This window comes from Anguilla rostrata, chromosome 6 (genome assembly GCF_018555375.3).
Source record: "Anguilla rostrata isolate EN2019 chromosome 6, ASM1855537v3, whole genome shotgun sequence".
In the NCBI taxonomy this organism is placed as follows: domain Eukaryota; kingdom Metazoa; phylum Chordata; class Actinopteri; order Anguilliformes; family Anguillidae; genus Anguilla; species Anguilla rostrata.
Window position 1 is genome coordinate 29684491 of NC_057938.1, and position 101243 is coordinate 29785733.

Here is a 101243-nt window from a genome sequence, read left to right on the forward strand (position 1 = left end):
TTCCGTTGCTACCATAACATAACGACCTACAGCTGCAGTTTCTCGCTGCCATTACTAATATTGAATATAAACAAAAGACGCATTTTACGCTGTAGTCTGCCAATGTCTAAAATAATACGGTCCATTTGAAGACAATATCGGGTGAGTTCGTTTAGTCTTTAAATCCGTCATTGTGCTGAGAAATCGTATTCTCAATTTAATTTCTAAATTGACTGTAAGCTTAGGGTTGTAACTAGGTAGTTGTTCCGTAGGTGACTTAGTCTTAACTCGTCTTAACTATTGCTTGAATGTTCTCATAGACTGCGTTGTTGCTGTTCTTGTTTGTGTTAGCGTTAATCAGTTTAACCTACTGGGTCCAAGTTGAACTATGCGTTTGTTCCCCGCACTTGGAACGGTATTTCTCTCTAGGGTTTTCGGCACCCTTATTCCTGGTTATGTTTATACACTTTGTTGTACGTCGCTCTGGATATGAGGCGCCTGCTAATGCATGTAATGTAATGAATATTCCGTAGCAACAAGATAAACCCGACATTAGCCCTAAAATAGCCATACAGCAGTGCAAACGCTCCTGAATCTCACTGAATAACGAAATAAACGAGACAAAGTTAAAAAAATACCGTCATTCTACATTCAATATCTGGGACAAAACATTGAATAATATAGAATCTTACCATGGTTTTACGCGTAGAGATGTCCCTTTTGCGACTGAGTGGTCATATATTGTCTTGACAATCCGTTTGGAAAATATCGCAATTCGACTCTGGTCGCTATCTTCAAAAACAGCTGTGCGTAATACCACACCTGTTGCTTAGTGGCCAGTTTGGCATTGGCTATTTGACAATTCATTTATTCAGTAGGTGAGAGTATAAGCTTTCTAACGATGTATAACATGTCTGATTTGCTTTTGGGAAAGCGTTTTATAGGCATAACCGAATTTTTCTTTCTGCCAATGTCAAATAAATAAAACGGTAGGCTACTTGCGCTAGTACGAATCGCGAGTTATATTTGTCTTTTTTTTCGTTTTTCTCAATGTATATTTATTATTTGAAATGTGTATTTATGTGTTATTATTCTATCTGTCTCTGTGGCGCTCTGAAATGTCCATTCTCTGCTAAGCTGAGCAATGGATTGGAATATGTGTCTGGCGTAGTGTTGCACGGTATACCAAAACTTCAGCACTTCTCGGTACTTAAAAAAAAAAAAAAAAAAAAAACGGTTTCGTATTTGAATTTTCCAACGTTCGGTAGTTCGCGTCAAAATGTAAAAGCCAGGGAAATGTGTCTCCCGCATTACTGATTTAGAGGATGAAAAGTGTAGTTTGTCAGAATCTTCGCTAGATGGCAGTAGCAACTAAGGTTGCCAAGTGAGGTGACCTGCGCTTGTGCATTCTCTTCCCTGATACAGCGCAAGCTTTGATTCAGTTCACTTCAGTAGCAATAGGTGTTCCAATTTGGAAATATTTCATTATAGATAGATGCTGTATTGTTATTACAATATGCTGTTTTTAAATCTATTTAAAGGTGAAAGACCTGTTTTAAAGATTATTTCTTTACAACTGTTCAATTTCAGAAATATATTTAACATATTTTCATTGTTCAGTGTGTAACACTATAGGCCTATGCATATTAATATGTTGAAGACCTTCAACTTAAAGGTTGTTAATGAACCAGGTTGTTAATAAACCATGAATTTGAAAATGAGGTCAACCCTTGTGGACATTACGTTTCTGATCTATTAAGGTAATTTCAGTATCGTTAGGTATTGAAGGTTATTTTCAGTATCAGTTATCGTGATACTAAACCTGGTATCGTATCAAAGTCAAAATTTGGTATCGTGACAACACTAGTGTGGCGCTTTTTAGTTGCGGCAGGAAGCCTGCAGCTGTCATACACGCGGCCATCTAAGTGTTACGACATGCCATCTAAATGTTACGAGCATAGTCAAGGACCTTGACGGGAAGCTGTCAGGACACATCCATGGCGACGTAACTAAGTCATCAGCCAGTCTCTTAGCCACAATTGGCCATAAGTCATCTATTTTATACGATCATCGCAATATTCAGTACATATGTTGGGTGAAGGCGTATGACCATGAGGACACAGCCTTTTTAAAATCGCTCCATAGGGGGCGCGATGGTGCCAATGCTTGGACCCCTCCCAACGCCGCTTGCGGCTTTAATTATTCTTATTATTATTATTTTTCTCCGGTAAAAGTGTCTGAGGCTCAGCACCCATAAGTCCTGGAGCAACCAAATTTGGCAGGTGGGTTCCTATGGGCCCCCACTACGCAGGCACTAAAAATCCCGTATGTCGGCCAGATGGTGGCGCTATAACAAAGGGTAATGTGTAAAAGGCCATAACTCCCACACCATAAATCAGATCAACACAAAACTTCATCAACCTATGCATCTGAACGTGCTCTACGTTGCCATTGGCACCACCTATGTCCGCCATATGGTTTGCCCGCCATTTGGCCGTTTTTATTAGGTGGGGTGCGGAAGAGCTGTAGCTCCAAATCTAAACGGTTACGACATCTAGTAAACTTCTTTACGGCATGCGACATCCATGGCGACGCAAGTAGTCCGACACCGTAGGGTCTAGTTTTTATCAGTGAGGGGACGGTCTGAACGTCGGGGAAGCAGTGGAAGACAGTGCCAGACATTATTTGAAGACAGTATCGGGTGAGTTCGTTAAGTCTTTAAATCTGTCATTATGCTGAGAAATAGCTAAACCATTTTATTGATAGGTTCTGAGTTTCTGTGCAAACGCGCGAAAACACGCTGGTATAATGAAACAATGAAGGTATCCTAATACATATATAGTCCGCTTCGTTCCGTTGCTACCGTAAGATAACAGACTATCTTGTGTCTACAGCTGCAGTTTCTCGCTGCAATTTCTAACATTGAATATTCACAAAAGACGCAATTTATGCTGTACTCTGCCAATGTCTAAATAAATAATACGCTACGGTAAAGCTTTAAGAGGACAATCCGTTTGTGAAATATACGCGCATTTATGATGCCTGGGTACCTTCTAAAATAGCTATGCGTAATACCACACATGCTGTTTACAGCGGTGTTGCCCTTTTTAGTACAGTCTGGCTTGATTGATAATTAATTTATTCAGTAGGTGAGAGTATAAGCTTTTTAACAATGTACATGTCTAACTTTTCTTTTGGAATAGCGTTTTTTAGGTCAGCGTAACCGAAATCTTTCTTATTATCGCATTCACTTACGTATTCACACTGTGGTAGTAGTAAAAGACGCTAGCTGACATAGTTTTCTGAAGCCAAAGAGAAGTGAATAGAATAGTGTCATTGATTTACTGTCTCTGTCTCCATCTACTGAACACAGATAACATTTCAAGTATTTCTGCTCAAAATATTTCGGTTATATACGTTATTTTTGAAATTGAGTGTCTTTAAATAGGTTAGTGGTATTATGTAATGTTGAAATTTCACACTGTAATGTAAGCAATAGTCAGTAGTGTAATAGTTTTTGTGAAGCATGTCGTCGTCCCATCCCCATACAAGAAAACATACGAGAATACAGAGTATAGAAATACATACATGAGTTCATTATTACACATTTAGGTACTGTACAGCATTGTGTGACAATATCTTTGCATTAATTTTAAATCTGATATCAATGTTTCATCTTAAACCTTCATAAGGGGCTCATTTAAATGCTTTACAATGGACAAAAAGCATTATATTCCTTTTTGGAAAGATTCTGGATATGTTTCTGTACCCCTAGCTATTTTAGACCACTGTACTGATGGAAAGCTTGTAATTCCCACTTGAAAATGATGCAACAGTGAGTTTCTTGAGTAAAAACAGTTAATTTGTAGTGAAATACGTGAATATGTTGTGATTTACAGCAATGCATAATTTAGACATTTTGGGTAGATTTGGAGACGCTGGGTACACTGCTTAGTTTTTGCTTCATAAATCTATAGTAGTTCTACCTATCTACCCTTAGATTTTATGAACTTGTGGTCAAGAAGTTTTTGATCCAGCACGTCTATAGTTTAACCTGCTGTATATGTGCAATCTCTCAGTATTTCATTGCAAACTAAAAAAGTGCAAATTCATTTTTGATTTTTTGTCTAGACAATTGCATTGTGGCACTTTATTTCTTCCAAAATTATTAATATAAACTAATCTGCGTTAGTATTGTAAATTTTTTTCATTTAAGCCATTTTTCAAGTCTCTGTGGTGTTCACATCTGAAGTTATAAAGCTTTAAATAGGGTACCCCCTAAATGGGCAAGGATTGGCAAGATTTGGCTTGTGCGCTAAGGGGTTAAACCTTTTCATTCATTCATTGAGAATTAACATATTGTGTCAAGTCAAATTCCTTGTATGTATAAATGAACTTTGTGTTGGCTTGAACCCCGGAATCTCCGCTTGCAGCTATATTTTCTATTTGGTCTTCTAATTGCAATTATTTAATCTTGAACCTCATATAACGTTGATTTTTGTAGAGATAGCTGGTTCAGAATTTTAGTTAAATTCCACTTGCCAGACAAGCTTAAAGTAATAATCTCAAAGATTTTCATTAAAATGAATGTCTGTTAAGTCACTATCTATCGCTGAATTAGGTAACACAATGGTGATTGAGCCTATTATTATATAAATTTATATTATTATTATTATTATTTATGACTAAAGAACTGGGTGTCTGTGGCGACATTCCCGGGAAAAAATCACAAGCGGCGCATAGATAGTGACGCGTTTTCCTTCACCCATCAGTGGTTGGTCCGCCAGAGAGGGTAGGCGGAGCTAACGCAGCAGGCTTGCTCTTCAACTCACTTGTGTGTAAGTGGCGTACTGTTTTTTCCGGTGTCTGCTGGCGTTAAAGGTGGGGGGGTTATGGAACCCTAATAAGTTTTTGTGTAACATGAGAGGTCATATTATTTGTTGATGTAGATTTCGTATTACATCTGATGACAATGTAACGTTACTAAATTGCATAGCTATTTGCACAGCTAACGCTAGCTACCGGACCATGTCAATAAAGGCAACATTAGTTTAGACAACGTTGCGCACAGTATCCATCTCTCATATCAGGTAATGTTGCGTTAGCTAGCTAGCTAATGTAATTAACACAATGTAATGTCAGCTAACAATTAGAAAAAACGCTTGCTAATGCTACTGACCGGTACCGACCTCGCAAACCGTCTCTCGAATGCAATGCTACCTTGTTGCAGCATTGCAATGTAGCTAACTAAAGGCCAGTTCAGATCAATGATTCGCAACGAAACTGGATGCAACTTGCAAAATTCCAGGACGTCTGATTGTAAACGTTCTAAAACTGCACTTGGCGATTTGACAAGGTGGGTCTTTTGAGACCATAGGCAACGGCTTCAGAGGCTCTGCAACTAACCAGTTCACACCGCTGCAATTTTCTCTGCAACATTCTAAAACCGTTTAGTCTCGTTGCAAATCATTGATCTTAACTGGCCTTAACATTACCGTTATTTACATTGCCATCAAGTTCATCAATATATAAGCCGGGGTATAGGTGGAGCAGAGCCGGGTCTGATTTCTATGTAAAGATGTCAAGCCGGAGAAAACTAAATAAAAGAATACGGCAGTATGGATTAGTGTTGTTGTTATTTTATTACGCTTCCTCATATGTTCCTTCAGCCTTGATGCCCTTTTTTGATGAAATCCTTTGTTTTTGTTTTATTCTTCTTATTCTGATTGCTAATTTAACACCCAGCTCAGCTTTATTCTCGAACAGTTTAGCTAGCAAAACCAGAAACAAGGCAGTTGTTGTTTCAAAAATATCACACAACAATCATTCACGATGATGATGCACAAGACACATAATTGCACGAGCCACAGCGAATCCCGCAAATTCTTCTCTGCACTGTAAAGATGTTCATACCGAGCAAAAGGTGGATAAAGAACGTTTTTGGAAATTGATCATCACTAATTCTACCCCAGGTCTGCTACAGCATTTTAACCCGGCTCGGCAGTGTAAAGACAGCTTAAGTTAGCCTAATGTTGGACAATGTATGAGTATGTACATAACGTTACTTGTATAACAACCATTTTTTATTCAAGAAATAATAAGTGTAATAGTTGGCGTGGCCCAGTTGCCAACTGACTGACGTCACACAGGCGACACTGGTTGGATCCGGTTGGATCTATGGGAAGTGAGGTCCAAAAACACACCTGCAATTACCGCTTCTTGCCATTGGTACCGCCAAAGAGAACGAAACTGAAATCTTCGAGATTGTAACTTTAAATTAAACAATTGAAGTGGAAAATATCAGTTGTTTTCCTGAAATATTTTGTTAAAGTACAAAATATTTACAGTATATATATTTTAGCTCTACAAATTATAATAAAATTAATTTTTAAAAAATACAAATAATAAATCCATCCTTTATAATTTTATTTAGCGAAGATGAAAATGCACAAACTGAACAACTAATGGATGTTGTTTTGCTGCTCTAGGCTGCCAGCGTTTTTGCTAATATCATTTGCCCAAAGGGCTTATTTGAGGTACCATAAGTACAGTTTGTGATACTGCATTTGCTGTACAAGTACATCTGACAAAACTGCCAGTTTAAAATGGCCTTGTTGCATTAATAAGGGAAAGAAAGGGGCCAGTCTTCAGTTTCATTGTGACCAATCAGACTGGCCCCCTTTCTTTCCTTTATTAATGCAGCAAGGCCATTTTAAACTGGCAGTTAGGTCCTTGACTACACCCACAAGCGTTTTATTCCTTTTTCAAACTGCACTGCAGGTGACAGCTTGTTTCGCAAAATTAGATTGAGTTGGGTCTGCCTTAACATGCCATTAGTTACCACTGAAGTTTTACAATTGTGCTTTCACTGTGAAACTGGGTCCAAAGTCCCAGTTGAGTTACTGAAATGTTTTTTTTAATCCATAGGGTGGGTGTATCCATGATGGAACCTGGCAATCAGCTGTCTATGGTTTTGCAGACAGTGACAAGCTAAGGGCTCTGAGGAAGAAGGCTGGCTACAAACCACTACCTGTAGTAGGGAAGAAAATCAAAAGAAGGTCTGAATGGATCTGTATTCTGTCATAACATAACCCACAATTTTTGCAGAATTAAATGCCTTAACATGTTTGTGTGTATGCATGCGCTTGTGTGGGGTATTGTGAGATATGAAGGTAGTAAACAAAAAGTGGGCACACTTATGTAAAGTCCCTTGACTTTATGGTTTTTTGTGTTTTGGGATAGATTATTCCAGTATCTGGAATCCTGGACAAGGAATAGGACTACCATGTGTGGCTAGTATGACTTATACAGTACCAGTCAAACGTTTGGACACACCTGCTTGAACCAGTTTTTTCATGATTGAAAATGCTTTAATCTTTATAAACTTGTCTATAAACACTTAATATTTCATTTTATGATATCTGTACTTATATAAGCAGATAATCATAAGTGAATTGCATTCAAAAGTTTAATTTTTAAATGAAAATTGAAATCTTGTAAGCTCATTGGGGGCATTGTTTTGTTATTTAAATATCTTGGTATTTATTGGTGTTCATGATGACGTCTATCTTAACAGGTTCTCCAGGACCTGTAGAATTTTTCATATTTAAAAAAAAACAAAGACCACCCGCCATATTTCAAAATGCATGGAATTTATTCCTACATCAGGTTCACCCTTCTACCCTCCATTGGAAATATATGGTACTGCATGTGGTGAAACTATGTAGGAATAAACCCCATGCATTTTGAAATATGGTGGGTGGTCTTTAGTTTATACAGGTTTATACAGTTTAAAGCATTTTGAATCATGGAAAAACTGGTTTAAGCAGGTGTGTCCAAACCTTTAACTGGTACTGTATGTGCCATTGCATAGTCTACCATCTTCTTAAATTTGGCACAAAGAATACAATACCTCTTCCATGAGAACATCAGTCAACTCAGGATGGAAGTGGGAAACGTCTGATTTGTCATTCCACAATATTCCAAAATTCTCAATTGGGTTCAGATCTGGTAAGTGAGAAGGCTATGACATGGATGGATCATTGTCATGCTCTTGGGCCACTATTACTGCTTTGTAAATGGGTGCACTGTCCTCTCGAAAACTGTTTTAACCTGGGGTGAAGATGATCACTCATTATTGTTGAAGGGAATACTAGCTTGATATTTTATCCTCCACTGTTAAGGAAAATGAAAAAACATCACAGTTTCAAAGTTGTGGTGGTCGAATTATCTTACTTGCGGCATCTTGCATCCAAAACATGCATTTTTGACTCTATATAGATTCTGAGATGGGACCAGAGTCAGTTATGCAAGTTAGAAGTCTCAAGTCTTAACTTTCAAGTTCAAGTAAAGTTCCAGGAATTCATGCCCAAGTTTCAAGTGAAGTTCCAAGTTGCTCTGGTCAAGACAAGTTACTAGTTCTCAATTTCAGGTCCTCGAGTAACAATGATACAATTATGTGTATGAGCACTAGGTACCATATAGTTGCTGGAAATTGGCGAGCATTGCTGGGGTGAATGGCCTATTCTCATCATTATGTTATGATATTGTTTCATACATGTGATAGAGCAATTCACCTGTCGCTAAGTTTTGCCCCTCTTGGGTAATAAATAAATAAATGGTCACATTGGCAATTTCTGAAATACCTCAACATGTAACTGACTTAATTTTGAAAAACAAGAGACATATTTCATCAAGAACCAGGCATACAGGATTGCAATATGCAATGTGCTGTTGGATATATATTTTGAGATTATCACCTTTGAGAAACAAACAATATAATTTGATCTGGCAGACATGCCACCATATGAATGTTTTTCTCTGTCTTGAGTTTAAATTGAGATTTGAAAATGAAATTGCAAATGTAAAAGCAAAATTTGTAATGAAAATTTATTGATGTGTAAATGTAAAACCTGCTAACAGCACAGTACCACTTAATTATTGTCACTTTTATCACCACTGCAATGAACTAAAAAAAGGCAACAAATGACCCTTTCTGTGAGAAATGCATTGTCGAGCTCACGCACATACACTGTTGGCGACATTCTAAAGCTCCGTTTTGAACATCCTTAGTATCATGACGAAACAAGACCAGGTTAAAAACTAGTATATGGCTGGACCTGACAGTGTTTCCTCTAGGATTTTTTTCATTAGCGGGGGAAAGGGTTTTGTTGTACCTGGGTGGTGCGTGCGTGCAGCCGGCGTCAGAGTGAATATCGATCTCATAAAAAACACGTTTTCAACGTACAAAAATGCCAAGTTACTCACACATACAAGACCTACACCGTCTATAACTAATTCATTCAGACTGCCAAAATCCAGGCCTGCCATTAAAAGTATTGATATCAAAATGACGCCAAGTTACGGTACTACAAACAATATAGGCTATCTTGCCTCACCGAAATTTAATAACAGTATTCCAAAGCAATGCTACCCAATATTTCCTCAATTCTTTCAAGTCACTTAGCCCTGTGTTTTGTAATCTTACCATATGACAATGTCATGCAAACTTTGTGTCAGATCAAAGTGTCAAATATTTTGTATTGCCTCATGGAACACATTGAAATTCATGTAGAAAACTGCTGATCAGTCACTACAGGAAGCATATTTCTCATATGAATGAGTTATAGACGGTGTATGTCTTGTATGTGTGAGTAACTTGGCATTTTTGTACGTTGAAAACGTGTTTTTTATGAGATATCATTTCTTTTTGCAAAGCGTTTTATTACGAGAGTGAGAAATGCGAAGTGACCCTGTAAGAAACGGTTGTGGATTATGGCTATCCTTGTGTGAATTTGTACAGTCTGATGAGCGTGTACGTTTAGCAGTTTCGGTTTGCTATATATGTAAAACAGTGGCTGTGACAAATGGTGCGGTGGCGTAAGTGTAAACGCATCAGAAAAGGTGAAATATGGCCAGTGTATGTAGGCTACTCACGGATTTGACGGCCATCCAACGAGCCTTGATTGACAAAAGAATCAGCAAGCCCGTAGAATTAGAGCTGCCTAGGTCGCAACTTGTGTACCCTTCTGTCCTGCTCCGTTGTCTGTTATTTCGTGAAGATGCACTTTTAGTGTTTGTAAGGTTTATAAGGCATTTTGATAGGCTTATCTGCAGGTAGGAATCCTCTTTGCTGTTTTGTTAAGCTAGAACCGGAAAAGTTGATAGTGGAGAATAGGAGCAGACGCATATGTCCCAGCAGGCTTTGCATATGAGAAAATAACAACAGTGTGAGATAAATTAGGTGAAATGATGAAATTGCATAGTTGAAACAATATGTTTTTAGCAGAATGGGCATGTAGGTGAAGGTTGACATGATCACAGACTATAGTGCGAAGTAAATGAAGTGACCATGAGCGAGCTTAGTTTCCTTATCTAACGGTATATATAACAGTCTGTATTAAACGTTAGTTGTTGAAGTGGAGGGTTAAATAATGTGTGAAATCTATTGCACTAATGTGTTTTTCTCATGTTCAGTGCTAGTAGTTATATTTATGAGTGAATTTATGAATGCATATGGGTGGCCGTGAGTGAGTTTTGGTAAAGCAAATATAAGCGTAAGAAAACGTTAGTGTAAAAGAGGAAATGATCTGCCTGAGGGCGAGGCGGGATTCAAGCCTTAAACCGGAGGTTTACCAGTCTGTGACTTTGTTAGTGCAGCACCATGCCATAGCTATGCAATGCGTGAAATATCATTAGCAAACCAGCCGGTGGTTTTAAAGAAGAACACAGGCCAGTAAGCACAGAAGAGCTCCCGTTGAATCCATATGGCTTTGCAATATTGTAGCCGGTTAATAACTGAACGTACAGACGGTACGTCATAATGCATATGGCTTAGCAATATTGTAGTCGGTTAATAACTAAACGGTGAACGGCGGGTAGATATGGTGCAAAAGCAATAATTGATAAGTAGTAGACAATTATTAGTGAGGGTCGAAGCAGGTTAAAGAAACGTGTTCCTAGCTGGGCTTGAACCTACGACCCGGTGTTCCCAAGACTGTAACCTTGCCTACTAGGCCACAGGCAGACTAGCTGTTTAAACTGGAAATGTTTCAGAGTAAAAAGGTATGGGTATTTTGCTTGTGTATGCGCGTTTTTGATTGGGTCATGTAGGTGAAGATTTGGCTGTGAAATGTCCAATGGGGAGACATGTTGTTAGTGGGATAGGCGGCAGGAAAAATAAGAATGAAGAAGAAGAAAGAGAAGAAGAAGAAGGAGAAAAACGCAAAATCCCCTTAGTTTGGGGCTTTATTGTGTGGACATGTGAAGTTGTTTATGAATTCTGTCTGTTGAAATGGGGTCAGAATGTACAGAATTTAATGTTTTTAAGGGCTGAGTGTCTGTGACTGTTGTGGTTATTTCTGTGGGGAACCCTGAAAAGTGCCAAACTCTCGGTGCTGTATAGGTATGGGGCATGCCCCCGCCAAGGCGTAACTTGGCGGGATGGCATACCTGCCATCCAAATAGGTCAATTTAAAAATATTAAATAAAATGACACTTGACTGCAAAACAAACATTAGAACATATTTATTGACATCTATTTATTCATGCATAATGCCTCTTTGACCCACTACTTACAGAGGGCACTGTATATTAGCCTCAGTGGCAAAGTGTGCAGCCTGGCTGAGAGCCATGGGTGGAACCTTGTCTTGTCTACCCATTTAGGGTCCCAACCTGATAGCCTGTGCTTAGTCTTTGTTTTCTCTCCTCTCTCCTGTCCTCCTCCACTCTCCTCTCCACTCATCTCTTTCTGCCCTCTCTCCTGCTTCACTCTGCTCTCCTGCTCCACTCACCTCCACTACTCCTGCCTGTGTACTTGTCTAATAAGGTTACATTTGAGAATGAGTAATGTTAGATAATTCTCTCACATCACAAATATTTGATCACGCAAACAGTAAGAACATTAAAATATTGTAGTAGCCACCACTAATGTTACATATTTTAGAACTATAAGGCGTTTCTTTCCCTTCAAAACTTCGGGGCATATGTCAGAACCTTGAGTCCCTCTCTAGCGAAAGTAACGTTAGAGCGAGAGCACATTATCAACCACCTGAGGGGCGGGACGTGTATCGAACCACCTGAACCGCTAGTGTATTTACTTCGTAATTTATTAGAGAGAACTGGACATCGCTACCTATTAAAATGTAAGTGAACCCGTGTTCAGCAGTTGTCTACGATCATGAAAATGCACTTCTTGTACGTCGCTTTGGATAAAAGCGTCTGCCAAATGAATGTAATGTAATGTAAAAGTCCTGTAAAAATACACATAATAAACTGTCTAAATGTGAAAAACCAACTTCATACATATACATTTAGTTATATTAATACAGCCTTATTTACTATATCAACTTTAAGATGAGCAACACACTCAGAATTATCTCATCGCGACCCATTAAACCCAATGGCACAGACGTTGCTTCATAACTGCTTTCCTAACGGCTATTTTGCGTCCTGCGACTTGGGTTACAACTGTGAATATGTACGGATTCCTGGACGTGCCGATATCGACCACCCTTTCTCATATTAACCTCAAATACGCAAGACAGGACACTTACGCCTGGTCCACACCGCTTACCGCGCCTGTGTGTGACGGCTACCTCGCCGAACTGCTGCAGCTCACGTGCATGTGTGTGTCTACACCGCCAGTGTTGCTGCTGCGGCGCTGCTACTGCCAGTCCTATCTTTCTACATTGAGTTTGCCTTTGATAATGGCCATCAATAATAGAATGTTTTACTTCATTTCATTATAAATTTAATTTATATTTAGTTTAGACAGAAAAAGGTTAAGAAGCGTGTGCTCAATTGTAAAAAAAAAATTATATATATTTATATTTTTTTCATGTCTGTGACAGATATAGCCTAGACCTTGAAACTATAGTGAAAGGTGTCAGTTATGTAATGTTGCTGGTATAATGTCAATATGACTATCAACAGTCTTTCACTGTCTATTTTTGCTGAGAACCACACGCCTCACGCGTGAAAAATAGGCTCCACGCCGAAACTGTAGATGACGCACCGCAGCAGCGAGGCTCGAGACGCACCTTTGACACGTGTCTCACGCAGGCTATGTGGCTGCTCTAACCTGTTAACATGGGCGCTGAAATGAAAACCAAGAGTTCCGCGACCGTCACACACACGTGAGGAAAGCGGTGTGGACCGGACCTACGATGAAGCCACACTATATGCGGCGACGGCCGCCTGGCACCGCGCCGCGTCCCCACAATTGGCTGTTTGTGGGCGTGTCACCTATTTTTGACAGACAGTTGTGTTTGTTAAATGTTGACCGGGTTTAATATCATGTTTCATATTCATTGTCCTGTCTGAATAAAAATCATTTTTGCAGTAACCTAGATCTGAATGATGTTAGTCAGCTGCCTAGCTGGGCTGTCTAATGTCTAGCTAGTGAGTAACAACCAACAACAAAAACATTGTCTGGCTAATTAGCCAGCTAATGCCTTCGTAGTTATATCTGGTTAGCTAGCTAGGTGGCTGGTAGAAACAAACAACTAGCAACTAACACATTAGGAAAAAATTTTTTTGTTATTGTTGGTTGTTACTCACTAGCTAGACATTAGACAGCCTAGCTAGGCAGCTTATTACCATTTTTCAGAGCTAGGTTACTGCAAAAAATATTTTTATTCAGATTGGACAGTGATAACTAATAGTAACGGCGATAACTACATAGCAGAGCCACCAACAATTTCAGAGACTGTGTTTTCTGCGTTTTGTCTTATCAGTTTGCTGCGTTCCTCTTATCAGTGTCTCTGTAGGAGATTTGTTAAGTTGAGAAACCCGATAGGGCAATTACGAGTTAGGTCCTCCGTTGTGGAACGATAGAATGTGGAACTAAAATTAGAAAAAAATGGGGACAATTTACTTGACGGATCATTAGATGAAATCAGATTGGTTACCGCGACGCGGTGAGGGGGTCAGAGTTGAACTTTTGCCATCTCCCCCGCGGCCTCGCCGCCTCTCGCTGTGCCGCCGGCAATCCCAACATGCTTTGCGGGGTCTGGCCGACACCTCGCATTCAAAATGAATGGAGGTGGGGCCGCATATAGTGTGGCTTCATCGTTATACCAAAGAGATTCGAATACCAAGAGGTGACACTCCATTGGTTGTGCAATGTAACATCTATGCCCAGCTCCTGAGCCAATCCGCCGCCATTTTGGACTGAAAGTTGATTGTTTACGTTGCTGTGCTGTTGGATTCTGTTGGAGTCATACGCTCACCTTTTCATGTTGACACTAGCGTTTATTAAATAATAAATCATCAGTAATTCCCACTATTACAATCTCACTTTTATGACATTGCAATTATTGAACCACGGACTGGACAGGAGAAACAGATCTAGAAAATCACCCAAATAGTAGTAAGGTGACCAGATTTCTTAAGCGCCATGTCCACGGCCCCATAGAATAAAATCGGGGACTTTTTTGCCGTTGTTGTAAAGTTAACATTACATCTTGTTGAAAATAAAAATGCATTGCCAATTTGCAGTTTATTCACCAAAATCTATACACAGGTGATGGCAAGAGCAGAGTTTGATCTCATGTTAGCTGAAACATGTAACTGCTCAGAATATTTACTTTGGCCATTGTCATTTTGAGAGTAAAACAAGTACATTTAGGCTATCATCATTGTACTAGTCTATGTAATGCATTTTCAGTGGCTATTAAAGGTGGCAACGTGAGTCTAAATACAAATAAATATAATTTTGTTATCATTCTTATCATATTAATAAAATGTCATATTTTTGCTGTCATACCCTATTAGTCAAAGTTCTTGAGAAGAATGACAGTATTTGTATTGACTTATTTCATCAGGGAGAACATGAGCAGGGTCTCTTTAAGACCGTGGCAATGTTTAATCAGGTTGTCTTAACGTTAACGTTAGTTGGATTTTTTCTGCAATACTATTATAATTTAGTCCTATAGCCCACCGTTTGTGAATGGACGGACACAAGCTAGCAATAAATTAACGTTCGTTAGCTAACATTAGCATGTAATTTACAAGAACAGCTAACGTATACCATATAAAATCAAGGGAGTTTTGGCAGGTCTAGTTTAACTGAATAATTAAACTAGACCTAATAATAATGCGTGCTAAATTCTGATTGGTGGCTGGGTTTTTTTGAAGAGTCATGTATAGTCTATCAGCACCTTTAACCTAGACACTGCCTACAAAATTTTCAAATGATTTGGTTGTTTTGTTCATGTGTTATGGGCATTTTCTCCTGCAATACCACCAGCTGTTATAACCCAAATTTTGTGAAAAATTGCACTTCAAATAGTGCCAGCATCCAAGTTTTCTTAGCTGAGTAGCAGGTGGAAATGGGAACCTAACTGCCAAATTTGGTTGCTTCATGATGTAGTTTCTGCTGTGCAAACACTTTTAGTGCAGAAAAATTATAATAGCAGCAATACGTGGGGTCCAAGCTCACTTAGCCAATATTATGCCACTTAAAAAGCGGCCAGTCAGTGGCCAAAGAGAAGTACCCTGTAATACTGTGCACAGCCATAGGTCTCGCCCATGTGGTTAGGCTAAAATGTGGGATGTGGGAACATAACCTAATTGCATTTTCAAAATGTCAGCAATCCAAGATGGTGGTGACTAGTAAGGTACCGATATATGTTCCAGATGATGAAATAAATCACTCCAGCAAGTTTTAAATGCCTAAAAGACATTTTTTTGTGAATTTATGAATTATATATATATATATTTATTTATTTTATTTTTTTTCACCATATAACCAAAAGTACCTAGACACCCCTTAGTCTGGGGCTGTTTTTCATGGTTTGGCCTAGGCCCCTTAATTCCCATGAAGGAAAATTTTAATGCTAGAACATACAATCACATTATAGACTATTCTATACAGATTTGTGGCAACAGTTTGGGGAATACCCATTCCTGTTTCAACATGACAATACCCCCAGGCACACAGTGAGGTCCATATAGAAATGGTTTATGTTGAGGAAGAAGTTGACTGGCCTGCACCTTACCTCAACCCCATCCAACACCTTTGGGATCAATCACTCAATCAGTGCCCGACCTCACTAATGCTCTTCTGGCTGAATGGAAACAAATTCCTGTAGCAATGCTCCAACATATAGAATAAAGCCTTCCCAAAAGAGTGGAGGTTGTGTGGACACACACATGCACGCGAGCCGCAGCAGTTCGGCGAGGTAGCCGTCACACACAGGCGCTGTAAGCAGTGTGGACCAGGCGTAAGTGTCCTGTCTTGCGTATTTGAGGTTAATATGAGAAAGGGTGGACCAACTCCATATTAATGCCCATAATTTTTGGATGTCAGGTGTCCACATATTTCTGACTATGTAGTACCATGTAGTATTCTTAAAATAACAGTGAAATAACAAGACTTAAGACCAGGTTTTTATTGCTCTTAGCGTAAATACTTTCCACTGCATCAAAATAGCCATATGCAACAAATGAATTTGCCATTTAAACAATGTGGGCACTGGGTGGGAAAATCAGTTGCATTCGTCTAAAACTACCAAAGACACTTGCAAAGTCAGTTTCTTTACACATCATAGATCAACTGTTTCTGTCTCTATTCAGTTATGTTACTGTCTATTGTTCTTTAGTTGCTGTTCAGCAATGCTAGTTTTTCCAGCAATTCTGCTGTGAGCTGCCTTCTAGGATGCCAGAGCAAACCATGCTTTCTTGGCCTCTGTGTGTAGTTTTTAGTTGGGAATAATTTGCACATACATTTTTGCTAGCGTTATGAACAGCGGTTGGACTTGTGGCTGTGCAGGGCAGAGAGATCATTAGGGATCCAAGCAGCGAAGCTGGTGGAACCCTATTGTATTTGTTAGGATTATTAGGGGTCCAAGCAGCGAAGCTGGTGCAACCCTATTGTATTTGTTAGGATTATTATTATTATTATTATTATTTTTCTCCGCTAAAAGTGTCTGAGGCTCAGCAACCGTAAGTCCTAGAGCAACCAAATTTGGCAGGTGGGTTTCTATGGCCCCCCACTACTCAGGCACTCGAAATCACCTATGTAGGCCAGATGGTGGCATTATAACAAAGGGTCATGCGTAAAAGGCCATAACTCCCACACCATAAGTTAGATCAACACAAAACTTCATCAACCTATGCATCTGAACGTGCTCTACAACTTTGCCATTGGGACCACCTATGTCCGCCATATTGTTTGCCCGCCATTTTGACTTTCTCGTTGGGGCGTGGAAGCTTTCTCCGCTAAAATGTCTGAGGCTCAGCAACCATAAGTTGTAGACCAACCAAATTTGGTAGGTGGGTTCCTATGGCCCCCCACTACTCAGGCACTACAAATCTCCTATGTCGGCCAGATTGTGGCGCTATAACAAAGGGTCATGCCCGCCATTTGGACTTTTTTATTAGGTGGGGTGCGGAAGAGCTGGAGCTCCAAATCTAAGTGTTACGACATCTAGTAAACTTCTTTACGGCAAGCGACATCCATGGCGACGCAAGTAATCCGACACCGTAGGGTCTAGTTTTTATCAGTGAGGGGAGGGTCTGAACGTCGGGGAAGCAATGGAAGACAGTGCCAGTCAGAGTGCATGCTAGGCTACCAAAAAGTAAAAGCTTTTTGAGAGGATGAATAATTACTTTTCTTGAGCATGGATCCATTTGAAGACAGTATCGGGTGAGTTCGTTTAGTCTTTGAATCTGTCATTATAATGAGAAATAGCTAAACCATTTTATTGATAGTGTTTGAGTTTCTGTGCAAACGCGCGAAAACACGCTGGTATAATAAAACAATGACGGTAATACATATGTACTTCGCTTTGTTCCGTTGCTACCATAACATAACAGACTATCTTGTGTCTACAGCTGCAGTTTCTTGCTGCAATTACTAATATTGAATATAAACAAAAGACGCAATTTATGCTGTGCTCTGCCAATGTCTAAATAAATAATACGGTACTCTGAGCGTAGGAAGCAGGTAGCATGCATGGCGAGTTGATCTTTCGTTTTTTGCTACTAAAGGTTTGTTAGTAAAAGCTTTGAGAGGATGAATCATTACTTTTCTTTGGCATGGATCCATTTGAAGACAATATTGGGTGAGTTCGTTTAGTCTTTAAATCCATCATTATGCTGAGCGAAATCGTATTCTCAATTTAATCTCTAAATTGACTGTAAGCTTAGGGTTGTAACTAGGTAGCTGTTTCGTAGGTGACTTAGTCTTAACTCGTCTTAACTATTGCTTGTATTTTTGCATAGACTGCGTTGTTGCTGTTCTTGTTTGTGTTAGTGTTAATCAGTTTAACCTACAGGGTCCAAGTTGAACTATGCGGTTGTTCCCTGCACTTGGAACGATACTTCTCTCTAGGGTTTTCGACACACTTGTTCCTGATTATGACTGTACACTTTGTTATACGTCGCTCTGGATAAGAGCATCTGCCAAATACCTGTAGTGTAATTTAATATTCCGTAGCAACAAGATAAACCCGACATTAGCTCTAAAATATGCCAATACAGCAGTGAAAACGCTGCTCACTGAATAACGAAATAAACGAGACAAAGTTTTTTTTGTAAAAGCCAGGGAAATGTGTCACACGCATTACTGATTGAGAGGATGAAAGGTGTAATTTGTCAGAATCTCCGCTAGATGGCAGTAGCAACTAAGGTTGTCAAGTGAGGTGACTTGTGCTTGTGCACTCAGCTTGTTGATACAGTGCAAGCTTCGACTCAGTTCACTTCAGTAGCAATAGATGTTCCAATTTGGAAATATTTTATTATAGATAGATGCTGTATTGTTATTAAAGTATGCTGTTTTTAAATCTATTTAAAGGTGAAAGACCTGTTTTAAAGATTATTTAGTTTACAACTGTTTAATTTTTAAAATATATTTAATATATTTTTCTATTGTTTAGTGTTGTTATTATTATAGTCTTAACTCGTCTTAACTATTGCTTGTATTTTTGCATAGACTGCGTTGTTGCTGTTCTTGTTTGTGTTAGTGTTAATCAGTTTAACCTACAGGGTCCAAGTTGAACTATGCGGTTGTTCCCTGCACTTGGAACGATACTTCTCTCTAGGGTTTTCGACACACTTGTTCCTGATTATGACTGTACACTTTGTTATACGTCGCTCTGGATAAGAGCATCTGCCAAATACCTGTAGTGTAATTTAATATTCCGTAGCAACAAGATAAACCCGACATTAGCTCTAAAATATGCCAATACTGCAGTGAAAACGCTGCTCACTGAATAACGAAATAAACGAGACAAAGTTTTTTTTACATTATACCATGTCATTCTACAGTCAACATCTGGGACTAAACATTGAATAAATATACAATCTTACCATTGATTTTACGCGTAGAGGTGTCCCTTTAGTGACTGAGTGGTCATATATTGTCTTGGACAATCCGTTTGTGAAATATACGCGCATTTGTGATGACTGGGTAGGCTACCTTCAAAGATAGCTGTGCGTAATACCACACTTGTTGCTTACGGCATTGTCGCCCTTTTTAGTGCAATTTGGCTTGATTGACAATTCATTTATTCAGTAGATGAGAGTTTAAGCTTTCTAACGATGTATAACATGTCTGATTTTGCTTTTGGAATAGCGTTTTATCGGTCAGCGTAACGGAAAGTTTTCTTATCATCGCATTCACTTGCGCATCTGGGGCAGCATTAAAAGACGCTGCACCTAACGAAACGTTGTCAACGATTTTCATAATTTCTTGGAGAGTACTATTATTATTGAGGACTTTGAGGCATAGCAAAGCCATATCTTTGCTTTTAGACATATCTGACATCGTTTTTTGACGCAAAACAGAAGCGGATAGGACTTTGTCATTGATTTACTATCTCTGTCTCTATACTACTGAACACAGATAAAATGTCATATTGCTATGTAAGTATTACTGCTCAAAATATTTCGGTTACGCGTTATTTTTGAAGTTGAGTGTCTTTAAATAGGTTAGTGGTATTATATAATGTGGATATTGCACACCGTAGTGTTTTTGTGATGCAGCAGTGATGACGAGAGTGTTGGAACATTGCCAAAACATGGTTGACGGTTGAAAATTGTTTTCATATAGTCCCATCCCCATCCGCCATTATGCTGAGATACAGCTAAACCATTTTTATTGATAGTATTTGAGTTTCTCTACAAACGCGCGAAAACACGCTGGTATAATAAAACAATGACAGTCAATATAGCCTATATATATAGTCCGCTTCGTTCCGTTGCTACCATAATATAACAAACTTTCTTGTGTAGCTACAGTTTCTCGCTGCAACTCCTATTATTGAATATAAACAAAAGATGGAATTTATGCTGTAGTCTGCCAATGTCGAAATAAATGATAAGGCAGGCAACTCTGCGCGCAGCTCGCAGGGATGGCGAGTTGATATTTCGTTTTTTGTTTAGTTTTTTCTATGTCGTATTTATTATTTGAAATATGTATTATTATTCTGTCTGTCTCTGAGGCGCTCTGAAGTGTGCATTCTCTGCTAAGCTGAGCAATGGATTGGAATATGTGCCTGACGTAGCGTTGCACGGTATACCGAAACTTCAGCACTTTTTCGGTACTTAAAAAAAAAGAAACTGTTCGGTATTAGAATTTTCTGACATTTGGTAGTTTTGTGTCAAATGTAAAAGCCAGGGAAATGTGTCACACGCATTACTGATTGAGAGGATGAAAGGTGTAATTTGTCAGAATCTCCGCTAGATGGCAGTAGCAACTAAGGTTGTCAAGTGAGGTGACTTGTGCTTGTGCACTCAGCTTGTTGATACAGCGCAAGCTTCGACTCAGTTCACTTCAGTAGCAATAGATGTTCCAATTTGGAAATATTTTATTATAGATAGATGCTGTATTGTTATTAAAGTATGCTGTTTTTAAATCTATTTAAAGGTGAAAGACCTGTTTTAAAGATTATTTAGTTTACAACTGTTTAATTTTTAAAATATATTTAATATATTTTTCTATTGTTTAGTGTTGTAACACTATAGGCCTATGCTTATTAATATGTTGAACAGGCTTCAACTTAAAGGTTGTTAATAAACCAGGTTGTTAATAAACCATGCATTTGCAAATGAGGTCAACCCTTGTGGACATTACGTTTCTGATCTATTAAGGTAATTTCAGTATTGTTAGGTACCGAGTATTGAATCAATATTGTTTCAGTATCAAGTATCGTGATACTAAACCTGGTATCGGTATGAAAGTCAAGATTTTGGTATCGTGACAGCACTAGTGTGACGCCTTTTTTAGTTACAGCATGGAAGCGCTGCAGCTGTACATACACGCCGGGCCATATATGTGCTACGACATCCCATCTAAGTGTTACGACATAGTAAAGGCCTTTACGGGAAGCGGCCAGGACACATCCATGGTGACGCAACTAAGTCATCCGACAGCGTCTCTTAGCACAAAATTGGCCATAAGTCATCAATATTTTATACAATCATCGTGATATTCAGTAGATATGTTGGGTGAAGGCATATGATCATGAGGAAAAAGCCATTTTAAAATCGCTCTGTAGGGGGCGCGATGGTGCCAATGCTTGGACCCCTCCCAACGCCGCTTGCGGCTTTAATTAAAATTGAATTGGATTGTAGACAGGCTGGCGCTTTCATCAACTGAGTCACATGACACAGATCAGTCTGGCAGTCTGGCACTGGCAAAACTGCACATTAGATACAAGGGCTGTGTGTTAGCAAAGATTTGGCAATACGAAACATAACACAATACAACGATTAAATATATTGTAACATATTGTGTTACTACAAACACCACATTGTATTGCGATATTTTATCTAAATTTCAGAAATATATCATGAAGAACACACCTGGATATGCATAAAATCTGATAAAAGAAGTTAACCTCTTTGTCAATTCTGAAGAGGAAAAGAAGAACAGTAAATATTTTTTGATCCACCAATGAAGTTTCACACTGTGTTTGCCAATGTAGGGGCTAAATACCTCTACTAGAATAGAATCGTGACGCAATATAATTAAATTAAATCCGTTTTAACAATCCTCACATTTAGGCACCAAAGAATGCAGGAGATATAAATATATTACCTCATGCGGTGATCAAATGGTGCAAAAGTATAATCAGTCTCATGATTAATCAGTTTCATAAAATTCATTATGAAATAATGAATATGAATTTCCATATTAAATATAAAAAAATCTAAAATAAAATAAGGCTAAGGGAGGATATGAAAGGAGACTAGAGTTTCGTGTGTGTTTACTCATGTATGTTCACCAGCACACATGGTGCTGTTGGTTACTCAAGGTTTTACCAAAAACAAGTAAAATGACCGTTATCCCAGGAAGAAGCTGATCAGAAGTTCGTGGTAAAAACAGGATGATTTATTAGGCAGCCGGCTACGGGAACAACTCAGCGAGAAAGTTCAAAATAGTACTGGTGGGTGATTAGATTTATAGTTTAGAGTGGGTACATTTTGCATAATGTCAGAACTGGAGCGCTGCCTCTGATTGGTGATAAGAGGCTGTGCTTCCTTCCGATTGGACCATTCAAATTCAAACCCATCCTATCTATTCAAACAGGTTCCATTCACATTGAAATTGAAATACAACAGGGGGGCTCGCCCCCTTCCCCCTCGGGGCCCAGCGGAAACTTCCCAAACGCAGAATACACAAAACTGTCTGTTTCCCAACAGTGCTGAAAGACGAACACTCCTTTGTCCTGGAGCGAAATATGACCCAGCATGTGGTTCTAAATCTGGCCTGGAAATCAGGAGAATCAGGGTGTACAAAAGGCTACCAAAGTTAGGTACGTCCAGCTAATCTCAGTGTACCTTGGCATTCTAAATATATGAGACCATATATTGACTGAGTTTATATTAGTGCAGGGGAGAAAGTGACGTGAAATAAGCTAAATGCAACATTACAAACAATCGATTACACTTCCTTGAAAACAAACAGAAGTTTCCTAAGCTAGTGTCAGATATCTAGTGTTTAGATCACTTGGCCTTAGAGAGAAACAGTGAATTGGATACAATATTTTATTGTTTCTAAGAATGTGGTTTGCCCTCCCCTCCACAAACATCGAAACAAACATGATTGGAGCAATTTGGAGCAATTTAAAGTCCGCTGATACCCTAATCTAGGCAGGAGATCTATTGGTCTCACCTCCTGCAGAGTTTGTCTGAGAAGAGACAAACCAGAAGACACAGAACACCATATCGGGTGTCAGAGACCCTGCATGGCTACATTTCGAACACATTCCTTTAAGTGAAATCAGTGAGTGAAAAGTTTAATGTCTATACAGTTTAATGTCTAACAATGGTGTTGAGGCCTCATAGCTGAAGTCTCAATTTTTTAGAACCAATTCGTTTTAAGCAGAAAACCAATGTGGTTTGGTTTTGTTATATGGAAAATATTTGACTGAAGGAAGGAAGGAAGGAAGTTATAACTGTATCTGTCAAATAGACTGATTTTAGCTTTTATTTTCCATGCTTTTATAGGTATTCAAGAGCTGAACTGAAATATAACATATTCATGTTTGACCTTGTTAGAAAGAGAGTTCATTCAAGAATCTTTTGATAATAATAGCATTGTGCTTAGCCATACTTCCAACAACATTCATTCCCATTAATCAATAAGTACATGGTTAGCTTTTAGGTAGGCCAGTCCTTGTCATAAATCAGCCTGACCTCCCCCCTTCCCTTCCACACCATAAATCAGCATCACCCAATCAGGGCAGACATCCTCAAGCCATGCTGGATAAGGTATGTGAGATGGCCAAAGGAAAAAGTTGGAGGAGGCTTGGAGGAGAAGAGTTTTCTCCTTTTATTTTGGTGGTGGTTCCTTGGTTGTGTGTTTTTAGCTTGTTTCCTGTGGTGCTTAAACTGGAAGAGGGTGACACTTTGGCAAGGTCTGGCTTATCTGTCTTTCTCTCTTTTCTGGTATCTATAAATAAATTGTTTAATGTTTTTGTAATATCTTCTGTTTTGTAATTCAGAAGTAGCCTGCATTCAGTAAAGAATGTATGATTTCAATTCATTATTCTAATTGACTGTTTCTTATTTAATCCAATTATTTAATTTTAAAAGCTGATATAGAGTTTGTTCTGACTTGTTGGTTGATTCTACCAGTTTACTGTAGACTGACCTATTAATGAATTCAGCGATTTCATTGATAATTTCCAACAATAATTATTAAATTAAATCACAAAATTTATTTTATATGTAGGTTAAGTGAGGGGTTCTAGCATTCAGTACTGCTTGTGTTCAGTATTCAGAGTTCTGAACAGTTTAGCAAGGGCATTGGCTGTTTTCTGAAACACTGGATTCATAAAATAAACATTTTTAATTAATCCTCGCTTGTCCAACACTAGTTAATGCCTGGGTGTTTGTCAGTCTTACTGCGGGAGTGCAGATGGTTCTATGTAGTGCTCGCTTGTCCAAGGAAACTCTGACTTGGGCACCAACTGGATCTCCGGTGCGCTGTCTGTAGAATAAGCCGATTTCCATTCTGGTTTTCTTCCATCCTTGCTGGAGCTGGAAAGCTGTGCTTTGCTTGCCGTCACAGGAGAGTACATAGACTACGTGCGTTTAATTTGCTGTGTTGCAGAACCCTTGTCCCTTGACGGATAAGTTTCTTTAGCTTACTTATAGTATAGCTAAGTTTTAAACTGCTTGGTCGTGGCTATAACCAGAGAGAGACGGTGTGTCTCTCCGCTTGTTCCTTTACAGGCAGGCCTTACTTTCATTAGGTCCGTGCCTTGAGACCATGCTTGCTGCACATATTTTCTGTTCAGCAGCAAAGAGAAGAATGGCAAGAGACCCCTATAGAAGTGCAGGAAGTACTCAGTCCATGTGATCAGTCTGTCTAACTGTGATCATGTGATGGCTGTTCAGCACAAAATGGCACCAAGGTTGATATGTGATCTTGTTCAAAGTATGAAATGATAGACTGCTTCCTATCCATCTTGCTGGTAATATCTCCAAAAGACATCCAGTGGATAGTGAGTGTGGCTTGTCTCAAGACTGTACTAATTGTGATAGGGGAGTGCAGTGATAGGGAATTTAACTGTCAGCCGTAACATGGGAGTCACTTCCAGTGTTATGCCAAATATACTGGGAAAGTTGCACTGTAGTTGTGGGTGTAGAGCATGTGTTCTATGGGTTTGGGGCAATTTTATAGAAATCAACTTAGTTTCACTGACACTACTAACGTTCAAGGGCTATACTCATATATTGCTTGCGCTCTGTAGTTGCTGTTGCTTCAAGTGACTCCCCCCCCCCCCCCTTTGGCTTGGTAGAGGTACGCAGAGGTGAAAAATTATTGAAACGTCAGAGGTGTCTCACTGGTAGATGCTTCCCCCCTTACCACTACAGCCATGATTATTCCTAGGTCTCCCTGACCTTTCCCTCCAGTTGTGATTGGAGCTATGATGGGAATGGCGGTTTCTGGATACGCTTGCCTGGTACAGTCCTGAGACTGGTATCTCACAGCTTTCATAAGGTGAAGGAGCACTTGCTGAGGTGGAGGAAGGATAAAGTTATAAAAGGAATAGGCCTTTAAAATGTGTTTGTCTTCTTGGCCCCAACAATGTTTGCTGGCAAAGTATGTATTTCACAGCCTCTCATAATAATAACGAAGGTCCTCTCACTGACAATGTTTTACCTCATCGGCCACCTTTATTTCAACCATGGAGTCAGCCTGAATGGTATACTCTTCAACCAAAGCTTGGCAAGGCTTGTGGTAGCTTTCACTGATCAGAGAGGGCTGTTACTCTGTGAAGCTGTGAACTTATCTGATGCTTGTTTTCTGTATGAGAGAGATAAAAGAGAGGGCATAGTTAACCTCACGAAAGGTAGCTCTCAACGCTACTATTGGGGCTAGGAGGGTCAAACTGTTCTATGTCACTTGCTAGAGCATGGAACCATTTCCAATAGGAATAATCAGTGGTGCAAGGTTCTCCTCTTTCTGGTGGAGGTGAACCTGTGGAGTCCACAGGGGTGGACAGGCAGCTGGATGCACATTTTGAGCAATGTTCCCCCCTATCATTGCTTCAAATTGAGCACATTCCAATTTTGTTCCTCCCATAAAGTAATCCTGCCTCATATTTTTATTTCCCATGTGCAGAACTGAACCTTACATTTGGCTATATTTAACTCTCTGGGGTCTAAGGGTAAAATGAGGCACACTGGTGATTGTGCGATGCTCTGACATTTGTGTACATTTCATCAACTTTATATACAGTGATTCCAAAGTGTTTCATATCTTTGTTTTCAGCACAAACTCAGCTACAACAATATGGCAGCAGTAAGTAGGTCATAATAATGTGTGGATTGTAAACTGCTCTAAGAACACACAAACTGTAAACAGTAGTTTTGAACATGCACAGGAATGTTGTAATAAAACACACTAAACAATTGTGAATAAGACTTTTGGTCACTGAAATGTGTTCTTCGAGGTCTTGGGTATCAAAAGATGACAAAATATTTTAGCAAATCCAATGAGAAATAAAATAAAATAAATTGCTAAAAGTTAGTGTTGTGACTACTATTTTTCAACACCAGGTGAGAATGGGAGGGCAAATGGCCTTTCTGTAATGAATATGCATTGGGTAGGAATACCTGCCAGCTAAGGAGGCTATTCACACCTGGCCGCATGCCTCCCCACCACTAAGACAAAGACTCAGTGAGCCATTTAGAAGACAGAAACAAAGACAACTTTTGATTTTAGAACATTTATTGAAGTAAACTGCATGGAAGATGAGATAAGACTGGTGTACTCTTGCAACGTCTGCCTGGCCTCTTAGCTAGTGGTGAACTAGGCCGTGTTTCCTGATCAACATCTCTGCAAATATAATAAAAACAAAATTGTTAGGAAATGTGAAATCAAATCAAACTTTATTTATATAGCACATTTCCTTCAACAGGTGAAAATTAAATGTGCTTTACAAAAAAGGGACAAACCACTAACTAATGAAAACAAAATTTATGAAATGTGACATCATATACAAACAAAGAACCAAACAAACACAACCAAACGCAGAGAGGTAACCTATAATTTTGAGAAGCAATGGTTAGAATCATTCGTAGTGTGGGAATTTACAAGCGCGCATATTAGTGAATATTCCTACAAACACACAGAGAATGTAATACAGCACACATTTACAAACAATGCAAGCTATCAACGAAAAAACATTAGCTTAACTAAATAAACACTGATATTCCAACTAAACTACACGCAACTCATCAATAACAATGCCTCAATCTGAACTAGGCTAGGTCTGTTTAGCTAAGTGGTTATTTTATTGCTATTTCCCGAACTTACTTAGAGTATGCTAATATCGATTGTGCAAGGACGTCAGTTTTAGAATCCTAGCCACGCCACTACACGCCAGGCATGAGCTATTTATTACGAATATGATCGAAAAACATACAGTCTACCTGATACTTCTAACACAACCAGACGCAGAGAGCCTAGCCCATCATTTTGAGATGCAATAGTTTGAATCGTTCTGTGGTGTGGGGATGGCTGGTTTAAGCAGCCACTCCTGCCCTGGGTCAAGCTAATTAGACCTGGCCAATTGGATAATTGGTTAAGAATTAGATAATTGGCCAGGCTAATTGGACCCAGGAACAGGAGTGGCTGCAGGTTAAATCTGCCATCCCCGCCCACACAGGGGAGCTTCGGTCATGACTGTTTTAACATCTGCTCCTTGGCGTTAACATCTTGCCAAACCCTCGTTAATAAAATCTGGACTGTTGGAACATCATCTCCCTGTGTCTCTGTGCTGGAGGGCCCCAAAGAAAGCCACTTCGGTGACCTCTGGCAGGCGTGTTTGTCACACGTTCGTAGTGTGGGAATTTACAAACGCGCACATTGCTGGATATTCCTACAAACACACAGATACGTTGCAATACAGTACACATTTACCAATATGATCATAAGAAATATACTTACGCATGAAGTTGATCCTCAGCTGGATCAGTTCGCTGTTCGAAATGACACCGCTCTTCATCAGTGTCTGCTTCCAGAAGGACCATTTTCCAAAATTAAACGAAATGTTCACCTCAAAAGAAGTGAATTAGGCGACACTCTGTGACATTCTATCCCGCTTTCGCACACTTGGCATTTCTCACATGGATCTCGCATCGCCCCTCCTTTAGTCTCCTTCTATGAAGAGTAATTATAATGTTGTTAACATGTGAATGCGATTTGGGCGGACTTCCTGCTGAGCGAAATTCACATAGTAATGAGTAAAGTTTAGCGAAGCATACATGATCTAATTAATCAAATTTGGAACATTTAAAACAATTTATATTATTTGCCAATGGGCGCATTGGAAAGTCGCGATTCTAAGGTTTCTGTCAATGTTTTTGTTGCGTCTGTATGATAACAGCACGTGAAGTTAATCATCCAAATAGAAACGAAAGTTAATTTCATCTTGTCGAGCTCCGCCGGCGGAGCTCTCGACCCCAGAGGGTTAATTTCACTTGCCAGGTTTCTGTCCACTTCTGGGTCTTCTTGGATTACTTTAGTAGATTCCAAACTATTAGCTGGGCCTCCCAGATTTGTATCATCTGCAAATTTGACTAATGTAATTTCTATGTCATTGATATAAATGAGGAAGAGCAGTGGTCCCTGCACTGATCCTTGTGGGAATCCACTTACAACCGTATAGGACAGTATAACAGTATAGCTAACATGTTTACTTTGAGTTTTAAACAGCTGGCCGTGGCTATAACCTGAGAGAGAGTGCATCTCTCTGCGTGTTCCATTATAGGCAGGCCTTAGCTTTCTTTAGGTCTGTGTCTTGAGACCGTGCTTGCCGCATGTCTCTCCTGTTGAGCAGAAAAGAGAAAAATGGCAGAGAGGTATCTACAAGAAGTACCCAGTGTAGGAATTACAGAACGTTTTATATGTGGTCCCCCCCTTTTTAAGGGACCAAAGGTAATTGGACAATTGGCTGCTCAGCTGTTCCATGGCCAGGTGTGTGTTACAACTACAATGTCCTGGATCACGAACTCTTGACCACAAGTTCATAAAATCTAAGGGTGGATATGTAGAACTACTCAAGATCTATGAAGCAAAAACTAAGCAGTGAACCAGCGTCTCCAAATCTATCCAAAAATTATGTATTGCTGTAAATCACAACATATTCACGTATTTCTCTAGAAATCAACTGTTTTGACTCCAGAAACTCACTGTTGCATCATTTTCAAGTGGGAATTACAAGCTTTCCATCAGTACAGTGGCCTAAAATATCTAGGGGTCCTGAAACATATCCAAAACGTCTCCAAAAATGAATAAAATGCCTTTTGTCCATTATAAAGCATATACATGTCCCTTTTATAAAGGTTTAAAAAATAATAATGCAGAAACATGATAACACAATGTGGTACAGTACCTAAATGTGTAATCATAACTCTTGTATGTTATTCTACAGTATGTGATGTTTTCCTCTATGGGGATGGGACGACATTAAAACAATATTCAACCGTCCACCACGTTTTGGCAATGTTAGAGTTCAGGTCACATCCGGTTCATTAAACACAAACACTACTCAGCAAACAAAAGCAGACTTACATTACAGTGTCAAATATCCTCATCATAAAATACCATTAAAATATTTAAAGACACACAATTTAAAAAATGACGTATATAACCAAAATATTTTCAGCAGTAACACTTACATTTGGGTTCAGTAGATAGAGACAGAGACAGAATCAATGTTGTCGTTCCCCAGTTCCCCAACTTAGTCCAGAAAACAGTATATCATCTAGGTCTATCAGCAAACATATGCCTTAGCCATGCTTAGAATCAGCTATTCCAAAAGTAAAAAAAGACATATTATACATTGTTAGACAATTTATTCTGTCACTTATTGGACTGATTAATTGTTGATCAAGCCAGATTCTACTACAAAGGACGACAACACCGTAAAGAACATGTGGTATTACGCACAGCAATTTTGGAAGGTACCCAGGTATCACAAATTAGTGAATATTTTGCAAACAGACTGCCCACTCAGTCTTGAAAGGGACATCTCTACACGTAAGACCAATAGTACGGTTGTATGTTTATTCCATATTTATTCATTGATATTGACAGTAGAATGACATGGAATAATTTTTGAAAAATTCCTCTTGTTTATTTCAGTGTTCAATGAGCAGCGTTTTTCACAGCTGTACCGGCATACCTTTGGCTATTGTTTCCATTATCTTGTTGCTATGACGGAATACAAATTTTTAGTGGTAAAAGAATGTTTTAATTTATGCCCAAATAAACACTATTGTCCAGCGTGTCATGTGTGGAGGGTGTAGTTACAGATGAGAATGCAGGGAGGGGGTGCTTGGTAAATAGACAACCAGCACGACAATGGTGGCACTCGGCAACTCCGTCTTCGGTATAGACGCTTTCATCGGATGCACGCGCGTTGCCAAGGTTATGCGCTTGGCCCTAAGTTAACTTCCGCTCTGTGTTTGTTTATTATTGGGTTTGTGTTTACTGGCTAATATGACACCGATTACAAACGGAGTGAAAGTTAAACTGATGAGCAGACTGATGTTGGGCTCAGGTTGTTGTGCTGTGGGGTGCGACCTGACCTCAGGAACAAACTACATTTAGAAAATTTGTGAAAATACATACTTTAACTTTGTAACCCCAGTAGGAAATTGTGAAACTAATTGCAACCCAGAACAGTTATGGATTATGCAAGGAATGTATGATGCTCAGCAAGGTGCAATACTGTCAACAGTTATCTGTTTCTGTCACTTGTTTTTCTGGTAGTGTAACGTTATCGCATTTGAGTTTGGCCAAGTAACGGTTCTTTTTTTCGACTGGTAACCTCAAATAATACTGGCTAGACATAGTTTTAACTAGCTAGCTAACGTAATTTACTTGTTATTTATTTTGCTTGTTATCAGAAATAGTCTAGAGGGACTCTGTTGTTATTGATTGTTTGCGGAAGTCTGCCGGAAGTTAAGTTTGGACCAGAACAACGCACATGCGCAGTAATGTTTATGTTGTTACCGTTGAAAGCATCTATAGTTGTGCTGAATCATCTACTAGGAGCACAGAATGTCTGAATTGAGCAATCTAGGCTCATCGGCGTACCGACCACTAGGGGCATTGCACGAAGTGGTTAAATAGAACACTCCTATATGTGTGAGGATTGACCAGATATATGGCATCTGGTCAAAGGGGTTAATCAATGTCTGTTTTTTCATTTTAAAATTATTGTGAAAGAAGATGAGGTGGTCCACATGTTTGGCTTTCAAAACACTTCTCTGAGCAGTTATGATTTCTCTGCAATATTTTTCATGGGATACCAAGGGCTCATTCCAGTCGCTTATTGTATGTGTCCTTGTTTCCTCAGCCCTAAACTAACCTTAGAAATCGATCAAGGTTTTTAAGGACATTTCAACCCATTAAATGCTCCTTGACGGATCTAGGAACTGGGAAGTATTTTTTTCAGAATGCGTGATGTATAAATGATCAACATGCAGATTCACTTCTCCCCACTGCCCACATCTGCAATTGATGCCAACAATTAGACAACCTCTTTCTCCCAACAGTGTGTTTCACATATCAGAGGATTGTAAAATAAAAATATTAAGTTTTCATTTTATCTCCAGATTTATTGTGTCCTTAAAAACTACACAACATAACCTTTATGCCACCAAGCTCTCACTAGCCAACAACAGAGAGTTTGATAACATAAATATGGGTATAAAACGTTTTACAACTGATATGTGAACCATGCCATTTGGAGAAGGAGGTTGTGTAATCTTTTGCTCATGAGAAGATAATGTACAATGGAAATCCCATTGTTTCAAACCATTTCCTTGGTCCAGTCACTTTTTAGTGGTGGGTGGGACTTTAACACTCTACACACATTTCCTCAATTCCTCCATCCTTGCGTCCTTTCCTCACTCTTTAGCTCCCCCAAAGGAGGACGCAAGGAAAGGACGTGTGGAAAGGATGCAAGGAGATAAAATAAGCGGTTGGAATGAGCCGGAAGACACGGCTTGCTGGTCCTTTTCCTTATTGGTTTTTTTGAGCTGACGTGCAGTAGTGTTTTCAGTATTTCACTTTTAGAGTGGAGAAATGTGAAATAGGTAATGTTAGCAAACAAGAAAAGTCTCAGACATTACCTAATGTTAACATACTTCATAACTGTGTGTGTGTGTTCTCACAGGAGTACCCTGTTCTTCAGTAAGGAGATTGAGCAATATGCTGTGCCCTTCATGGGGGCTGACCCCTCAGTGGTGAAAAGAACACAGGGCTTTCTGCATAAGGAGTACCAGGAGTCACCAGTAAGTTTTACCTCCCCCACTATCTTCCTTGGTGCAGTCCTGCTTCTCTTCCCACTTCCTGCTTTTGCCAGTGAGCTCCACGCTTTGACATAACTCATTAGAGACTAGGGCACCAGCACATGATTTGTAAATAGTGAAAGGTAAAATGTGTTAGATGTTCTCTACTTCAGAAATTGATCGTTTATCAGAAGTATGTAACTGAACACTTTTTAAAATTTCCAGCAAGATTTTTTTTTGCTGCATTAGGGATTTGAAAAGTTCTGTTTTCAAAAAGATGCAGTTTGAAAATATTTCATGAGCCACATTGTATCACATTTGGACCATGCCACTGCCGACTGGCTGGTAGCTCCATATAGGGTAGCAATCAAATATTGATTGCGTATTTCCTTGCTATTGAGTGACCCCCACTGGGCAGTGGGGTTTCTGCATGAATACAGGTGCAGGTGCAGTTGCAGACAGCTGGCCTTTCCAAATTATGGTTGGAATTGACATACTCAGTACTCACATTAGGTGCAAAATGTATAAAATATAAAGAAGTAAATAAAAAAATTAATATTAAAAAAATAATAAAGAAAATTTTTCAGCATATGGAGTGTGAAGATGACTTAAAGTGAAAAATCTTTAAGAGAACAAATAATTGTTAAATCCATAATACTGGTAATTTTTTTTTTTTTTTAGAAAAATCCCTTTAGTAGAACAACAAAGGCTCGAAATTACAGCCTATTTATAGCTGACCTTTCAGTCAGTGCCTTACTTATTTGACAACCGTAATGTAAACATCCACGGGCCCTTGTGGAACTGCTCATTTTGTCCTTGCGGAAATCAAAGGTTTTCCGTTTCTGCCTGGTTTGGTACTTTTGTGGTCTGCAATAAAAAAATTGTATCAACATGAGTCTGACAGTACAATGAATGTGTGCTAGTAAAACATCTGGAATTGTGAAGGCTATGTGTTTTAATATACTAAGGCAGTCAAATGCAGGCCCTCTATTGGTGGCTTTACCACTGCGTACATATGAACATTAATCATATGGGGCACACAAGCAGCCACACAAGAATGTTTGGCGGATGTCTCTGGCGAAACTGCATTAACATCTGAGTTACATGTGTAAGTAAAATTTCAGTTTTCCCAATTAACTCTGTTGTCCCCTCACAACTGGACATATTCTTCCATGGCACGCACACTGGTGGAGTTGTAAGAATTCCACTGCTGTACATGAGTGGAGCTGACTGGAGCCATAAAATGCCCCAGGATGGGTACAGCAGCTGGAAGCTGCATGGGCCTGTCTTTTTCGACCCATGGGGAAGCAGTCTTCAAATGGCTTATCCTCCTGGAAGAGTTGGAGGAATCAGGTGACAGGATATTACGGTCTTAGAGCTGTGGCCATACCAGGTGGAGGGTCAAGAAGAACTTCAATTGGGGGCCATAAACGGCTGCTCTGAAATTCATGGACAATGGCCCAGGCTCTCCTGGGTCAGACAAAACTACTACCATGGACTGAAAGAATGCATCATATGTATTTGCATGCAGATAACTAAGGATGATATGATAAATGTGGGGGACTGAATAATATCATACATAGACAAGCACACTGAACGGGTATGACATGGTATGTGGGGTTATGAAAGCATAGTATATTTATACATATGTATGCCTACATAAGTGTCTGGGTCATAGATGGGTCACCACCATGGACTCTCGTAGAGAAGTATTTGGAGAATTGATTGGTAAAATCATAGGATCACGTGCCATCGTACAAAGCATCTTATTACTGTCACTGGATTTTGATACTTCTCCTATGTCTACAGAGTAGGGGGGAAGTGCAGTTTCTCTCTTTCTGGAAGAGTAGGGGGGGTTTCTTGGTGGGGTAGATGTTACCGGCCTATTCGTGTCCAGACCTTATTTAGGCAAACCCAGGGAGCTGTGGGGTGTGGAAGGCTTTCTCAGGATTGGATTTAAGGGAAGTCCAAAGAAACATTCGGGGAGAATCTGCTTAACAGTTCTCCTGGTACCATAGTCTTTGCTGTACAGAATATTTGGGCATTCATCAATACTCATTTTATGTTCCTTTTCTTTGTCTTAGTTTGTTACATTGTATGTCTTTTCTTTTCATAGCAGTCTTTTGTCTTGCTTTGTAAAATAAAATGTTCACCTTTTCCATCATCGAAACTGCCTATCTTTGGTTATTGCCAACGGTCATATTGTGTCACAATGAACAGTTTTTTTTTCCCTTTTTCAGAAAAGCCAATACGTATACACAAACCTGTATTCACATACATCTTCACTTTACAGGATTTGAAGTTAATGGAGTCAGATAAACATGTTTTCCTCCCTGCAACTAAATCTAATTCCTTACACATGTATGCTCTCGTAAATTAGTCATACAATATACAGCAAATTGATAGGGTCTTAAATTTAGATATGATACAAACAACTTTTTCCCGACTGCAATAAGGACTCTGAACCCTGCTCACTAACCCTGGCAGATGTACTGCACTTAAAACTCTTGTGTCAATCCTGTAAATATTGTCTGTGAATTTTGTCTTGTGGCAACCTATAAATATTGTCTGTGTGCTAGTTATTGTGTTTAATGTAATGTTGATATCTGTCTATGTTTGATGTTACTGACACCGTTGTATTGAGCTTCATGCTGTACTGAAAGCAAATTCCACCGACCTCGGTCGTGTTGTCATTAAAAGTTATTGATTGATTTATTGGTTATGCTATATGATATGAATTGTCATGTTTTACTACATACAGTTGAAGTCAGAAGTTTACATACACTTAGGTTGAAGTCATTAAAACTCATTTTTAACCACTCCACAGATTTCATGTTAGCAAACTATAGTGTTAGCAAGTCAGTTAGGACATTTACTTTGTGCATGACACAAGTAATTTTTCCAACAATTGTTTGACAGATTATTTCACTTTTAATTCACTATATCACAATTCCAGTGGGTCAGAAGTTTACATACACTAAGTTGACTGTGCCTTTAATCAGCTTGGAAAATTCCAGAAAATTATTTCATGGCTTTAAAAACTTCTGATAGGCTAATTGACATTCTCTGAGTCAATTGGAGGTGCACCTGTGGATGTATTTTAAAGCCTACCTTCAAACTCAGTGCCTGTTTGCTTGACATCATGGGAAAATTAAAATAAATCAGCCAAGACCTCAGAAAGAAAATTGTGGACCTCAAGTCTGGTTCATCCATGGGAGCAATTTCCAAACGCCTGAAGGTACCACTTTCGTCTGTACAAACAATAGTACGCTAGTATAAACACCATGGGACCATGCAGCTATCATACCGTTCAGGAAGGAGACACGTTCGGTCTCCTAGAGATGAACGTGCTTTGGTGCGAAAAGTGCAAATCAATCCCAGAACAACAGCAAAGGACCTTGTGAAGATGCTGGAGGGAATAGGTACAAAAGTATCTATATCCACAGTAAAACGAGTCCTATGTCAACATAACCTGAAAGGCTGCTCAGCAAGGAAGAAGCCACTACTCCAAAACCACCATAAAAAAGCCAGACTACAGTTTGCAACTGCACATGGGGACAAAGATCTTACTTTTTGGAGAAATGTCCTCTGGTCTGATGAAACAAATTGAACTGTTTGGCCATAAGGCTTGCAAGCCAAAGAACACCATCCCAATCGTGAAGCACAGGGGTGGCAGCATCGTGTTGTGGGGGTGCTTTGCTGCAGGAGGGACTGGTGCACTTCATAAAATAGATGGCATCATGAGGAAGGAAAATTATGTGGATATATTGAAGCAACATCTCAAGACATCAGCCAGGAAGTTAAAGCTTGGTCGCAAATGGCTCTTCCAAATGGACAATGACCCAAAGCATACTTCAAAAGTCGTGGTAAAATGGGACAAAGTCAAGGTATTGGAGTGGCCATCACAAAGTCCTGACCTCAATCCAATCGAAAGTTTGTGGGCAGAACTGAAAAAGCGTGTGCGAGCAAGGAGGCCTACAAACCTGACTCAGTTACACCAGTTCTGTCAGGAGGAATGGGCCAAAATTCCATAAACTTATTGTGAGAAGCTTGTGGAAGGCTACCCGAAAGGTTTGACCCAAGTTAAACAATTTAAAGGCAATGCTACTGTTATGGTGAGCGGTACAGGTGGACCCAAACGCAAGACGCAGACACAGATAATGCAGGGAGAAACCAAAGGTGATTTATTTCCAGGTACAGGGAACCAGGCTGGGAACCAGAGGGACAAGGCAGGTGTGGTTTGAATGAGGAACAGGAGATGGCACAGGCTGGGTAGCGACAGGGAGCAGGCACAGGGCTGGACGGCGACAGGGAGCAGGCACAGGGCTGGACGGCGGCAGGGAGCAGGCACAGGGCTGGACGGCGGCAGGGAGCAGGCACAGGGCTGGGCAGGACTGAACTGGATAGGAAGGCCGGCGGAAGGTGAGCTGGAACCAGCAACTGCAAACAGGGAAAACAAGACAGGACGAAAGACAAGACAGAACGACCACGGAGACTGGACACACTAGACCGACGACAGATACAAATAACAAGGTACTGGACAAACACAGGATCGGGGAAGCAGGTAGGCGAACCAAACGAGAGAAGAAGGGGGAAAAAAACACGAACGGAAAAAGTTGTTTTTAACTAATCACTAAGACTGGAGCTGATGTAACGCATCAGAAGAACTGAAAAAACGATCTGGCAAGGAGGTGCTGGAAAACCGAGAATATATGCTGAGAACAATCAGGGAATGCTCTGGCAAAGGCATGCGGAATGCGGAGAGCAGGTGAGGGAAATCAGCTGCTAACGGGGTGGTGGAGCTGATGGCGAGGACCCGCCTACACTGCAGGGAAAGAACAGAGAACAAAGATCGTACAAACAAAGACAAGATACATGAGGCTAACAGAAAACATGAGAAACAAGAGGGCTATGACAGCTACCAAATACTAACAGAGTGTATGTAAACTTCTGACCCACTGGGAATGTGATGAAAGAAATAAAAGCTGAAATAAATAATTATCCCTACTATTATTCTGACATTTCACATTCTTAAAATAAAGTTGTGATCCTAACTGACCTAAGACAGGGAATGTTTACTAGGATTAAATGTCAGGAATTGTGAAAAACTGAGTTTAAATGGATTTGGCTAAGGTGTATGTAAACTTTCAACTTCAACTGTACCTCTTCACCATTTTGTGAATATTTGTTTTCTTTTTGCCCAAATTTTAGGTTGTTACTCTTTATATTTCGTTTTTGTCAACCTATTGCTTCATGCATTCTCACATGCTTGTCGTGCCTGTGACTTCTTCCTGAATTTCTACAGGTCCAGTATGGAGCATATGTAGGTGTTGGGGGGATCTCCTCTCTGGTCAAGCTGTTCTTTGCAGGAATTCTATTCTGCTTCATGGTCAAGTTTGCATTTGGTAGAAAGCTGCTGATTAAGGTACATTCAATTCTACTGAAAGGATATTATGTGTTTTTCAACAAATTTGTGAGGGCTAACACTTAAATATCTTTTCAATTATGATCTAGTTTCAAAGATTTCATGGTGTTTTGTGGTTTTTTGCTGCAAAATAACAAGCTTTAAGAGAAAACACAAAAACTGCTGGGTGATGCTATGTGGTTTAAGAGGTGGGAGACAGAGACAGTTTGATGATTAGCTATGTAATTAGCTATGTTTTTGTCACTCAGTCGAAGTGCCTTGCAAAAGTATTCAGACTCGTTGACGAATTTGTGCATTTTACTGAATTACTTAACACCTTCACGCAACTCCCCTAGTGGCCAGAATGCTAGCATACTGACATTGCTCAAATCAAGACTTTCATTCCTCCTGCAATCAAATTGAGCAGAACTCTGTGTTTTAGCTTTATTATTACACAATGCACTCCAGCGATGCTAAATACAGAGTTTCTAAATGGCACCATTGTCGCATAGATAGTCAATTTAACAAGCAAACCTTTCCTGCAGTCTCATCCGCAACTATACCCCGAAGCATGAGACACTGAACAACAGTGTCTGAACATCTATCTGAGAGTTCATGAAAAAAATTCTTTAACCACCTAAAATTCCAACATGGCAACAAGACAAAGCCAACAATAGCCCAAAGGTATAGCAATAAAGCGTGAAAAACTCTGCTCACTGAATAGTGTAATAAACAAGAGGGATTTTTGTGGAGTTAAACCATGTTATTCCACTATCAATGCCTGTGACAAAATATGAAATAAATATACAATCTTACCATTGGTTTGAGTAAAGATATCCCTTTAAAGATTCAATTGTCATTTATTGTATTGAACAATCCACTTGAGAAATAAAAGCACAAATATAAAGTGAGGGTAGATACAGTATTTACAATGGCCATGTGCAAAACCACATTCGCTGTTTACGCCAATGTAACTCCTTTCACTTCATTCAGATTTTATTGATAACTCTTTATTCTGCAGAGGACAGTACAAGCTTTCCAATGGTATATGGCATGTTTCCTTAAATTCTATTTTATTAAGAAAGAGTAACTGCATGCGTGGTTCCTTCAGCACAGCGTTGTGCATTGTATCATAACATTACGCAGTAATTATACAAGCATTCATTGAGGCGCCACTGTTTTTTTTCTGTGGTTTTTGGAAGATTTTACTCATTTTGCCAAGTCATCAGCATGGCTAAAGCAAATCCTCTGGGGAGAACTGAAGAGGAGAAAGCATGAAGTCAAGTGCAAATTATTACATATTTAGGTATGTGTGTACCACAGTGTGGCACAATTTTTTTCGCATTATTTTTCGATGTGATATCAATGTTTCATCTAAAAACTATCATAAAGCAGCAAATTGATATGCTTTATTAAGGACCAAAATCATTTTATTCATTTTTTGGAGAGGTTTTTGGAAGATGGCCCTTGGATATCTTCGACCCCTATACTGGTGGAATGTTACGTCTCTCTTAGGGTCTAGGGGTAGGAGGGAGTACGTAACATATATATATAAAAATAAAGTGTCCGGGTGAAAAGGTGTTGTGCACGTGAGGTATAAATAATCAGGGCAGACAAAGTTGCAGGTGATTTTAAAGGTGTTATTATTATTATTATAAGTGCAAGTGAGGTGATATTTACATTTGTACAATTACACAAAACAAGACACAACTAGGTCACAAGGCCAAGGGACATGGATGTAGCCAAAGTAATGAAATAAACAAAACCAAACAGCGCTAGAACAAAATATAATCTAACTATCTAAGAAAAATAAGACTATCTAGCTACTCTTACAAACCAAAAATACATAGTTGGCAACCACCCCTTTACTAATGTGTCTATACAAGTTTTCTTCCTGCGTGTGGCACCAATGTATAGAGGCCTCTGTCTTACCTGCCCAGGGCCTTAACCACACACAGACAACCACACATACACAAGCAGGGAAAAACGTTTACGCGCACACTCACAGGTCTCCAATCTCTACAACCACACAGCACAAACGAACAGAGATCACAACAACAGAGAGACCACGAGCTGCAGGAGCCACGTAGCTTTTATATTCCAGAGGAGGGATGTGATTGGTGGAGGCGGGACCAGGTTAATGATGATTGACAGCGGGGACAGCGAATGGAATGATGAATGGCTCTCCTGCAGTATTACAGAGGGGGAAGAAAACACACACGACGTGGAACGTAACACGCCCACCAACAAGAACGAACTTATTAGTTAAGTTCGTTCATATGTACATTTGCAGTATATCATTTTCGTTCTAAAAAGGCTACTTTATATACGAGACAATGCGTCTGCCATTACATTGTCGGTACCTTTTTCATGTTTTATGTCCAAGTTGTAGTTTTGAATTATGAGGGACCAGCGCATTAATCGCTGGTTCTGGTTATACATTCTTGACAAGAAAACGAATGGGTTATGGTCCGTATATACCGCAATAGGAACAGAGCTGGATCCAACGTATACTTCGAAATGTTGTAACGCCAACAGTAAGGCCAATGCTTCTTTCTCGATGGTGGAGTAATTTAGCTGAGCCTTGGTGAACTTTCTCGAAAAGAAACAGATGGGGTGATCAATTCCATCTGCACTTTATAAATATTTTTAAAAGATTGCTTCCAGGGGGAGCATGCACCCCTGGATTTGAGGTGATACTATATGATACTACAACTGTCATGAGCACTGCACTGGGTGCACAGTGTGCTCATCCCATTGGCCCATCCAGTTTCCTCTCTCATGTCTTGCCTCCTCAGTCAAGCTGGAAGTATAATTGATAAGAAGGCCGAAATCAAACCACTGTCAAACATGGTGCCACATACAAACTGTATACACATTGCGGCTTTAAACTTTGTTTGGTGACACACCACGCTAGTGGAGAGCACGGATTTAAATTCTGTGGTTGTGATCTGAAAACACGGAATTGACAACGATTGCTACACCAAACACAGAAAACAACAATAAAATAATAAAATCATATTAAAATAATAAAATCCTTTTTATTTGCATCAAAATCACCACAATGCACTCTTCCTAAACACAATTGGGCAATTTCAAATAGCCTATTTGCAGCCAGCCATGTTGAATCTAAACCTCACTCATATTGATCCTTGCCATTAGAGTGAAGTAATCACCACAGAGTTTCTACTGGCTCACTCACCTTCCATGATGATGTGTAACTGTTGATAGCAGTTGCAGAATGAATTCTGTAGTGTATCGGAGCAGCTTATCGGCTCAAGTTCAAGAAAATGCCTCCAAAATCATTGGATAGCACTTCATACTACAGCATATAGCCAATTTTATGGTAAAGAGAAAACGTAAGGTAAGTAGCCCCAAAACAAGCAGGAGCAGAAGATGGCTGTAGCACAGGCCTAGCAGAGCATCACTAGATAACATACTCAGGACCTGGAGATGTCTATGGATCACAGACTTTAAGCAGTCATTAGACGCAAAGTACAAAACTTTCATTTACATTAATATGTCCCAAACATTATAGTGCCCTGAAATGGGGTGCTATGTATAAAAAATGCAGCAATTTCTAGATGATGACACAAAAGTGTAAAACCAGTAACCAAAGGTTTTCAAGGGGTCTGAGTACTTTTGCAAGGCACTGTATAAGCAAATCATTAGATACTAGCAATCTATACAGGCTGCTTTAAACATTAAGCTAACTACAGCAATGTCTAGCTCATTTAACACCAGTGAGTTCACTGGCTATATGGTAATTGGTAATTGGCAATTTGGTTATGCTATCAAAAAAATGGTTTTCATATTACATCACCACAGTAACAATGTATAGGTTAATCATTTTTTGTGTGGTAATAATTCCCGTATTTGTCAATGTATAATGTATAATTTACCATCAACCTGAAGACTTCATTATTTAAATGACATTATTAACGGGCAACATGCATGATGTTATGATGGCAGAGGGAGGGAATAGTCAGGAGAAGGATGATTGAAATTTATGAAAATGTAATGAAAACTTCCTGTCTTAAAATCCTTTAGAACTGTATTTATTGAACAGTATAACTTAACATTTTTTAAAATCATATCCCTTTTTTAGGTCTGAGTCTTATTTAGGGAGCCCATATCAATCAAAAGAATTTTCAAAACAAAATTTTCACAATATAACCCCTTCCACCATTCCTAATGAGTAATTCGTAATTCGTAATTTGTTTCCTAGTTTCCAGAATTCTTCTCCTTTGGTGTCTTCTCAAAAGTGGGTCCAACTAGAAAGCAGGTAGGTTTTTTTTCATCCTTATCATTGCCAGATTCCCAAAGGTCCCACATGATGAAATGAAAGTGAAAATTCAAGGTTGTGCACGTCTGATTTTGTGTTAGTTTACAACAGCCTTAACTTAACTTATCCCACACAAAAAAATCTAAGATATTGTCAATTGAGTGGCATCATTCTGTTTTCCCAAAGCACACCATCTCCTTGACAAATTGATTATAATATACATCCAGGAAACCTTTTTTTTCTTAATGCATGTTAACAGGATACCCAGTCTTTCATATCATCAGCGCTCATTGTTGGAACATCTGCTATTGATTCTGGAGAGCAGGCAAACATGCTGCCTAAGTTTGGTTATCGATAGCTGATTCCAAATTGGAACCGGTTCCAAATTCCCAGGACCCGGGAATTTGTTAAAAAAAAATGTTTCAAATCCACTTATTTTCACTGGTATTTGCAAAGAGTGAAATGCAAAGAATTCTAATTAACTGCCAGGACCTGTTGCGCTAATGTTTACATAATACATATGCATCAATGCGCCTGTAATAGGCCACACTCCACGACAGGAGAAAACAATCAGTTGCGCTCCAGATGGTTAGTAATACCAGTCATTGGATTATCAACATTATAAAAATGCCAAAACGTTGCATGGTGGGCTATACAAATAACAAAGCCAAGAAACCAGATTTTAGTTATGTCCTCCCATTCAAAAAGAGGACAATTCTTTGCGTAATGGACTCAACCAGATGCAGGAAGCATTCCTGAGGGATTTTTCTCCATGTTCGCTAGCATCACTCAGTTCCTACAGATTTTATGGTCACGCTTTTATGCTGCGCACCTCCCGTTCCACCTCATCCAAAAGGCACGATAATGGATTGTAATCTGGGGACGGTGCAGGCCCCTGAAGTAAACTGAAGTCAGTCATGTTCGTAGAAGCTGCTTGAAATAAGGTTCAAAAGGGTTATTCTTGAGGCACAACATAAATTTATTCCAAAGTTGAAGAGAAGTAATTTGAAAAAGCAGTCTCCCCAGTGGATGAACAAAGCCATATGGGAGGGTTTGAAAAAAAACTGTATAAGATATATGAAAAGGACAGTACTAAGAGTAATAAGGCTGAATGTTGTATGTGTGCTAAGGTTACAAAAGAACTACAGGAAGCTAGAAGGCTCTTTCAAAGGCAAATTTCCCAATATGCAAAATGTAATCCTAAAAGTTTGTTTCTGTATATACTTTTTTTTCTATATAATGCTACAGTAGGAAAAGGAAAGGTGAGGAGGATGTAACCCCTTGCATCATCATGAGCAATAAAGAAGGAACATTGCTTTATAAGAATAAGGATATTGCTCATGTCTTAAATAGTTACTTTATTGAAAGTTTTACTAGACAGGAGGTTACTAATAGACTGGAAGGTATATTTCGTACTCAGAATGTCTTAGCAGATATTGATATAGAGGATAAAGAAGTACTGGAGCAGGCCCTGATGGTATATACCCAAGGGCACGCAAAGAGTTTGGTGAGATCAGCTTTTAACCACTGGCAGGTATTTATTTTTAGACAGTCTTTAGAAACAGGACAAATATAGGAGTACTGGAAGCAAGGTAATTGGGATGGCAGGTATGCCATCCAGCCAAGTTACGCCTTGACAGGGCATGCCCCATACCTATACAGCACCGAGAGTTTGGCACTTTTTGGGGTTCCCCATAAAAATAACTGCAACAACCACAGACTCTTAGCCTTTAAAAACATGAATTTCTGTACATTCTGACTAGAGCCCAACCGATATATCGGTGTGGCCGATATATGTGGCCATTATTTGACTTTTTTGACGACATCGGGATCGGCAGTTATGCCGCCGATGTGCCCCGATTTTTTAATAAGTATAAATAAACAAAAATACAATGATTATTTATGTGTACTTGTCTGTTCAAACGTTGTAATTGCTATTTACTAGAATTATCCAGTAGAGGGAGCTCTAATACAAGTGTGAACTGCAGCAGCTGACGCGCTACTTCTCTAATAAGACGTTTGTCACTCGTGCCTCATCCAATATTCTCCACTGCAAGACTTGTATGCACAGATTCGATTGCCGCAATAAAGGTATGTATATTTAGTGAAAGTTTTTTATTAAATGCGTTTATACGACCACTATGTTTATCAATCCTCATTATCAAGCGAGCGAGCTAGCTAACATATTTGGTTCACTTTAGCAAGCTAGCTGGCTAGCAAGCCTTTATGAAGTGGCAGTGAGCACATAAGCAGCGTAGGATCTACATTTCCAGAGGACATCGCTGTATTCTCAAATAAATAACCAAAATAAAATGGTGATTGAATGTATCACACATTTGTTTTCTTATCTGAGATAATGATATTAGCTACTATATGATGCTGTGTAAATAGCCAACACGTGATTGCAAGCGAGTGTGTCATCTAGTCACACGTCATCGTAGCAAGCTAACTAGACAGTAAAAACGCAGATAAAACACCTATCATGGATCATTTTAAGCCATGTTATCTAGCTTTGTCGTGATAACATGAGAGAAGGATTGCTGTTGGAGAAGTGAATCAACCAACAGTTAGTGCGGGTAACCTGCACGAAAGCGCATTGTAGTTTTTTTCACGTATTTCATGCAGTCAATTTAATTTCATCTAACGTTACACTTGATTCACTCTTTAGCTCCGCTAGATAATCTCTTACTCTTTGAGATCATGTAGTGGAAATAAAATAAGAAAATATAATTCATTTAACTTACTGAGAATATATAATAAGAAATAATGAGGCTGTGTCAATAGCTAATGGTTATTGTAGTTTTTTCACCACCTAATTCTTATGGACACGGAAGCTCGCTAGATAGCCTTACTCTTTGAGATCATGTAGTAGGAATGAAATAAGAAAATATAATTAATGTACTGAGAATAGATACTAAGAAATAATAATAACAAATTAATAACAACAACAATAATAATAATAATATTCATAAAAATACATGTTTGAAACTGGAAAACTGATTTTTTTAAATTAATTTTTTATAGATGGCTGGAAAAGAAAGGAGTAAAAGCAAGGTGTGGAGTTATTTTGATTTCACACACTTAAAGATGGTGTTAATATATATATTTATGGAGGACAGAGTGTGGCACAGTGGGTAAGGAACTGGGCTTGTAACCGAAAGGTCGCAGGTTCGATTCCCGGGTAAGGACACTGCCGTTGTACCCTTGAGCAAGGTACTTAACCTGCATTGCTTCAGTATATATCCAGCTGTATAAATGGATACAATGTAAAGTGCTATGTAAAAAGTTGTGTAAGTCGCTCTGGATAAGAGCGTCTGCTAAATGCCTGTAATGTAATGTAATGTAATTTAATATCATCTTTTACTTTTTTTATCTAAAAAGTTCTTTGTGTGTTTATTTTTATTTTTATTTGTTTGCTTATAAGTTAAATGTTCTTAAATATAGAAACTTTAATAAAATATAAGTTTTTCAAATTGATTTGAAAATGTTGCACTTTTTGACAAAATATTGGTCAAAACATCGGTAATCGGTGGGCTAGGACTCTCCAAAATCGGGATCGGCATCGGACCCAAAAACCTGGCATCGGTCGGGCTCTAATTCTGACCCCATTTCAACCGACAGAATTCATAAACATCTTCACACGTCCACACAATAAAGCCCCAAACTAAGGGGATTTTGCATTTTCTCCTTCTAATTCTTCTTCTTCTTATTTTTCTTGCCACAAATGCTCTTAGTGCACAAGGAATATGTCTCCCAATTGGTCATTTTACATATATCAACAGATAAAAACATTGGATACAACTTTGCTGCTCTGACTTGCTGCTTGGTCTTTGCTGCTAGGTCTACTTCCCTCGTAGCTCATTGGGTAGTGCCATTGCCTTTTGGTGGGACAGTTTACAGGACTGATAGACCTGGGTTCTATCCGCCCCTCCAACTGAAGCAAATCTCTAACTCAATACACTGCCTTGCTGTCTAACTAAAAAAACAACTTTTAAACTATTGCTTTTGCATCTGTAAAATCTCTCTGGGACAGTTCTGCTTTCAGCATTTTCACCGTGTTTAACGTTAGCTACCTTGTGTGAGTAACTTGGCATTCTTGCACATTGAAAACGTGTTTTTCATGAAATATATTACTGCAAGAATCTTTTTGTCTCTCTGTTAGCTAGTGCAATACCAGCTGACCGCCAGTCAGTGTGACATTCGCAGACACAGGACTTCTTGCTTGGTAGCAAGCTTTGCTGGAATACTAGCAACAAGCTAAGTGAGCTGAGAGCAAGTGTCTGCGTATGTGGTCAGCTACAAGCTTTCATGTTTTATCTGCAGGTAAAAGCATATGAAGCACAAATTTTCAATAGTTTCAATATGCGTACAAATTCCTGTTGACTTTTATGTTCTTGTACACAAGAATGTTGTAACATAATTGTAGCCCCAGGGCAATTTAATCTGCCCCTAAATATCATTACATCTGGTTTTCTTGTCTACCACAAGTTTTCTATTTGTTTTGTTCAGTATAAATATGTTTGTCCAGAGTAAATACATTTGGGTAGTAGTAACATGTTCAGTTCGATATAAGCTATATATTCAGCCATTTTAAATGGATTGTTTGCAGTGTACTTGGTGAGCATGTGGTGTAAATGGAGTACAACCTATGTTGTTTAGTTTTATTGTATGTAATTGGTTGTTTGTGAGTCATGTGACTCTTCCTGTATTGTGATTGGCCGTGGGGCGGGAGCTGGCGAGGAGGGGTAGTGGAAGCAGCAGAGAAGGAGAGAGGAGAGTGAGCGAGCAGGAGTGTCTGGCGGAGCTCTGTGGAAAGCGAGTGAGAAAAAGATGAGAAGTGTAGTAAGGAGATTTACCGTGTAAAGTGTGTTAAAGTTATAGCACTGTAGAAACTAGAGCATTAAGACTGCAGACGAGTGAAAAGCTGTATTGTGTTCTGTGAATAATTAGGTAAATATCAACGCAGTAGCCGATATTGTGTCATTTTTTTTTGTCCAATAAATACCGACGCAGTAGCTGATATTGTGTAATTAGTCTTTCTAGCTAACTAACCTAGCTAGCTGCCCACGAGGGACATTCTGAACTGCCCAGATAGCGCTCCAGGTGACCAGGATAAAGCCTGGTAGCTCCTCTGGCAACGAGGGAGAAAGAAGATTTCCTCTTGTTGGTCCGCCACGGTCAGCCATCAGCCCGCTGGTTTATTCCACCGCATTCGGAAGCGCAATATTAGGGCTCTGTGACTCAATTCTGCAATTGTAAGTACTCAACTTTTATTTTTGCTTGGTTAGAGTGAAACGGTTTCAACTGTTTTTGGCCACCACGCTCCCCAGCATCGACCAGGCCTGCAACAGGAGTTTGTTTCTTTAATTTTCATTTTTTTCTTTTATGGTCGCCGGCTTGTATGAGTGTGTGTTGGCCCACTAGGTTATTACTTAGGCTTAGATAATATTCCTCTGAGTGAAAACAAATTAGTTTTTATTTTTGAAAGGTCAGTAGACTGCTACTTTCTTGGTTTACTGTTATTTATTTTTTGTGTGAACCTTTTATTTTTCTGGATATTAGCCTATCATTTTCCTCTTCAGTTAATAAACTTTAAGTTAATTTGTGGGGACATAGTTGTTCTGTGATTTCTGTTGGGTATAAACATAACCACAGTAAAGCCATAAAAATAAGGGAGGAAAATGTTATTGATGATTGATATTAATGTTATTGATATATACGGGGGGGGGGGGGGGTGTGTAAGTGGGTGAGTAGAGTTCAGCGGGTAGCCAGGTTCAGAAGGGTAACAGCTTGGGGGGAAAAGCTGTTTCTGACCCTGGAAGTGTGAGCTCTGAGGCTCCTGAAGAGCCTCCCAGAGGGCAGGGGGGAGAACAGGCCGTGGTCGGGGTGGGTGGGGTCTCTGCTGATGCTGAGACCTCTGTGCAGGCAGTGTTTGTGATAAATGTCTTTTATGGCTGGGAGCTGGGTACCGGTGATATGCTGGATCGCCTTGACGACCCGCTGCAGGGCTTTCTGGTCTGTTGATGTGCAGTTACCGTACCACAGTGAGATGCAGCTGATCAGGATGCTCTCAGTGGTGCAGCGGTAGAAACTGGAGAGTATTTTGGGAGATAGGCGGGTGCTCGTCAGCTCCCTCAGGAAGTGCAGGCGTTGTTGGGCCTTCTTCACAAGGAAGCGGGTATTTAATGTCCAGGAGAGGTCCTCGCTGATGTGAACGCCAAGAAATTTAAAGCTGGGGACACGCTCCACTTCGACCCCGTTGATATATATGGGGGAGTGGCTGCAGCTTTTGGACCTCCTGAGGTCCATGATCAGCTCCTTCGTCTTCTGCACATTGAGGAGGAAATTGTTGGAGGTGCACCATGATGTGAGGTGCAGGATCTCGTCCCTGTAGGCCATCTCGTCATTGTTAGTGATTCGGCTTACAACTGTGGTGTCGTCCGCGAACTTTACTATTAAGTTTGAGTGGTGAATTGGCAGGCAGTCATGGGTAAAGAGGGAGTAGAGAAGGGGGCTCAGAACATGGCCTTGAGGGGCACCTGTGGTGAGGGTCAGGGTGGAGGAGGTGAAGTTACCTAACCTAACAGACTGAGGTCTGTTGGTCAGGAAGTCCAGGGTCCAGACACAGAGGGAGAGGTTAAGTCCAAGGGAGAGGAGTTTGGTGGTTAGCTTGGAGGGGATGATGGTGTTAAAAGCAGAGCTGTAATCTATGAACAGCATCCAGATGTATGTGTTCATTTGTTCCAGGTGGGTCAGGGTTAAGTGCAGGGCAGTGGCGTCCTCTGTAGACCTTTTGGGACGGTAGGAGAACTGATGTGGGTCAAGTGTGGGGGGGATAGTGTCTTTGATGTGGGCCAGGACCAGTCTCGCAAAGCACTTCATGGCAATGGGAGTGAGTGCTATGGGTCAGTAGTCATTCAGACATGTGGGTGATGATTTCTTGGGGACGGGGATGATAGAGGTGGCCTTGAAGCATGTGGGGACTGTGGACTGGGACAGTGAGAGGTTAAATATTGTAGTGAAGACCTCAGCCAGCTGGTCGGAGCATTCCCGGAGGACACGTCCCGGTATGCCGTCTGGGCCGGCAGCCTTCCTTGTGCTCACTTTGTGTAGTGATCCTCTGACCTCTGCGATGGTCAGAGTGAGCACCTGGTCTCCTGGATGGGTGGGGGTTTTGGTAGCTGGGTCAGTATTGTCCTGGTCGAAGCGGATGTAGAAAAGATTTAGCTCGTCTGGGAGGGAGGCATTGTGGACAGTGGAACAGGTGTTGGAGATTTTGTAATCCGTGATAGTCTGAATGCCTCATGCGCCGGGAATCGGAGTTGTGGTGAAAGTGGTCCTCTATGTGTAGGGTGTAGTTATGTTTAGCCGTTCTGATGCCTTTTTTAGGTTTTAGAGGAATAAGGGTTTAACTAAATCAAACTAGGGAATTAAGTTTACGAACACAGGGCGCTACCTATTGGAAAAGGTACAGAAAGCGCTACACAATGTTGGCTAAACTAGTTAGTAATATAACTACCTTGTAGGCTAGCTGCAGGCTATATTGTTGTTCAGATGGTTAGTTAGCTACGTTACAGTGGGTTCTTCACAAACCATGATGCTTATTTGTGCGCTGTAAAGACGGGGCTTCATTCATTTTAATGACATGAATCATTTCTGTGAGAGAAAAAGCGCGATACAGAGCAGTATTGTAACATGCTTGATAGCAAGCTTTACTAGGCTACTAGCAAGCTATCTGAGCTGAAAGCGAGTGTCTGTGTATGTGGTCAGCTAAAAGCTTTTATGTTTTGTTTGTAGACCTGCTTCTTTTCATTAAAATATGTGGCACCGGTAGACTTGTGTCATGATTCTGTGAGTGCGATGTTACATTTATACAGTATATGAATGATTATTATCCCTTACTCATTACAAACACAGTGCAAAAAGAAATGATATCTCATGAAAACATGTTTTCAACGTACAAAAATGCCAAGATACAAATTCAAAGCACTGTCTATAAGTCACTCATTCAAACTGGCAAAATATAGACCTGCCATTAAAAGTATTGATATCAAAATGACGCCAAGTTACTGTACTACAAACAATCTTGCCTCTGTGTTCCAAAGCAGTGCTACCCAATGTTTTCTAAATAGTTTCAAGTCACTTGGCCCTGTTTTTTTTTTAATCTTACCATCTCACAATGTCGTCATTCAAACTTTGTGTCACATCAAAGTGTCAAATAACAAAGATTGCCTCATGCAAGATATTTAAATGAATGTACAAAACTGCTGGTGAATACCTACAGAAAGCATATTCCTCCAGAAAGGATATGTTTCTACTTGGTTGTCAAGTTCATTTTACTAAAAAAAAAAAGTTCTTGTATATATGCTACTTACAATAAATGCTGAATGTAAAATAATTAAAGCTGCAAGCGGCATTGGGAAGGCATTGGCACTATTGCGCCCCCTATGGAGCGATTTTAACATGGTTTTGTCCTCATGATCATATACCTTCACCCAACATATCTACTGAATATCATGATGATTGTATAAAATATTGATGACTTACGGCCAATGTTGTGCTATGAGACGCTGTCGGATTACTTAGTTGCGCCGCCATGGATGTGTCCTAGCCGCTTATCATAAAGGCCTTTACTATGTTGTAACACTTAGATGGCCCGGTGTGTATGTAGAGCTGTAGCGTTTCCGCGCCGCAACTAAAGGCGCGTTTCCACCCAAAGTACCCGGAGGTTTTAGTCCCAGGAACTACTTCTCAAGGAACTAAAAGGTTCCTTCAGCCCACTGTTGTCTGTGTTTCCACTGCGGTCTAAAGACCCGCGAAGATTAGACAAATTAGTCCGCTGATGTATGAAAAAGCGACGTCGTTGTCGGTCCATCTGTCGTATGATTTCTTCTGTAACTCCATACTACCACCGAAGTACATTATTTTCTAATAAAGGGACAGCCCGGAGGGGTTTATTCCACTTATACAACGGGTTACCAACAATGACTATACGGTTACTTTAGTATTTATTGATTTTTATCGACTTAATCACCTGAAATTGAAATATTCTTCCGCAGTCGTTTGGGCATATTATTTTACCGTTGTCAAGCAAAACTCTCGTTAGTGGTTTGACTTAGACCGTCGTTATGCAACAAACAGGATATAACAGGCCAATATACAGATTGTAACTGTTTTATATATCCTCTCAAACACATTCATTATGTTTTTATGCAAACATTCACTTTCATGTCTTGACATCCAAGGCGACAGAATGCATTCACATTCCACAAATAACTGGTAACAACATTTATAGCAGGAAACATGCACACGTCATAAACAATTTGCTGTTGAATTGATTAATTTGACTCTCATCGTCATTTCCATATCGCAAAATGACAAGAATAAATAGAATGAAAACTCGGACTAGCGTGAAAATTTAAATTAATATTGCAGTGGTACAGCCACCGTTTGCTTTCATATTTTTTAGATTCCTTCAAAGTTGCTAGCGGAGCAGCTAAATACTTGAAGTGTGCCAAATGCAAACCATGCACCATAAAGAGCAGAGTAAAATTATGGCAGTTTGATAAAGCAAAAGGGACGATTATTATAACTAGACAATTCCTGCGGAAATTGTGAAGTGTGGTTGCCGCCAACGCAAAGTTGACTTTGTGCTGAACAGAGCGAACAGTTTCTGTAGTATAAGCAGAGACAGAGTATTGTGTACATGCTATAACATCACGGCAACGAGTTTATTTGCGACACATATATTCAGAGCTAAATTATCCTTTCATCAAAACTTGAGATCTCAGTGTTTTACTCGCGGTATGCGGTGACGAGTGACGGCGAATCACAAAGCTAGCTGGCATGTTCAGAGGGTCTTGGAAAAACCCTATGTCTACACTTCGTGATCGCACCATTAAAAAAAAAGCAAGACAGGGCTAGGGAGATTAATTTGATTGACGTATGATTTTGCGCGAATTTCAGCTCATTTTAACCAGACAACTAAAAACATTTAATTGGGCTGTAATTCAGAGTCTAATCTGTTATGTCTGAGACCAACTCATAGACAGAGTAGCCTATTACGTGTTAGCCGAGACGAATTTCCAAGAACGAAAATGAGGTGAGAAATATGTGTTTAAATAGTTGCATTTTAACTCATTTTAAATACAGCTTCTGTGAATAAGTATCGGTTGGTAGCCAGTACTACTAGCTTCTGTTGTAACGAGGGGTACATCAACAGACAAGCGGAGAAGTGTACTGTAGCGTTGGGATGAGAAAATGTTGCTGTCACTGTTACAAAGAATACGCAATGCATCTATAATGAGACGAACCTTTAGAACGGCATTACAAAAGTAAAATGTGACATATTATACATAGTTAGAAAGCTTGTTCTATCACCTGTTGGATCGATGAAGTGTAGATCAAGCCAGTTTGTACTACAAAGTTCAAGAACACCCAAAGCAACATGTGTGGTATTACAAGCTGACGTCTTTTTCTGGAGTAAGACCGGACCAGAAGCTGCTGCACACGTGTTGTTGACGGCGTTGTTGCACTTTTTAGTACAGTCTGGCTTGTTTGAGAACTCGTTTATTCAGTAGGTGAGAGCATAAGCTTTCTAACCAGGTATAACAGCACATCTATTTTTGGTTTTGGAATATCGTTTTTTTAGGTCAACCGAAAGTTCTCTCATCATCGCATTAAAGCCATTCACTCTTTGTTAGCACTAGCATTCAAAGACGCTGGACCTGACGAAACGTCGTCAACGAATTTGCTTAATATCTTGTGAAATACTATTATTATTGAGGACTTCTGGGTATGCCTACGCCATTTGTTTGTTGATATACCTAGCTGACAGCGTTTTCATGTGTAATTTTTCATTTGGAATACCGTTTTATCGCGTTCACTTCCGCATTCAGCTATTTCCTTTCTGGTGGCTGGTGAGGACGTACAGCGGACCGCATCACGTGTGCAAAGCCGACCAATGCTGTAACTTCATAATTCACATTTTTATGACGCCACCGCCCCCATTCATTTTCAATGGGAAAAATTGGTCATACAAAAGTCATATTTCTCAAAAACCGTGCAGCGAAACTTTCCACAAATTAATAGCCATCGATTCCCAAAGAAGCCGGTCATTTTGACATATGGCACGTGTATGTGGTGTGAAAACTCTGGGAGGAGTAGCAGTCCAAAAAATGGGTGGAATAATAATAATAAATAAAGACTAGACAAATCCTGCAGAAATTGTGAAGTGTGGTTGCCGCCAATGCAAAGTCGACTTTCTGCTGAACAGAGTGAACAGTGGTAGGTAGTTGCTATGATGTTTGAGGCAGTTGCTACAGTGTTGCTAGGTGGTTCTATGGAGTTCTAGGTGGTTTTATGGAATTCTAAGTGGTTGCTAGGGTGGTACTAGGTGGTTGCTATTAAGTTTCGGGTGGATGCTAGGGTGTTGCTAGGCAGTTGTTATGGTATTCCAGGTGGTTGCTAGGGTATTCTAGGTGGTTGCTAGGGTGTTGCTTGGTGGATGCTAAGGAGTTTTAGGTGGTTACAATGGTGTTGCTAGGTGGTTGCTATGGAGTTATAGCCAGTTGCTAGGGTGTTGCTAGGGCATTCTAAGTGGTTGCTAGGATGTTGCTAGGTGATTGCTATGGAGTTCTAGGTGGTTACTATGGTGTTGTTAGGTGGTTGCTATGGAGTTCTAGGTGGTTGCTAGGGGGTTGCTATGGTGTTCCAGGTGGTTGCTATGGTGTTGCTAGGTGGTTGCTAGGGTGTTGCCAGTATTTGCTATGGTGTTCCAGGTGGTTGCTATGGAGTTCTAGGTTGTTGCTAGGGTGTTGCTAGGGGGTTGCTAGGGTATTCTAAGTGGTTGCTATGGTGTTGCTAGGCAGTTGTTATGGTGTTCCAGGTGGTTGCTAGGGTGTTGCTAGGGTATTCTATGTAGTTGCTATGATGTTGCTAGGTGGTTGCTATGGAGTTATAGGCGGTTGCTAGGATGTTGCTAGGCAGTTATGGTGTTCCAGGTGGTTGCTAGGGTGTTGCTAGGTGGTTGCTATGGTGTTCCAGGTGGTTGCTAGGGTGTTGCTAGGTGGTTGCTATGGTGTTCCAGGTGGTTGCTATGGTGTTGCTAGGTGGTTGCTATGGAGTTCCAGGTGGTTGCTATGGTGTTGCTAGGTGGTTGCTATGGAGTTCTAGGTGGTTGCTAGGGTGTTGCCAGGCATTTGCTATGGTGTTCCAGGTGGTTGCAAGTGTGTTGTTAGGTGGTTGCTATGGAGTTCTAGGTGGTTGCTAGGGTATTCTAAGTGGTTGCTAGGATGTTGCTAGGTGGTTGCTATGGAGTTATAGGCGGTTGCTAGGGTGTTGCTAGGCAGTTGTTATGGTGTTCCAGGTGGTTGCTAGGTTGTTGCTAGGTCGTTGCTATGGTGTTCCAGGTGGTTGCTAGGGTGTTGCTAGGCAGTTGTTATGGTGTTCCAGATTGTTGCTAGGGTGTTGCTAGGTGGATGCTATGGTGTTCCAGGTGGTTGCTAGGGTGTTGCAAGGTGGTTGCTATGGTGTTCTAGATGGTTGCTATGGTGTGGCTAGGTGGTTGCTATGGCTTTATAGCCGGTTGCTAGGGTGTTGCTAGGCATTTGCTATGGTGTTCCAGGTGGTTGCTAGTGTGTTGTTAGGTGGTTGCTATGGAGTTCTAGGCGGTTGCTAGGGTGTTCTAGGTGGTTGCTAGGGTGTTGCTAGGGGGTTGCTATGGAGTTCTAGGTGGTTGCTAGGGCTTTCCAATGACCCGACCCATAGTTCTCTATGACAAACGGTTCCAACGTTATGAAATATCAAACATCGGCCAATCAGGAAGGGGGGCGAGGCTGATCTACACCAATGGACATAGGACTCTCGACCATGTCCAATGAGGCATTGCACAATTTGTGGGCAATTTTTCCCCATAGAGATGAATGGCAGAATGTCCAAATCTAGAGAGAGACCAGAGCACTGCTGCTAGAAGACAGGCCATTGTGACATCACAAGGGTGAGAAGACAGAGCATTGTGACATCACAAGGGTGAACAATCCGCTATTCATTCCCGATCAAGCCGCTCGATTTGACATATTGCACGTGTATGTGGTGCGAAAACTCTGGGAGGAGTAGCGGTCCAAAAAATGGGTGGAAAGATAGAATAATAATAAAAATAACTATTTTTTAGGCGGTTGCTAGGGTGCTGCTAGGTGGTTGTAATGGAGTTTCAGGTGGTTGTAATGGAGATCCAGGTGGTTGCTATGGAGTTATAGGCGGTTGCTAAGGTGTTGCTAGGCAGTTGTTATGGTGTTCCAGGTGGTTGCTAGGGTGTTGCTAAGTGGTTGCTAGGGAATTCTAGGTGGTTGCTAGGGTGTTGCTAGGTGGATGCTACGGAGTTCTAGGTGGCTACTTTGGTGTTGCTAGGGTGTTGCTAGGTGGTTGCTATGGAGTTCTAGGTGGTTGCTATGGTGTTGCTAGGTGGTTGCTATGGAGTTAAAGCCGGTTGCTAAGGTGTTGCTAGGCATTTGCTATGGAGTTATAGGCGGTTGCTAGGGTGTTGCTAGGCAGTTGTTATGGTGTTCCAGGTTGTGGCTAGGGTGTTGCTAGGTGGTTGCTAGGGTATTCTAAGTGGTTTCTAGGGTGTTGCTAGGCAGTTGTTATGGTTTTCCAGGTGGTTGCTAGGGTGTTGCTAGGTCGTTGCTATGGTGTTCCAGGTGGTTGCTATGGAGTTATAGGCGGTTGCTATGGTGTTGCTAGGTGGTTGCTATGGAGTTCTAGGTGGTTGCTAGGGTGTTGCTAGGTGGTTGCTATGGAGTTCTAGGTGGTTGCTAGGGTGTTGCTAGGGGGTTGCAAGGTTATTCGAAGTGGTTGCTAGGATGTTACTAGGTGGTTGCTATGGAGTTATAGGCGGTTGCTAGGGTGTTGCTAGGCAGTTGTTATGGTGTTCCAGGTGGTTGCTAGGGTGTTGCTAGGGTATTCTAGGTGGTTGCTAGGATGTTGCTAGGTGGTTGCTATGGAGTTATAGGCGGTTGCTAGGGTGTTGCTAGGCAGTTGTTATTGTGTTCCAGGTGGTTGCTAGGGTGTAGCTAGGTGGTTGCTATGGTGTTCCAGGTGGTTGCTAGGGTGTTGCTAGGTGGTTGCTATGGAGTTCTAGGCGGTTGCTATCGTGTTGCTAGGTGGATGCTATAGAGTTATAGCTGGTTGCTAGGGTGTTGCTAGGCATTTGCTATGGTGTTCCAGGTGGTTGCTAGTGTGTTGTTAGATGGTTGCTATGGAGTTCTAGGTGGTTGCTAGGATGTTGCTAGGTGGTTGCTATGGAGTTATAGGTGGTTGCTAGGGTGTTGCTAGGGTATTCTAAGTGGTTGCTAGGATGTTGCTAGGTGGTTGCTATGGAGTTATAGGTGGTTGCTAGGGTGTTGCTAGGCTGTTGTTATGGTGTTCAGGTGGTTGTAGTTTTGTAGGGGTTGCTATGGGTCCAGTGGTGCTAGGTGTTGCTAGTGGTTGCTATGGAGTTCTAGGCGGTTGCTATCGTGTTGCTAGGTGGATGCTATGAGTTATAGGCCGGTTGCTAGGTGTTGCTGGCATTTGCTATGGTGTTCCAGGTGGTTGCTAGTGTGTTGTTGATGGTTGCTATGGAGTTCTAGGTGGTTGCTAGGTGTTGCTAGGTGGTTGCTATGGAGTTATAGTGGTTGCTAGGGTGTGTGTCTAGGGTGGTGTTGCTAGAGTTGGTGTTGCTATGGGTTCTAGGTGGTTGGTTCTAGTGTGGTGGTTGCTATGGTTAGGTTGCTATGGAGTTCAGTCGGTTGCTAGGTGTTGCAGGCATTTGCTATGTGGTTAGGTGGTTGCAGGTTGCTAGGTGTGTTGCTGGAGTTGGTGGTTGCTATGGTGTTGCAGGTCTGTGGGTGCTAGGGTGTTGCTAGGTGGTTGCTATGGGTTTAGGGTTGCTAGGGTGTTGCTAGGCAGTTGTTATGGTGTTCCAGGTGGTTGCTAGGGTGTTGCTAGGGTCGTTGCTATGGTGTTCAGGTGGTTGCTATGGATTAAGCGGTTGCTATGGTGTTGCTAGGTGGTTGCTATGGAGTTCTAGGTGGTTGCTAGGGTGTTGCTAGGTGGTTGTATGGAGTTCTAGGTGGTTGCTAGGGTGTTGCTAGGTGGTTGCTATGGTTTCAGGTGGTTGCTAGGTGTTACTAGGTGGTTGCTATGGAGTTCTAGGCGGTTGCTAGGTGTTGCTAGGTGTTGCTATGGAGTTCTAGGTGGTTGCTAGGGTGTTGCTAGGTATTCTAGGTGGTTGCTAGGATGTTGCTAGGTGGTTGCTATGGAGTTATAGGGGGTTGCTAGGTGTTGCTAGGCTGTTGTTATGGTGTTCCAGGTGGTTGCTAGGTGTGTGCTAGGTGGTTGCTATGGTGTTCCAGGTGGTTGCTAGGGTGTTGCTAGGTGGTTGCTATGGAGTTCTAGGTGGTTGCTAGGTGTTGCTAGGTGGTTGCTATGGTTCAGGTGGTTGCTAGTGGTGTTGTAGGTGGTTGCTATGGGTTCTAGGTGGTTGCTAGGTGTTGTTAGAGGTTTGCTATGGGTTCAGGTGGTTCCTAGGATGTTGCTAGGTGGTTGCTATGGAGTTATAGGTGGTTGCTAGGGTGTTGCTAGGGTATTCTAAGTGCTTGCTAGGATGTTGCTAGGTGGTTGCTATGGAGTTATAGGTGGTTGCTAGGGTGTTGCTAGGCTGTTGTTATGGTGTTCCAGGTGGTTGCTAGTGTGTTGCTAGGTGTTGCTATGTGTTCCAGGTGGTTGCTAGGGTGTTGCTAGGTGGTTGCTATGGAGTTTAGGGTGCTAGTGTGCTAGGTGGTGCTATGAGTTATAGCGGTGCTAGGGTGTTGCTAGGCAGTTGTTATGGTGTTCCAGGTGGTTGCTAGGGTGTTGCTAGGTCGTTGCTATGGTGTTCCAGGTGGTTGCTAGGGTGTTGCTAGGCAGTTGTTATGGTGTTCCAGATTGTTGCTACGGTGTGGCTATGGGGTTGCTATGGAGTTCTAGGCGGTTGTTAGGTCTTTACTGAGTCCAATGACGCGACCCATAGTTCTTTATGACAAACGGTTCAAAAGTTATGAAATATCAAACATCGGCCAATCAGGAAGGGGGGAAAGGCTGATCTCCACCAATGGACAAAGGACTCCCTACCATGTCCAATGAGGCATTGCACAATTTGTGGGCAATTTTTCCCCATAGAGATGAATGGCAGAATGTTCAAATCTAGAGAGAGACCAGAGTACTGCTGCTAGAAGACAGGTCATTGTGACATCACAAGGGTGACAAGACAGAGCATTGTGACATCACAAGGGTGAACATTCCGCCATTCATTCCCTATGGGAAAAAATTGCCCACAAAAATTCAAATTTTCAAAAACCGGGCAACCAATCTTTCCACAAAGTAACAGCACACCATTCCCGATCAAGCCGCTCGATTTGACATATTGCACGTGTATGTGGTGCGAAAACTCTGGGAGGAGTAGCGGTCCAAAAAATGGGTGGAAAGGAAGAAATAAAAATAATAATAAGTGCAATAATAATAGTGTGCTTGCCTAAGGCAACCACACTAATAATAGTAGTGTGCTTGCCTAAGGCAACCACACTAATAATAAATAAATAAAATGTGCAATAATAATAGTGTGTTTGCCTAAGGCAACCACACTAACTAGACAATTCCTGCAGAAATTGTGAAGTGTGGTTGCCGCCAACGCAAAGTTTACTTTGTGCTGAAGGGATTGAACAGTTTCTGTAGCATGAGCAGAGACATAGTATGGTATACATGATATAACATCTTGGCAACAAGTTCATTTGTAACACACGTATTCAGAGCTAAATTAACCCTTCATCAATACTTGAGATCAGTGTTTTACTCACGGTATGCTGTGACGAGTGACCGTGAATCACAAAGCTAGCTGGCCAGTTCAGAGGGTCTTGGAAAAACCCTATATCTACACTGCCCGACCGCACCATTTTAAAAAGCAAGACAGGTCTAGGGAGATTAATTTGATTGATTGATGGTTTTACGTTAAGTTCAGCTCATTTTTACCATTCAACTAAAAACATTTAACTGGGCTGCAATTCAGAGTTTAATCTGTTACCTTAGATACCAACTCATAGACAGAGGATAGTCTATTACCTGTTAGCCTCAATGCAGTTATAAAGAGACCAAAGTGTCCAACTCGCTGGAATATAAAATGGTACTACAAAAGTAAAATGTGACATATTATACATAGTTAGAAAGCTTATTGTATCACCTGTTGGATCGATGAAGTGTAGATAAAGCCAGTTTGTTCTACAAAGTTACAGAACACTCAATGCAGTATGTGTGGTAAAACAAGCTGACGTCTTTTTCTGGAGTAAGACCGGACCTGAAGCTGCTGCACACGTTTTGTTGACGGCGTTGTTGCACTTTTTAGTTAAGCCTGGCTTGTTTGAAAATTCGTTTATTCAGTAGCTGAGAGCATAAGCTTTCTAACCAGGTATAACAGCACGTCTATTTTAGGTTTTGGAATATCGTTTTTTTAGGTCAACCGAAAGCTATGTCATCATCTCATAGAACACATTCGCTCTTTGTTAGCACTAGCATGCGAAGACGCAAAGTCTGGCTTGTTTGAAAATTCGTTTATTCAGTAGCTGAGAGCATAAGCTTTCTAACCAGGTATAACAGCACGTCTATTTTTGTTTTTTTAATATCGTTTTTTTAGGTCAACCGAAAGTGCTCTCATTATCGCATTAAAGCCATTCACTGTTTGTTAGCACTAGCATTCTAAGACGCTGCATGTGACGATACGTCGTCAACGAATTAGCGTAATATCTCGTGAAATACTATTATTATTGAGGACTTCTGGGTATGCCTAAACCATAGGTTTGTTGATATACCTAGCTGACAGCGTTTTCATTTGTAATTTTTCATTTGGAATACCGTTTAATCGCTTTCACTTCCGCATTGCCCTATACGCTTTCTGACTGAGGACGAACAGTGGACCGCATCACGTGTGCAAAGCCGACCAATGCTGTAACTTCACCGTTCGCATATGAATGACGTCACCTTCTCCATTCATCTCTATGGGAAAAAATTGGGCATAAAAATTAATATTTCTCAAAAACCGTGCAGCGAAACTTTCCACAAAGTAATAGCACACGATTCCCAAAGAAGCCGGTCATTTTGACATATGGCACATGTATGTGGTGTGAAAACTCTGGGAGGAGTAGCGGTACAAAAAATGGGTGGAAAGAATAAAATATAAGAATAATAATAATATGTGCGATAATAGTAGTGTGGTTGCCTTAAAGCAACCACACTAATAATATGTGCGATAATAGTAGTGTGGTTGCCTTAAAGCAACCGCACTAATAATATGTGAGATAATAGTAGTGTGGTTGCCTAAGGCAACCACACTAATTACCTGTTATTCTTTACCCTGACAAGTGCACAAGGTGATTTTTCCAGTTTGCTTTTACTGTATCCCCAATGTAAATTACGCAGAACTACCACGTAGCCTCCCTCACATAACTGTGTCAAGCGTTTTGAGTCAATTATAACGGGCTAACAAAGAAAATCCGAATTAAAATATTCAGCAACCAAATTAAACCATTTGAATGTTTTGGTACGTAATATGCTGTCCCAGCAAGAATGCTTAATATTTTATAAAACAGACTTAATGCAAAAGCAAGAAAAGAACAGAAGAGCACACGTTATATAATCCTCAATCTTAATTTCTCATCTGTAGACGTTGGCAGGCTATATCCAAAAGTAGGCTACTGCGCCGCATAACATAAAAGTTTGAAATCAAGTTATTATTTTGAAAATAATAATTTGGTTTGAGGCTGCAGATTTTTAAAAAAGGCGGTTGAAATAAAATTCTGCGAGTACTCAACCAATCAGAAATGTTCAGCGCATGCGCCCCACCCCGAAAGTTCCTGTAATTTTGGAAAGTACTACCCCCCGAGCAGGGACTTTTTTGGGGGTAAAATAAAGTCCGCGGAACTAAATTTAGACCCTGAGTTCCTCAAAAGGTTCCTAGTTCCTGGGGAAAGTTCCTGCAGTGGAAACGCGGCTTAAAAAAGGTGTCAGACTTGATACTCGGTACCTAACGATACTGAAATTATCTTAATAGATCAGAAACGTGATGTCCACATTTTCGAATTCATGGTTTATTAACAACCTGTTTTATTAACAACCTTTAAGTTGAAGCCTGTTCAACATATTAATAAGCATAGGCCTATAGTGTTACAACACCAAACAATAGAAAAATATATGAAATATATTTCAAAAATTAAACAATTGTAAACTAAATAATCTTTAAACAGGTCTTTCACTTTTAAATAGATCTAAAAACAGCATATTTTAATAACAATACAGCATCTTCCTATAATAAAATATTTACAAATTAGAACACCTATTGCTACTGAAGTGAACTGAGTCGAAGCTTGTGCTGTATCAACGAGGGTGAATGCACAAGCGCACGTCACTTCACTTGGCAACCTTAGTTGCTACTGCCATCTAGCGAAGATTCTGACAAATTACACTTTTCATCCTCTCAATGAGTAATTCGGGAGACACATTTCCACAGGTCCAACACCTGGCGGCGTGGTGCGCCGACAACAACCTGGCCCTCAACACCAAGAAGACCAAGGAGCTCATTGTGGACTTCAGAAAGACCAAAGGAGGCACGCACACTCCTATCTGCATCGACGGGACGGAGGTTGAGCGTGTCACCAGCTTCAAGTTTCTGGGCGTCCACATCTCCGAGGACCTCTCCTGGGCCCTCAACACTTCGACCCTGGTCAAGAAGGCTCACCAGCGACTCTTCTTCCTGAGGAGACTGAGGAAAGCCCATCTGTCTCCTCAGATTCTGGTGAACTTCTACCGCTGCACAGTTGAAAGCATCCTCACCAACTGCATCACAGTTTGGTACGGCAGCTGTTCTGCCTCGGACCGGAAAGCACTTCAGAGGGTGGTGAAAACTGCCCAACGCATCACCAGCACTGCACTCCCAGCAATTCAGACTGTCCAGCACAAGCGGTGTCTGCGGAAGGCACGCAGCATCGCCAGGGACACCTCTCACCCCAGCCACAGACTGTTTGCCCTCCTTCCCTGTGGGAGGCGCTACAGGAGCCTCTGTTCTAGGACCAGCAGGTTCAGGAACAGCTTTTTCCCCTCAGCTGTCACCTTGCTGAAATCTGCACCACGGTGACAGCCCCCCCCCCCCCCCCCCACCCGGATACCCCCACCTGGACCCCCCCAGCCCCCCCCCCCCCCCCAATGACTGACCCTTGCACTGCCGCACCTTGCTAATAATATATTTATCATATTTATACCTGTCTATATTGTTTATAACTGTCTATACTGTTTATATCATATTGTATTGTATTCATATTTATCAATATTGTGTTCATATTTATTCACTTATGTACATACACCTTACTGCACTTTACTGCTTCTTTTGCACTTCTGGTTAGATGCTAACTGCATTTCGTTGTCTCAGTACGTGTACTCTGTGCAATGACAATAAAGTTGAATCTAATCTAATCTAATCTAATCTAACATTTCCCTGGCTTTTACATTTGACACAAAACTACCGAACGTCGGAAAATTCTAATACCTAATTAGGTACGAAAAAGTGCTGAATTTTCGGTTTACAGTGCAACACTACGTTAGACACATATTCCAATCCATTGCTCAGCTTAGCAGTGAATGCTTAGCACCTCAGAGACAGATAGAATAATAATACATATTTCAAATAATAAATATGACATTGGAAAAAAAAAGAAACAAAAAACGAAATATCAACTCGCCATCCCTGCTACCTGCGTGCTGCGAGTACCTTATTATTTATTTTGACATTGGCAGACTACAGCATAAATTCTGTCTTTTGTTTATATTCAATATTAGTAATTGCAGCAAGAAACTGCAGCTATTGAATTGTATTCAAAACAGCGGTTACTATAAACGCAATCATTCACAAACATACGGATGAAAATGCGTCCATAGCCAGGAGTTAAATGTGTAACACCAATTCTACTGTCCAAATAAGTGATGATTCCGATTTGTAAAGCTAGCAACAGTAAGTAGAAATGTGATTCAACGTTGCCATCAATTGTGAAATTGGACATTGAAAATGAGAGGGGATGTAACAACAATTCAAAAGAGAAAGTTGCTGTTTAAACTGCTTTAGAATGCTGGATGTTGTAGCGCATTAATTTTAGAACTGTTAAAAGGCCAAGGTGTCCCTTTACTGAGAAATAATGCCCACCCTTGGACCAATCAGAATCGAGTATTCAGCCAAGTCGTTGTATAATGAAATTGGATCTCCTTGTTGCCGGCCTCTGCACTAAATTGCGCACGGCCTGTCAATCTTTTTTTTTGTTTGCATGCAGACACTAGTGGCTCCGTTTATAAACAAACGTAATATTATGTTAATAACGTTGTCATATTGTTTATTACTAATGCAATACAAGTTTGATTTAGCACCGTCGGCACAGGTTGCTGATGTAGGCTACTTTTTAATTTGCCAGTAGGTTACGTCTCATAATGACAAATGCCGGTTCAGTCGGTTCGCATAAAATCAAACCGGTTTAAGCTTGTGCACCGGACCGGACCGGCAAAACTGGAAACTGACCCAACCCTATGCATCACAAAAACTATTACGCTTACATTACAGTGTGAAATATCCACATTATATAATACCACAAATTATATTTAAAGACACTCAATTTAAAAAATAACATATGTAACCGAAATATTTTGAGCAGTAATACTTACATAGCAAAATGACATTTTATCTGTGTTCAGTAGTATAGAGACAGTAAATCAATGACAAAGTCATATCCGCTTCTGTTTTGCTCCAGAAAACCGATGTCATAGGTATATCAGCAAAGACATGGCTTAGCTATGCTCCGAAGTCCTCAATAATAATAGTACTCTCCAAGAAATTATGAAAAATTGTTGACAATGTTTCGTTAGGTGCAGCATCTTTTACTGCTACCCCAGAGTGAATGCGCAAGTGAATGCGATGATAAGAAAATTTTCCGTTACACTGACCGATAAAACGCTATTCCAAAAGCAAAATCAGACTTGTTATACATCGTTAGAAACGTTATACTCACCTACTGAATAAATGAATTGTCAATCAAGCCAGGCTGTACTAAAAAGGGCGACACCACCATAAACAACACGTGGTATCACGCACAGCTATTTTGGAAGGTACCCAGGCATCACAGATGCGTGTATATTTCACAAAGGGATTGTCAAAGACAATATATGACCACTCAGTCTCAAAAGAGATATCTCTACGCATAAACTAATGGTAATGTTGTATATTTATTCAATATTTAGTCCCAGATTTTGATTTTAGAATGACATGGTATAATTTTTGAAAACTTTGTCTTGTTTATTTCGTTATTCAGTGAGCAGTGTTTTCACTGCTGTATTGGCATATCTTAGGGCTATTGTCAGGTTTATCTTGTTGAATACGATTTTCTAGTGGTGAAAGAATATTTTTATGAATGCCAAGATAAAAAAATATTGTCTATTATGTCATGGTTGGGGGGTTTAGTTGTAGATGAGGCTGCAGGGAGGGGGGCGTGTTAAATGAATGACCATGGTGGCACTGCGAAACTCCGTATTCAGCATAGTTGTCGTGTATCGTCTACTTATGAAACTAAAACAACACGTTTCTGTTTTTAACTCGTAATTTGGTTGCAGTAGCGCTGAATGTCTGAGTTCAGTAATCTTGGCACGCCGGCATGCCGACCACTAGGGGGCTTGCTCGAGGTGGTTAAGAACCACCACACAACTCAGTCATGTTGATCGAACGGTGCGTCGCTTTAAATGTTGCTACTGCAAGGAAATGTGGGGCGGCATTATCCCCTTTCCTTTCGTAAAGGACAGTCCAGTGTGCCCTATGCTAAAGGAGATAAGAAAGGAAGCATTGAAGCACCTTTCCTTAGCATTTAGAGACTTCGACCAGCTCTTATCATGACTGCCACTTAGATACTTCCGGGTCATTTCACTCAGTTAGGAACCTTCCTAAGCAAAAAAGACTATTCGGACGCAGCCCCTCTCTCGTTTACTAACTGTGGATATTGCCAAGCTGTCACTCCAATTGAGACTGGGCAATAGAGACGTGTCTTACATCTTTCAGCGTAGGTAAAACATTTTTTGATTGCAGTGTGGAAAGTTTTGCTCTCAAATCTATTCTGTTTGATAAAATTACGAAAGTAACTCCATACAAAAGCAGTAGTTTGAAAGTAATAGACAATCATTAGTTTGAAAATAAGAAACGTAAGATTTGCTTAGGTGGGATTCGATCCTGTGTCTCAACGGTCCCAAAGCATGGACGTTACCAGTGAGCCACTAACTAAGGTGTCGCAGAGGCTGTGAATTTTCTTGGTCAAAAATATATATGGCCATTTTGCATGTATGATGTTTTGATTGGCAATTTATATAGTGTTCATGTGTGCATGTTTGTCTGTGTGTGTGTGTGTCCATCTGTCCATTACTCCGGAGCGGGGGGGGGTCTCCAGAAATTCTTGTCCCGCGGGGCCTCATAGGACCATGACCCATCCTTGGTCCCCAGAACTGCACAGATACTCCAAGTGTAGTCCAAAACTTCTGGCTATATATCCCAGCATCCTGTTGGCCGTTTTTACTACTACAGCACAGTGCCAAGAACCTGAAAGGCTTTAATCAACCATTACTCCTAAGTCTTTTTCAAATTGAACACATCCCAATTTTATTCCTCCCATAAAGTAATCCTGCCTCAGGTTTTATTTTCCACATGGAGAACTTTACATCTGGCTATACTGAATTTCAGTTGCCAGGTTTCTCTGTAAATTCTAAAGACTGTAGTATGTGAAAATCCCAGAAGGGCAGCTGTTTCTGAGTTGCTAAAACAAAATCCTGAGATGCTGGCAACAGTCATACCACCATCAAAGTCACGTAGATCAGCAACTAAACCTCTTCACCATGTTTGCATGCTATGTACATTGAGTTGCAGATTCACTTGTCTTGAGGAGCTGGCTATTTGCGTTAACAAGCTGGTATATCCAATAAAGTGGCCACTGAGTGTATATATAGTGCCTTTACATGATGGGCCACCCAGCAGCCCACTGACTTTCAATCAAAAGTTACTCTTGAACTATAAGATCTTGCTTTTGCATTATAAATGAATAATACCATTTATTTACACATACTGTCCTATAAAAATTAAGGGGAGTCACCACCCCTTAATAGGGAAAAAAAATTCTTTACTCATATCAAAATAAAATTTTACCAGTTGAATAAACACACAAATACAAGGTTTTTTTGTATTATGACTGTAGAATGTGTTGTCATGGTTGTTTAGCAACAGGGTTCACAGGGGATACACTTCTGCCAACACGGAACAGGAACTAGAGTTGTTGGCTATGATGTGTTGAGTGTAGGTGAAGCTAATAAAGAGAGCAGCAAGCAAGTTCAACAAAAGTGGCTCTTAGATTTATTACACATTTACAATGACTTTTCATTTTTTATTTTTAAAATATTCAAATGAGCTATTAGCTCATTAAATATGTGCTAATTTGCATATAAGCATATTCAATATTTAAGCTCAACAGATAAAATCTGAACTGATTTTTTAAAAATGTGATCAATAACTCAATAGTTAGGACTTGTCAGAGACTGTCAAAATATTGTTTTTTAAATTAATTATTCCAAAAATATGTACATGCTGGAAAAAAAACATTTTTGAACTATTTTTACTGATAAAATGCCACATAAAATGAAAATGACAAAACATATCAAAAGCCTCTGACACGCCCTAGCTATAACATTTAAGAAGCAGTGTGTAAAATTATGTAGCTGTATCTGTTGTTAAAGTTGAGATAAATTGAATACCCTAGCGCAATATACAGTTTTGAGAAAATGGCTGTTAAAGATTTCCACTTGACGGACCGGCGGCTTCCTCGGGTAACGTTAACGTCAACTAGGTTTCCTCTGATTTTTTCCTTAATGCCCTAGCACCAAGTAGTTGTGATCGTTTTTTCCAACACCCTTTGCTTTAAATTCAGTTTTTCACGTTAATCAACATGTCTTTTTCACTCAGTTAAAAGTACCTTACGGCTGTTCTCATGCTAACGCAGAAGTAGAATTCAGATCACGTGATGCATTCAAACCAATCACAACGCCAGAAGGGACCCTTAATCGCTAGTAGCCAATGAAATCAAAGAGTTCTGCTTGTCTTTCATCCATCCTTACAGTGACAGCAAGGGAAATATCCATATATGGTCATTCTAGCAGTAGCTCCAGGAAACAAGCTTTTTAACAATATATGATTCAACCAGGTCACTTTTAAAACCGCAGAGGCATTTAATCATTAAAGATGCTATCATAAGCTCATTTTATGCTTTGTGTACTTGACGATGGTGTTATATTATCATCTAAATTAACTATTTATAACGATTATTTACCTTTAGTGTGTTCATTTTATGAAACTATAGAAGTTGCAGAAGCAAAATATCAAGAAAAATATCAAAATTGACATATGGAACCAAAATCATTGTTTTTGATGGTGGTGCCTCCCCATGAATTGTTTTTGAACGTGCTTTAAAAGCTGAATTCTGATGTTGTTCTTGTTGTTCAATTGGCCTGATTCTCTGACAACACTCTCAGGGCCAGATTTATTTAACTTTGTTAATGCAAAGAGATTAAATCGTAATCTTGCTGTTTTTGCCTGTAATAGATGGAGGATTCTTCCTTCTGCTTCACCTTTCTTGGGGAGGGCTATACAGAGGGCCAAGATCCAACGAAGGGCAAACCCAATGCGAAGATCTGTACTCAAGTCAAAGGACCAGGTGCTGTCTCTCATTTAAAAAGGACACTTTATAAATAAGGGCTGAATACCCATGCATGTCTTTTTGTATATTTGTCCTGCTGGTCATGATGTTTCTGGGTTCCACAGATGCAGGCTACGTTGCCACCCCAATAGCCATGGTTCAAGCAGCCCTCACCCTCCTCAGTGAACCAGAATCCCTCCCAAAAATGTGAGTCTCGTTTGCTGAACTGTTTTTGGTTAATTCCTTTTGTCCTTAGGAATATTTACAGCTCCTTTCAATGTGTCCATTATTCATTTTAATCCATTTATCTGTGCATCTAAACATATTCCAGTTTCCTCATTTAATCTACTACTTATCAAGTCCAACTATTGAAGTCCAAATCCCACTACGTGGTGGAAATGACTCTTCATCTGAACAGAACAAGATTTGACCATTATTCTAGGTATCACATAACCTGGCTGAAATGCTGAACACTGTGAAACTAGGTGAGCTGCTACCAGATGTTCACAAGTCATCAGATGCATGTCAAGTCTTAAGTATTTCAGCTATAGTCCAAGGGTTCATTCCAATTGTTCATTTTCACTCCTTGTATCTCTTCCTCATGTCCTTTCCTTGCTCCTTAGCTCTACTCAATATCCATCTGTTATCTATACTCGCTTATGGTCAGGGTTGCGGGGGGTATGATCAGCGTGCATTGGGCAAAAATACACTCTGGACAGGTCACCTTACTCAGTGAAGTCTCAGTTGGAAGCACAGAACTGTGTGGTTTAAAGCCATGTCGATTACAGAGGTGGCAGAGGTGGAGAGGGCCAGGTGAATTCACAGGTGGATCATTTATATCTCATGCGTACTAAAAAAAGACTTCTGCAAAGCCTGCACTCATGTACCCTCACTGAAGCATCCTCCAGGAACCCAGTCACTCTTCACTCCTCGCACCTCCAACAAACATTTAATAAATATGAATGTCCTTAAAGATGGCGGACGTCAATTGATAAAGTAAGCGACTGGAATGAACTGGTGAAGTCTCAAGTCTTTGGTCACGAGTCTGAGTCAATTTTCAAGTCTCCAAAATAGTTCAGGCTAAACAACAATATGGCTAAAAATTTAATTGGCTACTAATTGTATCTTATTTTGTAATAAATGAGGGTACATGTGAACGAGAAGTGTATAACTGTAAAGCATAATATTATATTGCAAATTGAAGGGACAAAACAGTGTAAACACTGTGTTTCCTGTAATAAAATTAGGGAATCCTGATAAGAACTCAGTCCCTTGTAGAAAATCAGTGGGTGCATTGCAGCTGGATTCATTCATAGTCAATCAAATAACCTCTTTTCATTCTCTTGAAAAGCTATGCACTTTGTGCAGGGCGTACTGTGAATTTCCATAGTCTACCACTGCAGTGGAAGACAAGGATAAGGATATACTAATCAGACATTTTTCCCAAGATGTTGTATTGCATGAGGTGTTGAATTGGGCTAGAAACACATTATGCTATAAGAAATAACGAGAATAGTATCGTGAAAGAAAATAATTATTATGCACGATTACACGATTAATTTACAACAGTGCCATGGCATAGGCTACTTAAAGTAAACTGAACTAAGAGATTTCCTTTAGAGGGGAAAACAGTGTAAGCCATTGCTGCCTGCATATTTTGCAGGCAACTTTATCCTTGGTTATTATTTTATATGCATGACCCACATAAATAATAAATTCGATTTTTAGGCTACCTAACAATATGCCCTCCAGACAAAACAATAACATGACTTAGTTTTTATTGGTCTCTTTGATATTGAGTGGTACCACATCATGTTAAATTAGCTTGGGAGGAGATAACAAATGCAGAAGAAACATATACATAGTTTATGGTTTCATTTGACACAATTGCCTCTACGGTAGACGTTCTGCCAGCCAGAGGGAAGCATTTGCGGGATCCCGACTGTAGGGGTCTGCAGAGTCTCATATGGACATCTTCCATTATATTGCATTGATGACTATAGAGAATTTGTAGTTGACATCAAGCTGCAGTACCTTTTGGTGTAAGTAGCCATCTTTAGAGGAAGACTTAGCTATGTGATTTGGAAAAACATTCATAATTGGAAAAAACAAAGCCATTAAGTTTTTGTTTGCTTTCAAAAGACAGCTAACTCTGCTGTTGACAGGCAGTTGACTGGCCTGCTGTGTTAAAGCACAGTTAAAAATATATTTGTTGCTATTTGATTATGCTGTAGCATTTATGACATTATACGTGAAAAATAAACTGCCAAAATATGCTTTCAGAAAAAACAGGTTTGACCTCCATACTATAGGCTAAAACCTAGTGAGACAAAGTGAAAACTAAATTCACATATTGAATAAATTATATTCATACTGTAGTAATTTTGTTACTGTCGATACATTGATGATAAATTCACTCAGACCAAGATATTTGAAGAAAGGAGTTTTAATGATATTATTAAAACAACAACAAAAGACCGCAGACACTGTAGGTAAAGCACTAACATGGCGGGAGGAATAATGTGTGTTCTAAGCTCAAATAAAATTACAATGGTCTACATTCCAGTTGGTCTTAGTTCAGATGGTCAATGTGTCTGTTGCAGAGCTATGTGTTGTCTTATTTGTATGAATATGAAGGTATCTACATGTGTTTTAACACTAATTAGCTATACCCCAGTACAATGAGAGCACCTATTATTAGGGAGGTCAAACCTGTTTTGGCGATTTTTCAGAAAACATATTTTGACAGTTATTCTTCATTCATAATGTCATAAATGCTACAGTATAATCAAATAAAACATATAAATCACCAATTTGCCAGAATAAAACTGTTGTTTCCTATAATAAGATTTTTGAAATTAGCTGCTTCCCTCCGCATGTAATCACTGTCGTTAGAGGGAAACGCATCATCGCTTGAGCGACTTTTAGGGTGGGGTTATCTGTTTTCCTTCAACAACATGAACCAATATTTTGTGGTAATCATACCATAAAACTAATATACTCTACGCATTTACTGGTATGTATTGTTATGGGATGCATCATTTAATGAAAACTGTACACTCAAAACGCAATACATGCCAAAATTGTCTCAACAGCAAACAGCAGCCGCTAGCTTCAAAATTCCATTGCAGTTTGGGACTAGAATCGAGCAGGCTCATGTCCCCATTTTCACCCTAATAAAAAAAACACCTATTCATAAAACTAAAATCCTTTATACCATACTGTAGACACGATCTTGGAGAAAAAATAAATGTAAAAGTATTGTTGTTCAAACTGGTTTGACTGGTAGTGACTTAGCCACTAGAAATAATACACTAGCAGCAGGTTATAGCTGGCTATGGAATACTATTCTATCTGCTGGGGATTCAGAATCCAGAGACGGCGGATGTCTCCTTTTCATCATAATTACAAAAAACTCCCATTTGTAAAACTCAAATACTTTATACCACACCGTAGATAGAATATAAGCAGGCAAGAACATTCTAAAATTTTCCTGGAACAAAAACTTTTTTTGGCTAAACAACAGAGAAAATTATTACCAAATATCACTAGTCTGATTACGTTGACTAGGTGAACTGATCTCTGATTGGTAGAGACAATCAATTAGATTTGAAACAGGGTCTTTAAAAAAAACCCATCACTTTACGTGACGGGGTCTATCTGCACAGTGGCTTCTTGACAGAACTGTGCAGAGGCCCAGAGCCGTAGAGCACTATCAATGGCTCAGGGTAGGCGTAGTACAGCTAAATCGCGCAATAACTACTTGTTAGCTAACAGTTATAAATTTTGTTAGCTTAGCTGGCCAGCAACTGTTGCCTAGGTGTTTTTGCCATGTGCTTAATAATATAAGTTGCAAATGCTTTGACCTGAGTAATATTTCCCAAGACAGAACATCTCATCTCAGTTGTCACTGTTTACAGCATCTACAACCTGTTGGCTACACAGCAGTTTGCTAATAGCCTAGTCTGACTAGATCTATAGCTAATGTTAGCTAATGGTCATAAAGGCTATTTCAATGATATATTGTACATAGTAATGTTATGGTTTCATATCTCAAGTCTTGTTAGACTGTACCATATGATGATGACGATGAAACTTATACTTTGGTTGCAGTAGCACTGAATGTCTGAGTTCAGTAATCTCGGCACACCAGCGTGCCGACCACTAGGGGCTTTGCGCTAAGAGGTTAATTAAAAAAATATTTTAGCTATGAGGCAAGATAGCCTATATTGTTTGCAATACAGTAACTTGGTGTCATTTTGGTATCAAAACTTAATTGTAGGCCTAGATTTTGGTTTAATTGAATGACTTATAGAGAGTATTTTGTAAGTGTGAGTAACTTGGCATTTTTGTACGTTGAAAACGTGTTTTTCAGAAGATATTTCTTTTTGCACTGTGTTTGTAATGAGTAAGTGATAAAAAGAATTCATATATAAATGTAGGCTATGACAGACATGCATATGTTGCAGTAACAGAATGACAACATGACGTTTTCCGGTGTCACATATTTTAATGAAAAGAAGCAGTTCTTTTTCACTGCAAAGAAAACATAAAAGCTTTCAGCTGACTACACACGAAGACAATCACTTTCAGCTTGCTGAGCTTGCTAGTATTCCAGTAAAACCTGGTACCAAGAATGTTACAATACTGTTCTGTATCACACTCTTTTTCTCACACAGAAATTAATAATGTCATTAAAAGTACAACGCATAAACAAGCATTATAACATGGATTGTGAAAAACCAACATAGCTAACTAACCATATGAACAACAATATTGCCTGCGGCTAGCACAGAAACTAGTTATATAACTAACCAGTTCAGCCAACAGTGGCTTATAACATTATCATTTATAAACATGTAAAAGTCAACAGGAATTTGTACACACTATTGAAAATTTGTGCTTCATATGGTCTTACCTGCAAATAAAACATAAAAGCTTTTAGCCGACCACATACACAGACACTCTCTCTCCGCTCGCTTAGCTTGTTGATAGTATTCCAGCAAAGCTTGCTACCAAGATGTCTTGTGCCTGGGAATCTCTCACTGACTGGCGGCCACTGGTATTGCACTAGCTAACAGAGACAAAAAGATTCTAGCAGTAATATGTATCTCATGAAAAACATGTTTTCAACGTACAAGAATGGCAAGTTACTCACACACAAAGTAGCTAACGTCAAACACCCTGAAAATGCCAAAAGTGGAACTGTCCCAGAAAGACTCACCTCCTCACACTAGCTTTTGCCTGAACAGGACATAGCTATCCACTCCCCCATTAGGGCTGTCAAAAAATATTTGAAGTTCAAAAACTATTCGAAAATCTTTATTTTTTTAAAGTTCGAACCTAAATTTGAGCATTCGAATATTAGTTTTGGATCCCGTGTATTGTAATTAACATGCAGGCTTTAATTTCATGCGGCGAATCATGTTCATGCACGCAAAGTTCATTTCCGGTGCTAACGTTACTTCCTCTGTCAACAAAAAAGGTTCTGCCCTGGACCCAGAGCAAGTGGATCGTCTGGTTGTCCTTGCCAATAACCTCCGGTGATACTTTCAGCTCCATGGACACCGAACGTTACTGGTCAGCTACCCTCGCGAGCCAGTCTCTTTTTTCACTTCGTTCAACAGATCTGGTCAGATAACAATTTAGGCTAAATAATGTTCCCATGGAAGGCTATATTTACTTTCTTTTCTAAAGATTGTCACGTGCATATTGCGCCCGACAATAAGCAGCTTATTTTTGTGAATTATAGGTAAATGATATTCGAATATATTCAAACTCTAACTAATTACAAAAGCTACTATTCAAACTCAATTTCATGGCACTTTTGACAGCCTTATCCCCCATGGCACTTTTATTTTTTCTATTTATTTATTACTATTATTTTATTTATGTATTTATTTTTTTATTTAAAAAAAAATACCATGTCCTGTAAGTGCAGTGTCTTTTCTGTTTTTAATATCATCTGTAGTGTCTTGTCATTCTTCATCAATTTGAAGCTGACTAGCAAACATGCCAAAGACAAAGGAGCTCTCTCAAAAGTTAAGTGATGACATTATTTCATTGCATAAAAAAGGCAATGGATACAAAAAGATCTCCAAGATATTGAAAGTTCAAAGAGATACAATTGGCAGCATCATAAGGAAGTTTAAAAGTCATGGAATAGCAGTAAACCTACCTGGACGTGGAAGGAAGAGTAAAGTTACATCAACTGGTATCAGGCACATCGGAAGAACTGCTGAGAAAACCCCTCATATTACTGCCAAAGGCTTACAGGATGACCTTTTGAAAGCTGGAACAAAAGTATCAGTACAGACGATAAGAAGGATATTGAACAAGCAAGGCCTTCATGGCCAGACACCTAGCCGCACTCCACTCTTAACCAGTAAGCATATGAAAAATCGACTTGAATATGCAAGACATCATTTGGATAAGTCTATGGAGTTTTGGGAGAATATTTTATGGAATGATGAGACAAAACTGGAATTGTTTAGACCCACGGTATGTCTGGCGAAAGAAAGGTGCAGCTTATGGCAAAGAGAACACCATCCCCACAGTCAAGTATGGACGTGGGTCAGTCCTTCTGTGGGGGTGTTTTGCTGCTTCTGGTACTGGAAATATTCAGCATGTGACTGGCACCAAGGATTCCTTGAAATACCAGGTCATTCTGGAGAAGAATGTGATGCCCTCAGTGCATAAGCCTTCTCAGTCCCCAGATTTAAATCCCATTGAAAATCTTTGGTGGGATTTGAAGAAAGCAGTGGCATCACGAAAACCATAGAACATTTGTGAACTTGAAGCATTTGCACAGGAAGAATGGGCCAAGATTCCAAAAGAGATGTGTCAGAGGCTTGTGAGCACTTATAGGAAGCATTTATTGGAAGTTATAAAAGCTAAAGGATGTTCCACAAAGTACTGATTTTGGGGGTTGAATAATTTGGTCATTGATTTTTTGGAGAGAATTTCATTTTTTTCCTTACAACAAATAGTAAACTCAGCTGTATGTTTTCAAAATCACTTGAACATGTTCTGATAAACATGTATTTCTGTTTACAAAGGCCTTAGTTGATACATTGTCATGAAATTTTATTCACATCACAAAGACATCCTATGGGTTAGAGGGGTTGAATAATTTTGATTGTGCTTCAGGGATATATATATATATATCCCTGAAGCTACAGGGGGTACGCAGCAGTAGGCTGAATGTCTGAGGGGGTACGGGACTGTAAAAAGTTTGGGAACCACTGACCTAAGTTAATAGAGCATACTGATAATAGAGCATACCGGAGAGATATAAAAATGATTGAAACTTGAAAAAAAATTGTTACATTTATCTTCAATTTTGGACATTGCTCAAGAATGACATCCCATATGAAAACACATTCTGACTGCTCGATTGCTGCTCGATTCCCAGTGTTGCCATATTGGGCGGGTTTCTGCCCAATTGGGCTACTTTTGATTACGTTGGGTGGGGAAAAATAGCGTTGGGCGGGGTTTTGAAAATATTGTGAAAACAATATTACCAAACAAGCTCTCATTTTATGGTAAAAAACACAGATACAAAATTCAGTAAACTTCGTTGTGTCCACTCATATTATGGTGACTCATTTAATTTGAGAAATATTTGATTGACGTGAGTTGTATTCAGTCGTCGTTAGGGATAAGGGAGGACCTACTTACCTTGACATCATCATCATTGACATTGACATTGGTTAGAGTTCAACGGTTAGCTAGCTACGTTGAAGCTGGGAGTTAGCTAGTTAGCTTACATCATACAAGGAAATACAAGAAATTGTACAGGAAGTATTGTAACACAGACATCAGAGCGCAACTTAACGATTTGAAAGAACACGGCAGCACAAAAAAGCACAGTTAGTTAATTGTAGCTGATTAATTCTAAGCCATTTACTGATCATGCATGCGTGTGAGAGAGAAAGCCTACCATCCTATAGCCTAGTTTTTAAATAGGTTGGATTTTGGTGTTTTTTTGTGGCTCACATTTCATAGCAGTATTTGATCACTTTATAGTGGTTGCGCTACGCCGCCAGCTGTCCATTTCACAATTTGTGTAGCTTATTTGGTTGTCTGACTGCACTCTTTGTGGGTTGCGATAGCCTATTTATCTAACATTTTATCTTTGGGTATTTGATGAAGATATGAAGCTTTGTATGCTTTGTATGTTTTCTATTGCGTATGTAATGGTTTTATGGTTTTACACAAGTTTCTGGCAAGGATATGATTTGGGCTGGTTTTTATTGAATTGGGTGGGTTTTAAGTATTGATTGCAACTGGCAATCTGATCTGGCAACACTGCTTGTGTCTGACATGCACTTCCTGTTTGTGTTGGAAAAAATGAGGGGTGCTTGAAAAGTTTGTTACAAGATTGTATTTGTATTGTGCTTTCAAGTGTGTATTTGATATTAGTTTGGGCTTTTTGTTTAAACAAAACCCCCTTATTACAAATAAGGTAAGACGGTTTTGCTTCTAAGACAAAAATCTTTGTTGTTGTGAGGGGACAATGGGTGCTTTTCCACTTTTTTCCTCCGTTAAGCACTCGGCTAGCAAACTAGCTGGTTAGATAATTTGGCCTTCTTGCTGAACACAGGTTTTTTTTGTGTGACTTTTGAACCCCCCAGGAGCAAAATATCATTATAGTTAGTTTGCCCTTATTGATACATGCTAACATTGGCTGTCATTTATTATAATATTATAATCTGATTCCAAGGAAATTTTGGTTGTAGTCTGTTGAGGTAAAAAAAATATTTCCTAGTACAGAGGTTCCTCCAGTCATTGGTATTTAGTTAAAAAAAACTATCTAAGTAAGTTGATTATAACCAGAGGAATTCCACTCCGGGTAGTTATTTTCAGTGTTATTTATTCAACGTTTAACATTACATAAATAAAAATAAGGCACTTTTAACTATTATTTTTTTCTCTTTGGTTTCTGCTGCTAGTTTTCTGGAGCCACACACACTTTTAAGTTGAGGGCATGGTGTCTCCATTTTTACATACTAACATTAGTTGTAGTTTATTATTAATTTATTCCAGCTAAATTTTTAGCTGTATTTTGTTCTGAGATATAATTAAAATATTGGCTAGTACAAGGCTGCGTCCGAATAGTCAAAATTACGTCCTATGTCTTTTCCTAACCACTTTTCCTTGACCTCGATGGGAAACGTCATGAGGTCAAGGAAAGATATGAAGGAGAATTCATAAGGACTTAGGAAAAGACAACCGCGGTGCTAAGAGAATCCGACTGCACTTACACTAGGCTACATAATTATGTGACGGCGGATGTGGGTCTGCCATGGTGAAACTACAATGTTCCAAAGATGGACTACTAAAAGCGCATCTTAGATACTTCGCCCCGTATCTAAGGCTATATAAACGTGGACAACCCGGTGAAAAATATTACTTCATTACCAAGGTTGGAATTTAAATTTTAAAAAAGAAATATGGGCTACCAGTCACAAAAGTGAAACGAAATGGTTGTCACATTGAGGACGGTTGCTCACACCCATCCTCCTGTCCACTCATATTCATGGACATGAATCCCAATTAGTATGATTGTATGAAAATAATTGTTAAATTTAATGCAAAATAGGCATAACATGTTAGGCCTACAAATCTACTGTACATATCATCATCAAGTTTCAAACATGAATTAAAATTAAAAACATGATCTGGCTAAAAATGTCTCATATCCCTTTTTCTTGAAAGACAGACTTCTGTGTTATGGTTAATATGCTGATTATTATCTGATTATAAGCCTATGCATATAATAGCTTAAGAACCACCACACAACTCATGTTGATCGTTTGTTTTCGTGAACGGCCAAATGGTGCGTCGCTTTAAATGTTGCTGCCGCAAGGAATTGTGGGACGGCATTATCTCCTTTCCTTTTGAAAAGGACAGTCCAGTGTGCCCTATGCTAAAGGAAATAAGAAAGGAAACATTGAAGCACCTTTCTTTATCATTTAGAGAACTCAACCAGCTCTTATCATGGCTGCCGCTTAGATACTTCCGGTTCATTTCATTCAGTTAGGAACCTTCCTAAGCAAAAAAGGCTATTCAGACGCAGCCCAAGTGTTCCTTCAGTCATTGATAGTTAATGTATTGTAACTGGAGTCATTCCACTCTGGGTAGTTCTTTTTCTTGTTACTTATTCTGCACTTAATGTTAGATAAAAGTGCCTTATTTATTTATTTATTTATTTATTTTTCCTCTCCGGTTTCTGCTGCTAGTTGTCCAGAGCCACCGGCACGTTTTTTTTAAAAAGTGTGGTGTTGGTGCTACCGTTTTGGCATATGGAGAGATAGGGTGATAGTTAGAGGCTAAAAATTTGGTGAAAGCTGTGTGAGGGATGCAGGATGATCGCGCTTCTGGAAAGCGATTTCCAGGGCAAGTTTGTCTGCCACCGTTGCCAGTTGGCAACGGTGGCAGACAAACTTGCCCTGGAAATCGCTTTCCAGAAGCGCGATCAGCGCGATCAAGAATCTTGCTCTCACGGTGCTCAACCAGTTGGTTGAGCACCGTGAGAGCAAGATTCTTGATCTTGAGGGCCAGCTTGCTGGACTCCACAGTTTGCAATCAGCAGAGTTCCAGGAACTGAGTAGTGGGTCCTATAAGGAATTGGTGTGCACGCCATAGCTGGGAAGGGGGGAGAAGCCAGAGCAGGCAGGGAGAGATAGTTGGGTGACAGTGGGGCGCAGCCGCAGAAAAGGACGTGCACACCACACAGAGGCAGGTGTCCAACTGATTTCAGCCCTTGCAGGAATTGGATCTGGCTCTTGACCCTGAGAGTGGGAGGACTGAGGAGCCACTGGGCACCCAAGTGTCCACATCCTCTCGGAAAAGGGAGCTAATTTCGATTTCAGTTATTAGGGGGGTAGGCAGCATCGTCTGTTCGCATGAAAAAGAGTCTTGTACGGTAAGTTGCCTGCCTGGTGCCCAGGTAGGAGAACTCCTGCAGCGTGCGGACAAGCTGCTGGCTACAGCGGGGAGGGATCCAGAGGTCATGGTTCACGTAGGAATCAATGACATATATAAAGGTAGGTTTGAGGTTCTGCAGGACAAATTTGTGGAGCTTGCAGAAAAGATTAGGACCTCCACAGTAGTTTTTTTCTGGAATACTACCAGTACTACGCACAAGTAGCAGGAAGCAACATTTTATTTGGAGGTTTAGCACATGGCTGCAAACCTGGTGTAGGAAACCTCATTTCTACAACTTTCTAAAGCAAAGTTGTAGTAAGGGTGGCTTGGGATGGCGGGGGGTGAGGGAACGGGAGAGGATGTGTAGATGTAATAATCGGAAATGTCTTTGTTTAAATGCTAGAAGTATAAAAAAAATATTTTTGGAACTTGAGGCTGCTATAAATAGGGAGGTTATGACATAGTTGGGATTACAGAGACATGGTTTGGAGATGAGGATGGGGATGAGTATAATATAGAAGGGTATAAACTCATGAGGAAGGATAGACCCAGTAAGAGAGGTGGGGGTGTAGCTCTCTATGTAAAATAATATTTTAATACGTAGGAAATTCCAGAAATTGACCAGCTCGTGCCTAGTGAGGATATTTGGATAAAGCTCATAGGGGTATATAAAAATGGCGTTACAGTAGGATTGTGTTACAGGCTGCCATATTCAGACAGTAGTGTGAACTCAACACTCTTTGGAAAAATAAAACAAGCTAGTCAGGATTGTGAGACTATTATTATGGGTGACTTCAATTACCCTGCTGTTAACCTCTTAGTGCAAAGCCCCTAGTGGTCGGCATGCCGGTGTAATTGCTGAACTCAGACATTCAGTGCTACTGCAACCAAAGTATGAGTTAAAAACATAAACCGTTTCTTTAAGTTTCATTAGTAGACGATACACGACAACTATGCCGAATACGGAGTTTCGCAGCGCCACCGTTGTTGCTCTGGTCGTTCATTAACAAGCACCCCCTCCCTGCAGTCTCATCTGCAACTACACCCCCCACCCATGACATAATGGACAATATTTTTTTATCTTGGCATTCATAAAAATATTCTTTCACCACTAAAAAATCGTATTCAACAAGATAAACCTGACAATAGCCCTAAGATATGCCAATACAGCAGTGAAAACACTGCTCACTGAATGACGAAATAAACAAGACAAAGTTTTCAACAATTATACCGTGTCATTCTACATTCAAAATCTGGGACTAAATATTGAATAAATATACAACATTACCATTGGTTTACGCGTAGACTGTGTGGTCATATATTGCCTTGGACAATCCGTTTGTGAAATATTTTCGCATTTGTGACGCCTGGGTACCTTCCAAAATAGCTGTGCGTGATACCACACGTGTTGTTTTGGCGTTGTCGCCCTTTTTAGTAAAGTCTGGCTTGACTGACAATCAATTTATTCAGTAGGTGAGAGTATAAGCTTTCTAGCGATGTATAACATATCTAATTTTGCTTTTGGAATAGCGTTTTATAGGTCAGCGTAACCGGAAGTTTTCTCATCATCGCATTCACTTACGCATTCACTCTGTGGTAGCAGGAAAAGACACTGTACCTGACGAAACGTTGTGAACGATTTTTTGTAATTTCTTGGAAAATACTATTATTATTGAGGACTTCTGAGCATAGCTAAGCCATATGTTTGCTGATAGACCTATCATCGTTTTCTTGAGTAAAACAGAAGAGAATATAACTGTATTATTGATTTACTGTCTCTGTCTCCATCGACTGAACACAGATAAGATTTCATCATTGCTATGTAAGTATTTCGGTTAAATACGTTATTTTTGAAATTGAGTGTCTTTAAATAGGTTAGTGGTATTATATAATGTGGATATTTCACACTGTAATGTAAGCATTAGTAGTCATGTAATAGTTTTTGTGATGTATGCAACAGTGATGACTTGAGAGTTGGAACATTGCCAAAATGTGGTGGACGATTGAAAATTGTTTTCATGTCGTCCCATTCCCGTACAAGAAAACACGAGAGTACAGAGTATAGAAATACATACAAGAGTTAATTATTACACATTTAGGTACTCTACTGCATTGTGTGACAATATGTTTGCATTATTTTTAAATCTGATATCAATGTTTCATCTTAAACCTTCATAAGGGACTCATTTATATGCTTTGCAATGCACAAAAAGCATTTAATTCATTTTTGGAGAGATTTTGGATATGTTTCTGGACCCCTAGATATCTTAGACCACTGTACTGACGGAAAGCTTGTAATTCCCACTGGAAAATGATACAACAGTGAGTTTCAAAACAGTTGATTTGTTGTGAAATACGTGAATATGTTGTGATTTACAGCAATGCATAATTTAGACATTTTGGATAGATTTGGAGATGCTGGGTACACTGCTTAGTTTTTGCTTCATAGATCTTTAGTAGTTCTACATATCCACCCTTAGATTTTATGAACTTGTGGTCAAGAAGTTTTTGATCCAGGATATGTATAGTTTAACCTGTTGTATATATGCAATCTCTCGGTATTTCACTGCAAACTAAAAAAGTGCAAATTCATTTTTTATTTTTTGTCTTGCCAGTTGCATTTTTGGCATCTTATTTCTTCCAAAATTATGAATATGAACTAATCTACATTAGTATTGTAAATGGTACAAATGTCTTGCTTCATTTAAGCCATTTTTCAGGTCTCTGTGGTGTTCACATCTGGAGTTATAAAGCTTTAAATAGGGCACCCCCTAAACGGGCAAGGATTGGCCAGATTTGTCATGTGCGCTCAGGGATTAATTGGGAAATGATGACAGGACAAGGAAAAAAGTGAGGAAGAATTTTTGGATGTTATAAATGAGCCCACAAGAGGGAAATCAATTCTGGATCTGGCGCTGTGCAATCATGCAGACAGAATTTGTATGATTGCAAGGTAATTGAGCCACTTGGGACTAGTGATCATTCTACAGTTAGATTTGATGTATTATGGCAAATTAACAAGGCATCCTCTATGGCCAGAATTTTTAAATTTAAATGAGCCAATTTCAATTATATTGACTGGGTGACACTTCTTACCTGCAAGACTGTGAATGAAAAGTGGGGTAGGTTCAAAAGGGTTATTCTTGAGGCGCAAAGTAAATTCATTCCCGAGGTTAGGAAAATTAAGTTGAAGAAGCGCTCCCCCCAGTGGATAAACAAAGCCATACGGGGGAGTTTGAGGGAAAAAACCTGGATAAGATATACAACAAGCACGGAACTGTCCAGACCTATGGCGCAACTCACTTTCGCAGACACATCTTAGCTGGCACCACCTGCGCATGCGTCCCACAAAACGTCTCTCAAAGGTCGTCTGTGAGTGAGTGAGTGAGTGAGTGACAACAATTTGCCATGCATAGCCCACGGTGGCAGTTCCTGCGCGCCGTGGAAAAAATGACAGCACTGAGAGTAGTAAGGATGAATACTGTAATAATAAGGTTAAAAAAGAACTATGGGTAGCCAAGAGGCTCTTTGAAAGATATATTGCCCAAGATGCAAAAAGTAATCCTGAATGCTTCTTTCAATACTGTGGTAGGAAAAGGAAAGTCAAAGTGGATATCAGGTGGATCGGGAATGAAGAAGGAGCATTGCTTTCTAAAAATAAAGATATTGCTGATGCCTTAGTTATTTTGTTGAGAGTTTTACTAGAGAAGAGGTTACTAAAAAACTGTAAGGCATATTCGGTACTCAGAAATCTTTTCAGATATTGAAATGGAGGATAAAGAAGTACTGCATGAATTGCTTAAACTAAAAACAAACAAGGCAGCAGGTCCTGATGGCATATACCCAAGTACTCAAAGAGTTAGCTGAGAACATTTTTAAACCACTGGCAAGTATTTTTAGACAGAAACTTAGACACTGGAGAAATACCTGAGGACTGAAAGTGAGGTAATATAATACCAATGTATAAGAAATGGGACCTTACTGACCCAGGAAACTACAGGCCTGTAAGTTCAATTTGCATCACATGTAAAATATTGGAATCTATCATTAAAGACAAGTTGGAAGTATTTCTTGAAAATGGCAACATCCAAAGGGATAGACAGCATGTGTCTGACAAACATTCTGGTATTCTTTGAAGAAGCTACCAAGTGTTTTGATTATAACAAGGTGTAAGATATTATGTACTCAGATTTCCAAAAGTCATTTGATAAGGTACCACATGAGAGACTTGTTAATAAAATGAAGTGGATATGGAACTGGCTATAGGGTAGAACACAAAGAGAAGTAGTAGAAAGGATATCATCTGAGCAGGGAGCTGTTAGAAGTAGAGTCCCACAAGGATCAGTGCTGGGACCACTGTTCTTCCTCATTTAAATCAATGACCTTGACAGGGACATAGAAAGTACATTAGTCAAATTTTCAGATGATACGAATCTGGGAGGCCCAGCTAAAAGTTTGGAAGCTACTAAAGTAATCCAAGAAGATTTAAATAAAATCCAGAAGTGGGCGGATACCTGGCAAATGGAATTTAATTAGCCAAATGTAAAGTTTGCATGTGGGAAATAAAAACATTAGGCAGGATTACTTTATGGGAGGGACAAAATTGGAATGTGCTCAGTTTGAAAAAGACTTGGGAGTAATGGTTGATTCTAGGCACTTTCTGGTTCTAGGCACTGTGCTGTAGCAATAAAAAAAACTGGATGCTGGAATACATAGCCAAAGGTATTGAGTATAAATATATACTTAAGTTATATATATATAAGTTATACTTATCTTATACAATACATTTGTTGGACCACACTTGGAGTATTGTGTGCAGTTCTGGGGTCTGTACTACAAAAAAGATGTAAGCCGCATTTCCACCCAAAGTACCCGGAACTTTTAGTCCGAGGAACTACTTTTCAAGGAACTAAAAGGTTCCTTCAGCCCATTGTTGTCTGCGTTTCCACCGCGGTCTAAAGACCCGCGAAGATTAGGCAAATTAGTCCGCTGATGTATGAAAAAGCGACGTGTAACTCCATACTACCACCAAAGTACATTACTTTCCAATAACGGGACAGCCCGGAGGGGTTTATTCCACTTATACAACGGGTTACCAACAATGACTATATATGGTTACTTTAGTATTTATTGATTTTTATCGACTTTATCACCTGAAATTGAAATATAATTCCACGTCCGTTTGGGCATATTATTTTACCATTGTCAAGCAAAACTGTCATTGGTAGTTCGACTTGGACCGTTGTTATGAAACAAACAGGATATAACAGGCCAATATACAGATTGTAACTGTTTTATATATCCTCTCAAACACATTCATTATGTTTTTATGCGAAAATTCACTTTCATGTCTTGACATCCGAGGCAACAGAATGCATTCACATTCCACAAATAACTGGTAACAACATTTATTGCAGAAAACATGCACACGTTGTAAACAATTTGCTGTTGAATTGATTAATTCGACTCGTCATTTCCATATAATCGCAAAATGACAAGAATAGATATAATGAAAACTAGGACTTGCATGAAAATTGAAATTAATATTGCAGTGGTACAGCCATCATTTGCCTTCATCTTGTAGATTCCTTCCAAAGTTACTACTAGTGGAGCAGCTAAATACTTGAAGTGTGCCCTCCAGATGCGAACCATGCACCATAAGTCCATGTCTAGTCTTCCTGGTCTTTTTGTGGAATTGAAGAATCGCAGAGTAAAATTATGGCAGTTTGAAAAAGCAAAAGGGACTATTACTAGAATTAACCTGTTATTTTACCCTGACAAAAAATGCGGAAGGTGATGTTTTCTAGTTTGCTTTTACTGTATCCCCAATATAAATTATGCAGAACTACCGCATACCTCAACTGTGTCAAACATTTTGAGTCAATTATAACGGGCTAACAAAGAAAATCCGGATGAAAATATTCAGCAACCGAATTAAACCTTTTGAATGTTTTGGTACGTAATATGCTGTCCCAGCACGAATGCTTAATATTTTATAAAACAGACTTAATGCTAAATCAAGAAAAGAACAGAGGAGCAAACATGTTATATAATCCTCAATTTTAATTTCTCATCTGTTCCAAGACGCTGGCAGGCTATAACCAAAAGTTCAAGTTATTATTATGAAAATAATAAATCGGTTTGTGGCTGCAGATTTTTAAAAATGGCGGTTAAAATAAAATGCTGCAAGTACTCGACCAATCAGAAATGTTCAGCGCTTGCGCCCCACCCCCAAAGTTCCTGTACTTTTGGAAAGTACTACCCCCCCGAGCAGGGACTTTTTGGGGGGTTAAATAATGTCACCGGAACTTAATTTAGACCCTGGGGAAAGTTCCTGCGTTGGAAACACGGCTATAGAGGCCCTGGAAAAAGTTCAAAGAAGAGCAAAAAAATTGCTGGTATGAAAGATAAAAGCTATGACGAAAGACTTAAGATGCTTAACCTCTTCAAGCTTTGTAAAAGGAGACTCAGGGGTGGTTTGGTTGAGGCTTTTAAATTCATAAAGGGGATAAACAAAGTGAACTACAAGAGATTCTTCAGGTTGAGTTCTGTTAGTAGAACCAGTGGACATAAATGGAAATTAACAAAAGGTAGATTCCATACAGACATTACAAAGAATTTTTTCACGCTGAGAGTAGTCAATGTGAGGAATAGCCTGCCATGTCACGTAGTAGAGGCAGAAACTCTGGGGATTTTCAAGACTGGGCTTGATATAGTGTTAGATACTATCTAGCCTGTAGGTAATCAGAGCACTAATTTAGGTAGGAAAATGGTTTGTTCTCATCATTATATTATATTGAACAAAAATATAAACGCAACACTTTTATTTTTGCAGCCATTTTTAATGTGTTTAAATAATACCTCAAATATTTGTTCTATGTGCACAAAGATCTTTTTTCTCTCAAATTTTTCCCACACATTTGTTTATATCACTGTAGCATTTCACCTTTATCAAGATAATCCATCTTCTGCACAGGTGTGGCATATCAAGATGCTGATTAAAAGCCATGATCACTACACAGGTGTTCCTTATGATGGGGTCAATAAAAGGCCACCTTAAAATGTTGAGTTCTTTGTTGTTCAACAAATGCCATGTCACGGATGCCTCCAGAGTTAAGAGATCATGCAATTCCTGCTGACTGCAGGAATGTCCTGTAGAGCTTGCCAGAGTAATGGGTGTTCATTTTTACACCATAAGCCGCTTCCAGCATCGTTTCAGAGATTTTGGAAGTTCGTCCAGCAGGCCTCACAACCGCAGACCACGTGTAACCATGACAGCCCAGGACCGCCACATCCGACTTCTTGACCTGTGGGATCCTCTGAGGCCAGTCACACGGACAGCTGATGAAACAGTTGGTTTACACAACCGTAGAATTTCTGCACAAACTGTCAGAAATTGCCTCAGGGAAGCTCATCTGCGTGAGCTCAACGTCCTCACCGGGGTCTTGATTTGTCTGCAGTTCGGCGTCACAATTGACGTGAGTGGGCAAGAGCTCACCTTTGATGGCCACCAGCACGCTGGAGAACAGTCCTTTTCACTGATGAATCACAGTTTCAGCTGTACAGGGCAGGTGGCAGGCAGTGTGTATGGAGTCGGGTGGGTGAGCAGTTTGCTGATGTCATTGTTGTGAACAGAGTGGCCCACGGTGGTGGTGGGGTGTTGGTATATCCTATGGGCAGGCATAACCTATGGGCAGAGAACCCAAGTGCATTTTATCCATGGCAATTTGAATGCACAGAGATATCGTGATGAGATCCTGAGGCCCATTGCTGTGCCATTCATCCACCGCCATCACCTCATGTTTCAGCATGACAATGCACGGATCTGTACACAATTTCTCAAAGCTGAAAATGTCCCAGTTCTTCCATGGCCTGCATACTCTCCAGGCATGTCACCCATTGAGTACCCATTGAGTTTGGGATGCTCTGGACCGGTGCATACGACAGCATGTTCCAGTTCCCACCAATATCCAAGAACTACATACAGCTGTTGAAGAGGAGTGGGACAATATTCCACAGGCTACAATCAACAATTTGAGCAATTCAATGCAAAGGAGATGTGCTGCATTGCGTGAGGCAAATGGTGGTGACAAGATACTGATCGGTATTCTGTTCATTTCATGGTATCTTCTTTTTTGGGGAATCTGTGACTAACTAATGCATATCTGTATCCCCATTCACATGAAATCAATAGATAAGTGCTTAATGAATCTATTTCAGTTGACTGATTTAGGTTTATTACCTTTGAACTCAATGAAATCTTCGAAATTGCATTGCATTCATATTTTTGTTAAGTGTATGTTATGTTATCCCATAATATTATTTTCACATTTATTTGATATATGTTATGTACTGGAATTCATGGTGGAATTCATATACTTCTTAAAACATCTCTTCTTGAATTTATCCCTTTTTGATCATACAATTCACAAAAATAGTAAATTCCAATTTTCAGTTATTTTCCAAAATGCAGCATGAAACAGTTCAACTTAAATTGATTACTTTTTCAATGGTGTAAGGTATATATTAATTAAACATTTAAAAGATGCAGATATAAACTAGGTTTGTTTTCTATGTTTATTGTCAGTTTTAGAACTTAACACATTTCAACTATGTGTGCCTGTTATCCGGTGTCCTTTTTGTCCTTTTTTGGGATTGCTTCATACTCCTTCACACCTGCAGAAGGCCTCATTGGAAGTTCAATGTAGTTCAATTATTCTGAAAAATAGTTCAGAATCCCTGATAGATACAAGTGAGATATGATGAAAATTTATGTATCTATGAAAAATGAAAACATTATGTACACTACAAGGGCAAAAGTATGTGGACACCTAACATTCAACATCTCATACAAAATTACGGGCATTAATATGGAGTATGTCCACTCTTTGCTGCTATAACAACCTCCACTCTTCTGGGAAGGCTTTATACTAGATGTTGGAGCATTGCTGCAGGGATTTCCTTCCATTCAGCCAGAAGAGCATTAGTGAGGTCAGGTACTAATTCGGCGATTACGTCTGGCTTGCAGTTGGTTTTCCAATTGATCCGAAAGGTGTTGGATGGGGTTGAGGTCAGGGCCCTACACAGGCTAGTCAGGTTCTTCAACACTGATCTTGAAAAAACTATTTCTATATGGACCTCACTGTGTGCCTGTGGGCATTGTCATGCTGAAACAGGAAAGGGTCTTCCCCAGACTGTTGAGGTGGCACAGAATCATCTAGAATGTCAATATGTGCTGTAGCATTAAGATTTTTATATTTTTATAGTGTATCATATGGGTGGTCCATTAACTATAAATGGTTAATTATGGGAGACAATGGGGCAAGATACTAGGCTTGTGCATGTATACAAAATTTCAAGTTGATTGTGATTTATAAAGAGAACATTGTGTGTTGCAGTGGCGGTTCTATAATACGGGGCGCTGGGGCGCCGCCCCCCTAAATGCGAAATAATTATAAAATAAAAATTGTTTTCTCGTACAATGCGCCTGGTAGTCTGTCAGCGCCTGCCAGCATTCATTAAAAATTGGTTCCAAAATCAAATTGTATTTGGTTAATTTCTGTGTGATTATAGCCTACTTCCTGGGTGAAGGGCGCCGGCAAAATGAGTGTGTATGTAAGTCTTTCGACTTTTGGCAAGCAGGTGACCTGAGGCTGCTCTCTAAATGGTTGCTTCAGATTTTCCACGGGGTGCAGCTCTCTGCGCCCCAGACACTCCTACTTTTGATCTAATGTGATTGGACAATTCTCGACGCTATCTTTCATGTTCACGCCCGCCATTAATATAACTACGGATGCGCGACTGTCAGTCCTGCTCCTTAGCTAGCTGACAGGTACTTTCAGGAGATGGCAACTTCAAGTAGAACCGTGGAAATCAAAGAAAATTTGGTTATTTCCTTACAAAAACTCCCTTTCACAAGGCGTTCAGTGGAAGAAAAAAAGAGGATAAAGGAGCTTGGACCGGACCGACCCATTTTACAAATTCAGCAGCAGGCAAGTGATCGAGGACGAGCATATACCCAGAACGGGCTCTTGTTATGACAAACGGAGTTGGCTAGCTGGATGTGGTGTAAGTAATGCCTTTTATTGCTTTCCCTGTTTGCTATTTCAAAGTGTCGCCACTGAAGTGTTGTGGACAACGACGGGGGTACAAGACCTATAACATCTTTCTGAAAAATGCAAATGGCACGAAAGTAGCCGCAGCCGTCTAGACAATAGTATGAGACTAAATTTTTTTGGCAGGTTTAGCACTGCTGAACAGCTAGATGAAGGCTGCAGGATTGGCATTAGAAGGCACAACGAAGAGATTACAAAATCGACACATCCTCAATAATAGACTGTGTTAAATTTTGTGGAGCCTTTGAGTTGGCTTTGCGTGGCCACGATGAGAGTGAGAGCTCCGATAATCCCGGGATATTCCGTGGGTTGGTGAATTTTGTTGCCTCCTTTAAACTTCAGCATTCACATTTACATTTTGTCCACAGGTGGCAGCAGAAGGCTCTATAAATGACATTGGAGTTAGCTAATATTTTCCTACTTTTTTATGACTTCATAGAATGTAACAGTGGCAGTAAAAATTACTTTAGTAGTTCCATATTTAGAAATTGAACTGTTGCCTATTGGTAACTTTAGGTGATGTAGGTGAAATGGGCATTTTGTCATCTCTACATATTATTTTATATTATTAAGGAGGGCAAAATATGTTCAAGTAGTGCTACTGGCCAGTGTTTAGGCAACATTAGTGTGTTGTGTTGTTTTTAGATTTATTTATTTTATTTATTTTATTTATTTTATTTATTTTATTTTATTTTATTTTATTTGCTGAGCTATGAAGTGCTGCTTCAGTTTGTTTTTTCCCCCCCAAAACTGTGCCCCCCCCAAAAAAATTTTTTATCACCAGTCACCACTGATGTGTAGGTAAGTGTACTTGCGGTTTGATGAAATTGGAATATTTTTGGCCATTCCCACTTTCCTTCTTGTGTGCTTACACACGTTTCCATATGAACTCTATGCAATGTTTTATTAATGAGGCCCCAGGTCTAACCCCTAAAAAGTGAGAAATTGAGGTTGGTTTTTTTGATGGATTTATATGCATTTTATGTCACAGTAGCACAAATCAATGGGTTTTACTTCCTCTGGTAAAACATGTAATATAATATTGGTATGATGTTAGATATTTGTCAAGTTTTCAACTATTCACCTAAAACTAACAATGGTTATTCAGGAAATTCCAGGCTTTGCACACATGAAAAAATTTATACATTATACAAAATGTATCAAATTATAGTATGATTTATTGTACTGTATCATGTTGTTCTATAAATTATTGTTTATACGAAACATTTTAAGTGGGATCTCTGGTATTTTTGGGTAACAGCCCACTTTATGTAAGAAGTTGTTTTCAATCAACTGTTCAATCAATCAAACCTGGCTTTGGATTTATTCATACAGACTTTAATGATTATTAGGACTGTGGTGCCTGACCTGGAGGTGGGAGAACAATCCTCACTGTTTTAGAAGTTGAAAAACAATGTAACACATGGTATGTTATAGGAATTAAACAATTGACTAATATAGTCATTTCCTACTTTTGCGTCTTATATAGTGAGCTCCATAATGTTTGGGACAGACTTTTGTCTTTTTTTTTCCTCCCCTTGATTTGGCTCTGCACTCTACAATTTTAGATCTGTAATAAAATAATTCACATGGTTAAAAAGTAAATTCTCAGCTTTTATTAAAGGGTATTTTTATACATTTTGGTTCCACTGCACTTTTTATACACCAGTCCCCCCATTTCACGGCACCATAATGCTTGGGACAAATGACTTGACAAGTATTTCTGATTAGTCTGGTGTGTTCACTTTTGTGTTTGGTGTTTGTCAACATGACGACCAGAGTTGTACCAATGAATGTCAAGGAAGCCATTAGGCTGAGAATTAAGATAAAATGTTTGAGACATCTGCCAAACCTTAGGCTTATCAAAATAAACTGTTTGTAACAACAGTAAGTGGAGAGAGAGCAGTGGTGAGCTCAGTAATCACAAAGGGCCTAGTAGGCCAAGGAAGACCTCTACAGTTGATGAGTTGATGAGTGATAATGAAGAGTTCTCACCATAATGAAGAAAAACCCACAAACATCTGTCCAACAGATCAGATCAGAAACACTCTTCAGGAGGACTACTGTCCGCAGAACACTTCGGGCACAAAGGCTACACTTCAAGAATCAAACCACTAGTTAGCTGCAAAAACAGGATAGTCATGCTACAATTTTCCAAAAACTGGAAAATTCTTGACTGACCAATTCAGTCACCCCATGTGAATCCAATTGAACAGTTTGCTTCATATTTCATTCATTTTCTCTTCAGCACTTCATATGCTGAAGAGAAAACTTACGGCATCTAGCCCCTGAAACAAGCAGAAGCCGAAGATGGCTGCAGTACAGGCCTGGCAGAACATCAATAGAGAAGATACTCTGCATCTGGTGATGTCTATAGGAAACAGACCTCACCAGGTGCCATTGTATGCAAAGGATATGTAACAAAATAAAAATCATGACTACTTTCCTTCATAACATTAATATGTCCCAAACATTATGGTGCCCTGAAATATGGGGCTATGGCTAAGTTCTTCAGAGCAAAATATGTTTTAATTGCTTACTTAATAATATTACTGCATATGATATTCCATTAATTAATAATCCAGTCATTTTGTAGGAATGTGTATGATGATTAAACATAACATAAATGTACTGTAGCTTGCACTTGCTTAACATGAGTATCCATTACAGTACCTCTGCTTCCTGATGACCACACCGGTCGAGAGATGTAAAGGCTGTTATTGTACTATTTTGTGAGTGACAAACCTGCATGAGGTCTGTCATTAACAAAATAGCTTTCTGAAGTAAATTAAATTATATATGCAACTGTAGAAGTTGTACCAAAAAAATAAAAACTGATTAAACACCATGTTTCTATGTTATGGTACATTTAAGCATTAGGCTTTTGTTGTAACAAATAAGATAAGATAATCCTTTATTAGTCCCACAGCGAGGAAATTTGCAGTGTTACAGCAGCAAAGGGGATAGCACAATATCAAGAAGAGAATATAAAAAAATAAATAAATAAAAATATAATAGATAAAATATATACAAACAATATACAAAAAATATACAAACAACATGAATGATACAACCGTCAAGTGGATTGCCTCATATCTGACAGACAGGGACCAGAGAGTAGAGGTCAATGGCTCTATGTCAGATGCCAAACCAATGGTCTGTGGAGTGCCTCAAGGAAGTGTTTTAGGACCATTGCTATTTTTACTGTACATAAATGATATGAGAGATGCATGCATTCTTGTAATTTGTATTTGCAGACGATTCAGCCTTACTCATCTCACATAAGGATTTGAGTACGCTCCAAAGAATGCTAGGAGAGGTGCTCTCTAAGGTTAGCAATTGACTGTCTGACAATATGCTCTCACTTCACTTAGGTAAAACCGAGACTATTTTGTTCAGATCTAAGTCTAGATTAAAGAAGGCTCCTGGACTCAAGGTAGAATTAGGTACAGAGGTCATAGCAGCAAAAACAGCAGTGAAGTAACTGGGCTGTATGCTAGATGACAGTCTTGGGGGGAAGGGAATAGCCTTACAGGTGCTGGGTAAAGTAAACGCCCGCACCAAGTTTTTGGCTAGAAAGGCCAATCTGTTTGACAGGGAAAGCCTTAGACTACTAGCTAACAGCCCAGTGCTGTGCCATTTTGATTATGCTAGTGTAGCCTGGTTTGGGTGGCTGTCAGTTTCATTAAAGAAGAAACTACAGGTGTCACAGAATAAGTTGATCAGGGTTGTTAATCACAGGGCCCCCCAAATATCTTAGCAACTATTTTCTTAGCGTTAGGGACACACAGCCACAGAACCCGATATAGCATAGCAAACCTGCATCCTCGAAAGTGTAGAACAAAGATGGGGCAATGCTCATTTGCTCACACAGGAGCACAGGAGTGGAATGAGTTGCCTTTGACCATCAAACAGGGCTTGAACCTATATAGTTTCAAGGTGAACGTTAGGAAATGGCTCCTAGAAAAAGTCTAACTCAGGAGACTGACAGTGGAGGGAGGGTTCCTGTTTTAGTGTATGTAAGATCTGTATATTTTGTAAGATATTTTATTAACAATGGTGTATTTAGTTAAATTTTACTTTTAATGATGTAGGCTAATGATAATAATGTTTATGTATATATTATGTGCTGAGACTATTATGTGCAAGTACCACATTGGAAATAAGTCTGTGACTTTTTTGTGCTATCCTTGATAATTTTAGGATGCATGACTTGCTGTAACATGTATTTTAATAATTGTCAAATAAACTAAATTAAACTAAACTAAATATACAAACAATGCATAGTTAAGTGTACTTTATACTTTGTACGGTGATATTGCACATGAGTGGATTGTCGATTGGTGTGTGTGGTCTACTGGGAGCAGTGTTGATTGTAAAGTCTGACAGCAGCAGGAAGGAAGGACCTGCGGTATCTCTCCTTCACGCACCGCGGGTGAAGCAGCCTGTCACTGAAGGAGCTGCTCAGTGCCGTTAGAGTGACCTGCATGGGGTGGGACATGTTCTCCATCAGGGATGATAGCTTAGCCATCATTCTCCTTTCTCCCACCACCTCCACTAGGTCAAGGGCTGACTACTGAAATGACTGATGCCACCACAGGGTCAAAAAGGATTTTTTGCCATTTGACTGAATTGAATATGCTCTTAAATTGTCTTCAATGTATTTGATTGATTCCATTCTCATTTACACCCACACTCTCTGTGTTCATGTTGTCAGGGGGGGTGTGTACACTCCTGGAGCAGCTTTTATCAAGACAACCCTGGTTGACCGACTTAACAAGCATGGCTTACAGTTCTCTGTGATGACCAGCTCTGAGGCTTGAGGAGGACCTTCTACCCCTGCCCTCACCCCACAGTCCTACACGTGCCCAGCTTCATATTTCTCTGCTTGCTTAGGAAAAGAAAAAAGAAATGTTCAAATATCAATGTCAAGTAAAAAATAATTCCTTTATTAGCAAATCATCATTGCAATCTCCTATGCCATGTAATTTATTGAATTGATGTGCAAGCATGCCGGTGTTCTCTGCTTGTGAGTTTGGACATGCGCTATACATCAAGGTGTCAGCTGCTCTGGTTTTGGACCTCAGATTTAGCAGCACAGATCAAAGTTTAAAGACTATAGATTTAGAGCAGTATGATTTTTCTCACCAACCAAAAAAAATGCAGCTTTAAGAAGAGAAACAAATTATATGACAACTTACAGTTCAGTAAGTTTACGAGTAATTATTTAAAGAAATGTGAACACAGCGTAGCTTATCAAGGACTTGTGAGGTCTCTAAAGAATTGTTAGAATGGCTTCAATACCTTTGGGCAACTGAAAGATACTATATTGGAATTGGATGATCTAGACTAGAGTTAATAAAAAGATACCGTATTAATCCTGAAAGTATTCTTTTGGTGAAATATTTCATTAGAGGTTCAGTCTTACCATGACAAAAAAATGTGGTAGTCACAGCAGAAATTAAAGTCGTGATAATGCGTGTTATGCCGTATGTGGAAAGCTGCTGTTAGTCAATGTTTAATTACTGGTGTTACTGCACTATCTGCTTTACCTGCCCAATCCTAAACATATAAAATTGAGCCTCCTAACTAGCAAAACAATACCTATGTCTGCAAAAATTACTAGCTAATTAATAATAATAACCTCCACATCTAGCAGGATGGTCTAGCCTACTAGCAAATTATTTGTAGTTTGATGCCAGCTAACCAATAAAGCTACTTGACTGGCTTCCATGAACAATCAACAAGGTAATGAGCCATCTAGCTAGTACAGACTACATTCTGTCAGAAAAAGGGATGGACTGCTTTCGTATCACCTTGTTCACTAGTTAGTGGAGATAACAGCTCATTTTGTGCAAAAAAATCAAATCCTACCATCAAAAAACAGCACACAAAGTTTTTTTTTGTGTTCCAGGTTGGTATCAATAAAATAAAGATTTAAACTTTAGATCAGAAATACTCAAATACCTCTCATTATCCATGAACAATGCTTACATAGGGAGTTTCTTGATTGAAATAATACCCATCAAATGGGATGATTGGTTCTCTGTAAGGTATCTGAATTTAGGTTACTTTAAGTTCCAGTACTTTTCCCTGCTTTAATGATGAAATTGACTATTTTTCATCCTTTATGTACATATTTTGGGCTTTTACCAATTAGACGTGTGGAATGTATTAGGTGTGGCTTATATATGTCGCGTGCTGCCCATTGTTTTTACAGCCGTGATGAAGTGTTGATATGCTTTGGTCTGTTTCATTGCCTTGTTCTAGTCCATTTAATAAAGGCCTTTAATCCATTTTTTCACTTGGAGTGCCTTGGCTTTTTTCCTTGGTACCGCACTTTTTAAAGTTTATCCACTTTCCACACCTGGTGTCTTCGTCAAGGACTGTTGTTCAGTATTTGTCTACCTGCCTCTATTGGAAAATGAACTTGATAGCTCACCATCTGCTCTTAGTCTTCTATATACTAAATTTAAAAGATTACTGGAAAAGGATAAGAAATTGGACGTTCACACTATTACGTTGTCTGACTACAGGAGAGTGGCGATTGTCCCACAGGGATTACGTTTCAATGAGTTTCCATGTTTTAGTTATGACAATGCAGATTTTAAGATGAAATGGGAGACTATTTTGAATAAGTGTTTATCAGATTTCATTTTGCTCATTTTTGAAGAGGCTAAGAAACAAAAGATTGAAGTGTAAAATGATATTGATATGATCAGAAAACAAATTGAATCATTGGATACTGTTGAACAAAATTGTCATTTGTGAATAAATTGAAGGAGGATATCAAAAAACACTTAAATCAACTGAAAATGATTAAACTGGGGTAATTAAAACAGGATCAGGATGACTACAAAGAAGGCCTGGTGTATACATGGTCTCATAAACAACCACACTCTTTGTATAGGAGTAACAGGAAAAGACGAGTGCGCTCTGTTTTCTTTAACCTACCCACCAGCAGTGTGGCTGAACATACCAACGATGGCCCTGACAATAACGTGGGCAATTTTTAGGAGCATCCAGTTACCAACAAAGGTCCATCTACGAAAGATGAGGTGGAGGAGGAAGATGAGGATGATGCAAGAATTCCACCCAGAGCCCACGTGTTACTCGCAGTAGCCTACTCAGCAGAGAGTGAGACAAGACAGGAAACTAATGAATAGCTCTTAAATCCCTCTTCCACATAGTTGTCTCTCCCTGTTGTCAAAGGGCCTTGGCTTTGCACCTACTTATCATGCAAATGCATTTCAGACTACGGTTGATTTGTTTAAATTCTATAGAAATTTACATTTGAAGGTTTGGTATAATCAAAATTCTTATAATGAATTTTCGAGAACTACACAAAATTCTGAATATTACACAAGTTCTGCCTGTTGTTTTTGACCCTCTTACATTCTCTCCTATAGGTTATGATGCATCCCTCAGTTTTTTATAAAAAGTTTCTCATGATGTAGAATCTCTTCCCCAGAATATACAAGGGGCTGGAGGTTCAACCTTAGCAAGGAAGAAAATGCTGCCCTTCACATTCTAATAGGCCTAATGATGAATTTTAATTCAAAGGGCGGACAAGAGAGGGGCTGTGGTTGTTTGGGGGAAGAATTTTGCCTATATATTCAAGATATGCATGCACCTATGGTCAGCTCCAATTATGTCCTGTCAATCAAAATGAAAAAAATAGTCTATTGTTTATTTGTAACTCAAGGGCTGGGGTTCATTTTCCCGTCAGATGCTAACTAATTGCACTTCGTTCTCCATATTCAGTGTTCCCCCATAATTCCCCAGACCTGGATGGCTGCCAGGCAACACAATTCTTTTTAAAAATACTGTAAAGGAACGCCAAATATATATTAATTTGGAAATCAATAATCATTTGGTTTGGGGGCCGCTGTTCTGAAATATGCGTCAACCTCTGTGTTATTGCCTTGGAAACTTGATGCGATAAGTTTGTCACTGCAGTGAACTTGTTCTTATACTGTTCACAGTGTTCTATGCTGCTGTCCATCCCTTTACATATCCCTGCTGAGCGAAGTGAAATTCAGATATGTAGTCTAACATTTTCTTGTGGAACCGCAATCACATTGTATGTCTCTTGTTTGCACTGTCAGTCGAAATGTTACTGCTTTGTGTCAGTAAGGTTGAACATTGTCGTAAAATTTCTTCTAACCGTGAACAATCCCTGGCTGCGTCCCAGTTCCCTATATAGTGCACTACTTTTGGTATCAGCCATTTAGTAGTGTGTCCCATCTGAGAAACAAAAATAGTAGCACACTGGTTTCAGATGGCGCGTTTGCTGCAGCGGCGGCAGTTCTGCCGGCCAGAAGGAAATGGATGCTGGTTCTGACAGTAGAGGGAAGCAGAGTGTAATATTTCCTCATAAGGACAGCTTCCACTCTCCTGCATTGTACTTGACGTCACGCCGCGTTGCATTTTGGGGTGATTCGCAATCTTAAGATGATCTTAGCTCTGTGATTTTAAGATAACAGTAGTACTTGGGAAAAATAAAGCCCTAATACCAGCTGATATTGGGCTGGTATCAGCATAGAAGCCATTCAAATATTTTTATGAATCTGGTAACTCTTTTTTTAATTTTTTTTAATTATTACAACAGTTTGCAACATAAAACTTGTAAGACCCTAACAGGGACGTCAAACCCGTTTTGGCGATTTTTCAGCAAACAGTTCATTTTTCACAATTTCATGAATGCTACTCAAATAGCAACATATAAATACCTATAAAAACATATAAATACATATAAAACTTATAAGAAAATAACAGCTGTTTTCTTTAATACGATTTAATACGAACCAAAGTCAATTGGGTAATTATATATTTAAAAATCTAACCTTTTTTTATAATAAAACCCGAACATAATATCATAAACTAGATATCATAAAATCAATAGCTAGTTCAGTTTATGTAATCGTATGTTTAATATCAGCCATCAACACAAATAACCAATTGATTCTCGTTTTTCGATTTTATGTTTCAAAATGAATATCGAACACCCATTAATTTCTTGCTTTTTAATTTCTGTTCCTGAAACGGAAAACAATTGGCCAAAAAGTACACAGATCCTTTCTCCCCAATGATAGTTATTACTTGCCGAGGGAAGCAGCTCATTTATTAACATCGTATTAAAGGAAACTATTTTCTTATGTTCTGGAAAGTCAGTGATTTATATATTAGTATTTGATTATACTGTAACATTTATGTTATTATGGATTAAAAATAAACTGTCCAACTCTGTTTTCTGAAAATTTTCGGTTTGACCTCAGGGGTATGCATCATCTCACACAGGCAGCAGGTTGGGAACTGGGAATCGAAAAGACATGTCTCCTTTTCACCGTAATTAAAAAATAAAAATAAAAAACACCCATTTGTAAAACGAAAATGCTTTATACCACACTGCAGACATGATCTTAAGCCTACGTAATGACCATGACCAATAGACGGCCTAATGTATCACTCTTCATCAATTTCTTTGATGACAGGCGATTTACGCCTGTAATTACTCATCTGCGAAACAGAAGGAACCTGCCGGGTGAACAGAGATTTCACTTGCTTTCTTACAAATCTTCGAGCAAATAGGTCATAAAAAATGTTTCAATAGGTTTTTACACAAATATGTGGTCGTTAAACATCTAAAAGGCTGTGTTTTTATTACTTCGGTTACTTCCCCCAACAACATGCTGTGGAAAAAACAGGACCCAGCCTGGGCCAGAAGAGCTGGGTGTTCTCCTCACACTGTTGAATACTTCTTCAAAGTAGCAGAGTCTGATGCAACTGGATTTATTGCAGGTAATTCAAAGATAACATGCAAGAACCTGGGCTGATCTGCGCATATCAATACAAACACTCTCAAAGCATTCCACAAGACACTTCACAGAAAACACATAAGACACACAAGACATACAAGACATAATAAACTCCCTTGGGGCCGAACACTCCCTTTCATCCTATCTTGTTAGCTCCTCCTGTTGTGATCTTAATCCCCGAATCTGCCATGTCTGTACTTTGTAAAAATAGAAGGGAAAGACGGGAGCCCGCACTCTTAATGAATGAAATATAAATGTCTACGCAACAAAATCATTTTCGTTGTATTTTATTCCTATTTGTACAAAGAGACAGACATGTTTCGGGCTAAGCCGTCCTCAGTGTCTTGAAGTTCTTCTGGCAAGCAGGAAATATAAAACAAGTATAAACGTGATATCATAATAGCCAATTATATATTTGAATTAGCTTCTAAATAATTGAATAATTATATAATCAATAATGACCAAAACCTGTCTTAGGCCAATGTATATGACAAAAAGGCTAGGCAGGCTAATAAGAAAAATAAGAAAAACACCAGTTACATTAAAAACCGTATTTTTATATATGTATCCTATTCAAAACAATACGGTTTTTTTTATTAGTAGCTTTGACACTTATCAAAGGACATTCAGCATAAATATAAATGTTACCAGGGTCTAAGGAAGGAAACACACAGTCTTTTCCTTTGGGCGCAGATGCCAATAGTATTTTGGCACCAGTGGGAATTGCATCAAACACAATAGCATAATCCATTGGACTGACTGGAAAATTATATAAACTAAGGAATTCTTCATACAGCTGACTAACTAATAATATGTTTCTGTCAAACCACATCCTGTTGAATAGAGTCTTATTCTTAAATTGTATGTCATCATTGTTACATGTAAAATATTTATGTGGAGAAAAGTTATGTTTATACATTAGTGACCAGCTTAAGAGCATTTGTTTATGAAAAGCTGAAAGTTTTAGTGGAATCTTGGAAATATTGAAGTTGCACCTTAACAAAAAAGGTAAGCCACCAACAGAATTAAAAATAAAAGTGGGTATAACATTCCAAATTGAGGATGGATTCTTGAGAAAAGCTTTGATCCTGTTTATCTTAAAGGTTATGTTTAAAGTGGAGAAGTCTAGAGCACTAATACCACCAGAGCATGGCTTATTCATTAACACAATCTTTTTAATTTGGTGAGGTTTCCTTTTACAAATAAAATTAAATAAGAGTTTGTCTAATTTAGTACAGCAATCTTTTGGTACATCCATTGCTTGGGCATTATAAATTACTCTACCTTTGTTATCAAAGATCTTCCAGAAATTGATATGTCCCTTTGAAGCCAGAGGGTGAATTTCTGTTCAATTGTTTTGATCAAAGGGCTAAAATTTCTAGTGCTCTAGAGTTCTGCTCTTTCTTTATAATTATTCCAAGATATTTAACTGTGTTTTTTACCGGTATGTCATGTAACCTTTCATCATCACATGTTTTAATGGGAAGTAGTTCACACTTTGCTATGTTTAAAAAGAGACCAGAAGCTCTGGAGAAGGTATTGATTACTTCAATAGACTTTGTAATCTGGTCTTTGTTCTTGAAAAATAATGTTGTGTCGTCAGCTAGTTGGCTGATGGAGATAGTTTTATCAGGAATGGATATACCCAAAATACCACTGTTTTTAATGTGAATTGAAAGAATTTGCATAGCAAGTAAAAATGGATAAGGTGAGATCGGGCACCCCTGTCGAAGACCTCCATTAATGCTAAATCTTTTAGATGTGCCATGTGATAATTTGATGGAGCAATTGCTATTTTTGTAGAGGGTTCTGATTGCATTTGAGAATGTACTACCAAAACCAAAAAGATCTAGTGCTTTAAAAATGAATTCATGCTCTATGGTTTCAAAAGCCTTATAAAAGTCCAAGGAAAGAATAAATCCCTCATTATTCACTAGGTCTGAGTAATCTAAGATTTCTTGTACAAGACTTATATTATTGGTTATGTGTCTGCCTGCCATAAAACCTGATTGGGTTTCATCTATTATATCGATAAGAGCATCTTTAATCCTTTTAGCTAAACATGTGGCTATTATTTTGTAATCGTTTTGGAGGAGGCAAACTGGACGCCAGTTAGCAATAAGCAATTTATCTTTTTGTAGTATTGGAATCAGATTAATTAGACCTTGAGTCATGGTCACTGCAAGAGCCTCACGCCTCTCCTCTGTCCTGATCCTTCTTGACCTGTCTGCAGCATTCGATGCGGTCAACCACAAAATACTCCTCTCCACCTTGGCTGAGATGGGCATTGCTGGGACTGCCCTGTCTTGGTTCACTTCCTATCTTGCAGATAGGTCCTACCAGGTCACCTGGATGGGGTCTGCCTCTGCTTCTCATCCCCTTGTTACGGGAGTACCGCAGGGATCTGTACTGGGTCCTCTGCTGTTCTCCATATACACCAAATCTCTTGGTTCAGTTATGAATTCACATGGCTTCTCCTATCATTGCTATGTGGATGACACGCAACTTCTTTTTTTTCCCCCCTTTGGCCTCACAGGTCGATGATAAGATATCTTCCTGCCTGGCTGACATCTCTACCTGGATGGCCAGTCACCACCTGAAGCTCAACCTCAACAAAACTGAGCTGCT

At 39.5% G+C, this 101243-nt stretch overlaps 1 protein-coding gene across 1 annotated transcript; it reads left to right on the forward strand.

Annotated features, from left to right (window-relative positions):
- Window positions 1–6906: 6906 nt before the first annotated feature.
- Window positions 6907–95101, forward strand: LOC135257880 (saccharopine dehydrogenase-like oxidoreductase). The gene is made up of 7 exons (XM_064341106.1): window positions 6907–7037; window positions 32133–32250; window positions 37553–37672; window positions 41880–41936; window positions 67657–67768; window positions 67876–67957; window positions 93515–95101. Exons 2-7 carry the CDS (start codon window positions 32182–32184, stop codon window positions 93618–93620), a joined length of 546 nt encoding a protein of 181 aa, XP_064197176.1. The 5' UTR covers window positions 6907–7037; window positions 32133–32181; the 3' UTR covers window positions 93621–95101.
- The last annotated feature ends 6142 nt before the right edge of the window (window positions 95102–101243 follow it).

What these genes read in the sequence shown, in the direction of transcription:
- LOC135257880 (XM_064341106.1), top strand. Translation starts at nt 32,182, where the DNA reads ATGGGGGCTGACCCCTCAGTGGTGAAAAGAACACAGGGCTTTCTGCAT. An exon ending in AGGAGTACCAGGAGTCACCA is followed by an intron (nt 32,251 to 37,552) that starts GTAAGTTTTACC and finishes GAATTTCTACAG; the next exon opens with GTCCAGTATGGAGCATATGT. An exon ending in GTAGAAAGCTGCTGATTAAG is followed by an intron (nt 37,673 to 41,879) that starts GTACATTCAATT and finishes TTTGTTTCCTAG; the next exon opens with TTTCCAGAATTCTTCTCCTT.